Source organism: Pimephales promelas, chromosome 8, assembly GCF_988280905.1.
Source record: "Pimephales promelas chromosome 8, fPimPro1.hap1.1, whole genome shotgun sequence".
Classification (NCBI taxonomy): domain Eukaryota; kingdom Metazoa; phylum Chordata; class Actinopteri; order Cypriniformes; family Leuciscidae; genus Pimephales; species Pimephales promelas.
Window position 1 is genome coordinate 10665245 of NC_142776.1, and position 104280 is coordinate 10769524.

The window sequence follows — 104280 nt, forward strand, 5'->3', positions numbered from 1 at the left end:
TATTATTAACTAATATGAAGTAACCATGAGCAATGCATTTGTTAACGTTAGTTAATAAAAATACAGCTGTTCGTTGTCTGTTCATGTTCACAATGCATTAACTAATGTTAACAATTATAACTTTTTATTTTACAGTTTTTCTCAGTCGCTTTGGTACATTTCTCACATCACTATTTACATTTGCACAACAGTTAAATGTTGTGTAGGTAGTAATTTTATAAAAAAAACTTTTTTCCAAATTTGTACTTTCTATATATCTCAATGCATACTTAAAATGTAAGTACTCTGATAAAAAGAGTATAAAAATCGAGTGACTCTAGACCGTTTAATCTGCACTAAAAGCAACTCTTTATCTCAAACTGGGACGAAACAACGGATTGGCTTAGGCAACTGTCACTCTCTCGCAACCATGGCAACAACCCTATTGCCACACAGGACCTGCCCACTTGCGCGTATCCAGATACCTGTTCACATGCCCTTGTTTGAGCTTGAAGATGCAAAACTCGACTCAGGTCCTCTTTTCCAAGAAGTTCTCCTTGCCCTGCACTTTGACCACCCCGTCCTTGGCCTCTACTTCCTCGGACCCTAGTTGCACGGCCTCTTGCACGACCTCCTCTGCTTCGCCCTCGACCATGGATCTGTCCTCGAGCTGACGATGCGGTAGGCTACTTGTCTCTTGAGTGTCAACATGACAACATGACTTTTGCATAAACATACACGCCACTTTCAAGTCAAGTGGTGTGTTATTTACTGTATCTATACACATTTTAAGCTATCTGCGTGTATGCACACACCGTTAAATGTCCGAGCGAAACGAAGCAAAATGTTGTTCTACTCTACATCTGGGGAGTGATATTTTTTTCCCCAGGATAGTAAGGGAAGACTCATAAATGCTATTAACCCCACTGTCCTCATCAGAGTCAACAATGCTTTCATCATGGAAACTCTTACATGCCGAACACCATATGTTATGAATCTTAAACGAAATCCATCTTCATCACAGTGTAAATGATGGCAATGGAAAAACGTGTATAATGCAACTGTTTTTAGCTTTGCCTTAGGCTATAGGTGACTAGCTCATTATCGAATCAATATATATTTAAAACTTTAGCAATAGCTTGATGCTTGATAGTGAGTACTAAAATACATCTTATTTGTTTATCTTCATAATGATAAAGTTAGATTTTTTATTACATGTGATTCTGACATGATGCCAGTCACTACATGCACTGCGCTCCTTCCTCTCCGCTCATCTCAGGTAAATAATGTGTCTTCAGTTCAGCTGTCGGAGTGTGTCGGAGTTCATTTGTTTTGGGGGGCGTGGCTTTGGAAGGAGCCCAGAAGGGAGGGGGTGAAGTGAATGTAAATAATGAGTTGTCTTTAAAACAGTCGTGAGAGGTCTACAGACACTCGATTTTTATACTTTCTTTTCAGAGTACTTATATTTTAATTATGCATTGATATATACCGAAAGTTTAAACAAATTTGTAAAAAAGTTTTTTTGGTTTTTTTTATATAAAATTCCAGCCTACAATACCTTTAATGCAGTTCTCAAATCAATTAGTACAAAACCTAGTTGATAACCTGCAAAAGTAATAAAAAAAAAATCACTGAGATGTCTTAATAATGCATTCTGATTGTGCTGGATCCTTATTTCCCAGATAATTCTTGTCTGGCACTGTATAGAGGGCACAAATGATCCTTGATTAAAAGAAGGCTTTTTGTCGTATCCCCAGACCCCTGTCTTATTCCACAGGAAATGTGAACATCTCAGCGGTGCTCTGTCAACATGCAGCCAGGATGGCAAAAGACCATTTATTTGTTAGGTGGTGACAGTATCAGTGGGCTCATATCATGTTTGCATATTTGTCTCTGTTTGACAGCAGCCCACAAAAGGGGGAGGCCTGGGGTTAAATCCTAATGTATTGAGCTTCCCCGAACAAGAGGAGTGTGGAGTGACGTGTTTCAGACCCCCATACATCACTCTCTTTCTGTCACACATTTTAGTTGTCCCCTGCTCTTTCTCTCTCTCTCTCTCTCTCTCTCTCTCTCTCTCTCTCTCTCTCTCTCTCTCTCTCTCTCTCTCTCTTTCTCTCTTTCTCTCTCTCTCTGTATATCTGTCTTTCTTTCTCTTTCCTTTACACTAACTCCCACACAAAATAACACTACAGCAGGTGATGAGCACTTCTCTCTTCTTTCTTGCTTTATGGCCATCTGTGGCCTCCTGAATAGACTCCACTGAATAAACAAGTCTCATTGCCTTCTCCTCAAAGGCTCCATTTGCTCTTATATTACAGGCCACCTATAAAATGCCCTGTAGGGTGTAGGCCATTCTGTCTATTTAACCAGTTTCCCTTAGTAACAGTGTCAAGCATACCACACATCTGACTGCAGGGTGAAATATGATAATTGTATTGAGAAGTAACTATATAGAGAAGGATTTTCAGATAATAGCATTTGTGGAGTGTCTGGGTTTCCATTCAGACCTTTTCAATCCAACTCTATAGGATTGCAAATGTTGACATTCTTACTGACATTCTTATCTACAGACACTCTTGAAATATGTTGCTTTCTGACAAAAGAGAGTGAAGTTTAGAATAGATTTTTGTAGGTATTTTAAAAGTCTTATGTTCACCGAGTCTGTATTTATTTGATCAACAGTGCAGGCTATAATTAGTGATAATAACTGAGAAACAAATGAGCATATTAGAATGATATCTGAAGGATCGAAAACATAATAAAATACATTTAGCCTAAATGTATTCATAAAATATATTCAAATAGAAAACACTTATTTTAAATTGTATTAAAATTTCACAATGTTGCAGGTTTTTACTGTAATTTCTGGTCAAATAAATGCAGCATTGGTGAACATAAAAAAACTTTTTTTCAAAAACATTAAATAATCTGAATTATTCCAAACTTTTGACCCCTATGAATACCCTTGTTTAATCTCAGACTGAACTGTCCAACCATTAAAAGGCCTAATGTATGAAACAGATGTCTGAGTGCAAACCTCCACAGCCATAATAAACTTGTTTAATAATAATAGTGATGAAGGTGATGTCAGGATTGTGGATTCCTTTTAAAACTCTTCCTTATCCATCAAGCAAAGAGCAAGAGAGAACCTCACGTCGCCTCCCACTGCACTCCTTTCTACCCTGATAGATGTGTTCCTGCCACCGCACAGCCGAGCTGCCTGATGAAACTGAGCTTAAAAGAGGAGCACCGGCACAGTGATACCCTACAGCTGACATCTCACTCCACACGCAGCCATTCCTAACCAACAATTTGAGCTGGAAGTATCTTAAAATGCTTTTTCAAGAGAGTTTTCTGGTGTCTTCAGAAGAAAAATCTAAACGCAGTATGTTATGTTGTTGAGATATTCTGAAACTTTAGTGAAATCACCAGAGTCAGGACAAAAATCTGTGCACATTGTGATGTTGTAGCGGTCTCTTATAAAAATTTAAAGGAGACCATGAGAGTGTTAGATATTATCTCATGCAGGAGACAAGTTTGAGAAGCAGGAGACTCAAGCAAAAGTCTCCATTTGATGTTGTTTTCTATTACACAAGAGTATGTTAAACTTCATGCTGATTTGCACTCAGCTTTCGCCAAGATTAGCACAAACTAAGACGTAGCTTTACAGTAAACTATGTCTCCCTAGTGGACCAGCACGACAACCGTCTGATTGAGCCGAGTATAGGGAACATAGGGTCTTCAAGTGGGCACCTTCCGCCCTCAGTGTTTCGTTGACTAGCCCATGACAACTCAAGAGGGCTCGACAGTGACTCTGGTGTCCCAGAGTCACATCCTTGAGTGAATAAATTCAAGAATAAATGAAAGAACAACCTCTGAGTTACAGTCTTTAAAGAGATTACAGCAAACAATTAAGAGACCTCCCATGTTTATCACAGCCCATTCTCATTTTGGACTCGTTCTTGTTTTGTCAAGTTTAAAAATGTTAAAATGTTCCTCCTGAAAGGGATTGCATCAAGTCAATAAAGGTGGGGGGGGGGGTGGGTTCCCCACAACATTCTCAATTTTGACTCATTTTTCCTCAGATATTTCTCGTCTCATTAGTCTCTACTTTTATTTCTCCTAAGGAATTTTAGAAGAAACATCCGAGACACTGTTGATACTAAAATAAGAAATATTTGAGAATCTCCATTAAGTCTCCTGAGCTTATAAAAAGCAACCTCTGTGCAATAAAATATGATGTATTTTTAAAATAGATTAAAGCAAGACAATAAAAAAAATGTTGTTTCTTCCACCGCATTCTTAATTTCGACTCGATTTACCTCAGCTATTTCCCAGGTCTCATTTGTCTCTACTTTTATTTCTTCTAAGGAATTTTGGGAGAAACATCTAAAACACTGTTGATACATAAGAATCACAAATACATTTCATGAGCTTAGGAAAAGCAACTGAGCAATAAATATTTTAACAAAAATAAAGACTAATTCAAAATTATAATACAAAAGTACTATATATAATTGCAAATAATAGTAAAATAACACAGATGCAACACAAGTTATGTGCCAAGGAAGCAATAAGAACACAAAACAAAACAAAAATCCACACTGTAAAAAATTTGGAGTAGGATTTACTTGAAAAAACCTTGCTAAACTATCTCACTCAGAAAATGCTAGTAAATTTACAAAGATTTGCCAAGTAAAAACCTAAACATATTTATCAGTAGCTTTAATTAGAAATCTTTAAGTTAAATTTACTTGGAATATGGAATTAAGTAAACTTTACAAAAAATAAGTAATTTTAACTCGGCTTGTAAAAGGTTGATTCATACCAATTTCCTTTGCCTTTGTATTACATTTCACTAAAACAATAATCTTGAATTTTATTAGTCATTTATAGTATGTGCTTTACTTAGATCATCTTAGTAAGTTATATATACATCATGTCAGACATTAAGCCTCATGTATTCACAAACACCTCAATACTTGGTACAACACAATGGCGGTAACATTTGATGGGTCATTTCAACGAACGGGCTGGTCGTTTTTGTGTTTGAATGTGTCATTTTGAGCAAAAAATTTACTCGAAATGTCACAAAATGGCAATTTACTAATACAGACAACAAAAATCAATGATAAAACAGTGTAAATACAGCTGGAAACCAGTGAAAAATGAGCCTCATTGATTATTCAAGGTCCAGTGCTGGGAACCCCAGTCTCAGAAAAGTTGAGTAATTTTTACTTAATTTTATTGAGTTGATATTTACACTTTCATTTATACTCGCTTGAATTAAGTACTGATATGGAATTTACTTAGTTTTTTAAATTCTTGCCTGAACTAACCTTTTCAAGTAAATTACATTGGGTTTTTTCATTTTCACTAGTATTTACTTTTCATAGAATTTAAATAGTATTTAAATCATTTTTTACAGTGCATGTAGATTATCATTCGTATTACAACACTGATCACGTCAACTGATTATTTGTGGTAATTATTATTAATCATAATAATTGTTAGTCTAATTTTGTGAGACTAATAAGAATGACAAATAAAAACTCATGGAATGTGCTTTGACATAGCTATTTATTTGCACTTCGTTGAGCAAATAAAACAGACAGCGAAAAGAAATACTGTGTCTTCTCCCTCAGTTCCTTTTTCTGCCCTGCTCTATCTCTCGAAGTGTGTGTGTGTGTGTGTGTGTCTGTGTGTGTGCATGAGAGCGCGTGTATGTGCTCTCACCCCAGTGCCACGGAGTCGTTTAGTCTGGGTCTCAGCGTGTAGGATGGAGGATGGGGCTGTTTGTGCTGTGGAGCATGTCTTAAAGCTGACCCTCAGCGTCTCTTGCTAAGGAATGTGTGGGCTCCCTGCCTCACTAATCCAACACCTGCCTTTGGTAAACCCAGCCTGGGCCTGACCACAGACCTCCCAGGTTAGTCCACCCGTCTCTCAGCACTCAGGTGAGGTCTGTACAGCCACTGAAGGTCTCGCATTCATTCGTATTTTGAAAGAACACACTCATCATTTGAGCTCAGTTTTGTGGAAAGTGGGGGATATACGTTTTCCTGTAGAGTTTTAAGGAACACATCAATCACGTAAATCATCATTACTCTGAATGTGTCAGCCAATACTGCAAAAACAACCATAAAGCAAAACATATCACATGGTTTGTGCTTTGGCCTTTGGTTATTTTAATAACCTATTCAAGCAATTTCAATAGCTTTGAATGAGCTTAGCTGACTTACATACTTTCAAGCAATAATAGCTTTCAAGATTGTGCCAACTGGCTAGAGTTGTTTGAATTACCCCAGAATGCAGTTTAACCAAATGTTGTTCTACTGAATTCTTGTGGGGATACATTTTATGCAAGCACACTTTTCACTTATACCTTTTGCCATTGGTGTGATTAACAGTTTCCTTTTAGATCCCAGTGTATTTCTACTCCATTACAAGCCTTTAAGTCGACAACAAATTGATATTATAATGAGTAATATGGTTTTATTTAAGAGATTATTTTTAGTTTGTTCTTTCAGTTTAGTTTGGTGTTTTGTTAGATTTCACTCTCACTGTGTCCCAATTCGCCTACTTATACTATGCCCTACTGTATTTGTAGAGAAAAGGTGCATACTTTTGAGAGTGTTGCAGAATAGGCAAGCTTTGGGACATACAGTACACTATTACTTCATCATGGGGTGAAACGAGACCCTCATGTCACGATTTGATATTCCAAAACGTGGTAAAAGGTTAACCACATGTAAATGAATAGACTTGGACTTGGTACTGGTAACCCAATGTCTAGGACAATAAAAATCCTGTCACAGTTTAAACTGCCATGTCAATCATCTTGTCACAATTAAAATCCTCCACATTAAATATTATTTAATTTCCTCCTTTTTCGGAGAGAAATATAATAGCATGTTGATCTGCCAATCGAGGGCCTTCCGTTCTGAGACTCTCCTTGTAATTTGCATAATGATGCATTAAAAGTTGATGACCAAACACATCTTTAAAAAAGTTCACAATGCTGTTAACAGATATAATTTGGATAACATTGAATAAATATATTTTCGTCAGTTTAGATACTGATTATTATTAATCACTTACTCGACTAAACTGTCAAACTTTCACATCCGTATGTTTGTAGTTTTTAACACTTTTTATTTTTTGTTTGTAGTTCTAATCGAGTCCTCATCGGGTTGTGGGCAACATTAGCAATTAAAGTGTGCATGGTTTTCCACTTCAAATTCTAACAGGAAAAAGTAGACAATCCGGGTATATTTGCAATACTTATTTCAGCATACTAAGATTTGGGACACACTTATTTGAATACTGTTTAGGACGGATAGAATGCGAATTGGGACGTATAGCATCTATCTATTTAATGAACAAAAATGTTTTAACTTAGTTTTTGTTTTATATTTCATTTTTGTTTTTGTTAACAACAACACACGTGAACGTGTGCTACACAGTGATGTCATTGCCACTTAAAGCTGAAAATTAAAGCTCTAAAAATATTACAAATGATTTTCAGCAGGCTAATTGAAGCAAAAATAAAATATAATGAACATTAGGAACTGAAATAAAGTTTGCTGAAGTACAAAAAGGACTGAAACTGAAATAAAATAGAAATATTAGGAAAATGACTAAAATGATGAAAGCACATACTTTCAATAAAAATACTGAAATTTCAACTAAAACGCAAATGAAAACTGAAAACATAATAAACGCTAATTCAAAATATTAAAAGATACAATTATTAGTATAATAAATAATAGTAAAACAATACTGGTGCCACAAAATTTGGGAACACAAACAATAATTGCATAATTATGATTCATATTACAACATACATTGATAATATTTACATAATAAATCATAAACCAATCTTGAAATGCAAAGTTAACACAAGAAGCTTTATGTGGGATCCCAAAGGTCAACGATTGTGATGGGAATGTGATGGGATATTGCAGCATTTCATAGCTGTAGGCAGGTCTTAAACATGAGAAGAACAGGAAAAAAATAGAAACCAAGATCGAGAGGAAAGAGAGAGAATGAGATGTCCAGGTGCTGGGATTTGGTGTTGAATGTCCACAGATTGCTTGGGGCAACAGATTTCTTACACCTGATCTGAGGTGTAGTCTCCTTAGAGAATCCGTCTGCAGGTCCTGTCTCTAGTACAAGGTCACTCATTACCAGGTTCAACAGTCCATCAGTAAATGCATTCATTAGCATAGCAAGAATGTTGTGGTAAGCTAGCAGGTTTAAAAGGAATAGTTCATCCAAAAATGAAAATTATGTCATCATGTACTCACCCTCATTGAAGAATATCGAGAAAACAGTTGATGGGGCCCATTGACTTCCATAGAATTTTTCTACCATACTATGGAACTGTTTGGTTATACCGTCTTCAAAATATCTTCTTTTGTGTTTAGCAGAAGAAAGAAATTCATACAGAGTTGGAACAACATGAGGATGAGTAAATGATGACAGAATTTTTTTATTTTGGGGTGAACTATCCCTTTAAGGTTAGCATGCATCTACTGTAGCTAAAGTGTTAGATGTGAAAACGGAATGGAATGTTAATTTTATTGTCTTGTAAATAAATCAAACAAATTATTTATTTAAACATTTTAGAACACTAATTCTTCATTACTGGTTAGCATTAAAGGAGTGGTTCACTTTTGAAAAAACTTTTGCTGACAATTTACTCACCCCCATGTCATCCAAGATAACACAGTCTCATCCCAAAAAGTCATATAACTGACGTCTTGGGACGTCTTTTGACCATACGTCAATATCCGCCTTTTTAGGGCCCCCTTAAACGTCGGTAGATGGCGATCCCGGGCCGTCATACAACTGACGCTTTACCTTTAACGTCAGTTAGGTGATGGGTTAGGTTTAGGGTTAAGTTTAGGTCTGGGGTAGAGGTAGGATCCCATAACCTCATCTACCGACGTTTAAGGGGGCCCTAAAAAGGCGAATATTGACGGATGTTCAAAAGACGTCCCAAAACGTCAATTATATGACGTCTTGGGATGAGACCGGGTTGATGTCGAAAAGAAATTAAGGTTTTTGATGAAAACATTCCAGGATTTTTCTCCATATAATGTCCTTTACTGGTAACAAAAAGGTTCAAGGTCCAAAAAACAGTTTCAGTGCAAACTGCAAAGGGCTTTAAACGATTCCAGACCATGAATAAGGGTCTTATCAAGCGAAATGGTCGCTCATTTAAAAAATAAATAAATAAAAATAAATCTGAACTCGATTATAAAAATGAACGAATCTTTTTTCGTGTCATTTGGTTCATTCAACAAACGAAATGAACAAATTGACTTGGAAAAAAGATTTGTTCATTTTGATGAACGAGTTCAGATTTATTTTCACAAACGCGCATCACAGAACAGAGCAAAGTGACTATTTGAGCTTATAAAACTTAAACTTTGTTCTTTTTTTTTAAAATGAGCGATCTTTTCGCTTGATAAGACCCTTATTCATCGTCTGGAATCATTTAAAGCCCTTTGAACAGTTTGCAGTTTGCACTGAAACTATTTTTTGGACCTTGAACCGTTTGGTTACCAGTAAAGTGCATTATATGGAGAAAAGTCCTGGATTGTTTTCATCAAAAACCTTAATTTCTGTTCGACTGAAGAAAGAAAGACATGGACATATTGGATGACATGGGGTGAGTAAATTATCAGGTAAAGTTTTTTTTTTAAAGTGAACTACTCCTTTAAGCCCTGATGTACTTCAAGCTAAATCATAGAATGAACCGGTGTGACGTTGTATCTAATAAAATCAGGCCAAAACAAACTTTGTTTGGTGTTCGTTTCGGGAGTTCAAAACAGCTTGCCAAAGCGGACTCTCCAGAAAAGTCTGGTAAACACCTTTGAAATACCATTGGTCGATTGCGTTACGTAATAGGTGTTCTCTGAGGCTCCACTTTCTTTGAAGTGAAAACATTCTCCAGTTCATTCCATCTGCTGTCCAATACGTGGAGGTCAGATATGAACACACTGGAGAGCTGCTTTAAAGTATTCATTCTGATTGAAAGCGACACTGACACTGCTTTTTCACGTTTAATACTGCAGAAATACTTTAAAGCAATATACTATGATCAGATGCTTTCTTTACTACTGTTTTCTCACCACTTACATTTTCCTTGTGTGTTTATTTAGTTATTGAGAGGAAAGTACACAGCACGTATATTTACATATTTATATAAATACCGCTTCCAGCAGCGTGGTGATGTCCAACGCAGTCTCATCCTAGGGCGTCATATAGTGACGCTTTTGACAATGCTTATACATCCAACGCACATGGCACCCTTTAGCGTCAATGTAACACGCTTCGGTTATGAGTAGGTTTAGGTCTAGGGTAGGGTTAGACCAATAGGAGGCACCTTTTGGCCCATGCATATCTGCATCTCATATTGACGCTAAAGGGTGCCGTGTGCGTTGGATGTACGCATTGTCAAAAGCATCAGTACTTGTTCGCTAACACTATACTGGTTATCTCAATACTAAGGTATTTCTTTGTAACTTATTGAAGAATGTAACTTATTGACTTATTGCTAAATAAAGAATGAAAAAAAACTTCGACCGTGACGATATCAGGGCCTTTTGTGGCCCTACCCTGAGGACTTTTATCAAGTTTTGCTAAGCAGTCTGCAATAACTGTAATAGGTCAAGGTCAAAACCCTGTTCTTCATTCACATGCCATGCTGTTTTGAATTGAATGTGCCACACTTTTCACACTGTTTCTCTCCCTGTCCCCTTATCACGCTGCCTCTCACTGTGCCAACGAGGTAGCAAAGCATTATAGAGCGATTCTCAAAGGCATTGCATACAATCCTGGACACTTGGCAGAGGCTGGATAGCCACAATGGAATTACAATTGCCCACTGCTCTAAACATGAGTCTCACCATATACCCAAATGGTGATAAGCCAGCCTGAGCTGTTGCTAAACCTGATGGGACACAAACAATGCCAGATAACAAAGTGGAATCGAGACAAAGGCCCCCATCCCCCCCTCTTACAATGCGGGCTAGAATAGTAAGAGAAGATTTTAAGAAAGGTGGCATGCCAATGAAGAACCGTTGAACCTGAATAAGCCAGTTTAACTGGCCTTATAGAAGATTTGGCGGTGTAATGTTTCCTTAATGCTGTGTGACACTGAACAAGAGAGAGCGTTGTAAGAGGATATGTAAGAAACTAAATGTGTTACATGCGTCATTAAGTATGAAACTTTCACTTTTTTTTTCTTTCTGTCTTGAAATAGTTTGTCCTTTAAGATACTGAGTGTTCAGTTAGTGAGTAACAGACCAGGAAGGACACAATAGTATAAGTAGTATCACATGAACTTTAAACCTGTCTCTTTGAATAACTGTGATGCTTGTGAAAGCAGAAATCTGAGGGTTTGATAGTTGACTGATAGTGTTATTTACGGATGAGGATGTGTGTAAAGTTTGGGCGATGAATGGTTCTAAGTTAATACGTGAGCTTTTCAGCATTACCAGTGAATCCTCTTTCTGGCATAATGTATGACTGTATTAAGAATAAAGCAAAAAGAACGGAAATGTGTGGGGGTATCATGAGAAGTTCTAATACATGATATTACTCAGAAAAGAAAAGACCTTCTCATGTTAAATTTGAATTAGCATGAATGATGAATTAACAATTGACAACAAACTACATTAATGATAAGTTATAAATATACTATTGCTCATTTAAGTTCATTGATAATACATGAACTCATGTTCACTTATAATACTTAAAATACTTAATAAAATAAGAAAAAATTAGGGCTGTGCAAAAATTAATTGCGATTAATCGCATTCAAAATAAAAGTCTGTGTTTACATAATATATTTGTGTGCGCTGTATATAATTATTTTGTATATATAAATACCTATGCATGCATGTATATATTTAAGAATTATTTGCGCTTAAATTCTGTGTGTATATATATATATATATAAATACAAAATTTATATTATATAAATATAAATATTTTATATATGAATAACACATTTTCTTAAATATATACATGCATGTGTGTGTATTTATATATACAAAATAATTATATACAGCACACACAAATATATTATGTAAACAAAGACTTTTATTTTGGATGCGATTAATCGCAATTAATTTTTGCACAGCCCTAAAAAATTAAAAATAAGTTTAAGTAATAAAATACATGTAATAGATAATAACAAACACATAAATAAATGTTTTAAAAGTACAAATAAATGGTTCATGGTGCTAATGCATTAACTAATAGAAGCTTATTGTAAAATGTAACCAGAAATATAATACTAACCACTCTCATATTATATACAGTGGCCCCCGTCTAGATACTTTTGGATATTTAAGTCGGAATTTCATTGCATTAGATACAAAATATCAAACTAGTTGGAATATGTAAATAAATGATGAGAGCTTTTCACTGAGCTAATTTTTCTGAGCCACTTATTCCAATTATTTTTAACCAGCTTGTCTCAAGGTCATTTTTCAAAGAAAAATGAACTCAGCTCCCCTCAAGTTCACAAATATAGTTTAAATTCAAGTTTTTAGTTGTCCATACTTGGTTGTGAGTGGCGGTTGGGTGTGCGACGGTGGATTTACTGTCCATTGTATCACACATTATAGGATCATTTCAATATGAATGAAATCCGTGTCTGCATTTAAACCACGCAGAGACAGAAAAAAATCTCTATGTCTTGAACTTTCAGAACACAAATGAACCGTGTCTTGGAGGCCAGAGTAAGTCCTTTTCCTCGTGCTTAAATTCAGCCGTGTTTTTTTTTTTTTTTTCTGCCAAAGGCTCGAGCTACATGCTACGGGTCTCCAGTGAACTCTTTTTCTCCACACAACAACAGAAGTGCCCCTGCCCTTCACTCAAACTCAGACTCCACCCACACGTCTGTCAGCGACATGAGCAGCCCCCCGCTTTCCTTTTATACAAGCACATACTCAGAGAACAGTCTCGGTGCTCAAAGCCTGCTGCTTATATTCATTGGCATTGGGAATGCTGAGTTATTCACAGGAAATGATTAAGTGCAGAATTGTGACATAAATGAACGTCTGATCATGTTGTATGTTGCTGTTCAGCTGCTGGGTCAAATTTATGTTCTGTTTACAAAAATGAGATCATCAGTGCATATTAGACAGTATGCCAGAATCATGGCCAAGCGTGTTGATACAAATCATTCAAAGTGTGAAGATATTCTTATGTCAACATCCAGAAGTCAGGAGCTTTCTACATTTCTTAAAGGGATCCTATTATGCTTTTTTACATATTCAACTTTCTTTAGCATGTAATGTTGAAGGATGAGCATGAAAAGGGTCTGCAAAGTTATAAAGTATAAAGGATGTTATTCTCTATATCAGTAGGCTTTGTTTCTGAACTAATGAAAACGCATGATTGCAGTCTTGTGTTTTTTTACGGGAATGTAAATGTTACAACAATTTCGGTAACACTTTACAATACGGGTGCACTACTAAGCATTAATTCATGTTTAACTAATGCACATAATACTGAATTAATGTGCAACTAATGATTATCTAAGCTATTCATTAATGATTACCACATCAGGAACTAATTAATATAGTCTGTAAGTTTAATGTATTAGTCCATACATTAATTATTTTGAATTAAATATGTAATTGTGGATTTATATGTTAATTACCAGAATGAGCCAAAGCCTTGCATTTCAATTCAGATAATATGACAGGTACACTAATATGCATTAATACATGATTAATTACTTCATTGTTAGTGCAAATTCATGTGCAAATTACTACAATTACTAAATGACTAGTTGAAGAGTTCAGATGCAAAAGCCTCTAAATGCCATTTGAAATTTTCTTCTTTAATGATGATTTTTATCAAACTTGTATATTTAAGTTCAGTGATTTCACTTAAATGGCAATGATAATTACCTATTAATTGTTATTTAAGTGAAATTACTGAACTTAAATATACAAGTTTGATAAAAATCATCATTAAAGATGAAAATTTCAAATGGCATTTAGAGGCTTTTGCATCTGAACTCTTCAGTTAAAAATGATGTGCCTCAACAAGTAAAGTCATAATGATAACCTTTGCAAATCATTAGCAATTGATTAATTAAAACAGACAACTGGAAGTTGAAGTGCATAGCTTTGACTAATTGTGGTAATTAACACATAATTTACACTATTAGTTAATAAAATATGTTATTAAGGAATTAATACACAATGACACATTGAATTAATAGCAATTCAGTTATTACTTAATCTATTAATCATATAGACTCTTTATTAGTTGCTGATGCAGTAATCATTAATTAATGGTTTAATTCTTTATTAGTTATACATTAACTCATGATTATCTGTGCATTAGTTAAGCATGAATTAATGCATATTAGTGCACCCGTATTGTAAAGTGTTACCATAATTTCATTTAAGTAATCCCCACCCAATGCATAGAAAAAAGGGGACGAGGCCAGGTTGAGTTGCATTAGTTGTGTGTTGAAACTTGAGGTAATGGTAAGAAGCGTAACATTTCTATAAACACGCTTGAAACATTAGACCAATCACAACACACTGGTCCAGCCGACCAACCAGAGAACATTGTGCTTTTCAGAAGGAGGGGCTTCATAGTCATAGAGACTAGAAATAAACAGAGATTTACAGACAGACTACAGTGGGTAAAGAGATGCTGCAATAATGTACATTATGTGGAAAAACTTTTTTTAACATTCAAGCATGAAATCCCATTCTAGTAGACCCCCAAAAACAAAATCAAGGGAATAACAGGTCCTCTTTAAGGTGTGGTCACAAATTTCAGTGACATTTCACAGGCAGAAAAAAGGTCCATTGTCTATTGTAAACAGCGTAGCGATGTATGAAACACAGCTCACACCATAGTCACTTTCAAAACTAGCAGTTTTTTGTTGGTCAGCATGGTAAATTTACATGGGGAACATTTTTTGCCTCACACAAACACATGATAGCACAGATTCTTATTGGAATGACTGTATTTTGCTAGCAAAATTAGCTGAGCAACAGTAAATGTTGCCGCACCTTTCTGTAATGTTCTTTTTCAAGACATCAACATTTTTGTACTTGGGAAATCAGTGTAGCGGAGAGTTATTATTGTATCAAAGGTTAAAACTGTTGGGGAAGAGAAATGACTCTCATTTGTGTCCACATCCACTGCTTAAAAACCCTAGGGGGGAATAGTGTCTCGCTCTTTTTTTTTCATGTCTCATATTCGATTTCTCTTCATTCCATTTTCTTTTTACTCCTCGTTCTCCACAGTTTATTTTTTGTTCCTCATTTAAAACGCCTAAACAGAGTGAAACTACATAGTAAACTGATACTGTGGTTGCATGCAAATTTTGTATAAATAACCAAGGAAATAAACTTGTGCGTCATCTCCTTTATTGCATGTTGCTGTAAGTGTATCTGATGCCCAGACAAAAATAATTCATTGTAATGAATTTCTTCCCATCATTGTTCTTCTGCCAAAACAACCCTTCTCTTTTCAACAAAAACTGAAAATTATGTGGACCTCCATATCCGCTTTTGCCCGCATCCTTCTGGATAATTCTGTCCTCTCCATCTTCCCCGTCTCTCTACTTTGATTGGTTCAGCATCACGGCCCAATCAGAAAAAGCTCGGCCCGCATACAAACCATGTGAAATTTAACTTGTGGTCGCATTACCAAACAATAGGATTGAAGCGAGAGTTAGTGCAGCATTACAGGCCAAATACAGTGTAGTGGTTGAATGGCCCATTAGCTTTTCTCACAGGGTGGTTCCCAGCAGGGTTTATTAATGACCTTAGAGTGCTAATGACCTTTCAGTCTTCACTTTCTCTCTACCTGTAAACTGATCCACCGAAAGCGACTCTATTGTCTGATTCTCAGGGCTCTCTGTATCACTCTCTGTCTCTCTCTCTCTCTCACACACACACACACACACACACACACTTGTGCCATGGCAAAGTGTTACCACTGCCACCTTTCAGATTAAGAGGAGCTCAGGGAATATCCCATGTGATAAATCACTGTATTGACAGAAAAACATACACATTCTCAATTAGTCTGACCTTTGGAGAGGTGTTCTCCTGTATCACTCAGCAGAAACTGAAGTCCAGACAGCGAAGAAACACAACAAATGAAGAACAGAATCCTTATCTTACCTAAGTTTAAAGCAATTGATAAATGTTAGTCTGGAAGGAGTGTCAATGACAATAAATGCCATTAAAACATTTTTGTAGCACTGACAACTGGAGAAAAAGTTCTCACAGCAAATATCTATTTCTTCAAAGTCTAACAGAAATGAAGATTCCACGACAGGTCATTCATTTTATTGGATACTGTCACACACCAGCACTTGCAGTCTGTCTTCACTCTCATGATCCATCCTTACCAGTGTTGTGCAAGTTACTTCCAAACTGTAATAGATTAGGTATTACTTGTTACTGTTATTTAAAAGTAATTCATTACCTTACAATATTACTGTCCCAGAATTGTAATGCGTTACATTACTCATGTATTACTTTTGAGTTACTTTCACCAAAATAACTAAGTAGAACTTAACTTTTGGGCTGTAACGATATGCAATATGAAACCGAAATCGCGATTCGCCACACGTCTCAGATCCACGAACCTACAGAATCGCGACACACCTCTTCCAACTCCAGCGTTATTCTCCTTACCGTCCATATCCAATGTTGCCTTATCTTTAAATTAGGCTATTAGTATTATTTGAAGTTAACATTATAAAATATGTAGACCTACAGCACAAAACTAGTTGAGGATAAATTATTGAAAATTGGGGAAGTCCAGCATTATGGACATGACATTTGCAGTCAAAACTTGAAATAAAAATTCTCAGAAAATACATGTATTGAAACGTATATAGGCTGCTTCCTTAAAGGACTCCAGACATTAGACAAACATCAGTCTTATTTTTAATATTAGGGAAAAGACACACATTCATGCGTGACAAAAAAATAGGAGGCAAAATATATTTTTTGTAATTCTGTTAATTACACTGCGCAAATCGGATGAGGAAGGGTTGGCTCTCCAGTCTCCATAGAACTTAAAATATTCATTTTATTTTAGTTTTCGTGTTCGCATTTATGAGGAAAAAACAATGTTACAGACGCGACCGCTCTGAACTGGCACTAAAAGACTGCTTTAAAACTTTCACATGGTCTGTTGCCTTTAAGAAGTAAAAGCAGACAATACACTGTAATACAACTGTAATACAAGCCTCACTGAACATGTAACAAGTAAAATATTACTGAAAATTGATTAGTAATGCCTTACACTACTGCGTTACAGCAAAAAGTATGTTACTGTAATGTATTACTTTTGTAATGCGTTACTCCCAACACTGATCCTTACAGATGTTGAAGTCACAATCGGGTTTAAATACAGCTGTCTTCCAGGAGGATGTGAAAGAAAACTCACTAGAAATCTAGATAATTTTGGAGAGTGGAAACCAGGAGATATGCGGTATTCTGAAATGTCTGGACCAGAAAAATGTGTCTGCACCAAGAACCGACGTCTTTTCATTACATTTATTAAGCAATACTGCTTAAATCACAGACTTGAGCTCATAAACAAGTCACGTTATGATACATTATTTCTTTTGATGCAGGGGATTCCCAAGTTATATTACTCTTCTTTCAAAACATTGTTGTGAAAATCATAAATTGGTGCTTCATTTTTTTTTTTTACGGGAGAGAATAAGCCTTGTCATTTTCTGAGGACTTGGGGAAGAGTAATAATGCCTTCTCTAATTTGCACTGTCTAGAAACCCAGTCACAGGGAACTACATGGGGTAGGCTATATTTGAAACAAACACCTGGAACTTCTTCAGAACTACAAAGGCGAAGCAGAGAAAATGGGCTCCTGAAACAGTTGGTATGGATTATACAAACTTCCCTTCTCTCTGAGCATATAGAACGAGCTGGACCCCCCCTGGAGATTTAAGTACACGCACATATGAACACATATGCAGCCGTACACATATGAACCATGCCCACAGGCTCATTGAGTAATGTCTGCTCATCATGGCAATACAAGCCATATGGACAGTTGTAAATAGTCTACATCTTTACTTTGATCTTGTGTAGGTCTGAATGTAGTTCTTTTTTTTTTCTTTTTTTTTTTTACATTGTATAAACATTTAAGAATAAAAAAAGAAAATCAGACAATACAACCATAACAGAAAAAAAAGAAAAAAAGCAAGCAGGGGTAGGCTAACACAAACAAGACCTAATCCTAGATGAATTATTACAGCAAGAACAATAATAATTATACACTATTCAGACTTGAGGAAATCCACAAAGGGCTGCCATACAGTTTGAAATTGGCGATGAGATTTGGACTCCAAGGAACGTATCCTCTCTAGTTGTATGACATGAATCAGTTCACATAACCAAGCTTTGAACGATGGAGAGTCTGACGATTTCCAGTTTAAAAGAATTGATTTTTTCGAGTCAAGCCCATCAATAGAGATCATTGCTGAGATCTTGGAAGAGTATTCAATGTCACAGAGGATCCAAGAATTGCAAGACCATGGTCTGGTTTCACCTCCTTTTGAAAAACTTTTGAAAAAAAAAAATCAAATATTGCAGTCCAAAAATTAAACAGTTTGTGACAAAACCAAAACATGTGTGACAAAGAACCCTCCTCTGTTTTGGTCTGAATGTAGTTCTAAATTAAATAAAAAAATATAAATGCATATGGTTTTATTTAGAAATTCATACAACTACAACAAATAGTATGATTTGATACGTTTTCATTAAAATTAATTAATGCATTATGTATTATCAAATAATCCATTATCCTAATATTGGTTAATTTCATGTTTGTTCTTCAAAATCAGTAATACATATTAGTAATAAATGTTTTATAATACATTTATTTGTATAAATTAACATTAGTTAATGTATTATGGTCAAACATCACCTAAATTAACAAATGCTGTAAACAAGTTTATTGTTGGTTCATGATATCTAATGTATTGAATAATGTAAATAAACCCTGTTGTAAAATGTTAATGATCTTGCAAATAAGTAACGCATGTTCCCAAACGATACAACACATAAAATAATTATTAAGCTAATGCTTACATTGTGAATGCTTATGTGTGATTCGTAATCAAACTAAACAAAAATATTCAAGAGAATTCCAAAAGATGTATATATCTTTTATTTCAACGGCACATTTTTATGTCAGACAATATTACAAAACACTGAACATAGACACTGAGTATATAAATATAATTTTATTTACAAAACATTTACAAATGCAGCTAGCATTGTTCTTGAAATTTACAACTTATCAAAAAAAAGTGTATAATTTCCCACAAGCATAGCAAACAGCATAACATTAGTTAACAATAGCTACATCTAATCTTGATTTGGACTTGCTTCACCTCAAAAATGTGTGGGTTTTCAACATCCTCCTCCATTTTACCAGACATAACTGTACATTACACATTGTGTATGGAAATGTGATCTTTAGTCTTTCCGACAGATGTACTGTACGAAAGCCACTGATAAGTGGAGAACGGATTATACGAGTCTCTCTGTGGCTCCAGGACAGGGAGGGACCTTTTCCACCAATTTCACATGCAGGCACAAAAGCCTAGCAAGACTTACAAGGCTAATATGCTTACAAATCAAATCAATACAAGTGCTTTCTCAATACATCTATAACTGTCATAATAATGTACAAAAAGCATAAACATTCATCTGTTTATAAAGATTAAGCAAACTATATGTGTACAACGCTGTTCCACTATTTTACAAAACCTCAAGAACTCAAAGTACAGAGAGATTTACATGACTGTTCCCTGTTTATCTCTGAGTTTTGCAGAGCTGGTGTTGATCAACACCATCATAGAACGTTCATAATGGTCCCTGGTTCTCCACAGCGGAGTATTCAGCCTCAGACATGTGCGAGGCATCGATGAGCCTAGCGAGGCCAGTTTTGGTAGAGTACTTGAAGATGAAGGCTTTCATGAGGTCGTAGCGGTAGTTCTTGTTGATGAAGTTGTAGATGATGGGGTTCAAGCAGCAGTGAAGGAGGGAGAACCACTGAGTGAGATGCAGTGCTGCATAGAGAGCGTTTTCCAGAGTGCAGTTAAAGGGCAGCACGTTGAGAAAGGCTAACGTGTCAAGCAGTAGAGCTCCATGGTAGGGCACCCAACACACTAGAAAGACCACAATGTAGGTGAAGACGAGGCGACGGCTGATGCGACGTTCCTGGTCAGCTGAGGGTTGGATGGCACCGGCCAAGAGGACGTAGAACACAGCAATTATAGGGAAGGGAATGGCAAAGCCGAGCATGAAGAAACTCATTTGGATGCCAACTGTCCATTCCTTAGTGGTGTCTGCTGGGAAAACAGACTTACATACGATGCTGTCTGAATACCTGGATTTCTCAGCCTGAAGGAAGTATGTTTCAGGGAGGGCGGCAAAGAGTGCCAGCAGCCAAACGCCCACACAGATGAGCTGTCTGGTCCTTCTCTTCTTCTGACTGGGACCGTCTCCAAAAAGTTTCACGGACAGGTAGCGGTCCACACTCATGCATGTAAGGAAAAAGATACTGCTAAAAAGGTTGACGCTGAAGATCAGGTGTGTAATTTTGCACATGGCATCACCAAAAGGCCAGTGGCCGAGTTGAAGCAGAGAACTAATGGAGACCGGAAGAGTGGCCACTACGCAGAGGTCAGCGATGGCTAGGTTGAGGATATACAGGTGAGTCTCGTAACGTTTCCTCTCAGATCGCACGTTCACCCACACCACCAGAGCATTGGCGGCGAGGCCGATGATGAAGAGGAAGATGTAGAGCACAGAGAGGGCGTAGAGCAACGCCTTCTGGCTGAAGGTGCTGTGACACACTTCAACATGGGAGACATTATCGTCAAGAGTTGAGAAGTTTAGGTCGTCGCTTCCAAATGCTTCCAAAATGTCACTGAAGTCATTCACGTTCACACTCATCTTGCCACGTCTTTGTTATTGCCGCTATTGGGACACAACGGCTGTGACCTGAAACAAAAAGAGAGCCACTGTTATGACACGTAGACAGAAAAAAAAACATGAACGGGACCAATTAAATGCAGAGGGACAGAAAAATTTAAAACAAAGATTGTTTATTGATAAAACACACAATCTGAAACATGTTGAACACCAGGATCCCTTGTCAGAGGGCAGGACCTTGTACTGTTTGAGAGGATTTTTTCCCCCCAAATAATTCAGTCCAAGGGTTTATTACTGGACTGCGCTTAATTTATTTACTGCGCTCAAAAATCAAAGAGTGAAAGGACAATGAGTCAAATATGAAACAATATATTAAAAATATGTTCCAAATTCTTAGAAATGTGCGTCATGAAAACTTTCAATTTAATGACTCTAAAAATGTAATGTGGTGTAACCATCAAGCAAACAGGAATAAAATTTTCCTTTCACCTTGAATACATGTAATTGTACACAACTTAATCGTTATTTTCAAAACCCTTTCTAAATATAATTCTCAATGTATTATTTCAGATATTAGTGATATCTTATTCTAGCCTGGTTAAAACCAGACCATTCTCAGTTGTAACTGAGTTATGGTCTGGCAAAGCGTCATAGACAAATCATTTCCAGAGGGGCGTCACCAACGGGGTATCGTTTGAATTTGAACGATTCTGATTCCGATTCCGATTCCTTGTTTCGATTCTGGTTCCTAACGATTCTCGATTCCGATTCTTTTAAGAGGCAGGGTCAAAAAAGTTTAGCCAACAGCCTTTCTGAAGGAAATACTCCTTCTGTAAAAATACTCCTTTTGTCACAAATTTTGCATTTTGCCGAGATATCGTTATTTTTAGAAAAGTGAAGCCACACTTTGCATCGCCGACGTAAGGTACACATGTTCGACTCGCGTGATTATGCCAACACTTCCGGTAGACGCTTCTTCGTTGGTGTTGTTCAGCGGTTTCTTCTTCCGCTCGGCGGACTGTGAATATCGAAACTAGGAATCGAAATTTTAACTTTTGAACGATTCCGGGAAAAACGAAAAGTTAGTCTCGGTTCCAATCGATACTCGATTCTCGATACCCAACCCTATGAAGGACATGACGTATGCAGAACGTCTCGGAGAAACATCTCAGAGTGTTGTTCTTTGCTCGGTTTTTAACAAAAAGGAAACGTTCAAATCACTTAAAACAGACACGATAGCTGATTCAAACAAGTGATGTTCAACGGTGGCATCCATCTTTGTAATGTAGGCTACAAAATCTGCTTCAAAATCCCAGCGCTGTCGTCATCGTGTAAAGCCCACCCCAACGTTTCTGATTGGTGCCGCAATTTCGACGGATTGGAAATGGGCTTGAATGAGCTCTTTGCCAGACTAACTTTCAGAGCAAATCTAAATTTGCCGGAAGTTGTCTGGGTTTTCCCAGGCTAATCTTAATCACAAATATTATCGCACCACATGTCATTGTACAATTTGAACCACCCTTGCCTTGTCTTAAAAAGGTCATATGTTCTAATGTTTAAGAAATGTATTGACCTTAAACAAACAGTCCTGAACATCTGCACGTCCACGTTTCTGCACATTGGCTGCACCACACTCTCTATGACTGATTTAGCGGACAAAGGTTTTGCAAATAACATTGAGCCGTGAAGCAATTTTGTTCAGAATTTATTTTAGTGTTACTTCATTGTATTGACTGTAATAAAAGTGATTCAGTGCTCAAAGGCTGTGCTGTACTGCTTTGCTGAACATAAGGACTAAATGCCTGGCAGCAATACTCAGATGGTTGAGCAAAAGCTTATTGGCAGACCTCAGTTGTCATGCAGTGACCTAGAGAAAAGCTAAGTAGTTATCCATGGCAAATTAAGGCATTACAAAAAAGTTCAGCACAACCAACAAGCCAGATGAGTGAGTACAATGATAGTGTAACTCTCCTGAAGGCATCAGAGAAAGACTAATGCCTGTTAGAAGTGAGATAAGTCATAGACGGAAGGGAGGATGGGCGGCTGCTGCTCCCTCTGCGACACATGGGGTGAAAGGTTCTTTTCTCAAAATGATATGCTCAGCTTGAGGACTGGATGCCAGGCTTTGAACTGACAAAAGCTAAAGAGAATAGAGAACCACCAGACTGGCGCTGTGTCAGAGTTTGTACCGTTTACACATTCTCAAACACAGATGTACACACATCTCTAATCACACTGTTTTGATCTTCAACCCCCAGGGTTTGCAGAATAGAAAAAAAAAAAAACACTGGCACACTTAAGCATGCTTTTTAAAACTAAAAACTTTGTGAACAAAATATAAACAAAATATCTGTTTACAATTGGCATAAAAAAGAAGAAGATACAACTATAAACTTGTTGTGTTTAGCTAAAGAACCATCAAGTGATAGAATGAGTTTAGGCTTGTTTATTTTCATTCCGAATCAACCCAAGGTTCTGACCCTTGAACACGGTTAGCGCCCGACCTTAATTTCATTAAAAGAAATATGAGAAGAGACACAGCTGCTCTTAATGCATCTTGTGATCTTTACTGCAAGACCCTCAATCGCCTCCAAAACAAAGACTTATTTTACAGCTTTCCACTCGAGTCGGACATCATTATACTAGAGACAGCGAGGGCAGCGTAAACCACTGACCTGATTTACCAGGTGCAATTGAAAAAGTCAGGTGCCATAAAATGTGATGGTCCATTACAGACGGCCCCAAGCACCATGTCCCCCAGCCTTGTTGTAAAACTGTTGCGTTTACACTGCTCAAACACAGCGGCACCCTCACCTGATCTCACGGCCCCAGGCATCAAGCACACTTGCCCGCACAAAGACTTAGCTGTGCGGACACAGCGACTCTCCCTGCAGCCCCCCTCCTTCCACTTCTCTCTCTCTCTCACTTGAAGTCTTAAAGTTTCCTTGAAACTCAGCATTCACTCAAAAGTGGTTTGCAAGCATGAAATGAGGGAATTATCAGTCATGGTCAAAGACTGAAATCTTGTACTGAATGTGAGTGGGGGTAAAAATATATCAACAATACAAGGAGTAAAACAAATCTTTGAAATTGAAAACATGCTGATCATGAAATTGGAAGGAAACTATACCAAGGGAATTTAAATCAATTAGTCCCACATAACATGTGAATAAAAAAAAACAGAAATACGTTTGTATATAAATGTTAATATGTTTCTGTTTATAAATAGATAGATTAATGCTAAATAAAATCATGTAAGAAGCATGAGTCAACATTTTCAGAAGGGGAGAGAGTCAGTTTAAGTGGCTAAATGCTGCATTATTTAAAACCACCTTTGGTCCCAAATTTTGGAGAAAAAAATTATAATTCTACGCGATTTCACTGTACCTCAGTCAACAAACAGCATCAGTATTTACATGAAAGGATTCACAGGAACTGATTCCTGCTCCAGAAAACAAAAAAGACCGAACTAGTCTCGAAAGAGACGAGAGAAAAAAGTCCCTTTACCTCACCCTGTAGACACAATACTGCATCCTACTCTAAAATATGCATTTAAATTCATTTATTCTAAAACAGCATTCACTTGTTAGTTACATTAGCCTAAATATAATATCAAGTTGGTAGCCTAATAGAGTGACAAATCCGCGGGATTGGACCTTTCCACAGCACCATCTAGGAGTTTTGGACTCGGTAAATTTGTGAAAAAGAAAAAAAAAGATATTTTTTTAAGTAGGCTACCTTAACCTTCTAGAAAGTTACGTGAGGTTTCAAGACCGCATTTAAAACTGATATCTTGTAACACCTTGTATCATTACTTTTACGTTTACCATAGTCCGGTGCGAGTAGGCTATTGAAAAAGGTTGAATTTAAAAACTAAAATCTCTCACACAAACACGTTCACACACAAACAGGACTTTACAAATTAACTTACAATCCTTGTGGTCTGTTTTGGTGCTCCTAGACTTTTAAACGTAGCCTTTGGTATCGAGATTCCGATGCCTGGAGAAAATGTTAACGTCTTGTGGTTATCCGTACGAGAGGATGGCGTGATTGTCCCTCTGCGCTCTGACTGCACTTGCTCATATAGTGCTGCGAGCAACGCCTACCGAACGCTATCGGAAAAGTGAATCACTTCAAGTTTCTGTCCAACAACAATGTGAATAGCGGACGTGGGACACATCGGATTTCCACTCTCATTTTAAACAGCGATATAAACAAAAAAGCCTGTTCCGACTTAAAAATACGCCTTTGTGTTTTGTTTTCACACGAGAGTTTGGAGAAATCAAAGAAGCATATTCATGCGAAAGTTTCATTGAGGAGTGGACTTCCACAGTTTCATAGGCTGAAACGTTCTTCATGTCACATTCTCAATAAATATTATTTGCACCAGGCCTATTCAATGTAACACTTACTTACATATGTAACTATGCTGTAACATTCTATATTGCTAACATATCATTTCCTATCTTTTCAAAGAGTTTGTAATATCTATAGAATAGCCTGATAGGCTATTTCGAATTGGAATGATCTGTTAAGCATTAGCTATATGGTTTAATGACTAATTATAAATTAGACTATTATACTATTATACACGTATTATATCATATTACCGGTAAAAGGACTAGTGCCCTATTAATTTAATTTTAAATGTTTGATGTTTAGTTGCTTCAGGGTAAAGTCTTTTATTTATGTATCTTGATCCATGCTGTAAGTAGTAGCAGGTGAATGTTGTTTTGTTGTTTTTCCTGTGTTCCATTCTTTTTGCATCCTCTTGGCAATCCCTCAAAGACTTCCAAGCAGTTTGCTAAATTTAGGCATGAGGAAGCTCACCTGTTCCGAATTTTCAGCTGGCCTCTGTTTAGCTTTATATTTTTCTGGATAACGGCCAGTGCCTATTGTATGTGGCTTGGAAAAGTGGAAACTGAAATTAAGCGTGCCTAACGATATCAATGAAGTCTTGATGAGATAAATTGTTCAGATGGAGTGAACTGATGGATTTGATTGTATAGACATAAACACTAATAGTGCATTGATCCAACTGCTAAACATAATTTGACTTCCTCTAAATGGAAAAGAGATAAGCCAGATGAATGCAACTGTAATCACAACACGGAAAGTGTAAAGACTTTGCCAGCATTATTTTTTAATTGCGATAATAATTTGGACGGAGATGGATCAATGTGCTTGCTTATGCATGTAAACATATGAATTCAGTTGGAACACCTGCCTGAACAATACACATCATTTAGGGAGCCACCCCTGAAATGGACTTTATGAACTTTAAGCATAACAGTTTCCATATAAAAAGCAACTTCACACCAGACTCAATAACAAACTATAGGTCAATGCTCTCTGTTTGAAGATTCTGACCATGCAGTGTGGAAACCATCAGGTCTTTTTGTGAGAAGCATGCAAAGAAATCCAGCAGTTGAAAGACATTTGGTTTTAGTTAGGGGCGTAGGCTGGTAAACTGAGACATGTTCCAAATTAAAGATTGTTAAATGCTCTTTCCATCTTATTAAGTTTTTATTTTATTAAGTCTGGTTATTTTTTGTCTGGAAAGGAGAGGTTTTCACAAAAGACCAATAAGTTTTGGATTAGAATGCTTATGGGGTGTCTTTAAAACAAAAATTTAACAACATTTCTTGACAACCCCAGTTGTCAGTTTTATTAACAAACTTCTATCAAATGCAAGTAGTTTACTTCCCATCATGCATTGAAAGGATCATCCCAGCAATCTATATTTATATTTAAACCTTACCAAAGTACATTCTAAAGTAATTCAAAATGAAAGGGAATTACTGCGCTTCTGTAAAATGCCAAACGATCCGGTGCAACCAGAGCAGGACAAGACCAAACAGAAAGGGAGAATCACTGGTGCAGAAATCTTCTTGGTAACAAATTTATTAAAGGTGCAAAACTTGACTAACGTTTCGACATCGAAACCCTTTCTGTACATTCTAAAGTAACTTAGAAATATTTGCTTAATGCTAAAATTGAACGTTCCCTTAATGTGAAGAGTTCAGATGCAAAAGCCTCTAAATGCCATTTGAAATTTTCTTCTTTAATGATGATTTTTTATCAAATTTGTATATTTAAGTTCAGTAATTTCACTTAAATAACAATTAATAGGTAATTATCATTGCAATTTAAGTGAAATCACTGAACTTAAATATACAAGCTTGATAAAAATGATTATTCTAGAAGAAAATTTCAAATGGCACTTAGAGGCTTTTGCATCTGAACTCTTCATGTTTTCTCTAACGTTTGCAATAACAAAGAAAAAAATTGACACTTTGAACGTTCAGACAACATTTAGGGGCATTTCCACGACACTGTTTCAAACGGAAAACTGTGCGTTTTGACCATTCATTTACACGACAACTGCGTTTTGAGGTCCTGGAAACGCAAAATTCTGAACATGGGTTTTGAGGCTCTGTTTACACAAAGGGAAAACGCAGATATTTCCCTGCGGTTTGGCCTCTCGTTTACACGAAAACCCCGTTTTTTATCACAGAAAACGGTTATTTCTAAAAACTCCGGCCAAAGTGGAGATTTCTGAAAACGCCGGTTATGTGTTGTCGTGTGAACTGGGAGAAACGGCGCTCTGATTGGCTTGCATGGCTTTTTCCTTCTCCCTACACTGCCACCAATAGGTTTGGCATAGTCATGATGGCGCTCGACAGCGTATTTATGCGGGTGTGTGAACGATGTTATTTTTGAAAACGGAGAGGGGGAAAATATTCGTTTCGCTAAATACCCGGCTTTGTGTAAACGTGGCCTTAAAGTGCAAGTTTTAAAAACGATATCGTCATCTTCTCCATGTAAACTTCGAAAACGCAAATTTGTGAAAACGGTGATGTCATATCATGTGTATTATGTGTTCAGTCTATAGGCGAGTAGTTTTTCTTTACAAAGTAAATTGCCCGGCAGCACAATACAGCATTTTCATCATTTTCGCGGATTCAGGTAAATGGGGATAATTAAAAAAAAAAAGTGTCATATTTACGCGAAAAACGCCAAAGAACAATGTAGGCCTTTTTCATAACTTAATTAAGCAAAACGTTCTATAATATATTTTTGTTAGATGGGAAATACCACTCTTTTAAAAACTATTATCCATGGTAGGACCACCAGCAAGGGAGACAAGGACAAATGATGCATCCATTGATAAATAAATTCCACACTGCACTTCGTTTACACCTGCCCACATGGTCCTTCAATAGGCTACTGAATTCAAACAATATGTCATAGACCACATGCAAATGAATATAGCTTAGTCTACTCACAAAATCAAAATGACAACAATTATTTCAAAACATGCAGCGTCAGAAAGACTCTTCTAAATGGCCGAATAGTATTAATACGTTGAATGAGCTCAGCAACGCAAGCGTGGTTTTGTGTTGTTTTGCATAGCGGGGTGCCAAACTAAAGCTTGTTAGTAACAGAGACTTGACATGCTTATCGGATAAGATAAGAAAACGAAGAAAATTACCGACTAGAGCTCTCATCATGTGTTAGAATCGCATTATGTGTTATAGTTAAGTTGATAGAGTATTGTATTCTGAGTTTAACTGGTTGCATAATGCCCCCTGCTCTGTCTCAGAAGCAGTGAAGAGGCTTTGATCTCGTTGCCATAGCTGTCAGAAGCTCAGCGCAAACCGCAGCCTGTCTGGCGCGAGACTCGTCCAACTCTAGTTAAAAATGGTTAACTAATGAATAATCAAGACTTACTGCTTGGATGCCTTACTTCGCTTCGCTTAACTATTTTAGTTTCGAAAGCAGCGGCTTGCAATTATGTTTTCCCACTGATATTCAAATAGCCTACAGCACGTTCCAAACTAAACTCTGTAGCGCGTGGAATCACTAAAGATGTCGCAGAGGTGAGTGACTCTGCCCTTTTACCTTGTGCACTTTAGTGCGAAACTGGAATGTTGATGTGATGCCAAAAAATGCCATAGTGTTATTAACGAAAACCGTGTAATGTCTGAAAACTGTAATAGTGTTATGTAGCCTAGTGAACAGATAAGCTACTTGCCTAAGTTACATTTGTAACGAGCAGAATATTTTGCTTTTATTTAGATAATAATTCTGAGAATAAAAAAAGGGAAGGTGCAGAAGAAAGTGTTCTTTTAAAACGCAAGTTTGGGAACAAACGCCTACTAGGAGAAAGTCCACATTGTATTGCAGTTCCTATGACAACATAAAGCAAAACCACTGAGAACCAGTATTTTTGTCCCCAAGCTATTCAGAGATCAGCTTTGGTGTGTGGTGCTGCTGCTTGTTTTTTTTTTTTAGTAACCTTCACAGTTATTTTTTTTTCTAAAGCAAATAACTCAAGTTAGTAGTTCTGCACTTGTCAAAAAGAAAGCACATTTTAAATTCCTGAAAAAAGTAATTTTCCCCATCAAGCACTACTTTCAGGGGACATTCATTTATTTACTGCAGATTTCAAGTGAATTGCGGTACTTCTGCCTTTGTTGTCTGCCATATTTAAGATATATCTAAGAGGCGCCTCTCTATTTTATTGTAAATGTTCTTTTACAACCTCCCTTCTAACCTCCTCCCACAACTCCTCCCCTGCCCCCCTCCCACTCTAACTATCCCATCCCCTCCTTTGATTTTGCCATCCCTACAATTTGAGTAGCTCTTGGCAGTGTTAATGCCCAGAGGGGAACAATACTGTATGGGCCCATCAGAATAAGAAAAGAAGGTGGTTTCACCCTCGCCATGAACTCTTTCAACAATCACAAAGGGAGCACCCACACGCAAGGGAGTCAAAGAGGTCAGAGGACATCTGTGGAATTCGTGCGTATTCAACTTTAGAAAACGAAGAATGGAGAAATAATGTTTGTCAGGGGATTTCTTCCATTATGTGGCTTAATATGCTGACTTGGGGTGAATTCAGTGTGCATTCTGTGGTTTTTCCACATTCAGTTTGCACAGTCAGACATTGACGGTGCTAATTTTGGCCTGAGGGTTGGGAAAACTTTCCCAGAGGGCAGGTTCTCTCAACAGGTGAAATTGGTGCCCGTCAACAGGTACTATCGCAGATTTGCGTGTCTCTGTTGATTGCATATCAAAGACAGGTTGTCATGGAAGGCCATGGAAATGTTAAAATTTGAAAAAATGTGAAAACACGAATAACTTGATTTCTCAATGCATAAATACAAAGCTGTGCACCATTATTAAGTACACGAGAAAAAAATAATCTTTGTTTTATCCAAATAATTAATTAATCATTTGATCTTATTAAGCTATCATTATTACCTAAATATAATCTTTTTCCTTTACCCAGTTCTTATGGCCGAATGTGGGATGCTGCTCAGGGAGCTTTGGAGTACCTTTTGGAGGATGAATATCCCACAATGCAACTCCATCCTCAAAAGGACCGCATGCAGGTTTTTCAGACATTGGCCACTTTCTATCTGCGCTACCTGAAGATATTCCGTGCCCTGGAGGAGGTTTACGATCAGCTTGTTCACCCCCAGAAGAGACGGGTTGTGCGCCAGGTTCTTGAAGGGGTGATGGGACGACTTGTAGAGCTGAAGAATGAGATGGTGGAGCTGGAGTTCTCCGAGTTTCACTACTTTGATGACATATTGCAGGACTTCAAAATGACACCAGTGAGTGAAATAATAAAAATACTCTTATAGGTATAGAATGCTGGGAATGTTTTGGTCTGTAAGATTCAGAAAAGTGGGCCTTGAGGGAATTTTGAAGATTTGGGCTTGAGGAAGATTTAAGTGCTCAATGTCAAAGTGGATTTTAGCAGACTAAGCCTCTTGTTTTTCTTATGAATCTCGTCTCCTATAGTGGATGCGAACTGGAGTCAGTTCAGGGCTGAAAATAGCTTGAAATTTGTTTTTAGGAGGATCTTGAGGTGCCTATCCCACGCTATTTTGTGAGGGAGAAGATGAGGGCACTGAAAGAGAGGGAGAAGATGCTGGCCCATATTTTGGCTAAAGGAGGATGTCAGGAAGATAAAACTGTGAGTATATCATTATGTAAAATATTCTCTCAATACAAAAACATGCAATGCAAGCTCAAATAGTGGTTGTACCAAATGCAATAGACACTTCATGTTTGTGCTTCTGGTTTCTCATTTAGCAGGTGCCAGTTTCGTCCATGTCTATAGAGCGGGCAATTTGGCTGCTACAGGTCAGTGAGCGAGCACGGCAGGGAAGACTGAGAGCTCGCTTCATGAAGGCGATTCTGCAGGATGAACAAAGAAGACTTCAGAGTTCAAGCTCTAGCATATTGGACCCTGACCGTGCAGCCACCTGCATTCAGAAGGTATCAGGAAATCACTTGATTTTCAACTGTGAGTTTGCATTCCAGTGAAATCACTGATGCATTGCATGGATGGGTTTGAAATTGGCAAAACAAAGGAATGATGAGGAAAACTTTCATGCTGTGAAATGATACATTTTACTACTTCTTTTCTATTACAATGATTGCACAAAATTCAAGGAAGAGTTCACACAAATATGACAATGCTGTCATTATTAACTAACTTTCATGTTGTTTCAAAATTGTACGGCTTTCTTTCTTCTTCTGGAACACAAAAGAAAATATTTTGAAGAGCTGTTTTTATCCTAAAGGACATAAACCTAGAGTGCAATTAATGTTTTGACTTGTATTCCAAGTTGTTTCTCAAGCGAGTATCACATTGTAATATGAACAGATTATATTTAAGCCCTCATTCACTCTTGAAATCAAATTAATTTACTCAATCAATGCATGGATGCACAGACTACATAGAAAATGGAAACATAAACCAGAAAATTTGAAATATACCAGTTGGGTTGTATGGATTAATTGGTAACTTTACAATAAGGTTCGTTAGTTAACATTAGTTAACTACATTAGTTAATATGAACTAATAATGAATAGCACATATACAGCATTTGTTAATCTTTGTTAATGTTATTTTCAACATTTACTAATACTTGATTAAAATCTTGTTAACATTAGTTAATGCACCGTGAACTAACATGAACAAACAATGAACAGCTGTATTTTCATGAACTAACATTAACAAAGATGAACAAATGCAGTAACAAATGTATTGCTCATTGTTAGTGCATGTTAGTAAATACATTAACTAATGTTATAACTAATGAACCTTATTGTAAAGTGTTACCGATTAATTGTATGCTTTATGTCCTAGTTCGAGCTTGAAAGTTTTGGATCCCAGAACATGGCCTTACTTTGAGTAGATGGAAAAAATAATGAAACAAACAATGTTTGTAATATCATTTGTGTTCTGCAAAAGAAAAACAACTCTGTAAAGAAAAAAAAACCTACATATTATTTTTACGGTAACACTTTATAATAAGGTTCTTTTATTAAATATTAGTTAATGTATTAACTAACATGAACTAACCATGAGCAATACATTTGTTACTATTTTTGTTAATCTTTGTTAACGTTAGTTAATACAAATCCAGCTGTTCATTGTTTGTTCATGTTAGTTCACAGTGCATTAACTAATGTTAACAAGATTTTAATAAAGTATTAGTCAATGTTGAAATTAACATTAACAAAGATTAACAAATGCTGAAGTAGTATTGTTCATTCTTAGTTAATGTTAACTAATGTAGTTATCTAATGAACCTTATTGTAAAGTGTTACCATTTTTACTTTAATGGGACCTTTGAACTAGGATTAGGCCCTTTTAAGTAGCTTTTTTAGTAAGCGTGCCTTAGAAAGCATAACTGGTGTGCATCAAAACAACAAAGCAATGGCACTGCATAGTTTAAGATATGCCAGTGCAAGTTGCTTTCAGTTAAGACAGTTCAAACGAGTCACAAATACTATAAGATAGGAATAATAAATAATACCATACTACTAAGAAATATGAGTTACTTGTGCATAAAACCCATATTTAATCAATGAAACTCACTCAAACGTTGTCCCAACTAGTCACACACATTAGTCAATCATTTCATATTGAGAAATGTTGTCTCAGCAACAGCATGCACTGCAGCATGAATAAATTATGCAGTTACCGTTAGGATTATTGTTTTGAGTAAAGTTACGAGCACACAAACTACTCAATGTCATCAGAGTAAGCTAATTGGCTATCAAGGAAATAAAATAAATATCTATTATGGTCCCCAAGATGATACATACATCATAATATTACATCAGTAAATATATCATTATATATAGATTGATTTGTGATGTTCTAGCATCATACGCAAGGGAGGTAATGTCTGCTGCCCTACCTGTGCATGAACTCAAATGTGGAGGTCAGGCCATCTCCTTTCACACTCATCAGTTGTCACATTTGACATGCAGTCCGCACACAAAGGACTATGAATGACATGTGATCCCATCCAAGCATAATAGATATATGTCCACCTCATCTGTGGGAATAGTGCGCTTGTAGGCCCTTTGGCAGGACGAGGGAGATTAGCATTGGAGTGCTGAGAGATGGGAAAAGGAAAGAATTCCAGGATTTTGGGAGTTATTTTTCAGTGCCATCCTAATCATGAAATCTGATCTCATGTATCCTGACGTCTTTTTGAGCGAGTTTTCGCTACGGTTGGTGAACCCAGACATAGATGTAGCCTGAAAGAGATTGCAGATATGATTTTAGAGATCTGACATTTTTTTACATTGCAGGTGTGAAACTGACATTTCTGAGTGAAATAGTACAGAAAAACATAGACAAGGGGCCCTGTTGACAAACACTGAAAGTCGTTGGCATTCTTATTATTATTAGGGGCCAAGCAATTAAAGTGCGTAGGCACCTATTGAAATCATTGACGTTCTTCTTATTATTATTATTCCGTTTCTTCTTCTTCTTCTTCCGCTCTGGAAGTCTATGGCAGCCCATAGAACCACTTTCAGGAAAGTTATGAAATGTAGAATTTTCAGAAAAAAATACTTTTTTGAACTTGTCCAAGGCGGTTGCTCCAATTTTTATGAAAATTAAACCAGATCATCGTCAGACCATGCAGACGGAATGCAAGTAGATTTGTCAAACAGTTCTCGAATACCGCACACACAAATTGTATGTAGCGCTCGTGAAAACAGACTTAAGGCTGTATCTTCGCAAGTGTGTATTCAGACCAAACTTGGTACATGTCATCACAAGCATGACTTGAGGCGACATGCTGCGTTTCAGTGCAGCGCCACCTACTGATCCGGAGATACTAAAAATTAATATATTTATATATTAAATATTTTTGCTAACTAACTTCTGAACGGTTTGTCCAAAAATTATAAAAGTGGTCTCTTTAGATTTGGGGCATCATGCCATTTTGAAATTTCAAATGCTGTATTTTATGAAAGCATTAGCATATTGCTTCGTAACAATACGCTAATGCGCTCATAAAATACAACATTTTGGTTTTCGACACGATGCCATGAAAGAGTCTTAGAAGTTTCAGACCTGCACCACCTAGTGGGGAAATATATTTACATCCTATATGCTACATGCACAATAAGTTTGGATGGGGTCGACTTATTTTCCATCTCTTAAAATTCCTGAACCCTCGCCGAGTCAAATGATACCAAACATGCTAGGTTTTGCCTTAAGTTGGGATTTGGTGCTTACATTTTTATTTTATTTTTTTGCAAATATCTTCAAAGCTGTTAGTCCGATCGAGACGAAACCACTGTAGGTAATTCAGAAACATAGTTTGTTGTTAATATGCTAATGCCCAAATGTAAAAAAAATTGATAGTAATTTGCAAAAAAAAAATCCAATCAAAGTCGCCCGTGGGTCCTTTTTATATACTCATACATATAAATGTCTATAACTCCAAAACAAAATGATATATTCACCAAATTTGACTCACACATGAGTGGGCTCACTCTGAGAGCACATACATAAAAAGTGGTGGAACTGTGCCACTTGGTGGTGCTATAATAGAAAAAAACAAGGAAATTGGAATTAATTACATTATAATATCACGATATTAAACGCTACACTTTACAAATGCATTTGTGTATCATTACATAACTTGGTATGTGGCCTGAAAGTACTGAAAGGTCTTAATAGATCTCTTGGGTCAGGTCGAGAACATAGAAACCATGTTTGCCATATTTGGCTGTACTTCCTGTCCGCCTTCATGATTTTCATTCAATACCTAATTTTTCAAACTCCTCCTAGACTTTTTGTCTTATTTTAACCAAAGTCGAATCATATCATCTATAGATTGTGCCGACTGAAAGTTATGGATTTTGTATTGGTAGACAAAACCATTTTCATATACCGCAGCAGCAAATTTGAGAAATGATGACAAAATGACTATTCAGGCTTTATCCCTGCAATACCTTGACACCTTGACTTTGTATGTGTCATTGTCACCTCACTCTGACCACATCACTTCAATTTTGTAACTACGCCACTTATTAGGGGCCAAGCACCGAAGGTGCGGAGGCACCTATTGTATCTGTGCCGGTTCTTATTATTATTATTAGGGGCCAAGCACCGAAGGTGCGGAGGCACCTATTGTATCTGTGCCGGTTCTTATTAGGGGCCAAGCACCGAAGGTGCGGAGGCACCTATTGTATCTGTGCCGGTTCTTATTATTAGGGGCCAAGCACCGAAGGTGCGGAGGCACCTATTGTATCTGTGCCGGTTCTTATTATTATTATTATTATTCTTCTTCCGACTGGGCGTCTATGGCAGCCCATAGACCGGTTTGCGGGAAAGTTGTTTTGGTTTGACATTCTGATAGAGGACAGTCCCAACTTTAAATACACCAATTTTGGTGTCTCTAACTCATTCCCTCTAGCGCCACCAACTGTCCAAAGTTTCACTTTTATTATGCTAATAACTTTTGAACCGTAAGGCCTATCAACAAAATTCTTTTTTCCTCTTGTTCCTGAGCTCATGCCGATTCGATTGCACCCTATGACGTCATTTTCCGTCATAAAAAAACGGCCGCCATTTTGAATTTTCCAAAAAACCTACTTTTGCGAACTCGTCCTAGACGGTTTGTCCGATTTTCACCAAAATCGCACCGGATCATCTCCAGGCAGTGCTGACAAAAAGTTATGGAATTCAAGATGATTCGAATAACCGTTTTTGATAAACGCGTAAACAAAATTTACGTAGCGCTTGCGAAAACAGACGTGAGGTTGTATCTCCGCAACGCTTACTCGTTTTCACACCAAACTTGGTACGTGTTATCACAAGCATGACCTGAGGCTACGTGCTGCGTTTCGGCGCAGCGCCACCTAGTGGTCCAGAGATATGAAAAATGGCTATTTTTGCTCGTAACTTCTGAACGGTTTCTCCAAAAATCAAAAACTTGGTCTCGTTAGATTCAGGGCGTCATGCCGAGTCGACCGATATCCAATTTCCCCAGATCGGCCATTTTGGCTGTCGGCCATTTTGAATTATGTGCTAAAATGCTGTATTTTTTGAACGCATGAACGAATTGTTACGAAACTCGTTATGGGTCATCAGTACGATGCCCTGAAGGAGCCTGAGAAGTTTCGAAACAGCGCCACCTAGTGGTGAATTGTTTTATTCAAACGCTTATAACTTTGGGTGTGGTACACTTATTTTCACGGGAGTCATATTTTTGAGGTCCTGAATCGTTGCCGAGTCCAACGATACCAAATATGTCGGGTTTCGTCTCACGGATGGCGTAGCGTAGCGATTTAGCGCGAAAAAAACACTTGGCGATATCTTCAAAACCGCTGTTCCGATCGAGACGAAACCACCGCCAGAAACACGGAATCATAGCTTGTTAACTATACACTAATGCCCAAATGCGTAAATATTGATAGTAAGGGGTAGTAAAATTCAAACAAAGTCATGTGTCAGTCATTTTTTACGTGTTTTTTCATATAAATGTTTATAACTCGGAAGTAAATTGAGATATTTGCACCAAAATTGACACACATATGTATGGGGTCACTCTGAGGACACATAAAAAAAATTGTGGGACTGAGCCTCTTGGTGGCGCTATAATAGAACAAAACGTGAAATTCCCATTGACTTCAATACAGTTTTGTGAAATACAATGTTATACTAAACAAATGCTTTGGTCTAACATTTTGAAACTCAGTGTGTGCCATAAGCAGCATGCCCTGAAGGTACTCAAAAGATTTTGAGACAGCGCCACCTGTTGGTCAAAAGTTATAATTAATTTCTGAGAACGCTAATAACTTTTGAATAAATTTGCCTATTGCAATGAAACTGATCTTAATAGATTCCTTGGGTTATGCCAAAAACATAGATATCAGGTTTTGCATAATCAGCCAAACTTCCTGTCCGCCATCTTTATTTCTTTGAAAAGCCTTCTTTTTCGAACTCCTCCTAGACCGTTTGTCCGATTTTCACGAAAATTTAATCGCATCATCTCCAGACCGTGCCGACTAAAAGTTATGAATTGCACGATGATAGACAAAACCGTTTTCGTATACCACAGCATCAAAGTTTAGGCATGCTGCCAAAATTACTATTTAGGCTTTATCTCTGCAATGCCTTCACATTTTTACACCAAACTTTGCATGTGTCATTGTCACCTCCCTCTGACCACATCACATCTATTTCGTAACTGCGCCACCTATTGTTCGAAAGTGATAACCCATTAAATCATCTTATAAGTTAATGTTTATGTGATTTTTTTAGCCATTTGCCCAAAGTTCTCTCAAAATGCCCTTAATTGCTCCTTGCTGCAGTTGGTCTGCCACTCCTTGCCATTTTGGCATATGTTGCCGCTTCTTGCGCTTGGCCCCGGTAATGGCTGCTTGCAGCTATATTTATTATTATTATTCTTCTTCCGACTGGGCGTCTATGGCAGCCCATAGACCGGTTTGCGGGAAAGTTGTTTTGGTTTGACATTCTGATAGAGGACAGTCCCAACTTTAAATACACCAATTTTGGTGTCTCTAACTCATTCCCTCTAGCGCCACCAACTGTCCAAAGTTTCACTTTTATTATGCTAATAACTTTTGAACCGTAAGGCCTATCAACAAAATTCTTTTTTCCTCTTGTTCCTGAGCTCATGCCGATTCGATCGCACCCTATGACGTCATTTTCCGTCATAAAAAAACGGCCGCCATTTTGAATTTTCCAAAAAACCTACTTTTGCGAACTCGTCCTAGACGGTTTGTCCGATTTTCACCAAAATCGCACCGGATCATCTCCAGGCAGTGCTGACAAAAAGTTATGGAATTCAAGATGATTCGAAGAACCGTTTTCGATAAACGCGCAAACTAATTTTACGTAGCGCTTGCAAAAACAGACGTGAGGCTGTATCTCCGCAACGCTTCATCCTATTCAGACCAAACTTGGTAGGTGTCATCACAAGCATGACCTGAGGCTACGTGCAGCGTTTCGGCGCAGCGCCACCTAGTGGTCCGGAGATATGAAAAATGGCTATTTTTGCTCGTAACTTCTGAACGGTTTGTCCAAAAATCATAAACTTCATCTCGTTAGATTCAGGGCGTCATGCCGAGTCGACTGATATGCAATTTTCCCAGATCGGCCATTTTGGCTGTCGGCCATTTTGAATTATGTGCTAAAATGCTGTATTTTTTGAACGCATGAACGAATTGTTACGAAACTCGGTATGGGTCATCAGTACGATGCCCTGAAGGAGCCTGAGAAGTTTCGAAACAGCGCCACCTAGTGGTGAATTTCTTTTTTCAAACGCTTATAACTTTGGGTGTGGTACACTTATTTTCACGGGAGTCATCTTTTTGAGTTCCTGAATCGTTGCCGAGTCCAACGATACTAAACATGCTGGGTTTCGTCTCACGGTTGGTGTAGCGTAGCGATTTAGCGCGGAAAAAACACTTGGCGATATCTTTAAAACCGCTGTTCCGATCGAGACGAAACCACCGCCAGAAACACGGAATCATAGCTTGTTAACTATACACTAATGCCCAAATGCGAAAATATTGATAGTAAGGGGTAGTAAAATTCAAACAAAGTCATGTGTCAGTCATTTTTTACGTGTTTTTTCATATAAATGTTTATAACTCGGAAGTGAATTGAGATATTTGCACCAAAATTGACACACATATGTATGGGGTCACTCTGAGGACACATAAAAAAAAATGTGGGACTGAGCCTCTTGGTGGCGCTATAATAGAACAAAACGTGAAATTCCCATTGACTTCAATAGAGTTTTGTGAAATAAAATGCTATACTAAACTAATGCATTGGTGTAATATTACAAAACTCAGTGTGTGCCATAAGCAGCATGCCCTGAAGGTACTCAAAAGATTTTGAGACAGCGCCACCTGTTGGTCAAAAGTTATAATTAATTTCTGAGAACGCTAATAACTTTTGAATAAATTTGCCTATTGCAATGAAACTGATCTTAATAGATTCCTTCGGTTATGCTGAAAACATAGATATCAGGTTTTCCATAATCAGACAAACGTCCTGTTCGCCATCTTTATTTCTTTGAAAAACCTTCTTTTTCGAACTCCTCCTAGACCGTTTGTCCGATTTTCACGAAAATTGAATCGTATCATCTCCAGACCGTGCCGACTAAAAGTTATGAATTGCACGATGATAGACAAAACCATTTTTGTATACCACAGCATCAAAATTTAGGCATGCTGCCAAAATTACTATTTAGGCTTTATCTCTGCAATGCCTTCACATTTTGACACCAAACTTTGCATGTGTCATTGTCACCTCACTCTGACCACATCACATCTATTTCGTAACTGCGCCACCCGTTGTTCGAAAGTGATAACCCATTAAATCATCTTATAAGTTAATGTTTGTGATTTTCTTAGCCATTTGCCCAAAGTTCTCTCAAAATGCCCTTAATTGCTCCTTGCTGCAGTTGGTCTGCCACTCCTTGCCATTTTGGCATATGTTGCCGCTTCTTGCGCTTGGCCCCGGTAATGGCTGCTTGCAGCTATATTTATTATTATTATTATTATTATTATTATTCTTCTTCCGACTGGGCGTCTATGGCAGCCCATAGACCGGTTTGCGGGAAAGTTGTTTTGGTTTGACATTCTGATAGAGGACAGTCCCAACTTTAAATACACCAATTTTGGTGTCTCTAACTCATTCCCTCTAGCGCCACCAACTGTCCAAAGTTTCACTTTTATTATGCTAATAACTTTTGAACCGTAAGACCTATCAACAAAATTCTTTTTTCCTGTTATTCCTGAGCTCATGCCGATTCGATCGCACCCTATGACGTCATTTTCCGTCATAAAAACATGGCCGCCATTTTGAATTTTCCAAAAAACGTACTTTTGCGAACTCGTCCTAGACCGTTTGTCCGATTTTCACCAAAATCGCACCGGATCATCTCCAGGCAGTGCTGACAAAAAGTTATGGAATTCATGATAATTCGAATAACCGTTTTCGATAAACGCACAAACTAATTTTACGTAACGCTTGCGAAAACAGACGTAAGGCTTTATCTGCGCAACGCTTCATCCTATTCAGACCAAACTTGGTACATGTAATCACAAGCATGACCTGAGGCTACATGCAGCGTTTCGGCGCAGCGCCACCTAGTGGTCCGGAGATATGAAAAATGGCTATTTTCGCTCATAACTTCTGAACGGTTTCTCCAAAAATCAAAAACTTGGTCTCGTTAGATTCAGGGCGTCATGCCGAGTCGACCGATATCCAATTTTCCCAGATCGGCCATTTTGGCTGTCGGCCATTTTGAATTATGTGCTAAAATGCTGTATTTTTTGAACGCATGAACGAATTGTTACGAAACTCGGTATGGGTCATCAGTACGATGCCCTGAAGGAGCCTGAGAAGTTTCGAAACAGCGCCACCTAGTGGTGAATTTTTTTTTTCAAACGCTTATAACTTTGGGTGTGGTACACTTATTTTCACGGGAGTCATATTTTTGAGGTCCTGAATCGTTGCCGAGTCCAACGATACAAAATATGTCGGGTTTCGTCTCACGGATGGCGTAGCGTAGCGATTTAGCGCGAAAAAAACACTTGGCGATATCTTCAAAACCGCTGTTCCGATCGAGACGAAACCACCGCCAGAAACACGGAATCATAGCTTGTTAACTATACGCTAATGCCCAAATGCGAAAATATTGATAGTAAGGGGTAGTAAAATTCAAACAAAGTCATGTGTCAGTCATTTTTTACGTGTTTTTTCATATAAATGTTTATAACTCGGAAGTGAATTGAGATATTTGCACCAAAATTGACACACATATGTATGGGGTCACTCTGAGGACACATAAAAAAAATTGTGGGACTGAGCCTCTTGGTGGCGCTATAATAGAACAAAACGTGAAATTCCCATTGACTTCAATAGAGTTTTGTGAAATAAAATGCTATACTAAACAAATGCATTAGTGTAATATTACAAAACTCAGTGTGTGCCATAAGCAGCATGCCCTGAAGGTACTCAAAAGATTTTGAGACAGCGCCACCTGTTGGTCAAAAGTTATAATTAATTTCTGAGAACGCTAATTACTTTTGAATAAATTTGCTTATTGCAATGAAACTGATCTTAATAGATTCGTTGGGTTATGCTGAAAACATAGATATCAGGTTTTCCATAATCAGACAAACTTCCTGTTCGCCATCTTTATTTCTTTGAAAAACCTTCTTTTTCGAACTCCTCCTAGACCGTTTGTCCGATTTTCACGAAAATTGAATTGTATCATCTCCAGACCGTGCCGACTAAAAGTTATGAATTGCACGATGATAGACAAAACCGTTTTCGTATACCACAGCATCAAATTTTAGGCATGCTGCCAAAATTACTATTTAGGCTTTATCTCTGCAATGCCTTCACATTTTGACACCAAACTTTGCATGTGTCATTGTCACCTCACTCTGACCACATCACATCTATTTCGTAACTGCGCCACCTATTGTTCGAAAGTGATAACCCATTAAATCATCTTATAAGTTAATGTTTATGTGATTTTCTTAGCCATTTGCCCAAAGTTCTCTCAAAATGCCCTTAATTGCTCCTTGCTGCAGTTGGTCTGCCACTCCTTGCCATTTTGGCATATGTTGCCGCTTCTTGCGCTTGGCCCCGGTAATGGCTGCTTGCAGCTATATTTATTATTATTATTATTATTATTATTCTTCTTCCGACTGGGCGTCTATGGCAGCCCATAGACCGGTTTGCGGGAAAGTTGTTTTGGTTTGACATTCTGATAGAGGACAGTCCCAACTTTAAATACACCAATTTTGGTGTCTCTAACTCATTCCCTCTAGCGCCACCAACTGTCCAAAGTTGCACTTTTATTATGCTAATAACTTTTGAACCGTAAGGCCTATCAACAAAATTCTTTTTTCTTCTTGTTCCTGAGCTCATGCCGATTCGATAGCACCCTATGACGTCATTTTCCGTCATAAAAAAAATGGCCGCCATTTTGAATTTTCCAAAAAACCTACTTTTGCGAACTCGTCCTAGACGGTTTGTCCGATTTTCACCAAAATCGCACCGGATCATCTCCAGGCAGTGCTGACAAAAAGTTATGGAATTCAAGATGATTCGAAGAACCGTTTTCGATAAACGCGCAAACTAATTTTACGTAGCGCTTGCGAAAACAGACGTGAGGCTGTATCTCCGCAACGCTTCATCCTATTCAGACCAAACTTGGTACATGTCATCACAAGCATGATCTGAGGCTACATGCAGCGTTTCGGCGCAGCGCCACCTAGTGGTCCGGAGATATAAAAAATGGCTATTTTTGCTCATAACTTCTGAACGGTTTCTCCAAAAATCAAAAACTTGGTCTCGATAGATTCAGGGCGTCATGCCGAGTCGACCGATATCCAATTTTCCCAGATCGGCCATTTTGGCTGTCGGCCATTTTGAATTATGTGCGAAAATGCTGTATTTTTTGAACGCATGAACGAATTGTTACGAAACTCGGTATGGGTCATCAGTACGATGCCCTGAAGGAGCCTGAGAAGTTTCGAAACAGCGCCACCTATTGGTGAATTGTTTTATTCAAACGCTTATAACTTTGGGTGTGGTACACTTATTTTCACGGGAGTCATATTTTTGAGGTCCTGAATCGTTGCCGAGTCCAACGATACTAAACATGCTGGGTTTCGTGTTACGGTTGGTGTAGTGTAGCGATTTAGCGCGAAAAAAACACTTGGCGATATCTTCAAAACCACTGTTCCGATCGAGACGAAACCACCGCCAGAAACACGGAATCATAGCTTGTTAACTAAATGCAAATGCCCAAATGCGAAAATATTGATAGTAAGGGGTAGTAAAATTCAAACAAAGTCATGTGTCAGTCATTTTTTATGTGTTTTTTCATATAAATGTTTATAACTCGGAAGTGAATTGAGATATTTGCACCAAAATTGACACACATATGTATGGGGTCACTCTGAGGACACATAAAAAAAATTGTGGGACTGAGCCTCTTGGTGGCGCTATAATAGAACAAAACGTGAAATTCCCATTGACTTCAATAGAGTTTTGTGAAATAAAATGCTATACTAAACAAATGCATTGGTGTAATATTACAAAACTCAGTGTGTGCCATAAGCAGCATGCCCTGAAGGTACTCAAAAGATTTTGAGACAGCGCCACCTGTTGGTCAAAAGTTATAATTAATTTCTGAGAACGCTAATAACTTTTGAATAAATTTGCCTATTGCAATGAAACTGATCTTAATAGATTCCTTCGGTTATGCCGAAAACATAGATATCAGGTTTTCCATAATTAGACAAACGTCCTGTTCGCCATCTTTATTTCTTTGAAAAACCTTCTTTTTCGAACTCCTCCTAGACCGTTTGTTCGATTTTCACGAAAATTGAATAGTATCATCTCCAGACCGTGCCGACTAAAAGTTATGAATTGCACGATGATAGACAAAACCGTTTTTGTATACCACAGCATCAAAATTTAGGCATGCTGCCAAAATTACTATTTAGGCTTTATCTGTGCAATGCCTTCACATTTTGACACCAAACTTTGCATGTGTCATTGTCACCTCCCTCTGACCACATCACATCTATTTCGTAACTGCGCCACCTATTGTTCGAAAGTGATAACCCATTAAATCATCTTATAAGTTAATGTTTATGTGATTTTTTTAGCCATTTGCCCAAAGTTCTCTCAAAATGCCCTTAATTGCTCCTTGCTACAGTTGGTCTGCCACTCCTTGCCATTTTGGCATATGTTGCCGCTTCTTGCGCTTGGCCCCGGTAATGGCTGCTTGCAGCTATATTTATTATTATTATTCTTCTTCCGACTGGGCGTCTATGACAACCCATAGACCGGTTTGCGGGAAAGTTGTTTTGGTTTGACATTCTGATAGAGGACAGTCCCAACTTTAAATACACCAATTTTGGTGTCTCTAACTCATTCCCTCTAGCGCCACCAACTGTCCAAAGTTGCACTTTTATTATGCTAATAACTTTTGAACCGTAACGCCTATCAACAAAATTCTTTTTTCTTCTTGTTCCTGAGCTCATGCCGATTCGATCGCAACCTATGACGTCATTTTCCGTCATAAAAAAATGGCCGCCATTTTGAATTTTCCAAAAAACCTACTTTTGCGAACTCGTCCTAGACGGTTTGTCCGATTTTCACCAAAATCGCACCGGATCATCTCCAGGCAGTGCTGACAAAAAGTTATGGAATTCAAGATGATTCGAAGAACCGTTTTCGATAAACGCGCAAACTAATTTTACGTAGCGCTTGCAAAAACAGACGTGAGGCTGTATCTCCGCAACGCTTAATCCTATTCAGACCAAACTTGGTACATGTTATCACAAGCATGACCTGAGGCTACATGCAGCGTTTCGGCGCAGCGCCACCTAGTGGTCCGGAGATATGAAAAATGGCTATTTTTGCTCGTAACTTCTGAACGGTTTGTCCAAAAATCATAAACTTCATCTCGTTAGATTCAGGGCATCATGCCGAGTCGACTGATATACAATTTTCCCAGATCGGCCATTTTGGCTGTCGGCCATTTTGAATTATGTGCTAAAATGCTGTATTTTTTGAACGCATGAACGAATTGTTACGAAACTCGGTATGGGTCATCAGTACGATGCCCTGAAGGAGCCTGAGAAGTTTCGAAACAGCGCCACCTAGTGGTGAATTTTTTTTTTCAAACGCTTATAACTTTGGGTGTGGTACACTTATTTTCACGGGAGTCATTTTTTGAGTTCCTGAATCGTTGCCGAGTCCAACGATACTAAACATGCTGGGTTTCGTGTTACGGTTGGTGTAGCGTATTGATTTAACGCGAAAAAAACACTTGGCGATATCTTCAAAACCGCTGTTCCGATCGAGACGAAACCACCGCCAGAAACACGGAATCATAGCTTGTTAACTATACGCTAATGCCCAAATGCGAAAATATTGATAGTAAGGGGTAGTAAAATTCAAACAAAGTCATGTGTCAGTCATTTTTTACGTGTTTTTTCATATAAATGTTTATAACTCGGAAGTGAATTGAGATATTTGCACCAAAATTGACACACATATGTATGGGGTCACTCTGAGGACACATAAAAAAATTGTGGGACTGAGCCTCTTGGTGGCGCTATAATAGAACAAAACGTGAAATTCCCATTGACTTCAATAGAGTTTTGTGAAATAAAATGCTATACTAAACAAATGCATTAGTGTAATATTACAAAACTCAGTGTGTGCCATAAGCAGCATGCCCTGAAGGTACTCAAAAGATTTTGAGACAGCGCCACCTGTTGGTCAAAAGTTATAATTAATTTCTGAGAACGCTAATTACTTTTGAATAAATTTGCTTATTGCAATGAAACTGATCTTAATAGATTCGTTGGGTTATGCTGAAAACATAGATATCAGGTTTTCCATAATCAGACAAACTTCCTGTTCGCCATCTTTATTTCTTTGAAAAACCTTCTTTTTCGAACTCCTCCTAGACCGTTTGTCCGATTTTCACGAAAATTGAATCGTATCATCTCCAGACCGTGCCGACTAAAAGTTATGAATTGCACGATGATAGACAAAACCGTTTTCGTATACCACAGCATCAAATTTTAGGCATGCTGCCAAAATTACTATTTAGGCTTTATCTCTGCAATGCCTTCACATTTTGACACCAAACTTTGCATGTGTCATTTTCACCTCACTCTGACCACATCACATCTATTTCGTAACTGCGCCACCTATTGTTCGAAAGTGATAACCCATTAAATCATCTTATAAGTTAATGTTTATGTGATTTTCTTAGCCATTTGCCCAAAGTTCTCTCAAAATGCCCTTAATTGCTCCTTGCTGCAGTTGGTCTGCCACTCCTTGCCATTTTGGCATATGTTGCCGCTTCTTGCGCTTGGCCCCGGTAATGGCTGCTTGCAGCTATATTTAGGGGCCAAGCACCGAAGGTGCGGAGGCACCTATTGTATCTGTGCCGGTTCTTATTAGGGGCCAAGCACCGAAGGTGCGGAGGCACCTATTGTATCTGTGCCGGTTCTTATTATTATTATTATTAGGGGCCAAGCACCGAAGGTGCGGAGGCACCTATTGTATCTGTGCCGGTTCCTATTATTAGGGGCCAAGCACCGAAGGTGCGGAGGCACCTATTGTATCTGTGCCGGTTCTTATTATTATTATTATTATTCTTCTTCCGACTGGGCGTCTATGGCAGCCCATAGACCGGTTTGCGGGAAAGTTGTTTTGGTTTGACATTCTGATAGAGGACAGTCCCAACTTTAAATACTCCAATTTTGGTGTCTCTAACTCATTCCCTCTAGCGCCACCAACTGTCCAAAGTTTCACTTTTATTATGCTAATAACTTTTGAACCGTAAGGCCTATCAACAAAATTCTTTTTTCCTCTTGTTCCTGAGCTCATGCCGATTCGATCGCACCCTATGACGTCATTTTCCGTCATAAAAAATTGGCCGCCATTTTGAATTTTCCAAAAAACCTACTTTTGCGAACTCGTCCTAGACGGTTTGTCCGATTTTCACCAAAATCGCACCGGATCATCTCCAGGCAGTGCTGACAAAAAGTTATGGAATTCAAGATGATTCGAATAACCGTTTTCGATAAGCGCGCAAACTAATTTTACGTAGCGCTTGCGAAAACAGACGTGAGGCTGTATCTCCGCAACGCTTACTCGTTTTCAGACCAAACTTTGTACGTGTCATCACAAGCATGACCTGAGGCTACATGCAGCGTTTCGGCGCAGCGCCACCTAGTGGTCCGGAGATATGAAAAATGGCTATTTTTGCTCGTAACTTCTGAACGGTTTGTCCAAAAATCAAAAACTTGGTCTCGTTAGATTCAGGGCATCATGCCGAGTCGACCGATATCCAATTTTCCCAGATCGGCCATTTTGGCTGTCGGCCATTTTGAATTATGTGCTAAAATGCTGTATTTTTTGAACGCATGAACGAATTGTTACGAAACTCGGTATGGGTCATCAGTACGATGCCCTGAAGGAGCCTGAGAAGTTTCGAAACAGCGCCACCTAGTGGTGAATTTTTTTTTCCAAACGCTTATAACTTTGGGTGTGGTACACTTATTTTCACGGGAGTCATATTTTTGAGGTCCTGAATCGTTGCCGAGTCCAACGATACCAAATATGTCGGGTTTCGTCTCACGGATGGCGTAGCGTAGCGATTTAGCGCGAAAAAAACACTTGGCGATATCTTCAAAACCGCTGTTCCGATCGAGACGAAACCACCGCCAGAAACACGGAATCATAGCTTGTTAACTATATGCAAAAGCCCAAATGCGTAAATATTGATAGTAAGGGGTAGTAAAATTCAAACAAAGTCATGTGTCAGTCATTTTTTATGTGTTTTTTCATATAAATGTTTATAACTCGGAAGCAAATTGAGATATTTTCACCAAAACTGACACACATATGTATGGGGTCACTCTGAGGACACATAAAAAAAATTGTGGGACTGAGCCTCTTGGTGGCGCTATAATAGAACAAAACGTGAATTTCCCATTGACTTCAATACAGTTTTGTGAAATACAATGCTATACTAAACAAATGCTTTGGTCTAACATTACGAAACTCAGTGTGTGCCATAAGCAGCATGCCCTGAAGGTACTCAAAAGATTTTGAGACAGCGCCACCTGTTGGTCAAAAGTTATAATTAATTTCTGAGAACGCTAATAACTTTTGAACAAATTTGCCTATTGCAATGAAACTGATCTTAATAGATTCCTTGGGTTATGCCGAAAACATAGATGTCAGGTTTTGCATAATCAGCTAAACTTCCTGTCCGCCATCTTTATTTCTTTGAAAAACCTTCTTTTTCGAACTCCTCCTAGACCGTTTGTCCGATTTTCACGAAAATTTAATCGTATCATCTCCAGACGGAGCCGAATAAAAGTTATGGATTGCGTGACGATAGACAAAACCTTTTTCGTATACCACAGCATCAAATTTGAGGCATGCTGCCAAAATGACTATTTAGGCTTTATCTCTGCAATGCCTTCACATTTTGACACCAAACTTTGCATGTGTCATTGTCACCTCCCTCTGACCACATCACATCTATTTCGTAACTGCGCCACCTATTGTTCGAAAGTGATAACCCATTAAATCATCTTATAAGTTAATGTTTATGTGATTTTCTTAGCCATTTGCCCAAAGTTCTCTCAAAATGCCCTTAATTGCTCCTTGCTGCAGTTGGTCTGCCACTCCTTGCCATTTTGGCATATGTTGCCGCTTCTTGCGCTTGGCCCCGGTAATGGCTGCTTGCAGCTATATTTATTATTATTCTTCTTCCGACTGGGCGTCTATGGCAGCCCATAGACCGGTTTGCGGGAAAGTTGTTTTGGTTTGACATTCTGATAGAGGACAGTCCCAACTTTAAATACACCAATTTTGGTGTCTCTAACGCATTCCCTCTAGCGCCACCAACTGTCCAAAGTTTCACTTTTATTATGCTAATAACTTTTGAACCGAAAGGCCTATCAACAAAATTCTTTATTCCTCTTGTTCCTGAGCTCATGCCGATTCGATCGCACCCTATGACGTCATTTTCCGTCATAAAAAAACGGCCGCCATTTTGAATTTTCCAAAAAACCTACTTTTGCGAACTCGTCCTAGACGGTTTGTCCGATTTTCACCAAAATCGCACCGGATCATCTCCAGGCAGTGCTGACAAAAAGTTATGGAATTTAAGATGATTCGAATAACCGTTTTCGATAAACGCGTAAACAAATTTTACGTAGCGCTTGCGAAAACAGACGTGAGGTTGTATCTCCGCAACGCTTACTCGTTTTCACACCAAACTTGGTACGTGTTATCACAAGCATGACCTGAGGCTACGTGCTGCGTTTCGGCGCAGCGCCACCTAGTGGTCCGGAGATATGAAAAATGGCTATTTTTACTCATAACTTCTGAACGGTTTCTCCAAAAATCAAAAACTTGGTCTCGTTAGATTCAGGGCGTCATGCCGAGTCGACCGATATCCAATTTTCCCAGATCGGCCATTTTGGCTGTCGGCCATTTTGAATTATGTGCTAAAATGCTGTATTTTTTGAACGCATGAACGAATTGTTACGAAACTCGGTATGGGTCATCAGTACGATGCCCTGAAGGAGCCTGAGAAGTTTCGAAACAGCGCCACCTAGTGGTGAATTTTTTTTTTCAAACGCTTATAACTTTGGGTGTGGTACACTTATTTTCACGGGAGTCATATTTTTGAGGTCCTGAATCGTTGCCGAGTCCAACGATACAAAATATGTCGGGTTTCGTCTCACGGATGGCGTAGCGTAGCGATTTAGCGCGAAAAAAACACTTGGCGATATCTTCAAAACCGCTGTTCCGATCGAGACGAAACCACCGTCAGAAACACGGAATCATAGCTTGTTAACTATACGCTAATGCCCAAATGCGAAAATATTGATAGTAAGGGGTAGTAAAATTCAAACAAAGTCATGTGTCAGTCATTTTTTACGTGTTTTTTCATATAAATGTTTATAACTCGGAAGCGAATTGAGATATTTTCACCAAAATTGACACACATATGTATGGGGTCACTCTGAGGACACATAAAAAAAATTGTGGGACTGAGCCTCTTGGTGGCGCCATAATAGAACAAAACGTGAAATTCCCATTGACTTCAATAGAGTTTTGTGAAATAAAATGCTATACTAAACAAATGCATTGGTGTAATATTACAAAACTCAGTGTGTGCCATAAGCAGCATGCCCTGAAGGTACTCAAAAGATTTTGAGACAGCGCCACCTGTTGGTCAAAAGTTATAATTAATTTCTGAGAACGCTAATAACTTTTGAATAAATTTGCCTATTGCAATGAAACTGATCTTAATAGATTCCTTGGGTTATGCCAAAAAACATAGATATCAGGTTTTGCATAATCAGACAAACTTCCTGTCCGCCATCTTTATTTCTTTGAAAAACCTTCTTTTTCGAACTCCTCCTAGACGGTTTGTCCGATTTTCACGAAAATTGAATCGTATCATCTCCAGACCGTCCCGACTAAAAGTTATGAATTACACGATGATAGACAAAACGGTTTTCATATACCACAGCATCAAAGTTTAGGCATGCTGCCAAAATTACTATTTAGGCTTTATCTCTGCAATGCCTTCACATATTGACACCAAACTTTGCATGTGTCATTGTCACCTCACTCTGACCACATCACATCTATTTCGTAACTGCGCCACCTATTGTTCGAAAGTGATAACCCATTAAATCATCTTATAAGTTAATGTTTATGTGATTTTCTTAGCCATTTGCCCAAAGTTCTCTCAAAATGCCCTTAATTGCTCCTTGCTGCAGTTGGTCTGCCACTCCTTGCCATTTTGGCATATGTTGCCGCTTCTTGCGCTTGGCCCCGGTAATGGCTGCTTGCAGCTATATTTATTATTATTCTTCTTCCGACTGGGCGTCTATGGCAGCCCATAGACCGGTTTGCGGGAAAGTTGTTTTGGTTTGACATTCTGATAGAGGACAGTCCCAACTTTAAATACACCAATTTTGGTGTCTCTAACGCATTCCCTCTAGCGCCACCAACTGTCCAAAGTTTCACTTTTATTATGCTAATAACTTTTGAACCGTAAGGCCTATCAACAAAATTCTTTATTCCTCTTGTTCCTGAGCTCATGCCGATTCGATCGCACCCTATGACGTCATTTTCCGTCATAAAAAAACGGCCGCCATTTTGAATTTTCCAAAAAACCTACTTTTGCGAACTCGTCCTAGACGGTTTGTCCGATTTTAACCAAAATCGCACCGGATCATCTCCAGGCAGTGCTGACAAAAAGTTATGGAATTCATGATGATTCGAATAACCGTTTTCGATAAGCGCGCAAACTAATTTTACGTAGCGCTTGCAAAAACAGACGTGAGGCTGTATCTCCGCAACGCTTACTCGTTTTCAGACCAAACTTTGTACGTGTCATCACAAGCATGACCTGAGGCTACGTGCTGCGTTTCGGCGCAGCGCCACCTAGTGGTCCGGAGATATGAAAAATGGTTATTTTTGCTCGTAACTTCTGAACGGTTTGTCCAAAAATCATAAACTTCATCTCGTTAGATTCAGGGCATCATGCCGAGTCGACTGATATCCAATTTTCCCAGATCGGCCATTTTGGCTGTCGGCCATTTTGAATTATGTGCTAAAATGCTGTATTTTTTGAACGCATGAACGAATTGTTACGAAACTCGGTATGGGTCATCAGTACGATGCCCTGAAGAAGCCCGAGAAGTTTCGAAACAGCGCCACCTAGTGGTGAATTTTTTTTTTCAAACGCTTATAACTTTGGGTGTGGTACACTTATTTTCACGGGAGTCATCTTTTTGAGTTCCTGAATCGTTGCCGAGTCCATTGATACTAAACATGCTGGGTTTCGTGTTACGGTTGGTGTAGCGTAGCGATTTAGCGCGAAAAAAACACTTGGCGATATCTTCAAAACCGCTGTTCCGATCGAGACGAAACCACCGCCAGAAACACGGAATCATAGCTTGTTAACTATACGCTAATGCCCAAATGCGAAAATATTGATAGTAAGGGGTAGTAAAATTCAAACAAAGTCATGTGTCAGTCATTTTTTACGTGTTTTTTCATATAAATGTTTATAACTCGGAAGTGAATTGAGATATTTGCACCAAAATTGACACACATATGTATGGGGTCACTCTGAGGACACATAAAAAAAATTGTGGGACTGAGCCTCTTGGTGGCGCTATAATAGAACAAAACGTGAAATTCCCATTGACTTCAATAGAGTTTTGTGAAATAAAATGCTATACTAACAAATGCATTGGTGTAATATTACAAAACTCAGTGTGTGCCATAAGCAGCATGCCCTGAAGGTACTCAAAAGATTTTGAGACAGCGCCACCTGTTGGTCAAAAGTTATAATTAATTTCTGAGAACGCTAATAACTTTTGAATAAATTTGCCTATTGCAATGAAACTGATCTTAATAGATTCCTTCCGTTATGCCGAAAACATAGATATCAGGTTTTCCATAATTAGACAAACGTCCTGTTCGCCATCTTTATTTCTTTGAAAAACCTTCTTTTTCGAACTCCTCCTAGACCGTTTGTCCGATTTTCACGAAAATTGAATCGTATCATCTCCAGACCGTGCCGACTAAAAGTTATGAATTGCACGATGATAGACAAAACCGTTTTTGTATACCACAGCATCAAAATTTAGGCATGCTGCCAAAATTACTATTTAGGCTTTATCTCTGCAATGCCTTCACATTTTGACACCAAACTTTGCATGTGTCATTGTCACCTCACTCTGACCACATCACATCTATTTCGGAACTGCGCCACCTATTGTTCGAAAGTGATAACCCATTAAATCATCTTATAAGTTAATGTTTATGTGATTTTCTTAGCCATTTGCCCAAAGTTTTCTCAAAATGCCCTTAATTGCTCCTTGCTGCAGTTGGTCTGCCACTCCTTGCCATTTTGGCATATGTTGCCGCTTCTTGCGCTTGGCCCCGGTAATGGCTGCTTGCAGCTATATTTGGTCATATTTTTATGATTTTTCAGCCATTTTGCCTAACATCATCTTAAATTGCTGTTGCAATTGGTCTGACACTCCCAGTCATGTTGGCTTGTCTTATTGTCTTCTTTTCACTTGGCCCCAATAATGGCTGTTTACAGCTATATTCGTGTTTGGTTCTGTCATTCTAAGTTGACCTAATTTCTATGTCTGTGCCTGTTTGATTCAGTTCACCTGTTGTTGATTAATCAACACATTAGTTTCCTGGTGTAGGCCCTGTTTACACGAGAACGCTCGTGGGTGAAAATGTAAAAATATTTTATCGGATGTGCCTTTCGTTTACACGGCGACGGCGTTTTTGAGGCTTAAAAACGCAAAAAAGTGAAACCTCCCTCCAGAGTGGAAATCTTTAAAAAAAACGCTCCACCGCTGTGTTCCCGTGTAAACGGTAAAAACGCAAAGGTTTGCTTGACAGTGAAGGTTGTACGCAGGCGCGTGGACTTGGTGTTGTTGTAGTATGCACTCCTAGCCGCCTGAAGTGCATACTACATTGAATTTCACACACTTTTGCGTCACCATTTGCACACGGATTTCCCACAAAAAACGCTCGTCTAAACGCAGAATAAAAAGTGATGACGCAACGCCACTTTTGCGTTTTCTCCTCAGAATCATTTTTGTGTAAACATAGCCTTAGTCTGGTATACTCGCTGTTCTGTTCAGGTATTTGTTTTTGTTGATGTAAAGGGATTGTGTTTACCTTATTCTCCTTTGGATTTAATAAAGACAGTTTGTGTTTAGATATTCGCCTTAGTTGTGTGTTTGTACTCAGCCACCCGTGACACCTTTAAGGAGTCACAACATTGTAGCTAATGGGTAATTAATTTTCAAATAGTTCATCCAACAAGCACTATACTGTGCTTGAATGCCATTGAATGTGATTATAATTTGTATTCTCACACTGCGGGGCTTTTTTTACAAGGTCTAATCCTTTCTCATTCTGTAGCTCACAGCAAAGTAGATTTCTGTGAAACCATGGAAACATAATCCTCTCTCTTCAGTTGGCTGTTGTTGTTTTAGCATCATTGTTGTTCAAATTTAAAAAAGAGGATTCATTAAAAGTAATATAGAAAATGATTGAAAATGCTTGCATTTATGGATAAGCTGAGTTTGAGGTGATATAAATATCACATTCTCACTGATTCAAATTGAATGAGGAAAGGATGTTTGTCAGATTAGAATTTCGGTTGCTGTTGTGCATTCCTCTCATCTAAAAGTCCACAGTGAATGCAAGAAGATGGTAGATTGTTTTCACCAGATAACACAAGATGAATGTTCTTTATCGCAAATTGACTATGATAGCATCATTTCTGGTATGTTTCTTCAGCTTTAGTTTTTCATATTTTCTGCTATTATCATGTGTTTTTCGCTCCATCTTCTAGGTTTGGCGGGGTTACCGAGACAGGAGGAGGGTCAAAAAGGAGTATCTAGAGGAGATGATATTTTTGGGAATGGTAAACACCTTGCTCTGCCAAAATCATCTAACAGGGAATATTCTCAGATTTTTAGCAAATGTTCTTCCAGAGTGTTATTGGGTCTATAAAATTAATTTTCTGAAACGTTTTATTTTGACGTTCGTTTAACATTACTTAAAGGGATAGTCCACTCAAAAATTAAAATTCTGTCATTTACACACCCTCAAGTTATTCCAAATCTGAATGAATTTCTTTCTCCTTACACAAAAGAAGATAATTTGAAGAATATCGGTCACCAAAGAGATGATGAGCACCATTGACTTCCATAGTATGGGGGGAAATGCAATGGAAGTCAACAGGGCCCATCAACTTTTTGGTGATCGACATTCTTCAAAATATCTTCTTTTGTGTTCAGCAGAGGAAATAAATTAATTAAGTTTTGGAACAACAAGTAAATTATGACATATTTTTTTGGTGAACTATGCCTTTACATGTTACTACTTGTTTCAGAACATTAAAAAGTAATGTTTCCAAAATATATGCAAAACATAAAATAGAATGTTCAATTAAAATTTGTATAACCAAGAGAAACATTCAGGGAGCATTCAGAAGCTTTCATAACTTAATGGGAACTTTAGCAAAACATTCTTAGAATATATTTTTGTTAGCTGGGAATATTCTGTTCTTGAAAAGAAAGTGTCTTCATGAATTTTGATGTTTCGTACATAACTTTTGGTCAAACCACATTCTGAACTTTTTGTACCCTTCATTGTCATTTTTTTCATCTCTTGTCTACTGGTGCCCTATTTCCAGATACCAGCCCAGCAACCAACACCTACCCCTGCCCAATTGCATGCCCATCAGCTGGAAAGTAGGAGGCATGGCATGCAGGAGGAGCATGAGGCTGAGTACCAGAGGGCACTTGTCAACATCAAAGAGTCAGTGCAATGTGTGGATGGCCCAGATATTAAAGAAAGCCTGCAAGAACAAATAAGGCAGTGGTTTATTGAGTGTCGGTAAGCCATACACAAAAATTACAGATACCATCTCCAGTTTAAGTTGGATTACATTTTAGCTTAAAAAAATATAATTACATTAAAGATGATAGGTGGGTCAAAGACATGATGCATTTTTTTGTCCTATTTATTCCGAAATAAATGTATAATCCAGTTCATAAATACAACCCATCTATGATTTTCGGCACAAAAAAAAACCTTAAAGTTTGAAAAGAACCCATTGTTAAGTAGTTTAATCTTTTATTATTATTTATTATAAGTAAAAAAATATAATATTTAATTAAGCAACTGCATGTTAATATTTAAAAATTGACTATAAAATCCCTATCGTCAGTTAAAAAAGGCTGATAATTTGACATTATGTGGTGTGACTCTCCCTAAAAAGTAACTAGATTAATCATTCTTGATGATGAAAAATACTTTCTATCTTGAAAAATATGTATATGTGCAAAAAGAATTCGGATGTTTACACATGTATTCAATAAGGAAAATACTTTTTACTTGATGGTTACACCACATGACATTTTTTTAAATTGAAAATGGTATTAATGTTTTTCAAAACCGTACGAAACCAATATGGATAAAAATAATGCATTTATTGAAACTTGGCCCATTTGTTTTAATTTTTTTTTTTTTTAAAGATATTTTTTTTTATCATGGAGAAGTATAAGTAACTGACTGTGGAAAAAGTGCAATAATATTTTTCCACTTTTTGTTACTCAGCATTCCCTCAATTACTTTCGCATATCTCTGGAACTAATCACCTCTGTAAGCTTCTACCACTCAGACTTCCCCTTTAGATAATCTGTTAATTTGCTTCTAAAGGCACAAGAGATTTTCCTTGCTTTCTCTCAACCCATTATTTCACACTTAATTGTAAAGTACATTCCTGCTCCTGCGTCTCTTCCTTTTGTGCAGATTCTGGAATGTGAGCAGTCAAAGCGATGGTCACTTTTACCCAGGGCTGTTTTCGCTTACCTAATGCATGTGATATTTTCAAGTGTGCCCGGTGTAGAGTGAGACTGGGCTTATTAGTGCATTCCAGCCTGATTTACGGCCTGCCAATGCATTCTGCTGCCCATTAATGCCTTAATGACAACAGTCATAAGTCATCTCAGTTGGACAACACAATGTGTGTGTGGGGAGGGGGGGAGGTCAGTAGCTTTGTCTCCGTTTATCGGCCCCTTTCTCTGGCCCCTTCCATTGACCCTGCTGGGTCCCTGCTTGTTGTATAAGGGATGTATGGGATCCCAGGTCAGGACCCGCAAGGTGAAGTATGTTGGCGTGGTTTCCATGTGCTGTTGAAGTGAAGGTGGAGTATTTGAGCAGACAGCCTGACGTTAGCTGTAAAACATATACACGTCTCGCCATTATAAAATCTTTCACCCTCTTAACAGAGTGCAACAGTCGGGTTCCAGTAGTAAAACATGAATTCATTTTCTTGAATTCATTTTCTTCTTTTTAATGAAAACCTTTAAAGACAGACTTTGAGTTCTGAGGTTTTTGGAATCAATCGGATATGATTTTGTTGAGGCCATCCGTTCGCATTATTTCAACTTATTTTAAAAAGGATCGTGTTTTACAGTTAAATTTGTGTTAAAAAAACTACATTACCCATGGTTCTGTACAGACAAATCCACCAATTATAGAGTCGTGACGAGAAAATCATGTCCAAGAAGCACCACAAATGATGTAATTGAGTCTTGTTATGCAGTTAAAATACTTATTAGCATTTATACATATTTTATATACATATATATGCATAATCAACAACTGTAAATTAGTAATTGTACATTTAGCCATCATTTTAATTTGATTATGTCATTTGTAGTGGTTCGTGGGATTGTAGTTCTTTCACTTACTATAGCAGTCTTGTACTTTTGTCTTTTTTTATGATTTTTAAATACTTTTTTGCTTTAAATAAAAGTTTGTAAAGCTATGATTCACCTCATAGGCTGGTTTCATGGCTTATAACAACTTAATACAGACTTTTTATGAAATCCAAATGGGAAAACGAATGGAAAAAAATACTTCCATAATCAACGCCACTGAAAAAGTTGAAAGTCATGCACATAGTCCCAAAGTGCAGAACAAAGCGGCATAAAAATAGCTTTGTCGCCTAGCCATCAATCAGATGAACAAAATGCACAGATGACACTTTTTTATATATTTTATTTTTATTGGATTGTTTATTTTCTGTGTTTATATTACAAATGTGTGGATATAACTCAAAACAAATCTACCCATGGGTACAAATAAAAGGAACTGAACTGAACTGAACTTTACACTGAGGAATAGCAGAGACAGAAATTAACAGTTTCATTGTGCAATCCCTTCATTGAAGTTTTTGAATAAGTTTTTTTTTTTTTTTTTTTAAAGGATGAAGTGAATCTGGTTTTCTTTTTCTTTTAGTGAGCAGATTTCGATGAACTTCAATCCCTCTAAATTACAGTAGTAGAGCTTTCAGCATGTGCTACCATATTGGAAGTGAGTTTCAGATGTGCTTCTGATTAAGTTAGCTATAAGAGAGCTAAGGCCGGGTCCTGACTGACACTTTTACCCTGTTATTCTAAACCTGCCCTAGTTCCCCTGAGAGTCAGCGCTGGACCTGGCTAATGTATCCTCCCCATGTGTGAAGTTCACAGTTCAAATATGATTGATTTGCCTTTGTTCACGCGATCTGCTTTGTTTATCTATATGCTCACACAGACGTGAAGTCTGCCTTACCTCATCTTTAAAAAATCTTTAAGAAAATTGTTTTTCTCACACATATATTTTCTGTTTTGGTTGGGAATTCTGAAAAAAAAAAGTTGAGAGGGAAATTTGAAATATGTTTATAAGTTATAGGTGTTTTTGTGTTTTTGTCTCAGTCTCTCAATAGACAGTTTTATATTTGTTCTCAATTTATTCTGGATGATTACATGTATATTTCAACTGTTTAAAATTTTTTTTTGTTGTTTTTAATTGTTTTGATGATATGTTTTAATGTCATGGTGATTTTCTTTCTCTTTTTATTTGTTTATTTATTTTTCAATTATTGTTATTTTATTAAATAATTGATAATGTTGTGCTGCTCATTTTGGCCAGGTCACTTCTGTAAAAGGGATTTTTAATCTCAGAAAGTTTCTTCTGGTTAAATAAAGGGGAAATTCAATTATTTATTTATATATTTATTTATTTATATACTGTTTTGTGTTGCAGAGATGCCACTGGGAAGTTCCCTGACTTTCCAAGCCCTGAAGATGGAGGATCTGCTTCCATATTTGCCCAGAAGACTCCAGAGCAGGTTATAAATCCGATCAGTCCATTAAATCCATCCAGAATTACAGACTCAGACAGTTACAGACTCAATTACTGTACTATTACTAAGAAATATCATTTCTTTTCAGATGTATACAGCTTCTTGATACCGTACTTTTTTTAAAGATTTTTTTTCCATTAATTTTTAAATGTTTTAAAGGTTGCTGCTGAATTTGCTGCTAAGGAAGAAGAGAGGAAGAAGAAGAAAAAATCGAAAGAAGATAAGGACAAAAAGGGGAATGACCGCAAAAAAAAGAAAGAGAAAAAAGGGAAGATGAAAGGAAAAAAGGGGAAAGGAGATACAGAGGTAAGGCCATGCCTTCGTAACACCGTATCACAGTTGCACAGAAATCAATAAAGGCTTTTCAAAGTGTCTGTCTGCAGAATTAAATCAGCTGATGTGGCACATATTTGAGTATCTAGTGACTCCGATGACCTCTGTGGTCAGGCCCACACACAATGAACGACACTTCATTGGTTGAACTGCATGGACCGTGGATAATTTGATTACAGAGCAGGTTTTAAAGAAAAAACATTGTACTTTCTCGTTAAGTGATTCCTTGTCCTTGTAACAAGACTGGGATGCAATAAGACATTGACATCTCCATTACAGGCAAGTTCCTCTAACCTAGGCTTTTTTGCATTGGAGTTAGATGAAAGTGAGTTTACAAGCATTCCCATCAACATCTGTGTTAGGGAGTTTTATTTGACAGGTTTCCCTTAGGTGAGAAAGTCTGAAGTTTCATTCTTAAGTTAAAAAAGTGTATCAGATGAGAGAATTATGACTTTACACACAAGCACTTGCATTGCTCCATCTTAGAAAGACATTTAATATACTCAGTACACTCATATTCTCATGCATAACTACACATTGTAAATGTGCCTGAATATCCCTGCCTGTGTTCTGTTCAGGGTAGATTAAGATGAGGAATGAATGGTGAGGATGTTAGTTTGTTAAACTCATCCACAGTCTCCGGAAATATCTGTGATTTCAGCGAGGCGATTTCACTGTGTCCTTGATAACCTCTTGCTCTCTCTATTCAGAACTCTTCCTCTGGTTAAACATAGATAGAGGTTCTGTTTTCTCTATTATGACATCCTGATTTCCTGAGTTCCTACATTTTATTTGAACCTGACAAATGGTGTATTAAAGCTTAGGCGGGGCAGACAGCCGTCTTTCATGTTGAAGTCCAAAGTGATTTAGGTTCATGTGAGGTTTTATGTTCTGTGATTTGACCTCTGAACGTCATATGCTGACCAGTGATTACTGTGAACCAGTCAAGCGATAAAAATGCCCGCTCACGCTGATTGGCTGCGTTCCGGAGGTCTAGAATGGACCCTTTGTTCAAGCTTTCCTTCATGAGAGCACCTGTAATCCTCATTGGAGAGCCAAACCACTGATATCTGCTCACAATGAGGCCGAAAGACCAATCTGACCTTTCAAATGCTCACATCCTGTGTGAAAGCTGAGCCTTTCAGTAGTTCATTAAGGAATTTTTGTCAAAGCTCTGATGTTGGCCTAGTTTAGGCCTAGTTAAAATTTCCAAGTGCCACTCAAAGGCTCTTCGTTAAAGAAAAAATAAGTACCAAATACATAGTTTACAGAGAAAAGAATGTTTATAAAACTGTGCTTATTATTGTTAGTGAATATTTAATGTATTCCAGCTATGCTTACGATATGGCCAAAATATATTTCAAATAAATATATTTCAGGAAGTATATTAAAATTTAATATATGATTTGTTTAAAAAAGGCTATATCTACCTCAACTAACATTAGTTAATCCATGAAATAGCATTAACTAACAATGGCCATAACATTTGTTATTGTATTTATTAATATGTGTTAACATTGTGTTCAATGTGTTCATTGTTAGTTAATGTTAGCGTGGGTCCATCAAATATTAACAGGTGCAACTTTCAGGTTTTTTTTTTTTATTTATTAGCAAATGTTGAAATTAACATTATGATAATAATGATTTATTAATCCTTGTTAAAGTATTTTTCATTGTTAGTTAATTTTAACAAATGCAAGCTTACTTCTAAAGTGTTACCAGAAAATGTCTTATATTAAGAAAAAGAGTACAATCAAAATGTATTTTTTTATTTATATTTTGGGCGACACAGATTGAAAATATAATATAAAATAATATATAAACTACTAAAACTTCTAAAAATATATTTGTGTGAGTAGGCATCTTAAAAGCTGTATTATCAAAGCTATATATATATATATATATATATATATATGAAATTATATTTTTGCCATATAGGCTGTTGCAACTGTTTTATTACCTGACAAATTGAGATGGAGCTAAATTATATTAAACCTGGCATGAATTCATTTTACTGACCTATGGTCACAGGGTTCTTTGAAATGAGCTGCCAGATCCATTTGGAAGTTCTGTCTAATGCCGCATGAATAATCATAAATCACTGCTCCCAAGCACTTAAGTGCCTTTCATATTTTCTGATGGATTTCTGTCTCTTTTGGGGGTCATTAGTTGCTAATGTAGAAATGTGTTTAAAGGAAGACAGCTTTTAAAATATACAGCCTCCATTTAGCGTATTCCTTTTAAAAAGCTTTGCTCCTGAGCAGACTCTGCGGTCTGAGTGTTTGCTTGTGACAAGCAAGCCAAACATTCGCGTGAGTATGCGAGGACGTTGATTTACTTTTAATGTGCGACCCCTAGTTGAGAGAAAGGAAAACAGGAGGCGCCGTAAATCATACTCGCAGCTTCGCGTTCAGCCCCTGCTGTGTATTCACATCATTAAAATGCCCGCGCTGAGACTGACCCCGCACCAGAGCAGTATGCAAGCACATCGCCCTGGGAAGAGCTTTGATCACATGTGTGGAATCTCAGTCTTGGCTGATTTATCCATAACTTGACTTTCATTATTTCAGAGAACTTTCAGAGAAGTTCATTTACAGAAAAAAAGTGATGATGTGCTTAGGAAGGACCCACCTTGATGCTAGCTGTCTGTTTTGCAGGAAGAAGAGAAGGGATGGAAGATGACTCCCAGTAATTTCCTTCCTACTGTAGTCGAGGGAGCCAAACTGTACAAAGGTAAGGGGGAAATGACGGCGAAAGGGTGCAGTCTGCGTGTCTGTCATTGATCATTTATGCAGCTTTTTCCTGACCAAATGACTAATTCTCAACAATGTCAACAGTGTTTGTGTGAGGTCAATGAGCGAGGGAGCTTTCATCATAGTTGTGACATGAGATGTGTCTGGAATATGTCTAAGTAACCAATAATGATAGGGCCATGTCAGTTCTCAGGTCAAGACCGGTCCAGATGGTTCCCCACCCCACATGGAGCGCCTTTCCTTTTCTCTCTCTCTCTATACGTCTTTCTCCTTCCCCCTTCTTTTGTGACTACAGATAAGTTTTCTTGCCCTCTCATTAAAACAGAGTCTCCTGACGCCACATTGAAGTTCAGCTCCTCCTCGTTCTGTAATCAACAGCAGTCGTCTGTCAACTCCCCAGTTGCCTTGGTTTCACGGCAATGGCAGCTTTCACAGGCCGTATATCTAACTACATTTGTGTAGTTAGATAACGAATTTTAATAGCGAATTTTTTCACGAATCACGAATTTTTGTGTAAATCGTGTGTAAAGTGGTTCTAGCGTAAATTTCGGATTCATTATAATGTTCGTATTTTTCAATTGTTAGTTGGTACGCAAGAAATCTACACCTGCTCCCAGCCACGCGTAAATGGTGCGCTTAACATCCGAACGTTTTGCTTATTAATAAGGCTGCATTTTAATTCACCTTAATCGGGTACATATTTAAACAGCATTTTGAAAAAATATTTTATATAGTAATTATGGTTTTTCTTTTTACTTTTATTATGAGAGCCAGTAATAGATCTGGTGATCGATGGCTTCGATTTTTCCGAAGTGTTTTTTGCTGTCAAGCTTAATGTCAAACCATTTTCTTCTCACTTCTGGGACTGTTCGATTAACAGATGAAACTCCATTAACTGCATTTGTAATATGCTGCCAAGCTTCATTTTTTTAGGACCTGATACGCCACTATAAATACGCTTGAAAATAAAATGTGGCGTTTTGAATGAACTTCTGATAATTAAACTTCTGAATTCTGAACTTCTTTCTTTTTCATTCGTATTCATGTTATTATATGCCTATATACAGATGTCAGTCGGATATAATGGACCTGATTTATGGTAATTTAGAATGAACGTGCACGCGCATCCCGTTTACGACTGGTTAGAATTCATTAATACACACACACATTTCACTATCACATCTGACGTTTACGAAGTATTTGTGAATCAGAGGAGTTTTTCGGGAAGGTCTCTTTACGCGCAAATCGCTCTCATATTTACTCGTATATTTACGAATGTTTCATGAATGAGACCCATTGTCTTTACAGTAAAAAAAATCTGTAAAATTAAATATGGTAAAAAAAAATACACTGTTTCAGGAATCAGGCCTTACTGGGGGCATTTAGATGCTTGTATATTTTACAATTAATAAGTGTTTAGTCCATTAATTGACATAGTGTTAAAGGGTTAGTTCACCCAAAAAAAGTAAAAAAAGTTCCAACCCTGTAAGACTTCATCTTCGGAACACAAATTAAGTTATTTTGATTAAATCTGAGAGCGTGATCACTCCTTCATATGCTTCTAGGCAATTTCATTCTGCCGGTCCTGAAAAGTTAGTAAAAACATAGTTAAAATAGTCAAAGTGACTATAGCTCAACCTTTAGTTGTGCCAAGAAGTGACAAGAATACCTAAAAATCCCAAAAATAACAACTTTATTCAACTATTCATTTTCTTCAGTGTGGGCATCTGACATGAGTTTACGAGAGCGCCACGACGCATGCGCGTGAACTTAGAAGATGACACAGATGGGTCTCGATGTAGTGTTTAAAATGGTTCTAGTGTGCATTCCCTGGATGTCCTAATCGTAAGAAACCAACAAGTGAACATAAAAGTGCCTTACCAATGCAGCAAAATAACTTTTTTTTCCCATTCACACAAATGTCTTAAACACATTAGGCTATATGTCCTATCTGACCTGATGCTTCACTTGTGTGCCATTCTGTAATGTGTGAGGAGGGGATGTGTTTAGGAGCCATAACCCAACTTCAACATTGCCTGTTGAGCAGCGAATCAATCAAGTCACCCCTGAAACCTCTTGACAAGACAAGCATGTTAATGGCTGAGACACTACTTCCTGTTTGTGTAGAGGTTTAAGGTCGCTCAAATGGAAAAGAGAAGACTGGACTGCACTTCTGTGTTTCAGTGATCCATGAAGGCAGGGTAGAGAGCTAGATCTTAGATCTTTCAGATCCATTTGAATGTTTTTGTGTGTGTCTGTGAATGTTTGTGTCAGCAGGGAGCAGGTGAACCAGAGGTCTGCAAAAACTCATTCTGAACATGTCAGTCTAGCATTTCCAGGATAAATTGCTATGACAACATCCTGCACTGTTGCCTTGTTCAGTGATTAGAAAACTTCCATCAATAGAGTGCACTGTTCATTACACACCAGTGGGGAATTACCATAGGCAACCCCTTTTTTAGCTGTGGTCCATTACAGACCATCTCGGGTCAGCCAAATATTGTTAGATTTCTTTTTCATCTGCTCCTGCTAGTCTCATTTACTTCCTGTTACCTGAGGGAGGTCTGAGGTGTCTTTTAAAGTCAACATCTGATAAGGAAAACTGTCTTTTAAGTCACAGAATCTCACATTTATCTCACAGCTGTGCTTTTAGCTTGTAACTCTGAATGAGTCTATCATTCTTTATAGAACATAGAGGTTCACTAAAGCGCATCACCCACTTCACATCTGCTAAAGTTCTTTCTATTATCAGACCATCCACATGTATTCATCACCAGACATGTTGACGTCAAGTCACGTCAGTTGCAGGTCTTTGATGCTTAATCTCTCCGTTACTGCAGTAAAGCATGCAGAATGATTGTGCAAAACTCCTGGGCAAAAACAAATAATAAAAAATTGGCCAATTTTATTTGTCTTAATCTCAAATGATTGGTCAGGAAATTAGCTTAATTTAAGCAAATGCACTATTGAAGTAACCCTCTGATTTCTCATAAAAATGCCAAAGAATAACATTTTTGGCAGAATATGAGAAGCTGTATGTGGAGTAATGAATCACAATGAAACACGAGTTGCATGGTGATGCTCAAGAGTCTCTACCGCAGCATGGAGGAAGAGGTGTCATTCTGTGGGGAGCCTTTTCAGCTGCTGGTATTGTTGAGCTACTTCACTGTGAAAAGTATTTTAATGCTTTGGAGTACAGGAGACTATTGCACAATGGCTTGCTTCCCACAAATGAAAAGCTGTTATCTAAAGAGGAATGATTTTTCAACAAAATTCTCCTGCTCAAATTGACAAGACAAACAAGAGGTGGCTTGAGAACAAGTCCACCATAGTGAATATTTAAACTCAAACTAACTGGGAGCATTTTTCGACTGTTTATGAACTGTTTGAAGCCATTAACATTGAGTGGGACAGCACTGACTCTTTCTTATGTAAAAAGCTGTCTGCAAGTTTAGCCACACTGCTTAAACATTCACAGAAAACAAAGGGGAAGGCTATTCTGTGCTAACTTTATCTAGTGTTTGTGCAATTCTTGCAAATTTCCTGATCAGTGATTTGTGATTAAAATGGTTACGACCATTAAAAGACTACTAAATATTTTGCTTTTTTTGCCGGGGCCTCTGTCTTTCTCAGGAGTTTATTACTGCAATTATACGCAGTGCTGCACAATGATAAATGTATAGCGTTTAAAAATACTCTGCAGCACAGATATTGTAGTTAATGTACAGTAGTACAATACAAGTAAAGCTCAATTCAATAGTAGGATGTACTTCAGATTAGTGCAACAACTGGTTTGACTGACAGCTGCATTTGCGACTGTAGTAACTGGACAACAGCTGCATTGGTGTGTATACAATTGGCATGTAAACTGTTGCAGGTGTTATACTGCATTGTATTCATCTATAAAACTTTTCATAGAGGTAGCTTAGGCCTACTTTTATTCATTTAGTTGATGCTATTGTATAGTACATTTTTACATTTTATGATTTTTTTTTTTTTACCAAGCAGATGAAACACTGTGTGCATAAAACATTCCAAATATAATATATCATTTAATATGTAATATGTTTTTTGGGATTGCGTAGAACGCTGTTTTCAGTACTGCTGTTGTACTGTGCCCCATTTATATATTTACTAGTTACAGGATATTTATTGGATATGTAAATACTTAAATATGCTACAAGTGAGTGCATGGCATGTTAAAAGTGTGATGTACATGTGTGAGTGTGTGCATGTGGAAATGTCTTTTTGACTGAGAAATATTTCAGCCAACTAGCATCTGTAACCTTACAGGAAGCGATTATATGCCCAGTCAAAGCTGCTTCATTTTTTTCATTAAGATTTTCCTCCAAATGTCACATTGCTCAGTCTGTGGAGCAAAGGGTTAAATTCCTGAGGAATGAAGCTTAAAGGTGTAATGAAAAGCAGAGATTAGAGCTTACCTCCTAAATATTTGACATAGGTTAGTGAATAGCGATGTCCGTCTCACAATGTGTTAGTTATATCTGTTAAATTGATCAACCAAACTGCTGGCAACAGCAGTGTTGATAGAATACTTTAAATGATTTAAATGATGACATTTTAAAATGTAAGTGAAAAGTTTTTATAAAAATGTTTTTATAAACTGTATTGTCTCCTCTTATAAAAAAAAATATGGTTGGTTTAACTTAAAAAAATGAAGTAACCTGGTTGCCTTAAAACTTTAAGTTCATTGAAATTGAAAAAATTGAGTTAATACGATGAAGGAGATTGATTTAATAATCAGAAACTCAAAATATTGCTATCTGAACCACATAAATTATCTAAGTTAATTTGAGAGAAGAAGAAAAAAAATGTTATGATAACAAATCATGATTTGTTTTCTGTTTCTGCACTCAAAAAAATGATTCATTGGATGAACTCAATTAAGTTGTGGGCAGGATTTCCATCCAATAAATATATGTAGTCCCAACTCAAATTGAGTACATCCATTCAACAGAATTTAAATGAGTTAGCCTAACTTATTTTTATCAAATACTTACAACAGTATGTAATTGAGTTCTCCTAACTAAATTTTACCAAATACAGCTGAAATAAAATAATTACATTAACTAAATGAAATTGATTTTCATTTGACCAACTCAAACTTACTTAATTATTGGAAATTATCATCAATTAAACATATAAATCATTTTTCATTTGATCCATTAACATACACGTGAGACAAAACTGTTTTTTTATTTTTATTTTATTTTTTATTGAAATACATTTACATTTGAACTTCATTTCCTTAGAACCCCTCCAATCAAAAAATGTTTTTTTTTTCCTGTTGGATGTTTGAGTTTCACCATGGTGAATGATGCCAAATAGAATGAACTTGACTCCACAACTCCAACGTCCTCAGGCTCCTGATCCCCATCACTTCCGGTCACATGACTGTGGTTGCTAGGTCCCTTTCTGCATCCTCGGTCGCCAGTGCCTGAACACCACAAACACAGAAAACACAGCAAGTGTTAAATAAAGATGGACATAGAAATAAGGTGACATAAAGTGATGCAAGGCTCCACAGGTGATGGCATCAGACACAAAAATACATATAGAAAAGCATTTGTCCATTATCAACAGCACAACTTCATCCCCCAGGCCAACAGAACTCTAAACAATCTCCCCACTCCAAGCACACACACTCACACTCCCCCCCCCTAAATTCAAAAAACATGTACGATCACTTGTCTACAGCAGTACATAAGAACACCTCTGTAGGGCTGCTTAGGGCTGGGCGATTTGGCCTAAAAAATCCCAGATTTTTTCACAAAAATATCCGATTTACGATTTAAAACTATTTTTTTCCTCTCCCTACTTAAAATCAATCTGTAGACGACAAAGAAATTGTTCAAAACAAGTTTTAACTTTATTACCTTCTGGGATATTATCTGGATTAAAGTGCAATCAGAAACAACAAGCCAAAAAGACAAGAGGGCAGGCCCTGTCATTGTAAATAGTGTAAATATAACATAACATAAAATGGGTGGATTGGGGGGATGTGTAAAAAAAAAAAAAAACTCACAATGTTTATTGTGATTGTCAAAGTATTTGGTAACTAAACAATTTTATTAAGTTTATTAACTATGTAACACAATGTTTACATGGTACAAAGACTGGTATGCTATTGTTTTTATTATTGCTTAATACAAATTTTAATTCAATTCTTGTGATTTGATTCGGATATTGATTCAATATCAATTCGTTTGGGTAAATATTAGGTACAGTAGATATCCTACCTTAATGTGTTATGTTAATTGTTCTCCAAAAATAAATCACTTAATGCTATAATACAGAGAGACCCTGTCAGCTGGTATTAGGTTTAAAGGTTAAAACCAACTCAAATTAAATATGTGTTTTTATAACAACAAACAACATTATAATATTTGAATGATATAGGTAAAAATATAATAAATGTGTAATATAGTTATCATATTTAGCAAAATACTCCTCTCTATAGTAATTATTTTAAGTCCAACTAACATGCATGTTATGGCTAATTGAAGGGCATTCCTGAGGTAAATGTAACGTTAGGTGACATGTTGTTCTCCAGCTGTTTTATGGACATCTTTCCGCGGTTGAAAAACACTGATCGATCGATTTTATTACATTACGGTAAGTTAGTAGTAAAGAGTAACAGATGATCGGTTCACGTACCGCTTGAACTGAGCTCTGCGATCTTTCATGTCATATTTAGTGACAAGTGCCAAAACGGTGTTTATTGTTTGAATTTTGTAATAAAATTGACAGAATCTGATGAGAATAGGCTATGCGTTTCATATGAATAGTAGCCTAACTTTTCTCTGCGTGAGAAAATGCATGTGTGCATGAGAGCGTGTAAAAAGTGACAATTGCGTCTCTCACAGTGTTCATTTGCCATGTTGTTTGTGTATCTCTATCTTGGCAAGCCCTGAGTCCAGTCAGAACCACAGGAGCTCAGAGGTTGTTAAAGAGAAAACCGATTTTCATTAAAAAAATTAATAAAATCGACGTAAACTACACATTCAAATTAATCGATAAAATCAATTTATCGCCCAGCCCTAGGGTCTGTCAATATAAATAGTGTGTCATGGGAGACGTAAGGGAGTAACAGTTCAACACTACATGACAAACATATTGTGATGAATTTACCAGATATTCTTTGAAGATGGTGTCTGGATCTTCATTGAGGTAGATGATGCATCTCAGGATACACTCCCTCCTGGTGTTGATGTTGTCACGCTGAAGTAGGGGTTAAAAATGAGACACAATTTAGCCAAATGTGGTTGTTCTGGTGACACAGAGAAGGAGCAGGTTGTCTAATTTAGATTAGAGGGTAATTTCAGTCTGAACAGGATGCCTAACCCCTAAATGCCCCCAACAAGCAAGTTGGTAGTTTTCTTGCATGTTTTACATTGGTGTGTGAGTGGATGAACCAAATAATCGGTGTATGTACATGGATATTAATAACTGCCCCTTAAGTTCCCATGAACCTGCCTAAAATGTTGCAAACAACAAATACCTGCTAGCTAATTGCAAACTGCATTCTTTGCACTGCCACATTCATAATCCTAAAAAGGAGAATAAAGACAATTAGCACATATCACATGACAATGATGCAAATAAGTTTGTGCTAGAATTGAGCAAGTAATGCTAGTCTTACCTACCATTAATAGGAGGTTGCCGTAAACTGCTTTTCAACTTCAACTGCAAAAGATGAGATGCATATATTAGAGGTGTGAGCAATGGAGCAAATACTCAGGCAATGTAACCAAATAAAAGTAATTATTAATTATAGTCAAACACGTTATTGCTTAATATTGTAGGTTGAACTGAAGTAGAGCACCTATTAATATGAATGATTTTTAAATTTTAACATGCAATACAGATACAGATTTAAATACTGTGACTTTAAAAAATCTTTAAATTAAATCAAACCACTTTTCCTAAAGTAAAACAGTCTTCCTTTTAATTAATGATATATGCATTATTTAGAACTACTTGCATACATCATTCTTTCAAGCATATTTATTTGTATGAATTAAATATAATTAATCCTTAAAGCTATAACAAACAGTGAATGGTTTTCTTTTTTGTTGCTTGACCACTATTAAGGACACACATCGGATCATGTCCAATGACATGCTGAATTGCACTGACGCACATCCGATACACTCACAACTGTTTTAAGACATAACCGACATAGTTTACGTGAATACTGTCCAAAATGGACATTTAGACATAATGTTGTGTATTATGTCCATTCAGACACGAAAGAGAGCGCAGTTTAAGACTCGCGCGCTGTGTGTGCGCCCAGAAAACCGTAATGATTACGTTAGAGCTCTTTTTTTGCGTCCTCACTCTTATTCAGATCTAACGTTGTATGTCTGCTCTACTGAAATGTGCGCATCTACCACAGACGCAGGACATCAGTTCTGACTGAATCGCTTCCCAAATAGTCACTATTTGACATTTTCGTCGTTTTTATTGTCAATAGAAAATGTCAATAGGTTTTCGTCATAGTTTTTGTCATTCAAAACTAGGTTTTATTTAGTTATCGTCTCGTTTTCGTCTGTGAAAAAAAATGTCGTTGACGAAAATAATATAACACTGGCCGCCATTAATGACACATGGCGAAAAAAACGCATAACATTACCCAGTGTCCAACGCCCGGTCGGTTGACGGCTTTGCTTTGGACTTTGGACCTTGGCTGCTAACGCTTGTCGCGACCATAATTAGACACACAAACAACAGAAATTCGGCATCACTCGTCCGAAATTGCGGCGATGAAGAGTAGTGAACACATAATTTAACCAAAGCAGTCAACGTGACTAACCTTAAAGTACAAAAGTAGCACTTAACCACCAAAGTTAACCTTAGCAAGCAACTCCCTTCAGCTTTGAAGAGTGAAATTAGGCTCACTTAACGTTAACTGATGCACACATCTCAGCCTATATTACTGTATTAATGATAATTGACAGTAAGATACTTTCTAATCAACAAATGAATACTTACCAAGTAGTAGATATTCGCCTTTACGTACCGTCGTCCACCCTCTGCCTTGGCGTACACTGAGAGAATGAGACGAGATGGGCGAAAAGACCGCGCTGACTCGCACATGCGCAAAGGGCGGTCCCACATGAAACTTTTTTTGGGCGATCCAACGTAAATCAATCTCATAGGTGGAGCTATTAATAAATTTTTAGTTAGACCACCTAAATATATATACATATGATCTTAAATAGATATATTTACATAAATCAAATTGTTTTTAAATGTGTCACCTCTAAGAAGGCCTTGAATCATTTTTTTGAGTGTGAAGTACAATTTAGTACACTTTTTAAAAATGCGCTTTGTAAATGTTAAATTGAACGTTTTAAAGAACATTTTAAATCAATAGGTTTTTAATAATGTTTTGTTGTGTTTTAAAGAAATAAACTTATTTTTGATGTGTTGATCAACATACTAAATGGCATCCATACTCTACTGCTCGATTATAGTTTTTACTGTAGTGTTAATTGATATTACATTTAAAGTTAATATATAAATCACCATTACAAATGTATTATTACAAATAAATTTAAATACATTTCAAACAAGTTTCAATTTTTAAAAAAAAGTATATTAAAAGTATATTTTACTTTACCCTAAATGCTTGTCAGTACATCTGGCACTTTAAACTTTAACCATATTTCAAAGACCATAAAAGCAATTAGGAAATTATAAAATTGTACTACTAAAAGCAGTTCAGCTAATTGCTTTTAATTTAATCTATGATGTCTTTTAGGCCCTGTTTACACGAGAACGCTCGCGAGGGAAAACGTAAAAATATTTTATCGGATTTGCCTTTCGTTTACACGGCGACGGCGTTTTTGAGGCTTAAAAACGCAAAAAAGTGAAACCACCCTCCAGAGTGGAAATCTTAAAAACGCTCCACCGTCGCGTTCCCGTGTAAAGGGTAAAAACGCAAAAGTCTGCTTGACAGTGAAGGTTGTACGCAGGCGCGTGGACTTGGTGTTGTTGTAGTATGCGCTCCTAGCCGCCTGGAGTGCATACTACATTGAATTTCACACACTTTTGCGTCACCATTTGCACACGAATTTCCCACACAAAACGATCGTCTAAACGCAGAATAAAAAGTGATGACGCAACGCCACTTTTGCGTTTTCTATTCAGAATCGTTTCCGTGTAAACATAGCCTTAATTTACATGCAATTACCATGCAATTAACTGAATGTAGACATTGCATTCAGTTCATGTTTTTCTTTCAAATGGTATCTTCATAATAAGTACTCTTTTTAAAAGCATGTGAAATTAAACTTTTCTCCTAACTTAAAAAATAAAACAGCCTTGTCACAGTAAACAAAGTGATCAGCAATTCTGAACTCTTGTATGATGTGTATAGCAGACCAACACGGTGAAGCCCATGTCCCACATCCTGCCTGTGAGACAGCTAATTAGAGTCGAGGGTCTTTGTTGCGGGAGTTAATCGGCAGCACACTGTTTTATCAGCTGTCTGTAATTGGGATATGATCATGTGGTGGGTTTATTTAGTTGTAATGAGGCGGAAAGGTGAGCACCATATTTACCCAGAATCAGACCATAGCTAGCATGATCCCTAGAGGGACAAGCTCTGTTGGGAAAGTCATTCGCACAGCAGTTGAGAGTGGCTTATAGGGAGGCCACGGAAGTCATTTGTAGTAAGATTGAGATTGAGCCTGTTTGGTCTTGTCTGGCGCTTGCTTCCCTCTCACTCCCAACTCAACCCCAACCCCAACCCCCCTTCTTCCCTTCCTGCATCCCAACGTCATGCCGCACTTGCTGGATGTGACTGATTGATTTCATTTCAGTCTCTTGGCACAGGAGAGCCGTGTTAAGGAAGTGTCTGTTTCTCACTGTTAGCTGAATGACCGGGACAAACAAGCAAAACAGGCTTTCAGAATGAGTGCAGCTCCATCGTCGTATACTGACCAGCATACAAATTTTCACAAATGGTACAAAAGACCATACCGTGAAGATAACAGGTCGCCACGGAGCCTAGCAGAGTAGATACAGCTGACCGCCCTCCAGCCCCTGAAGTGTTTTTTCACTCAATCCCCATATGGTGGGTGGCAAATGTGCTGTATATACACCATGTTCAGAGCAGATGTGTGTGGCCGCCCCCTTCCCACAAAACTGGCCGCCGTGTCACGAGAAATGTTGTTGCTTTTCTGTTCATCCACAGTAGTGTCTGTTTTTCTTGCACTGTGTGGGGTTGGACCATTCTCAGGTCTTCAGCCCCAATAAAGTAGGTTTAAAATGCTGACCCCTAACAGTCATGTGTTTTCAAGAGAGTTAGGTGGATGTTGTCTTTAAACAAACAGGCCAGGCTATGTGAATGCATCCCTCTGAAGGAACTAGGCAATTATACGGATCGTATTGCCCCGGGATGTTTTGAAAATGTGACTTTGAAAAGGAGGCTTTGTGGACGGCAGTTTGACCTCTGACCTCACCGAGGGATCTCATTTCAAAGTCCGATGCTTATTTTTAGGTTCCACTAGAGTGAGCTTTAACATCAGTGACCTTTGACCCCTGTGTGAACTTGACAACACTGCTTATTAGTGTTGTTCGAAATTCAGAATCTAAAGGGAACCTGTTGTGCTTTTTTTTATTTCACCTTTCCATTAGTGTTTAATATCGATGTTTGTGCATGTAAATGATCTGCAGATTTGCAAAGCACAAGGTCCACACCAAAGGAAGTACATTTTTCCATCAGGAAACACTTGCCTGAAACGTGTAGTCCTGCCATTATTAGCTTAGCTACGTTGCCATTTTACATATTTGCACAATCATTACGCAATGACTTCTTGTCATTAAACAATCATTTCTTACACAATCAATTCAACTATAATTCTTGTTCATTGGTTCAATACGCTGAACAGCCAATCAGAGTGATCTCTCTCAAAGACTGGCCAACACTGGTTCAACATGGTCAATCAGTCAAAAAGCCACCAACAGGGTCTAGTGACTTTTTAACTTTTTTTAATACAAACTAATACAAACAAAAAAAAGACTGAAGGCAACATTCTGAGTCTATCTTGAAAGTCTTTCTGTGTTAAATTGATTTTGACTTTATTTTCATGGTCCCTTTAACACATTCTGTTGACTAGAAGTAGCTTTGCACCTATACGTCTACTAACTCTCATTAGAGTGTTAGTATTAGTAGACTGGTAGGGTTAGGGTTCAAATAAGTTGACGTGTAGTTGCAAAGTTACTTCTACTCAGAAGAATGTCTGTTGGAGGACCGCACACAGTAAAGAGTCAGAAGATATTTAAGCAGACAGTCTTAACACTCAAATGAGAGTTATTTGACATGTAGTTGCTAAGTTACTTATAGTCAACAGAATATTCAAAAGGAACCATCAAAATAAAGTGTTACCCAATTTAGTTTTAATTTTACTTGTGCTTCATTTAAGCTGCAGTACAGAATTTTGGCCTCTCTATCATCATTCTGTGGTAAAATTGCATGACTACAGAGCAGTCATATGTTTTTTGATACTGCTTTTTGTTTGAGGAAGTGCAACCAGTGATCATATCAGAGCTGGTCTGTATATAGAAGCTATCTGTGTTTACGGACACGACATAAACTTGCAAGAACAAATGACGCGTAAACCTGGAATTTGCCACCAAATCAGTCCCAATTGCTCCAAATTTACATCATTATTATAGACATATAGGCCGAGATTTAGTAACATCTCGCACCAGCGCAAACCCTCTTTTGGTGTTAAAAAACTACTGTCAGGATTTACTGAAGACACACAGTGAAAAATTACCACTGATACGGCGTGGACAGGGTTTTTTTTGCGGCTGACCTTATTGCATGTGCATTTGTAGGAGTTTCCCGTTCAGATGCAAAATTTATCGGAGTAGAGTATTTTAAATGAATCCTTCAAGGTGATTTACAAAGGTTTGGGGTAGTCAATTTATTGGTATTTGCGCCATTATTTATTTACCGCCCAAAAAAGGATGATTTAAACCAGATGTTAATTTGCATAACTTTCCACTCCCATCAATGCTTTTTTGGAATTGCGCTCTCACTCAAATTTTTTATGTACTCGATCAACTAGGGTCTAGTTCCTATTTGGTGCCTCAATTGAAATTTAAAAAAACTGAAATTTGACTGACACCTGAAAAACTGAAACTGGAATATGAATTTAAAAAATGAATTCAAATGGATTGAATTTTAAAAGGTGCACAACCCTGCTGTTTATGTAGCGCAAGCACCAATGTCATGGATTTGATTCTCAGGTAAATACATGAACTGATAAAAAATATAAACCAACGTTGAATTTACTGCTAGTTGCTTTGAGTAAAATCATCTGCCAAATGTAATATCTAACATTCACAAATGTTTGTCCTGGCCAGTTTAGATTAAGTTTGCTGTTTTTTGTCTCTATGATATGCAAATGAACAAAACAGGGAAAAACAACTTAAGACTCATTGTGTGGTCAGACCCTGCCATTCAGTCCTCTTCCAGTTTCCAAATCAACCTGGCGTACTGCCTTTAGCCAGGACAGGAATTGGGTGGAAATGGACTTCCTGTCAGGATGTGGCGCGTGAGAGCGCAGCACGGAGTACAATCAGACGCTGCGTTCTCACCCAGACTACAGCACCTGTGCTTCCGCTACGCTTCACACGCAGGAGGTCCGACCGAGGCCCTCCAGACCCCTCTCAGAATTGTTTCCTTTTTTTACACACAGTGTTGACTGATGTTCTCCTGACTATTCTTTGATGCTTTGTGTCCAACTCAAGTTTGTTTTCACATGTCAGATAATGTCTGTATGCTTCGTCATTTTAGATGTGTCAATAACTATGGCGTTTTCCCTGTGGAATGATCATATTATCACTGTTGTTGAAATTTAGTTTTACATAAACCAACATCCTCTGTGGATTTGTTGTGCGTTGCAGACGTTTGGCATTGCCGAGATGAAAAACAGAACTTCATTCAAAGTTTCGATGCTCAGTTGGTGCGAGAGGAGAAGAGATTGGAAGTTGAAGAGGAGCTCAGAGTTCAGGTGGGAGCAGAGCTGTCATCAGGAGGGGGAATCAGGGTCATGTGATGAAGGGGTCCCGTAAACACATCTTTAACCTGCCAATAATATGCGAAGTGGGGCCCTAGGCTTCATAATTTTGTCTCGGACCCTCGTGAATTCAAATCCTGGTTGGGAGTAAAGAAATCATCACTCTTTCTGCAGTGCACTACATTTTCTTAAAGTCATAACACTCTATGAAAACAAAACACTTAAGCTCTTTCGCTTTCCTTGTGGCTCAATTCATTCCATCACATGTTTTTCTTCTTTCTCCATCTATGTTTTTATATTTGTCTCAGGTGGACGAGCTGATGAGGCAGGAACTGAAGAACCTTAAACTGGTGGTGGACAGAGACAAGGGAAAGAAAAAGAAAAAAGTCAAGAAAAGTAGTAAAAAGGTGAATGGCAGACATGAGATAAGACTTTAAGCGCATTTGAAATTCTCTGCATGAGTGACAGTGTACAGATGCTCAGTGCTCCCTGATGTTCCTCAGATTATAGATGGTGACTGGTCTGTAAAACCCTGTAATGTGTCTTTTAGCCTGGATGAATCCAGATCTTGAGATTTACTCTCCGCCCTCTGTTTATGCACCTTGTGTGAGAGGCCCTGGGGTCATACAGTGATCTGCCCTCACGACCAGGAATGTGGTCTGGACAGAGAATTAGTAAAGGTGTCCTGCCCTCGTCAGCTTGTGTTTTGATAGGGCCCCTGTTCCCCACCTCCTCTACCACACACACACACGCACACACGCACTGGTTTCCATGTTTTATGGGGATCTACTTAGATGCAATGATTTTTATACTGTACAAACTGTATATTATATCTCTCTACACTAACACCTCAACCTACCCATCACAGAAAACTTTTTTAGATTTTTTTTTTAAATAACAGAAAAGCGTTTTTAGATTTTTTTAAAACACTTAATTTAGTATGCTCAAAAAAAAAAAATCCCCATAAGGTCAAAATTTACCAGTATGATCATCCTTGTGGGATATTTGGTCCGAATAATGTTGGGAATACCAGGTACACACACACACACACATTGAGTTTCCATGTTTTATGGGGACATTCTAGCCTGGGAAAACCAAGACAACTTCTGTCAAATTTAGATTTGCTCTGAAAGTTAGTCTGGCAAAGAGCTCATTCAAGCCCATTTCCAATCCGTCGAAATCGCGGCACCAATCAGAAACGATGGGGCGGGGTTTACACGAGCTTTTGTAGGATGGATGCCGCCATCGAACATCACTCATTCGAATCAGCTATCGTGTCTGTTTTAAGCGTTTTGAACCGAGCAAAGAACAACACTTGGAGATGTTTCTCCACCGGCCGCTGCTCTGCATACGTCATCTCCTTCATTGCTCTGATTGGTTTTAGGTCTACCCGCGACGTCCGTTGGTGACGCCCCTCTCGAAATGATTTGTCTATGACGCTTTGCCAGACCATAACTCAGTTGCAACTGAGAATGGTATGGTTTTAACCAGGCTAGGGACATTCTATAGGCATAATGAATTTTATACTGTACAAAGTGTAAATTCTATTCCTGAACCCTTAAAGGGTTAGTTCACCCAAAAATGAAAATTCTGAAAATTCAGTATTTACTTACCCTCATGTTGTTCCAACCCCGTAAGACCTTCGTTCATCTTCGGAACACAAATTAAGATATTTAAGATATTAAGATCGCTCCTGCATACAGTCCATAGGCTTCTTGAGGGACTGGCTCTTGCTGTCCCCGAAAAGTCATTAAAGACATCGTTAAAATAGTCCAAGTGACTACAGGGGCTCAATCTTAAGTTTATCAAACCATGAGAACACTTTTGTGCGCAAAAAAACAACAAAAATAACGACTTTATTTCAACTATTCTCTTCCTTCTCCATGAGCCTGTAAGTCAGTTAACGTAGTGTGATTGCGTAAAGCTACGTCACACGTAGGCTCACTATTGGCCGACGCTGTTCATGTGTGTGTGATGCGTGTGACGTACAATAACAGAAGCTTACGCTATTAAACTAGTAACCTGACTCGCGCAGAGGGAGAAATAAACGAATAGTTGAAATAAAGTCGTTATTTTTGTTGTTTTTTTGCGCACAAAAGTGTTCTCGTCATTTGATAAACTTAAGATTGAGCCCCTGTAGTCACTTGGACTATTTTAACGATGTCTTTAATGACTTTTCGGGGACAGCAAGAGCCAGTCCCTCAAGAAGCCTATGGACTGTATGCAGGAGCGATCTTAATATCTTAAATATCTTAATTTGTGTTCCGAAGATGAACGATAAGGTCTTACGGGGTTGGAACAACATGAGGGTGAGTAAATACTGACAGAATTTTCATTTTTGGGTGAACTAACCCTTTAACCTATAGAGTAAAAAACAATGGGACTATTTTTTTTTTTTGCAATTGCTGCTATCCTTTTCATAATTGAACTTTTATAACTCACAATGTGACTTTATTACAACTCATAATGTGTCATGATTTTATTATTTTAAACTTTATATATATATATATATATATATATATATATATATATATATATTTTTTTTTTTTTTACCCTGAAACAAAACAAAAGCTGACCTGGAAGCAGTATTATCGAAGTGTGTTTACATCTTGAAGGCAGATTCTAGACATTTATATTTGCAAAGTAAAGACATCAATTACTACGCTGGCAATATTTAGACAGAATAATATACATACTGTATAAAAAGATTGATTTTTTTGTTTGTGTATGTATGTGAATATGTGTGTGGCTCTGTTTAACTGTGACCTATAAATATATGGGAATATATAGGAGACCAATCCATCTCCATATTTCCTGCAATCAGTCTCTATTGTGTCTTCTCCAAAACAAGAAGCATAGAAAAAGGCCTCATTGCATGCCTGCACAAGAGCTAGAATTCCTCAACAACATATTTGGCACCCTGCTTGAGTTGTTTTACGCTGAGAGGTTTTGACAGCTAAATCGGTCACAGACGCTGTCTGTCCGATGTGTGTAATTTATACACAAAGATGTTTTTTATCATTAATCACTCAGCAAATGCAGGCACACGGATACCCTATTCAAATCTGCTGGCGTAAAACTGAATTCCAGCTGTTAATTCATCGAAGTAGGTTTGCACATTGAACTTTGTTGGAATTTTAAAAAACGTTCAGTGAATTTAGGAACCCATGCAATTTGGGAACATCAAATTGAACATTATGCAACAGGGAGGGTTTGTTTGTTAAATGAACATGCAACGCCCAAGCTGAGCTAATGCTAGCAGAAGTTCATCCTGTCTGTTATATAAATGCAGGAGAAAAGTTTCCTATCATAATTTCTTAAACTAACATACTCAGAAATGCCAAAAAAATGATCCAAGATTCTCCATAAAAATATTTGGGGGAATCACAGTATGTTCAGTCCCAGTTTCTGAGAAAATGAAGAGGGTTTCTACAAAGTATTACTCGCCGAACAAATATTTAAAACGATTGGTTACATATCATTCGTGGAAATTCCTGGTTGCTAATCCTGCTAGTCTGGTTCATTTGTGGATTGAAAAGCCCTGAATTACAGCAAGTTCCAAGGTGTCTCCTCAAGTAGGCAGCATAAAAACGACTGTGCTGGGTGTACATGTACAGACCATCACTTGATCCCACACAGTGATTGTTTATGTTAAGTCACCAGAGGTTTTTCCGAATTTCTACATTTTGGATACAATCGCATATGCCACACACTTGTTATTTACATGTTACATTGTAGGATTGGAAGATTTAATACACTGAAACAGACATGTAGATATGCCTTGTTGTTAAAAGGAAAATAAACTTCCTTTACAAACTGACACTAATCTAATCACGCACTTTAACTAATGTTAAGACTTATTTCAATCTAAAAACCAGGAAAAAATGTTTTTTGGAAAAATGGTTTAAAGGAAAAATATAATATCTACGCCACATACTTTCCTTCCCCTGTCATTCTTGATTCCAAATTATTTTTTTATATTGTTGTCTATAACTAAAAACACATTTTCTTTGCTTTAGAAAAAAAAGAAAGGGCGGAAGACTGGAAAGAAGAAGAAGAAAGAGAAGGACCTCACAGCTGACAGGTTTGAATAAATAAACTGGTTTAAAATGCAAAGTCTATTTCTCAAGAATATTAAAATGTAGTTTAATCATTGCTAAAAGAGCATATTTGGGAGATGCAGGTCATATGTTAAACACCAGTGCACTGTGAGAGTTCAGGAAAGTGCTCAAGTGAGTGTCAGGGTTTGGAGCTCAGGGGGTGCCTGGCAAACGTCCACGTGGAGCACAAGAATTCACGGCTGGCTCCGAACGCTGTGATGTAATAGAAATTTGCGTCAGATACACAGCATGACTGATCAGTTTGCTCTCTTGTTTGCAATGCTTTTTCTGTTTTTTACCTCTCTTTTTGTCTTCTCTCTAGGACCATAGAATCTCTATATGAGGAACTTGTTCGGGAAGGCTTCATAATCAGGCCAATGAACGTCAAGTTATCAGATTACATAGGTAAAAACTATACACCACTGAGATAAATGTCACGTCTTTTTAGTTTTTAAAGGGACTCTGTGTAGATTTTTAGGTATTTTATTATCTGAAATCAATATTTTTATTCATAAATATGTCCTCAATGGTGTACAAATACCTCTGCAAATTATCTGACTTATCCTCGTAAATGAAGAATTTATTATCTTTATGTACATGGGACGGGTAGGTTCACGGAGGCTTCCATGTCCGTTCCGCCATCTTGAAAACTATAATAGCAGAGAGGGTCAAAAAGTACCACCAGCCAAACGCGTTTCCACAACGCGTTTTCGTTCAGACTCAGAGCCATCGTCACGTCACATTGAGAGGCGCATTCCCTGCAAGTTTAAACGGCTGCATTGCACTCCTATGATTGCTGATTGCTCTTTTGCTCTATTATTTGTTGCGGACCATATGCCGAGTCACAGGAGAATGCATCCTCCTCGCAAAAAAAGGCCAGACTTGAAAGAAAAAGGAAACGTGACCGGAGATTGCAAAAAACAAGGCCATTCATTTTTCCGTCATAAAATTAATCGGATATGGTTCGATTTTCTGCGTTTTTCGCATCCAGAGCCAGCATTTTGAGAGGTCTTTTGACAATTCAGGGCCGGGGGAGCTCGTCCTCAAATCATTGAACATTATGCGCCGTGCTTTCAGTTTCGGTTTTCAATTCGATCAAGTGTTTATGTTCTCTTCTCTATATTGGATTATGAAATTAATAAACCTCCCCTTTCAATCAGATTGAAATTTAGGATCGAATAAGGTGTGATTGAGCAGCCTATTCGATAACTAATGTATTATTTGGGCACAATATACACAATACATAGGCTACACAACAACAGCCTAGCTGTTCTGTCTGCCCAGCGCTTCCACAGGGCCGCGCGCGGGTGTGTGTGTGTGTGTGTGTGTTTGTGTGTGTCCATACCTGGTCCATACCAGACACACTGCCAGTCTCCGTTCAGAATCGATTGGTTCACGGAAATTGGTGGTCTTGTTTTTAATATGTGGCTCCAAAATCGCTAGCAAAGCATCAAACTGTCCCGCTGACATTCTGAGGTAAATTTTGAATCGCTCAGGATAAATTCGCAACTTCTTGATAATGAACTCCTTCCTCTCGGCGCAATTTCAGGATTAGATGGATATTTTCTATTTCTTCTCTTTTCAATATGAGAGAGGGCCTCACTGCTTGACGAATCCATTTGGTATTTTTGCGTTTTTTCCCGCAAAGGTTTAATAAATACGCAACGGACTCGGTGTGCAAGGTTTCTATGCGTGACGAATTTTTAGGCTGAAGTACAGGAAAATACGCATACGAAAATTTCGTACTCAGTGTGCAATGGCCTTAAATATCGGGATAGCGTTTTCAACCGTGGAAATAGCTAATGCAGCAGAAAGATTTCAGAAGAGACGCTGAAGTTGCCTGCTTTCTCCTCGACAGGTTAGTCAATGTTACAGTCTGACTTAATTTTTTTTGTCATTGCTTGGTTGTGTACTTTATTATATAGACAGTATAACATTTATAGGTAAAAAGTTAAACAAGGTCTTTGATGAATAGCAGCTATTGACTACTTTACTCGCAGCTATTGTGAAGGAAGGTGCTAAAAACAAGGTTTGTAAGTTAATTCTTTATAACCTATAAATTCAGTAAGAATATAGAGATAATGATTGTAAGAAAATATTGCTCTCTGTAAGATTTTCTATAGCTTTCCTTTTATATATAAATGATCAATTAGCTAAAATTGTGATTTTGCTATGTGGATAAGATTGTACAGAGAATTAAAATTAATTTATACAGCTAGACACATAAATTGTACACATAAGTTAACACATAAGTTGCTGTTTTTTTTTAAGTTACAAACCTGTTCACCCGGAGAAAAACTCGATGAAGTGTTACTACAAGACATCCTGTCATAGCATTTTTGGTACATAACGGCAACCGTAGATGCAATACGCACTTGAAAATGCGAGGCGCTGGAGAGCAAAATTCGTTTGAATGCAAAATACTATTTAACCACTAGATGGGGGTATTTCCTACACAGAGTCCCTTTAACATTCTGTAATGTCTTCTTAAAGGATTAGTTCACTTTTGAAAAAACCTTTGCTGATAATTTACTCACCCCCATGTCATCCAAGATGTCCATGTCTTTCTTTCCTCAGTCGAAAAGAAATTTAGGTTTTTGATGAAAACATTCCAGGATTTTTCTCCATATAATGGACTTCAATGGGAACCGGATGGTTCAAGGTCCAAAAGACAGTTAATAACTGTTTCAGATGCAGCTTCAAATGTCTTTAAACGATATCAGACGATGAATAAGGGTCTCATCATGCGAAACGATCGGTTATTTCAAAACTTATTCCAAAAATGTAACTTTTCTAAGGACAAATGCTAGCCTTGCTATATTCTCTGAGGCGCGTTTGTAACGTCACGTAATACATAATTACGTTCAAAAGGTCACGGGCGACGTAGCCGGAAGTACAGAATCAAAATCGTCCGACATCGTTGTTTTTCCTTTTAATTCCTTTTTTTGTAAACGGTGTTTGAGCTAGTTTGCACGTTCAACCTATGCGTTCAACTTGTAAACACTGACTCTGTACTTTCGGCTACGTCGCCCGTGACCTTTTGAACGTAATTACGTAATACGTGACGTTGCAAACGCGCCTCACAGAATAGAGCAAGGCTAGCATTTGTCCTTAGAAAAGTTACATTTTTGCAATAAGTTTTGAAATAACCGATCGTTTCGCATGATAAGACCCTTATTCATCGTCTGGTGTCGTTTAAAGACATTTGAAGCTGCATCTGAAACAGTTATTAACTGTCTTTTGGACCTTGAACCATCCGGTTCCCATTGAAGTCCATTATATGGAGAAAAATCCTGGAATGTTTTCATCAAAAACCTAAATTTCTTTTCGACTGAGGAAAGAAAGACATGGACATCTTGGATGACATGGGGGTGAGTAAATTATCAGCAAAAGTTTTTTCAAAAGTGAACTAATCCTTTAACCCTATAATTTGTTTCACTTGCTTAATTCTGCATTAATGCTTAAACATTACACTCAAAAATGTATTTAATTATTTTTTTAAGGTGTACACATTTTGAATTGAATTATCTTTAAATGTTGAAAATATTTTAGGTAACACTTTAAATCAATTAAAACATTCTACTAACTATAAGTAACGTTGCAACTACATGTCAACTCTCAGTCGTTAGATTATTAGTAGACTGTCGGCTTAATATCTGATAACACTTTATTCACCTTAATCTAATAGTCTACTAATACTCTGAGAGTTAGTTGACAAATAGTTGCTTATATTTAGTAAAATGTCTAAAGTGGACTATCAAAATAAAGCATAATTTTATTAAATTTATTGAAATTATTTTTAAATAATTTAAATAAATTTAATTAAAAATAAAATGTTATTTAATAAAATTAAAGATTATCACACTTTAAAAAGGAAAAAAGAACTATATTTATATTTTAAAAAGTTAAGCATATTTTAAAAAAAATTAATTTTGGGGGAAATTTTATGATTTATTTAAATTTATGAATTTATTTTGTTTATTATTATTATTATTATATTTTATTTATTATTCTTATTATAATTATTGGTCAGACATTATTGTTCATTATCTTAGTTTGGCGCAAGAAGTTCAGTATATCCTGATTTTGCGAGTTAAAGGCGTTCTTGGGTCAACATAACATAACATTCCTGTCCAAAAATGTAATCCAATCATATCTCTACCCCTAAACCTAACCCTACCCCTAAGTTATCCCCAAAATCAGGGGGAAATGATAGGTGAACAACATAGAGGCACCTAACACTGGCTGTAAGCCTGAACTTGACATAAACTGTAAACTTGTCCCTCAAATCTGATTGGTTGATTGGAATGTTGATCCAGGAACATGTTGCACTTGCTGAAATCAGTCTCCTTTCTCTTGGCACAGTGTAATGCCACATGAAAACCGAGACTCTTGTCCAGTTTAGTGGCTGCGGTCACACTAATGGGGGCTCCAAGCTGCCTCTGAAGTAAATTGTTTGCTAAACATTTCAGTATTTATGTTGATACTTTTTGGACTTAGTTCAGCTTAATCACATCAAGTACACAAAGTCCAGTGTCAGAGCTAAATCTTTGATGTGAACATTTAGTGTACATTGATTTTTCCTAGAACACTGTTTTCAGTGGTTTTCATGTATTGCTATTTGTTACATCTCACAAGCACATTGAAATCAGACGGTTACATCAGTGAATCAAGTGAATCAGTTTTATGATAAATGCATTGCCCAGGGTTTCAGACTGGGCTTTACTGCTAAAGCGACTTGCATGTGTACCACAGACACATGCACAGTGCTTAATCACACCCCTGTAAACGTGTGTGTGCGCACCACAATGGATTTTATGACTCATCAATGGTTCAACTGCACAGCATAGCAACCTAATGTTGCTCTAAAATGACACGAAATGTGAAGCCTTAAAATTTCAGTTTCTGTTTAGTTTGTTTTTCGGGAATAGGGTGTGGTATTTAAAGTATAGCAAACCACATTGACTGCAATGTGTCGGAACAACTTTGTTACTCTAACATTGTTTTTTGTGTTCCATGGAAACCTGTAACGGTGACATGATGCGGTGCTGGCAAGCAGCCATTGATGTCTGATGTTTGTTAGCATATTTAAAGCAGTATGGCATATATTTTTCCTTGTCTCTCTAGGTGAATACAGTTACTTGGGCACAACACTGCGGCAAGCAGATATTGAGCCCATGCCATCTCTCTCTGACGTAAGACAGCTCATCGCACTGTATGGCATTCTCCCTTTGGGTGAGTGTAACCAGCTCTGACTAGTCAGACCTAGCCAATGTGCTTCTCTTTGCTTTAGTCATCATACATCATTCAAAAACACCTGCAAATGTCTGGCATTACTCTGATGATGTCACTATAATGAAGTGTGTTCTGCTGAACTGCTGAATTTCAAATTTACATGACCTACAGAAATAATCAAAATAATAAATCATTTTACTTCATTATGTGAAATTTATAAGAACATGTAACCTGAGAATTACCAGTTTTAACAAAAAATGTCTAAATCTATGAATCCTGAAACAAAACATCAATATATACATTAACAAAAAAAAATAAAAAATCACACTTTTACTTTCCAATGAAAAAGATACTGCACTGGTTCATCAATAGGTACATTCACGTTTATCAACAAACTTTTTGTCCCAATACTGTGTTTGAGATATATGAAATAGGATAAATATATTTTACAAAATAATTTTGAGACTCATAATGTTAAAAAAAAAAAAAATAATAGTCTCTATAACAGCATAAAGCCTTAGTTAATACCCAGGTCAAAAAGTGTTTATATCTCACGTAAATTAATTTTTAAAAAGTACAAAAAATAAAATAAAACTATTGATACATTTATTTTGATAGTCTTGGATCATCTGCAAAGTTTGGTTCCTGCACTAAAAACGATGTATCTCTTCTGGTTTAAAACAGACCTAAATGCATTATGAAGTTCCAAACAACTTGAAGCTACTAACAAGTTTTTATGGATAAAAACACCACCATTGCGCTCGAGCCTCTAGGGAATTGTATAGTTGCTCACATCAATTTTTCAGGAGTAGCACTATTAGATCCATGCGCACATGTTTGTTTGTAGGTAATAAAATGCACCCTGTCTGCCCTTCTGAACTGTACTTGACCCTACTAAGCAGCTCATGGTCTTTTGTAACTTTCTCTGGAGTGAATGCTTCATTGCCTAGCAAGGCCCGGTGTCCCATATCATACTATCAACACCAACATTCACTCTATGCACTCACTTCTCATTTAATAACCCAGCAATGGGATCAGCCCAGGGATCAGGACTGATCATACACACGCTGCCCTGGTGGGCTGTAACCTTAACAACTCTTTGCAGGGAACGTTAGATTGTCCCTCAGTGATTCGTGGCCCTAGGCAGAAAAGGGTTACCACATAAACAGAGCTCAGTGCTAAAACAAAGACACCTCAGTCAGCAGCAGCAAAACAATCACACAAAGGAGTCAGGACGTCTATATCCCTAAAGATCTCGTGGTATGAGAGTGTGTGATGTCTCTCCAGAGGTCTGTCATCACAGCATTCCCAGAGGAGAGTAACACTGCAAGGGCAAATCAAAACTAGATTGCTTCCAATACAGCAAACGCAGAGCAAAATAAATCTTTCAAAGTCAAAGACCGTGCCTCATCAAACTTTGCAGTATTTTGACACAAATTCACCTGTTACTCTGCAATATGACTAAAACTAATTCAGTTTCATTTCATTTACAAGATTGTTTCCTCACACAGCCTGTCTCATACTGATCACTCTGCATATTTTTTTGCATGGTTCATTCTGAATCAATTTTGGTAAACTTTCAGTATTTGATTGTAAGGTGTTCAAAACAAGTTGAGAACTACTATCAAATAGACACAAACCAACATAAAATTTTATTTTGGTCTAAACTGGTCTTTTCAACACAAAAGGGGGTTAAAAAGGGGATACTCATAATTCCACAATTCCTGCCCGGGATGCCATGACATAAATCCTAGTTTTAAGTGTGTTTTTGATGATTGCCCCTCTTTAAAAATGACTAATGCTGCCCTGGCCTGAGGTATGTTTCTCTCAGTTCTCACTTTTGTTAGATCTACCCCACTAGATTAGATTTTATTGCATTTCTGTTATTTTCATCCCTAGAAATATAATCGCTCCCACCGTTTTTAAGGGCGGACTAGTGTAAATCTGATTTGAACTTCAAAGCCAGCGGCTGTTAACTGGGACAGGGTGAGATTCATGAACTATGAACCATGGTTAGTATAGGCTAACTACCTTGTGGTTGCAGAAAAGCACAAGTTTCTCACAGTGTTCCTCATTGTGCTTTTCTGTAAACCATTTTAAACTTGATAAACATTGCAGATATTCTGAGGTCAAGTGAACTTCCTCCGTATCACAATGGCCCTTTTAACAGAGCTGTTGGGAGAGATTAGGAAGTTAATTCAATTTTGGATAATCAGGTTTAAACCATGGTGCTAGTGGAGTGTACACGCAGATACACATTAATTCATGCATAAACTTACACAGGCTGTGCTCCAATCTTCTTGCTTACAGTGTGCAATAAAAGTATGCACTTCGCTGGTGATGGTAAAGTACATACTTTTAATTGTGTAGCACTGGGTGGGAAATTTTGTCGGCTAATAAACTATGGAACCTTTTCTATGTGTCAGCAAGTGGGCTTCTTCAAGTGCTTACAGTGCTTAAAAAGCTTAACTCTCCATTTAACCACATGCTACTTTTTTTTACTGGAACCATTTGTACTGTAATTTAGTTCAAATGATTAAATACGGTGATTCATACCCGAGATACATTTAGAACTCACAAACTATGATCCAACCTTGCTATCCAGTTGAGGCCTGTTAGTGCTAATCTGGTGCGTATGGTGTGTTTACCTTGGAAGTCAGATTTTGGAGCTTTGAATGAAATCACACCTGAATCAGTCCCTCCAGGATTTCACGATTTTTTTTTTTTTTTTTTTTTTGCGATCAAAATGACTGATTTTGTGGTGGTAATTTCCAAAAATTTGTGAATTATATATAACATTTACCATTATAGTATGTACACAACTCGGAAAACCAAGATGGATGCGTCCAGCAAACCTTTGTTGTTTATTAAAAAGAAGCATTTTGCACAAATAATGTCCCCAGATAGAGTTTAGCAAGTAATGTTTGTATTGAGACAAAGACAAACAATAGTGCTAATAAACAGTTCTGTTTCACTTACTGTTGAGGTGCTGAGAAGCCATTTTGGACACACAAGTCAGGGTGTGAGCGTTCCTCCGAGTTTCCAAGTTGGAACTCTGACTTGAGGGGGCATTCCAGTTATCATTTCTTAAGTTTTAGGTTTAATACAAAATGCAGCAGCAGCTTTGGCTTTGCACCCTTGACACATTACAAACTCATCCTTTTCCATTGTGCAAGGGATTGTGGGTAATAGCACAAAAAGCATGCAAACTCTGAAAAATAAAAAACAAATCACACAAGATAAAAATATCAGCCTACTGTGATTTCAGACAATTTAATTCTTGTATATTATTTAGGATAATATTTGAATGTAGCCTCTGCCCTATACAAACACAGCTAGCACAATGTGATTTTTCTATTTATATCGCCCCCTGCTGCTTATAGTCCTTAAAGTGTAAAAGTTGGTTTATACTTGTGAAGTTATCACTGAGATGACAGAGAGAGCTGCTCTATGCTCTCAATGTCTGCCTTTTTTTCTCTAAAACTGGGTTACACATACTTCTCACTTCAAGGAACCCTTTCAACGAGAATTCTGACATAATTTACGCACCATCGTGTCATTTCATTCAAACCCATATGAATTTCTTTCATCCGTAGAACACAAGAGAATTTATAGATATATATGAGATATATACATCATCTGAAAGCTTATTAAATATTGATGTATGATTGGATAGGACAATATTTGGCCGAGATACAACTATTTGAAAATCTGGAATCTGAGGGTGCAAAAAAAATGAAACATTGAGCAAATTGTTTTTAAAGTTGTCCATTTATATTTGCGATTGTGCTGCATTCACTCACACAAATAAATGTTTTATATATTTACAGTAGGAAATTTACTAAATATCTTCATGGAACATGATCTTTACTTAATATAATATCCTAATGATTTTTGGCATTAAAAAAAACGGTAATTTTGACCCATACAATGTATTGTTATATACCCATGTTACTTGTGACTGGTTTTGTGATCCAGGATCACAACTGTCCTGCTCTATGTTATTACAATAATAGGGACCAACGGTGCGTTCAAAATTACACACTGTCTTTGTAGGTACTGCGTTTGAAAGATTTGTGAAGATTAAAGTATGTTCAATGAATATAGTATGAATGAAGTTCAGACGTACTACATCCACTATGTTGTTACCATCACACAACCTACCAGTTACCACTTACATTCACAAATCCTCTCCTGTGGCCTCATGGGATAGTAAATTGTACATCGAATGCGCACCAGAATCTCGGTCGGAAGTAGTAGGACATCCAAGTATTTTTCGCCTACTATTTTTCAAGTAGCTACTACCTGTATGTATTCAGACATACTCTGTTGGCATACTTTTTTCGCATACTATATAGTAGGAAAGTATTTCATTTTAGATGCAGTGTAAGACTTTCAAGCTTTAAAAAGGATACTTAAGCACCATGAAAGTATGTTAATATCCCATACAACTGCGCTGTATTTAAAGCATTTCTAATATATTCATATTCATATTATTTACTTCAAGATTTTCAATAATGTTTTGTGATGAACAAAGAGAAATTTAAGTTATTCATTTCCCCTCCAATCAGCATTTTTTTTTAGTCAGTGATTAAAAAAAATAACTTTCTGATTTGTGAATGAATCATTTAGAGCAGTTTTGTGAACTGAATCAACTTATTCACTGAAAATAGCCAACTCAAAAGAATGAATCAGAGATTGCTACTTTCATGAATTCTCATGGATGCAGCGAGGAGAGATGGATGGATTCCAAGATTTTCAGTGAATAATGACTTAGATATAAAGATATCAAATAAGAACCACAATTATACTTTTACAGCACTTTTGGGACTCATTGAGAACAGAGACGTGATAATGTGCAGCACCTGTTATGTGTAAGCCTCCCTTCTGGGCAGACATGTTTGTTTGTCTGAATGTGTGTGTGGCCGGACGTTTGTGTGAGCACTGGTAGACGTATATTTGTGTATGCTTCTGTTTGTGTCTCTGTGTCTCTCACATTCATGCCAGCTCACTGCATCCTGAGCTCTGTCCAGTTGGATCCCTTACAGCATCTATGAGAGGAATCACACCACCTGTGATTTAGCCCCAGAGAGCCATTCGACTATTGTTCTTCTATTACCGAGCACCGGCAGCCGGAGAAATCAACCTTTTCTGACATCTGACTTCCTAATCAAATGAGTATAGAGTTTGCATGGAGTTCCTCCCTGTCTTTAGATATAGATGAATGGTTGGGTGGGGTGCAATCGAGTTTAAACAGCTGGAGTCAAAGGGGATTTTCCTTCTTTGTTATAGAGCAATGTTATATTATAACAAATTATCTGACAATTATCTTGACATGACTTTTACTCGTATTCAACCGATGTATACAGATGGTTATCTTATATAATGTAGTATATAGTCAGGAAAATGAATTTATGATAAATGAGGACGACAGAGCCAAGACAAAAGTGTAGGAGATCAAGGTTGATAAGAACAGGGATTGATATTAGGGACCCTATATCATGGCTGCGCAATAAATCAAATTTGTAGTTGTGATTACAATTACGGATGCCACAATTATGTAATCGTTCAAAGGCCAACCCAGAGTCCGTGTGTTGCACCATTCCCGTCGGATCCAATATAGAAGGCACAGCACCGTTCTTTACTCTTAATCGGTCTGCAAATCCAGTCTTGTTTACAAAACAATCCTCAGTGAAATGAAGCGAACAGACGGACAATGTTTTACCTCATCAGCTGGAACGTCATTAAAAATAAAGTTTAACCATTCATTCCTATTGGAATCCAGAGGAACCTTATGCAGCGACTGTCTTCTTCCACAACCTGCAGGCACTGCACAATATTTTGTATTGCTTGGTAGCTCGATCCGGTTTGTCATCACAAGGTAGGCTGGCCTATGTTATTTAGCTATGCGTGTAATGAGTCAGTGGGCGGGGCTAATCCGGCCGTGTTGAAGTAGGCGTTGATCTTCTCCTGCGGGGGTGGGGTTTTATCCTCTTTGCCGTCATAGTTCCCCACTTTGAAAAACGAGTCATTTGCTGGGGCTGGTGTCAATAAAAGCTTTATTGGACTAACAAGGACGTTTTCAGTTCTGAAACTTACAGGATATGATGTCAAAGATGTCAAAAGCTCAAGGAAAATTTGATTTCTCAGTTCATCACCCCTTTAAGTTTTTTTTGTGTGTGTGTTTGATAATCACAATTACTAAGCGCAATTACAATTCAAAGGAATAATCGACAATTAAGATTTTTGTCATAATCGTGCAGCCCTACCCTATATACTCTAGTGTGTGGCAAGCTGTTTTTAACTCCCGAAACAACCGTTGAACAAACTTTGTTTTGTCCTGATTTTGTCCGCAATCAAAATCACATCTGTTCTTTCTTTGATTTCGCTTGAAGTATATCGCCTTTAGAAGGAAAATTCACTGCTCCCTCTTCTGGTCTCCATAGGCTCTCAGTGCGTCCATGAGAGAGGGCCCCTGATCCGGGCTGTGCTGCTTACGGGGCCGGCAGGGGTCGGGAAGAAGATGTTGGTCCATGCCCTGTGCAACGAAACTGGAGCGAACTTATTCGACCTCTCCCCTTCAACACTAGCTGGCAAATATCCAGGCAAAAGCGGACTGCAATTCCTCCTGCACATGGTCTTCAAGGTGAGGGAAAACCATTTGAGGCCTCTCTGAAAATCCCTTCTGGGAATATTGAAAGCCAAGATTCTAAGATAGTGAAATGTTGAAATTCTATGAGCTTCTTTTAGCTCCACATATCTTAAAAACTGAAAGGATAGACATACCTGATTGATCACTATGCATACTTTAGCTTGCATCAAGACTTATCGTCAGGATCATCAATTCATCTTCTGAAATGGAGTGAAACATGAGGCTTTGCGGGATGGGTTTCTTTCTGTTTATGAGAAATATTCTGGCATGCATGACTTCCAAACATAAACACTAATGCAAATGGAAAAAACGTTCCTCCCTGTCTCAAAGTGGCAACAAAATACTTCTAGAAAGACATTGTTTACTTGCTGTTTAACATTTCAAGAAGTGTTTAGTACGGTACATAAATAAACTCGCGTGTTTAACCTAGAAGGCCAAATTGTATCCCCACCTCTTCCCTTTTTTAATGACGCTTTAGTAATAAATCACAAAGAATGGAAAGGTCAAATCAATAAAAGGCTATGTAATTTGTGCTGTTGCCCACCAGTATAGTTTTTTGTGGCCATATTTGTTTCCTTTAAGAGAGGGGAATACCAGGCTTGGACATTTTACTTGAAGAACTGTTCCTGAGAGCATCTGGCACCACAGATAAACAAGGCAGGATGAGGCAGGGGGATTCTGAGATTCTGCGCTCAGCATTGTGTTGGATGGTGGTCTTTCAGCACCTCTCCTAATGCATGCTGGGAATAAAATCAGGTGCCAGCATGATTTCCTGCTCACTAAGCCGTTTTGAGATGAATCACTCCTCCACTTTCCTGCCCACTGCAACCCTCTTTATTACAAACATTGGAGAAAGGTTTTATTTACATATATTTAGGGAGGTTAGTTTGTTACTGTTCCCTATAACTGCATACTTCTGATGTTGCTCCCGTGGAAGCCAAAACAAATCCGACTGAAACAAATCCGCAAATCCAGGTGGTTAACTCAAATATGTGGGAAAAGGGCTTGTGTTTTCTTGAATTACAGCTATTTATCCAATGATTTTCATTATGGAACTGAATCTGAGAAATCCTGTGTGGAAATATGCAGTGCTGATTAATTCGCTATGGACCGCATCATAAAACAGAAGCCGACAGAGATTTCAAGTTCTTAGCGGTTAATAAAGGGAGTTCAAATTTACTGTTTCCAAACTAACAGAAGCCCATGCTTTACTTTTCTCTGGAAACCAAGACTGAGGCAAAAGCATTCTTCTATAATACTACTATCTTATACAATGCATAGTATGCAGATTTTATGCATGCAGCGCAACAGATAACACCTTATAGGCCAGTGGTTCGCAACTGTTTTGAGAAGACCCCCAAAAATGATGATCCCCTCATAAGGGATCCCCCCCTTTTAAAATATGAAGGGACCTAGATATTTATGTAAATATATATGAAATGTATGATATATATACTGTGTGAAATAAAAATAAAAAATATAAAATTTGCTAAAATGTTATCTAGAAAATATTGACTTTATTTTGAATTTGTATTTGAAAATATTTAGTTGTAGGCTATATCATTTTTTTTTTTTTTTAAATATCTCTCCAGACCAATTTACACATTTTTCAGTAACAGTCCTAGAAAAAGTGAATACATAATAATAAAAACACAATATTTCAATATTTATGTCTCAAATTTGCCCCTTCCTTTTAAAATATGAAGGGAGCTAGATATGTGTAAATATATATGAAATATATGATATATATGAAGAGTTCAGATGCAAAAGCCTCTAAATGCCATTTGAAATTTTCTTCTTTAATGATGATTTTTATCAAACTTGTATATTTAAGTTCAGTGATTTCACTTAAATGGCAATGATAATTACCTATTAAATGTTATTTAAGTGAAATTACTGAACTTAAATATACAAGTTTGATAAAAATCATCATTAAAGAAGAAAATTTCAAATGGCATTTAGAGGCTTTTGCATCTGAACTCTTCATATACTGTTTGAAATAAAATAAAAAAATATAAAACTTGCTAAAATATTATCATGAAAATATTAACTTTATATTGAATTTGAATTTGAAAATATTTAGTTGTATATCATTTTTTAAAATATGCATCTCTCCAGACCAATTTTACACATTTTTTCAGCAACAGTCCAGAAAAAGTGAATACATAATAAAAAACACAATATTTCAATATTTGAAGAGTTCAGATGCAAAAGCCTCTAGATGCCATTTGAAATTTTCTTCTTTAATGATGATTTTTATCAAACTTGTATATTTAATTTCAGTAATTTCACTTACATAACAATTAATAGGTAATTATCATTGCAATTTAAGTGAAATCACTGAACTTAAATATACAAGCTTGATAAAAATGATCATTCTAGAAGAAAATTTCAAATGGCATTTAGAGGCTTTTGCATCTGAACTCTTCATTTATGTCTCAAATTTTCCACAGACCCCATAACACACTTTCAGTTGTTATATTCATCCAGATAGACTAAATATTTTCTATAAATATTTTGTTTTTTGATTTTAGCTACTGTTTAAAATGTAGCACAATCATCTGTTTTTCTTTCTTTTTTTCTTTTTTACAAAAATGTGGTACATACCAAACGGTCGGCAGGTTTTTGATCCGAAACAAAATTTGCGGGAACATAGTTCGTGGGAGTCTGTGGAGTTTACAGAAAGTACTGCTAAACATTACTGAACTGAAAGCATTGTTTTCAGTCAAATAATATTAAAGCATGCTCTCACTCTACTAATGTGCTACCATTTGTTTTAAGGGCTGTGTTGATTATCGTCAATGTTGTTTCTGCTCTGCCCGATGAATGGATTGTTTGTGTGAGCTGATGATTGTTTGGGTTGTTGTACCGTTTGGCTTGCGTTGGAGGAACATTGTCGTGTTTTGGCAGGTGGCTCGCCAGCTGCAGCCCTCAGTGATTTGGATCGGCGACGCTGAGAAAACATTCTACAAGAAAGTTCCAAAGCTAGAGAAAGAGGTTTGTCGCATGTCACGCTCACAGTCATTAGAACACTTGAACACAACTTTGAAACATACATAGTCTAATACCAGACCATAAACTGTGATATTCTTCTTCATTTGTTTAGCCCTTCATTCACAAAATCAATAAATATGAATTAAAAACCTCTTTTTAAAGCCATTGTCACTGTGAGGTGGTGGACTCTGCTGTCCTCTTGTGGTTAAAGATGTAGATATTCTGTGCTAACGTTAAAAGAGTGCTGCTGCAGTATGAAAGTTTATGATTTTTGCATGTTTTGTTGTTCCATTTTGCTTCCAACAACTCTTTCAGCATTAATTTTAAAAACATTTTTTCCTGGATAAAAATAAGAATGTTCTTATTACACAATGAGGCTGTTAAAGGGGACTTTTGAGTAGATGAGTTTACCTCTTCGAATGATGACTTTTAATGTCCCGACAAACTCTAAAGTCCCATTTAGCCACTTGTTAACAACCGACGTTTCACATATCATTGGGCATTATTGATGATATACAATAAAATATCTTAAGCTTGTGTTAACCGCAGACTATATTTCAAGTATTTAACAAAAAGAGCTAAAATTGTTTACAAAAATGCATCATCCCTGCTGGACTCTATTGTTTTCTTCAGTTCAGCTGTTTCCTTTTTCTGTTCATTTCTAGATGGAACCCAAAAGACTAAAGAAAATCCTGCCGAAGGTCCTAAAATCTATTAAACCAGAAGACCGTGTGTTAGTGGTGGGAACGACACGCAGACCTTTTGATGCAGACATCAAACCTCTCTGTAAAGTTTACAAGAAGATCATTTTGATCCCTAGACCAGATTATGCTTCGAGATTTAGTAAGTAATCATCTATGTTTGTGTTTAATATAAGTTTCATACTGAGATCGATTTCACATATTGAGTTAACACATTTATCGTTACAGTTTGCATTTCTATACATCATGTTTTGTTTTGCTTTTTTCAATCTAGATTATTGTGTATATTCATTTATCTTTTTTGTTTAGCTCTGTGGAAGGAGCTGCTCCAAGCAAGTGGTGCTCAGTTGGGCCCTAAGCTGGACCTGAGCTCTCTAGCTAAAGTTACAGATGGTTACACTCAGGGTCACATTCTTCAGGCGATCCAAACTGTCCTGAACTCTCACCGCCTCAACCAGCAGACCAAAAGACCCCTCACTGCTGTGGAGTTCATCCCACCTCTTGCAAGGCTAGACCCGGTCTACAAAGAAGAGGAGGAGGCCTTTAAGGTCAGTTTTTTGGATGTTTTCTGGAGGGACACATGTGTTGAACCCAGCTATACGTATACACACTGACTGTAGATTATGTTTGTATTTTCTGCGTTGATAGACGTGGTACGGCCGGACACCTCTGGGCAAAAAAAGGGCACGAGCGGCCAGGGCCAGCGAGGAGATGGCAGATCTCAAGAAAGGGAAAACAAAAGGAGGAAAATTACAAACAAAAGGAAAGGAGGGAAAGAAGAAAAAGAGAAAGAAAAGGAAGTGAAAACAATGGGCACTCCAATCAGACCCTTAAAAAAATACAGTTGCAGTTCATTTTCTGGCCAGCAGAGAGCATCAGCACATCTCCCAATGATAAGTCTACTTCAGTGTTTAATCCTTTCCTTTGTTTCTCAACTAGTACTTTTTATGGTATTTTTTGTTTGGAAAAAAAACTATTCTACTAATTAATTCTACTCATTCCACAACCAGTTTATTGGATTATTTTGGTTTTCATCTGTGTGCTCTATTTTTGGCTAATTATGATATTTCTTACTTGAATTAGGTAGCCTATCTGGTGGGATGTCTTTTTCCCATTGGGGGAAAAAAATAGTTCTGTGATGATAGAGTCAGTGTAGCAGACCCTTTTAGTACTGAGAACTTAAAACATTATACCTCTAACAATTTCTCACAATTGATACAAGAGCTTGGACACTGTTCCAAACTGTTTAGATTGGATTACCTTCAACTTTATCACTGTGCAGAGAGGAAATACAAACATGGGTGTGTTGTTTAATATTTATTTAGTTTTACTTTATAATTTGATCTATTAAAATGTGATTGTTGAACCTGACTTGAAGTTAGACAGCCATTAAAGGACAAAACATGAACCTGAAATCTTCTCTCTTGTCAATGTCCTGAAATGATGTGCATTCAGACTCTGATACAGGAGCCCATAAACATGTTTGCAAATAAAAATGTATAAATGTAATTGCATTGGATAACAGTATGAACACACTTTTCATAAAAAAATAAAAATAAAAAAAAAATAGAAAAAGATAAGATGGTTAAAAAATAATTTTAAAAAGACAGTTTCAGTGCAAACTGTTCAAAGGGCTTTAAACGATTCGGGTCTTATCAAACGATCGGTCATTTAAATATTAGGCTATATAACAAAGTTTAAGTTTTAAGCACAAACGCTCTTCTTGATCTGTTCTGTGATGCACGTTCGTGACTCTCCGGTTCGAACTCGTTCGTCAAAATGAACAAATCTTTTTCCACGAAATGAACGAATTGACTCGGAAAAAGATTTGTTCATTTTGATGAACGAGTTCGAACAGGAGAATCACAAACGCGCATCACAGAACAGAGCAAGACGAGCATTTGAGCTTATAAAACTTAAACTTTGTTATATAATTTTTAAACGACTGATAAGACCCTTATTCATCATCTGGAATCATTTAAAGCCCTTTGAACAGTTTGCACTGAAACTGTCTTTTGGACCTTGAACCGTTTGGTTCCCATTGAAGTGCATTATATGAAGAAAAATCCTGGAATGTTTTCATCAAAAACCTTAATTTCTTTTCGACTGAAGAAAGAAAGACATGGACATCTTGGATGACATGGGGGTGAGTAAAGTATCAGCTAAAGTTTTTTTTTTTTTTTTTAAAGTGAACTACTCCTTTAACCGTGCTCATTTTTATTTTCATCTGCCCTCGTCATAATATTTAAACAAAATAACTTCCTCTCTCATCAGAGACATCTCATCTCTTCTCTGATGATGCGGCAGGACAACCTGTCACCCACATGAGAGCAATAGCAAATCACAACCATCCAATCGATTCCCGGTGGACAAAATCAAAAAGCAGTACAAAAAGCTGCTTCATTCACAAAACGTTGCCACAGGTACGTTTTTCTAATGAGCCTGGCCTGAAAGAAAGTCATACAGGTTTGGAAAGACATGTCAGTGAGTAAATGATGACTGATTTCTCGCTCTCTCTCTGTATCAGAGAGTTTATTGTCCCATGTAATCTTCAACCAAACTGTGTCTGCCATCCGGGCTGCAGTGCGACATCTCTGCCCAGGTTGCTTATGAGACCGTCTGCTCTGCCAAGCAGCTGAACCATTTCCCTTCTTCCTTTAGAATCTTCCCATGGGAGCTAAGCCTATTTTAAATTCATTCATTGTCGGTATTGTCTCCAACCCCTTGTTTGCAACATCATTGGTAAATTCCCCTCTCCTTTTCTTCTTCTTTTTTTTTTTTTTTGTGGTGTTTGGGGGGGGGGGAGGTGGGGGGGGTTGCCTTGTTCTATCTTTATCCCACTCTTCGACTCTGATCTTACCGGATCCCCTCCTCCTCACCAGGTTTATAGGGCATGACAAACACAGTCACCTCAATGTGCTCTTTGTAGCTTCAGCTCACATCTAATTGAATTAATCAGGTGTGTGTGTGTGTGTGTAGGCTACATCTATCCCGAAGAACAAAAAGAGCCCTAAAGCTGGGTGACATGTTAAAGAGGAGTATTTTTTTTCCCTTGACTTGCTAATTTAAATGCGAGATGTTGATATGCACTTGCCCAAATGCACTGGCTTATATTTGCACACCTAATTACCGAAAATAAAAAGATGATTTGAAGTCATCTTTTCCCGCAGTGCTCTTCATACTGCTTTTAATTAAATGCCTCGTTTGACTGTACATTATTCTCATAGGTCATTCCCCCTACACACGTCTCCCCTTCAGGAGTGCTAATAATTAAACATTATTCAGATTGGATTAGTCAGATGTATCTTTGTGTCTCACTGAGACCTGAGCGCAGTCCTTTCTCGCCCTGTGGCCGTTGATGTAAAATAAAGTATAACAACTCCTTCGTTTTAAGGAGCCTTTTAACCATTGTTTTGCAATTACTATTTAGTTCCCTGTCCTGTTGCTCCAGGGTGCAGGGCTTTCTTTCTTATGCAGCACTGCCTTTCCTGCAGCAAGCGCTGACCTCTGAGGTAGTGTTTATAGGGATGCAGCCTGCCCATGCCTTTACAACTTTAGTAACCCTAGGTTTGGCCTAGGGGCGGAAGGGTGAGACAGAGCCATTAAGAAGTTGTCCCTGATTTAATGGAGTTTTTTAAAGTGAGCATTCCAAATAGGCCATATGACAGGAGATATATCTGGGAAACTGACCCACAGGATAGCCTCTCTTAAGCTGTCACATTTGACTACATCCCTGTGTGCAGAGTGCACAGTTTGCGCATTGGGAATGTAGATGAGATAAGAGTGCTGTTTTGTAATGGCTTGAGATTTTATTAAATATAATATAATATAATAAATAATAATATAGATAGATGCATTTCTATTTCAAATAAATGCTGTTCTTTTAAATTTTATGTTTATTAAAGAATCCTGAAAAAATCACAGCTGTTTTATACATTTCAAGAATATAATAAGGTTTTTTTTTAGCACCAAAATGTTTAGTTTTGCCATTACATAAATTAGATGTTGAAAAATATTGAGATAAAAAACGTTTTCAATTGTAATACTATTTCACAATATTAGGGTTCCCTATCGAGGGAACTCAACACTGCGTCGATAAAATCGACTCTTTGGGGACGCTCCCTAAGCGTGCGCCTCTGAAGTATGAATGAAACTAATCCAATCCTGATTGGTGTTGCGTCGTGACGTAACATGTGACGGCATACCCGGAAGTATAAAAGTGACGCTGTCACAACACACACTAGCTTTCGCTCTTCAGCAAGCGCTTTATGTTGAAACTGTCTGTCTTATTTGGTGTTGTTTGTCTTATTATTGAAAGAAAGTATGGCCAGTGAACAATTCAAGAGGTGTGTGCATCCCTGCCCTCGTTTCATCACGGGTGGGGACGCACACTCTCTATGTGTGTATTGTTTGGGAGTGCAGCACGCACGGGCAGCTCTCGAGGGGGCTGCTTGTGAAATGTGTGAGGCTTTGCCTATTAGAGTGCTGCGCTCCCGGCTGGCGTGCTTTGACGAGCACGGTCAGGCTCGCGTTCCCCAGGGTTCCGGTCCCGCATATGTCGAGGCGATGCGGCGACTGAGATCCTGGGGTTCGCAGCTGGATCTGGCGGAGGAGAGTGAGAATGCTGAGGCATTTTCTCGCTCGCCATCGGCTGGTCCCGCAGCCTCTGAGAGTGGTGTGGGAGCCCGCGCTGCGGTTTCTCCTACCCGCGATCAGGTCCCGGTGCTTGAGCTGTCTACTTCTGAGGAAGGGGACGTGCTCAGCATCGATGCGGACGACCGTGATCTCAGCACGCCATCACGCGGCCTGGGTTATGAGGAGCTGGTGGAGGTTGTGACACGCGCTGTGGCCAGACTAAACATCAGCTGGCCACAACATGAGCAGGAAACGCAAGTCACCAGTAAAATGGACGAGCGTTACCTGCAGCGCAGGTCACAGCCTCACCGCCGGGGTCTGCCGTTTTTCCCTGATCTCCATAAAGAGATCTCGAGAACGTGGGAAAGACCGCATTCGTCCCGTATTTCGAGTCCCAATGTAATAGATTACAGCAATGTTATGGGGGCTCGAGATATGGGATATGGGAAGATGCCGAAGGTGGAGGAGGCTTTAGCGAGCTATCTCTCTCCCGAATCGGCGTCTTCCCTAAAGACCCCGGTGTTGCCTAGTAAGCCCTGCAGAGAGACATCTGCATTGGTGGGCAGGGCTTACATGGCGGCGGGTCGGGCTGGTTCGTGTCTGCACTCAATGGCGATTTTGCAGGCATACCAGGCCGACCTCCTGAAAGATTTGGATGAGGGGGAGGGGCCTACTCCTGAAGATGTCGCGGAGTTGAGGAAGGCCGCAGATTTGTCTCTCCGGGCCACTAGGGAAGCGGCCAGCGCTATTGGCCGCTCTATGGCGGCCATGGTGGCCACGGAGAGGCATCTGTGGCTGAACTTATCCGGTATTAAAGAAAAGGATAGGTCCTTCCTGCTGGATGCGCCGCTTTCGGCTTCTGGCCTGTTCGGCGACGCCGTTAATTCGGTTGTCGACAGGTTTCAGGAGTCGAGAAAACAATCTGCGGCGTTCCAGCAGTACCTCCCCCGGAAAGCGAAGGCCAAATCTAGTAGGGGGGGGCAAAGCAATCAGCCCCAGCCATCAGCCAGCTCCTCCCACAGGGCAGAGCAGAAGGAGAGCGTTTCCTCTAGAGCCCCCCCTCCGGGGTCTTGGCAACAGAGGAAACGCTCCCAAAAACCGAAGTCCTCCAGCCAGAGGGGCGACCTGAGGGACGTCATTCAGGCTAAGAGGACTTCGGAAAAGAGGTCCTAGCCAAGGCAGGACTTCAGAGGGCTGCCCCCTCCGCAGTGAGACAACCGAGGTTGTTCTCACAACGGGGCCCTCTAGGAAAAGATGCAGGTCCGCCGTTAACAGCGCTTCGGGCCGCATCAATTTCCAGCGAAAAGACACCAGAGGCCAGCCTCGAGAGGCTGGTACCCTTAGCAGATTTTGTAGAGGGATGGTATCATCTTCCCAACATATCTCCATGGGTCCTGCAGATAATACGAGTTGGGTACAGACTGCAGTTCGCGCACCGCCCCCCCCAAGTTCTCTGGGGTGGTGCTCACTGCGGTGGTCCCAGAGCAGGCTCAGGTGTTGGAACAAGAAGTACAGACTCTGCTGTCGAAAGGAGCCATAGAACGTGTTCTTCCGGTAGACAGGGAGTCCGGGTTTTACAGCCGGTACTTTATAGTTCCAAAGAAGGATGGGGGGTTAAGGCCAATTTTGGATCTCAGGGTGTTGAACCGGTCTCTGAGAAGGTTCAAATTCAGAAGGTTGACCATTCCAACAATCGTGAGTCAAATCAGATCCGAGGACTGGTTTGTCACGATAGATCTGAAAGACGCCTATTTTCACATCTCCATCCTTCCTTGTCACAGGAGATACCTGAGGTTCGCTTTCGGGGGCGAAGCATACCAATATCGGGTTCTTCCGTTCGGCCTAGCACTCTCTCCCCGCACATTTACCAAGTGTATGGACGTGGCCCTTGCTCCACTGAGACTTCAGGGGATTCGCGTATTGAATTATCTCGACGACTGGCTTATTTTGGCCCAGTCTCGGGAGATGGCAGTTCGGCATCGAGATGTCGTTCTTGGCCATATTCAAAAATTGGGGTTAAGACTCAATTTGAAGAAGAGTGTGCTAGAACCGTCCCAGGGCACGACCTTTTTGGGAGTCGTGTGGAACTCGATTACAATGCAGGCACGTATGTCTCCCGCACGTATCGAGTCAATTCTGGCGATGGTGTCCAGGGTGAGGCTAGGTCAGGCCGTCACTGTGAAACACTTTCAAAGGATGCTGGGCCTCATGGCAGCGGCATCCAACATTATTCCTCTGGGCCTCCTTCACATGAGGCCCCTCCAGTGGTGGTTGAAGACCAAGGGGTTCTCACCCAAAGGAAATCCGTTCCGTATGATCAGAGTAACACGCAAGTGCCTTCAGTCTCTGCAAATATGGAAGAAGCCTTGGTTCCTATCCCAAGGGCCAGTGTTGGGGGTGTCATGTCGCCGGGAAACCGTTTCGACAGACGCCTCCCTTACGGGCTGGGGCGCGGTCATGGACGGCCGCTTTACCAGGGGTCTGTGGCAGGACCATCATCGCACTTGGCATATAAATTGCCTGGAGATGATGGCGGTATTCAAGGCTTTGAGGAGCTTCCTCCCAGACATCGAGGGTCGCCACGTCCTTATACGGACAGACAATACGTCAGTGGTGGCCTATCTGAACCGACAGGGGGGACTCAGATCGCGCCCTCTGTGCAAACTGGCGCATCAGATTATCCTTTGGTCCCAGGGAAAGATATTGTCAATAAGGGCAATGTATATCCCAGGGGTTCAGAATCGGGGAGCAGACATCCTGTCGAGGCAGGGGCTGAGGCCCGGGGAATGGAGACTTCATCCGGATGTGGTGAAGTCGATATGGGAGAGGTTCGGACCGATGGAAGTGGATCTGTTTGCGTCTCGAGAGACGTCCCACTGTCCACTTTGGTTCTCCCTCTCACATCCAGCCCCACTGGGGTTGGATGCCATGGTACAGGCTTGGCCGAGGCTTCGCCTGTATGCTTTCCCCCCGATCGCTCTGCTCCCAGGGGTCCTGGAGAGGGTCCGTCAAGAGGGCATCAGTCTACTTCTGGTTGCCCCGAGATGGCCGACACGAGTATGGTTCTCGGATATAATATCACTCCTCATAGCTCCGCCATGGCCGATTCCTCTGAGGAGGGATCTATTGTCTCAGGCGGAGGGCACAATCTTCCACCCTCGCCCAGAGTTGTGGAAGCTGTGGGTCTGGCCTCTGAGGGGGTTCAGTACCTAAATGCTGGCTTATCAGCTGAGGTGGTTGAAACCATACTTAGCTCTAGGGCCCCATCTACCAGGAGATTATATGGCCTCAAGTGGAAGGTGTTTCACACTTGGTGTGGAGAACGAAGGTTGGATCCAGTAAACTGCCCAGTGGCTTCAGTTCTGGAATTCCTTCAGGATCGTTTCTCTGCGGGTCTCTCCCCGTCCACTCTTAAGGTGTACGTGGCTGCCGTTTCGGCTTTCCACGCGCCAGTAGATGGTGGACCTCTGGGGAGGCACCAGTTGGTCATTAGGTTTCTCCGTGGTGCTTGGAGGATGAGGCCGGCGATCAGGTCCAGGGTGCCTGCCTGGGATCTGGCAATAGTTCTGGAAGGGTTGTCGCTCGCTCCCTTCGAACCTTTAGAGTCGGCTTCGCCTAAGGACTTAACGTTGAAAATGGTCTTTCTCTTAGCGATTACCTCTCTTAAGAGGGTGGGAGATCTCCAGGCCCTGGCGGTAACGCCAGCTTGCTTGGAGTTTGCCCCTGGCAAAGTAAAGGCCTTTTTGCACCCGAGTCCGGGCTACGTGCCTAAAGTTCCTTCGAGTACGGCTCGCTCTGTAGTCCTTCAGGCATTCCATCCTCCACCTCATGTGTCGGCGGGAGAAGAGAGGCTTCACTTGCTCTGCCCCGTCAGAGCTTTGAGTGTATACTTGGAAAAGTCTGCTTCTTGGAGAAGATCTGACCAGTTGTTAGTATGCTTTGGGTCACCTAAGAGGGGGCTCCCGGCGACCAAACAAACTATAAGTAACTGGATTGTCCAGGCTATTACTGAGGCTTACAAGGTGCGTGGGGTTCCTTCACCTTTGGCCTTAAGGGCTCACTCGACTAGAGGCATGGCTTCCTCTAGGGCCCTTCTGTCGGGAGTACCTCTGCAGGAGATTTGTGAGGCAGCCGGCTGGGCTACCCCGCATACTTTCATCAGGTTTTACAGTCTCAGCCTTCCCAGTACG

At 38.3% G+C, this 104280-nt stretch overlaps 2 protein-coding genes and 1 long non-coding RNA gene across 4 annotated transcripts; 1 reads left to right on the forward strand and 2 right to left on the reverse strand.

Moving 5' to 3' along the window:
* Positions 1–19866: 19866 nt before the first annotated feature.
* Positions 19867–25036, reverse strand: ackr3b (atypical chemokine receptor 3b). Its single transcript, XM_039681941.2, has 2 exons — positions 24898–25036; positions 19867–21035 (listed from the first exon to the last, which is right to left on the reverse strand). The coding sequence occupies exon 2, from the start codon at positions 20985–20987 to the stop codon at positions 19893–19895; it is 1095 nt and encodes a 364-aa protein (XP_039537875.2). The 5' UTR covers positions 20988–21035; positions 24898–25036; the 3' UTR covers positions 19867–19892.
* Positions 25037–28583: 3547 nt separating this feature from the next.
* drc11 (dynein regulatory complex subunit 11) lies at positions 28584–96658 on the forward strand. Of its 2 annotated transcripts, none has more exons than XM_039681931.2 (19): positions 28584–28849; positions 30265–30592; positions 30838–30957; positions 31077–31262; positions 54278–54349; positions 55124–55326; positions 58528–58612; positions 58787–58933; positions 61618–61693; positions 75661–75767; positions 76082–76180; positions 79793–79857; positions 80196–80278; positions 85001–85108; positions 91555–91754; positions 94671–94757; positions 95420–95597; positions 95765–96003; positions 96104–96658. In XM_039681931.2, exons 1-19 carry the CDS (start codon positions 28839–28841, stop codon positions 96257–96259), a joined length of 2550 nt encoding a protein of 849 aa, XP_039537865.2. In that variant the 5' UTR covers positions 28584–28838; the 3' UTR covers positions 96260–96658. The 2 variants fall into 2 exon arrangements, with proteins under 2 accessions (XP_039537865.2, XP_088990049.1); XM_089133923.1 differs by having other exon boundaries at positions 31080–31262.
* LOC120477338 (uncharacterized) lies at positions 66923–71031 on the reverse strand. Its single transcript, XR_016169457.1, has 6 exons — positions 70998–71031; positions 70729–70901; positions 69381–69420; positions 69236–69284; positions 68866–68955; positions 66923–67171 (listed from the first exon to the last, which is right to left on the reverse strand). It is a non-coding gene; the product is annotated as an uncharacterized LOC120477338 (long non-coding RNA).
* Positions 96659–104280: the final 7622 nt, after the last annotated feature.

Excerpts from the sequence above, each read along its gene's own strand:
- drc11 (XM_039681931.2), top strand. Across the intron at positions 55,327-58,527 it reads CAGTGGTTTATTGAGTGTCG|AGATGCCACTGGGAAGTTCC; the intron begins GTAAGCCATACA and ends TTTGTGTTGCAG. Across the intron at positions 58,613-58,786 it reads CCCAGAAGACTCCAGAGCAG|GTTGCTGCTGAATTTGCTGC; the intron begins GTTATAAATCCG and ends AATGTTTTAAAG.
- ackr3b (XM_039681941.2), bottom strand. The coding sequence starts at position 20,987 with ATGAGTGTGAACGTGAATGACTTCAGTGACATTTTGGAAGCATTTGGA.